The sequence below is a fragment of the Tachypleus tridentatus genome, chromosome 3 (genome assembly GCF_004210375.1).
Source record: "Tachypleus tridentatus isolate NWPU-2018 chromosome 3, ASM421037v1, whole genome shotgun sequence".
Taxonomy (NCBI): Eukaryota; Metazoa; Arthropoda; class Merostomata; order Xiphosura; family Limulidae; genus Tachypleus; species Tachypleus tridentatus.
Genome location: NC_134827.1, coordinates 11581778 through 11725956, shown reverse-complemented (window position 1 = coordinate 11725956; position 144179 = coordinate 11581778). Strand labels below are relative to the sequence as shown.

At 31.6% G+C, this 144179-nt stretch overlaps 3 protein-coding genes across 7 annotated transcripts in view; 2 read left to right on the top strand and 1 right to left on the bottom strand.

Annotated features, from left to right (window-relative positions):
- The window catches only part of LOC143246360 (MOB kinase activator 1B-like), a 16877-nt gene extending 6420 nt beyond the window's left edge, over window positions 1-10457 (top strand). Inside the window, exons 3-4 of the mRNA XM_076492937.1 lie at window positions 615-842; window positions 7835-10457. Of these exons, the coding sequence (XP_076349052.1) occupies window positions 615-842; window positions 7835-8094 (488 nt within the window). The 3' untranslated portion in view covers window positions 8095-10457. The remainder of the gene's footprint in view (window positions 1-614; window positions 843-7834) is intronic.
- A 5128-nt stretch (window positions 10458-15585) lies between these two features.
- Window positions 15586-42604, bottom strand: LOC143246358 (pre-mRNA-splicing factor RBM22). Of its 2 annotated transcripts, none has more exons than XM_076492935.1 (9): window positions 42460-42540; window positions 35614-35667; window positions 33377-33539; window positions 29251-29350; window positions 25315-25487; window positions 24326-24526; window positions 22271-22515; window positions 18185-18316; window positions 15586-16105 (listed from the first exon to the last, which is right to left on the bottom strand). In XM_076492935.1, exons 3-9 carry the CDS (start codon window positions 33397-33399, stop codon window positions 15849-15851), a joined length of 1131 nt encoding a protein of 376 aa, XP_076349050.1. In that variant the 5' UTR covers window positions 33400-33539; window positions 35614-35667; window positions 42460-42540; the 3' UTR covers window positions 15586-15848. The 2 variants fall into 2 exon arrangements, with proteins under 2 accessions (XP_076349050.1, XP_076349051.1); XM_076492936.1 differs by having other exon boundaries at window positions 15692-16132; window positions 33373-33539; window positions 42460-42604.
- Window positions 42605-55413: 12809 nt separating this feature from the next.
- LOC143246357 (folliculin-interacting protein 2-like) lies at window positions 55414-138814 on the top strand. Of its 4 annotated transcripts, none has more exons than XM_076492931.1 (19): window positions 55414-55602; window positions 71581-71827; window positions 74523-74623; window positions 76531-76593; window positions 82653-82747; window positions 89416-89493; window positions 91626-91807; window positions 93107-93192; window positions 95148-95268; window positions 96543-96587; window positions 99108-99280; window positions 100490-100607; window positions 101610-101662; window positions 103396-103575; window positions 117432-118721; window positions 119927-120092; window positions 122618-122679; window positions 124171-124312; window positions 133991-138814. In XM_076492931.1, the coding sequence occupies exons 1-19, from the start codon at window positions 55520-55522 to the stop codon at window positions 134186-134188; spliced, it is 3483 nt and encodes a 1160-aa protein (XP_076349046.1). In that variant the 5' UTR covers window positions 55414-55519; the 3' UTR covers window positions 134189-138814. The 4 variants fall into 4 exon arrangements, with proteins under 4 accessions (XP_076349046.1, XP_076349047.1, XP_076349048.1 ...); XM_076492933.1 differs by lacking the exon at window positions 55414-55602 and adding an exon at window positions 64453-64668; XM_076492932.1 differs by lacking the exon at window positions 96543-96587 and having other exon boundaries at window positions 55415-55602.
- The last annotated feature ends 5365 nt before the right edge of the window (window positions 138815-144179 follow it).

Here is a 144179-nt window from a genome sequence, read left to right as displayed (position 1 = left end):
TTTCCTATTTCACCAACTTTCTAGATCTGTAATCATCTAATCTTCTGTCGTACCAGTCAATTCAAATTTCTTAAATTTAGGATGCTTTCGTTAAGTTTCTTTCTTAAACTCTTAGTTTTTTTATTTGCAGCTACCCTTTTCTTTCTATAAGGAATATATTTACCTTGAATATTTAATAATTATCTTTACAAATTTTCCACATCTAATCAGTATCTCCAAATAACACAGCTGTCCAATAAAGAAAGATTACATTATCAGTTGTTGGCCATTTTTGTTGATGTAACTGATAATGATGAAAGTATCTATGCTTGTTGCATAAAATGTTATGATTTATAACAGTTGAGATAAGAATGTTAAATTGTGTGAAAATCAGCTTAGTTGGTCTCATTTGAGAGGGATACCTGATTAGATTCTGCTTCTAGCAGGTGTTTATATATTTTCTAATTAAATGGTACAGCTTTGAAATTTGTGTTCAGTTTTATAAATTTATACTTAAAAATCATTATTACAAAAAAATAGATAATTAGTTTCAATATTACAATTAAAATTATACAATTTAAGTTTATTATTTTATACTTAGAGAGAACATTATGAGATATTTTTATCCATTACAGCTGTAGATTTTTTCAACCAGATCAACATGTTATATGGCACAATTACTGAGTTTTGTACAGAAGAAAGCTGTTCTGTTATGTCTGCTGGACCCAAATATGAATACCATTGGGCTGATGGGCAAACAGTTAAGAAACCTATCAAGTGTTCTGCACCAAAATACATTGATTACCTCATGACTTGGGTCCAGGATCAGTTGGATGATGAGGCTCTTTTTCCTTCCAAAATTGGTGAGCCTGATTGATTATACAAGAAATATCTTTAAGTTATACAACTATGAAAAAAATGTGAAATGGTAAGAGAAAAAAAACATTATAAAAAAACAAATAGATTTAAGTTGTGTAAATTGTTAATGAACAGTGATGATAGGCAGCTAGAGTAGTGGTTTCTTTTTTGAACTAATTTGTGAGGTGTATAATTTAAAAGCACTTAGATTTTCTGATTTAAAGAGAGTAAAAACAAACAAACCACAATATCTTTTGTGTTGTTAACCCTTTTGTAAGGAGCTCGATATAATATACACAAGTTCATCAACACATTTGTAAACGTCAAGTATTTGCACAATAACTTTGATTCAGCATGTGTATCTTCACAAAATTTGGTAGATTTTAGTACAAGTTTACAATTATGTTGTATGTCAAAAATCAGATTTATTAGTGAAATATTTTTACAAAAGATTTGTTTGTGAAAATAGTCTGTTTCATTAATTATCTGAGTGTAAAGTGATTTCGTGTTATGATTTAAAATAAATGTTTCTTCATCCCAGAAATCTCAAATATTATTTCTGTAATCTCTAAAACCTGCTAAATACATTTCAAATGCTTGTTTTTAATAAGACTTTATATTTTGTTATTTTTTATTCTCTAACTATGTGGAGTGTGTCACTTGAGCAACCTGATAACCATCATAAAGAAATTAGGAAATAAATATAATTTTTTTTTTCATGCTAGAATGACTACATGTAACATGGAAATGCACATGTTTAGTCTAAGTAGCTTAAGTCTAATAACATTGCATAACTTGGATTGACGCAGTGCACGTGCTCTCATTTATGTATCCAGTAAAAACTGGATAAAACTGACCTTTAGTCTTCTCTCTCTTGGCTGTGTTTTAGTGAACTAGTATTTTGTAATGTACATACATTATATATATATATATATATATATGTGTGCGTGCGTGCGTGCGTGCGTGCACACACACACACACACACACACACACACACAAGAAAATTCTCAGCACTGAATCTACTTGGAATGTTCTGGAAAATGGGTAAATTTGAAAATTTCATTACCCAGGTCACAAAAAAAACAACAAAGTTTCAAGAGAAAAATAAGTCTTTTCCATTTATTTTAAGCATAAGCAATTGGGAAATAGCACTTTCTGCCCAGGAACAAGAAAAAGTAAAAATTTTGTTACATAGTGTAATTATAATATTTGTTTTATTTTAACTAACATTTTGTCTTGATGTCTTCTTAAGGGCTAATTTATAATTAGCTGTTTGATATTAGTTTCTGATATCGTATTTCCCTATTCTTACAAAATTAGTTTTCCTGTTTTTTTTGCTCTTTATATGCAAACTTTTTTTTATAACGCATGCCACGAGCCTTCCTAACTCCCTCCCCTATTGAAGTTACATATTCCAACATACCTCTCACGCATCACCTCTCCACCAATAGAAGAACACTAATATGTTACATGTGTTCTCCACTACCAAACTGTCACTTCTTCTTATCTGGCAGTGCATGTGTACAGATGTCTTGCCTTTTGTTCAGTACTTCTCTGATTGGTTAACTTAACTATATTTAAAGTATTTTCCACTTTAAATTTGACAGTGTGTTATTTATTTTTGTTTTGCTACTAAATATTTTGCTCATTTGTTTGATATCAAGCATGAATTCTGAAGTTAATTCTTTCACTTCGGGTATGTCTCATTTGTCTAATGCCATAATTCAGGCCTTGATTTCAGGCAATCTGTCATTTCCAAATATCCCATTCTTTTTTTCCAGTGCCCAGTATTCTGACTTACTTTGACTACTCTTTCACAGTACATTTCCTTGATCTATCCCCTCTCCAAGGCTCTTCACAGGTACCTTGAAGGGCTTTCTGGACATCCTCTCCCTCCTCACTTCCACATTGGCTTGCTTGTCCTCTTTGGCTCTGGACCTGCAAATATGGTTTTTTTTTTATTGTTGGGACCTTTTGGATCATATTTCTCTATTGTTGCAGACTCATTTTCTGGCTCCTTATCTATAGGACCTTCTTATGGCCCTATTTTTGAGATGTATGTTTCACACAATTCTGGAGTCTTTGGGACCGAGAGTATTTTTGCCCCCACAACAGTCCATTCTTTATCATTTGGTGGCCCATATGTTGCTGTTGAAGCTGAATGTGGCACCAATTTCTGTCTACTAACCCCTTCCTCCCAGGCCTTAATTGTTCCTTCTTCCAGTGGTGCTACTCTTTGCCATTTTTCATGACAACTCATGATGCACCAACAATAGCCCTGGTGACTACTCACTGGGTTTGGGTCTGGTGGTAGCATGTCTGGCAGCCTTCATTCACTGGGGGAGCTTTTTTATCTCCATTGTTTGGGTTCCTATGTTCTTGTTGGAAGAATTGGTCATACTTTTTTTTTTTTACCCTTCTTCCCTTATCCAGCATACCTGTTTCCCTTCCTCCTCCTCAGAATTCCTTGTTGTGGCAATGTCTATCTGAGGCAGTATAAGGCCTTCTTACATGATAGTCATTTGCACTTGCTTCATGCAGTTTTGATGATTTATTCCCACCTTGTGATTGCTGAATAGATTGAGTTCTGGAGGACAATCATTGACTTGTCCCATCTCACTTTATATATTTCCACTTTACAATTCACCATGGAATCCTACCTTATTCATCAGTGGGCTTTTTATCTAGGTATTTGTATGAATCCAGTGCTTACCTGCATTTTCCCATATCAGAGCACTCTTGTCCTTATCTTTGATTTGTCCATTGTGGACTGATTTTGGCACCATACATTTTCTTGTGGATGGTGTGAACCTTCACTCTATATTTTCATGTACAAGGGTTGCTCTTTCAATCTTACATGGGTATCTGGCTTCTTGCTTTGTCTGAATTGGAGTCAGCCTGTCATACTCATTAACTCCTTCTTTTTGTCCATTTCCTTTCCATCAGTTTTCTACCTCTACTCTCATCCTGATACCAGTAGACTTCTGTGCTTTGTGTGTGCCTGTTTTGTTGTACTGTTTGCATGGCTTACATAAGGGGTTTCTATTCCTGTTTGTTTTTCCCTGGCAACTCTCTTCCTCTGTGGATTTTTCTCCCTTTACCCTTACCACTTGGGTTCATTCTTCAATCCAGTTGGCTTTTTCCTCTTTGTTACCTTTCCAATATATGTTGTTCCATGTTACTTCCTCTAACAACCACCACATATTTTCCCCTGCTTCTTGTCAGGTTGGCAATTGGAGGGGATTCTACAGTCAGACATCTGGGCTATTCATCAGTCGTTCATCTCCCATTATCTCCATCATGTCGAGGTGTCTACATCCTTGGAGTAGCACCTACTACCTGTGGCTATACTTCATGCTACAGTGCAGCTGTAACACCAGGTAAATCTTTATTAATGCTTTCTTTTCTTTCAAAGGACCTTGCTTCGAAATTTGTCATTTGGATCCTGCTTTTTAATGATTGTTGTCTGATCAGGTTTTATTCATTATACCCAAATTTGCATGTTGACTTGTGTGTTTTTTCCATAGCTCTGCATGCTAATCTTTGAGATGGGGTGTTTCAAGGGATTACTGGAGGTAAATAACCTTATGATACAGTCTTCAGAAGTAGGCCATCCTGGATCATGCCATGGCTGGATGTCATGAGTAAAGCAGAAAGGGATATCTGTACATCCTTGTCATGCTTTGATTAAAAAACTGCTATGGTCTGCTTTTCAAAATTAGGTTTCATGATTACTCATTGCACTGTCTCAGGTGTAGCAGTCCCTCCTGACTCCTAGAATTCCTGACTTAATGCCACTTGTGTGTCATGCCATGGAGTTATTTTCTCACATCCCAGATTTTGGGGCTTGAGGTGAAGATAGTATGATCCTCATTTACCTTTGTGTAGATGTTGTTACTCAGCAAGAAGATTTTGGATGTAGTTGATTTACTAAACCATAGCAATTCTACAACATAGGATGGATTGTCCTTTACCCACTTTCCTTCTGTGGGATTGAGTTATTTATTTATCTGATTAGAATCACTTTCCTTACTTATCTCTCACTTGGAAGTATGTATTTCCTTTTCTGCTATGTGTATTCATCTCTGTTCATGGGTAAGAGATACCTGCACTAAATAGTAAAAGGTAATCTTGCGAGAGAAGGAAAGTACCTATCAGAAATACATTTTCAATATAGGAAAATTATAACATGTTAAATTATACAACTGTCTATGATGTTCTGTTTCATTAGTCTGCCGTATTGGGCTTCTAACAATGTATAGGATATTATTATTGTTTCACTATAATTCTAATATAATATATTTATGATACTTGCTGTAATTATGCTTATGTATGAAACATATTACTTATATGCAGTATAAAAGTAGAGAGTTGCAAAATGTTTTATGATTAGCTACAAAAATAAATAGAAAATAGAAGCTGATAAGAAGCAAAAATTTAAAGTTTAAAGAACATGAAGTTTACTAGCAGTATTGCAAACAAATTATAAGACTGTAATATACCATAGTATACAAGTGTTAAAGTATAAGTAAGGATATTAAAGGTACTTGTATTGTATGTTGCTTCTTGAATGGCAGCTTAATTAAGTGTCCCATCCATTGTATTTTTTCAATTTTGGATTATTTTTTTGATGGGTGTATCTTTAAAATCTTTAGTTCTTTATAAGATAGCAATTTTAACTGGATTTGGATTATTTATGTTTAGGGTTCCATGTTTCTATAGAAAGTGTTCTTCTGGGGTAATTTTGTTTGTCAAGCATATATATATAACATGCTGATGTGTTTTGAAATGCATCTGAAAAAAGGTCTTCCAGTGTTTCCTACATATGAGTCTCCAAACACATTATGCATGATTTTATAGACTGCATTTTAGATGTGGCACCTTTGTCCTACCCCATTTTTTTAATTTTTATAAGATTGAATATGACAGATCATGGCAAAATAAAATAGTATTTACTCAGGTACAACCTTGAATTGTTTTATTCTTAAAGTAAATTATTATACTTATGTAAACAATTACTGAGACTTTTATTACTCATTAGATCTTATTTTGAAATATTTAATTTGTAAAGATTTATTTTTATCTTTCATATTATTTTTATTAACAGTTAGAAGGTTTTCTGTATATAACTTCTTTGCAGGCAGGTGATCTGTATGTATGATAACAGTACAAAGATGACTTCTTTCATTATTGATGGTGTTCTTTGCAACAGATTTAGGTATGGACTGTTCCTATGAGATGTAGTTTCCACTGCAGGAGGTTTTACTGCAATACATTGAAATTAATGTTCTCCCATTCCTCTCTTCATGCTTCTGAAATTGCATAGGAGATGAATCTGGTAATTTAACTATTCCTCTTACATATGATTTAGCTCAAATTCCAGTTTGTACTTGGATCTTATGCAAAAAAAAAATTTAACATATGACTTGATGCCTTGTATTGATGGAACTATACGTTATTGTCGGCTAATTTGCACAAAGGTGATGGCTTTATAATAAAACAGTGTTAACCATCTAGTTTGCATGTTTAACCTGTTGTAGTTTTCCTGACTATTGAGGTGTCAGACATACCATCCTGATTGCAATGTGCAGCCACCATAAATCCCTCATAAAACATTTTCAACAGATATGTAACATTTTTGAATATTTTATCACTAGCAGGTGATCAGACACTTAAATAAGCATATGTTTTTGACATACAGCATTCTGTATGCTTTGGAAAAGGCTTCAAGATAATGTGGTTCTTGTGTCCTCTTAGATTGAAATCAATATATATATGAATTATCTTGTTTACAATTCCTGGAGAAGTTCCACCCATGGTCACAGTAGATGTGTCCTAAGATTACATCCAGTGACAAGCTGTTTAACTTTTTCACTACCTCCAGTGTGTGTTTAGGAGTAGTCAATTTTCTTCTGAAATCTTACCTTTTCTTGCTTTACCAGTATTATTCAGTGGAATGGATTTTTTGCTTTCCTCAAAACATCATAAATTTGCACCTTGTATGATATTATAAATAAGGTAACTTTGTGTCAGATAGCTCTGTAGTTGGTCATTTTCAGGAGCTGTCTGCTCTTACAAATTACCCCAACCTTAACTAAACTATTAAAAGAGATCAGAACTTTTTACTTTTGTAATAATTTACCATGGGCAAAAGCACTGTTGCAACTTGTCACCATACATTGTGAGAAACTCTCTTCACATATTTCATCTATCTTTGTGAAAAGTTTTTATTTATTATTGGTACCTGTGACTCGAAGAGAAAGGAATTGTATATTTGCTGTTTTCTGCTTGATTACTTTGTATTATGTTGGAAAAAAAAACAACTATATATAGAATTTATACATGGCCATTTCTCTGCATTAAAATAAAATATTTTTATTTGCAAGTTTTAGTCCTTCATTGAGCAACAATGCTTGCAAATTAAAATATCTTAATGTAGAGAAAATATATAATTCTATATATTAATTTCCCTGTATTATAAGTTCTAAAAAGCAACTATTAAAAACTTGTAATAATTTACAGTTAAGACTTTTTCTTTTGAGCTTTGAATTTTTTAAAATGCAGGTATCATATTATTGTCTCCCATAGAATCAAAGCAGAACATTTGACTCTTAAAGTTATAAATTCAGTGCATTTTTCTTAGAATGAAGTTTTACAGACTTTGAATATTTTGTCATTTTGAACTTGTAATAAATTTATACTGTTAATGTAAAGTTATTGTACTTGTACTATCACATTTACATTTCAAGCATATCTCAGTAGACCTGCACATAAAAGTGAAAATTTATAAAATTTCCCTGGTTGTGTAATTTTTGTTTGTTTATTTGGTGAGCTTAATTTGTGTTAGATGTACTCTTGCAATACACATACACATGAATGAAAGTTACATTAACATTATAGAATTGTGACTTAAACAAATATGAAAATGTTGTACATATACCTGCTGTGGTTTTGTGAACATCTAAATAGAACAAATTTTTCTAAATGTTTTTAATAGGTGTTCCATTTCCAAAGAACTTTTTTTCTATTGCAAAGACGATATTAAAACGACTCTTTCGTGTTTATGCCCATATCTACCATCAGCATTTCTCTGAAGTAGTTCAGCTTGGGGAAGAAGCTCACTTGAACACAAGCTTCAAGCATTTCATCTTCTTTGTACAAGAGTTCAGTTTAATAGAAAAGCGTGAACTTGCCCCTCTTCAAGAACTGATTGAAAAACTTACCAGTAAAGACAAGGACACTAAACCCACTCATTAGAATCTTATGATTTTCAAAATGGAACTTTCATAAATATGCCTATCTTTTATATGTTCTTGTGAAATTTAACTTAATTTTCTTATAAAATAGTTAATTGTATTTATCAGACTGTCACTAGCACAAAGACATGTTCCTTTTTAAAATAAAATATTTGTTCTGATTTTGAGGTTGAACAAGTAATCTAAATGCACATATAATATATGTATTTATTTATTTAAAAATATTAGCTGTATTGTCATTGTTTTATGCTCACTGAGTTATAATGCTTTTTAATTATGCTTGTCTTTCCTTTTAATTACACAGGAAAAATTCAATTACATATGTAAATGCTAATTTCCAAAATTTTCTTTCTTTATCTAAAGAATTGATCTCAAAATTGTAAGTAATTAAACTGTACATTAATAGTGTACTTCTTATGCAATATTCCAGAAACTCATGCTCGTAACATAATAAACAATTTTAAAGTAACTTTTGAAATTTTTAAAAATTATTTGATACTTTATTTGTATGAAAAAATAGCCATTTTTTCACATGAGAGGTAAGTGTATTAAGTATCCTGCAATAATTGTTACAAAGCTGATTTTGTTCTGATCTTAAAAGAATATGTATTTTGTTCTTGAAAAACTATTATGCAATATTTCAGGACGTTATTGATGAATAATTTAATGAGACTATTTTTGCTGTAAAAATTGCTTCTTATGCACTTTTCTGAATAATTTGTTAAGTCAACTTTTCCCTGATGAATATTTGTAGCAGTTTTAAATTGAAATTGTTTTTCTTTACATATTATTATATAAACATTCAAAATCACCAACCAAAAAAACACTTCATACTTAAGTATATTTTATATTATGTGCCTAAAATTATATATTTTGAAATGACAATGAAAGTTTCTCTATATGTTTAAAATAGGACCATTTTCATAATAATGGGTATTTATTTGATGTTTTGATCACTTGCAAATTTGTTTTAAGGTGAAATGTTTTAAACATAGTTATATATTCATATCAGTTTTATTTTTAGCTTAAGCATTCATTGTTATTGAAACATTTCTTTGTATCTCCTGAAACATAAAACCAGCAAATTAATGGTGACAAAGAGAAATTCTGAATTATTTAACTTTCTTTTTTTATTTAATGAGTTAGAAACCCATGTTAATTACATAAAATTATATAAGCAACATTTCACTTTTCTTGTTGTATCCATAATTATGCTTACTGCACAGTTACATTTAAGGATGGTAACAGGTCATGTCTGTATACATATCATTGTGGTCTAAACAATGTTAATGTACTTTTAAACTGTTGAGAACATAACTTGAATTTTTAAAAAACAAATTCTGATAAGGCTTTCTTAAATCAATACAATCCCTATTAGAAGTTGTTTGATTTAAAACATGTTATTACATTAAGTTAACTATTTCAATCTGTATATAATTGTTTTGACATATTTAAATCTCTCTCTAGTTTCCTTTTAATGACAAATATTTAACAAGTATAGTAGTTTAAAGCTTTCTATAATATATTGTACCAATTGTTTAGTACTTAGTGGTAGGGTAGAAATATTGGTAGATGTATACTTTCAGAGAACAAATTTTACCTATATATTAAAATTCATGAGAGCAAATTAGAACCTTAGAATGTTTGAACTTATAATATTCCATTATTTTTGCTATTGGTAGATACTTTCTCAAAATATGTTTAAATATTGTACAAAGGGAGATTGTTTTCATAATTTCAAAATATCTTTTTTATAGATAAAACATTTAACAGTATTTTATTATTTAGCTCAAAATCCTTCAACATATTTCAGGTTTTTGCTTCAATGGACTGCCCCATTTCTACAATGAGGTAATGGTTTAGCTTTTACACTGAGAGCTTTAGGTAGAAATTAACTATTTAAAACACTTGAAATAATATAAATGTTACTAAATTTTTAACAGTAATACACACACATTGTCACACTACATAATTATAAGTAGCTTAATACATATGTGCACTTGTTTTCAAATATGATAAAGCTTGATTACAGAAGTGCCCTTAATTGTGGTTTGTAAAGCATATTTCTTACTATCCTTTATTTTACCACAGTAATTTATTTTTATGCCTTATATTCACATTGAAATCTTGTAAATCGAAGTATTTGGTATGCTAGCTATAAGTATTAGCAGTCATTTTGAATTTTTCCTAGTTTAAATATCCAGGATTTTAAAAAGGTGGTACTCACTGTAACATGTATTTGTTTGAAGAATTTTTAATATTATTTCGTTTTGATGCTTATGTTACATCATCAGTGAATATTTCATTTTTATAACTTGAATATTAAATGCTAATAAATATTTTTCAGTTCTTTATGCCCAGTAACCTATGCACTATGAAAAGTTCTTTTTAAATATAATGGCAGATCTTTTATAAAAACTGCAACTCCCAAAAAATAAAATATGTAATAGATATTGGTATTTTACTACAATATATATTTTTAGCAACAATTCTGAGTGATAAACAAAATAATAATCACTGAAATGTATTAAATTATTTTCTTTTTCCAATGTTTCCAACATTTTATAAAATAATTAATTGCATTGTAATAGATTTACATTGTTACATGTTAATTTTCTTGTGAACAGTCACAGACAAACATTAAACTATCAAAGCCACTTTGTGGAATAGTAATTTTTGTAAATATATATTAAACTGTTTAAAAATAAGACTTTCTCTACTGTCATTGCAAAAAGTAGACCAGCTTTTGTCAAGAAAATTTTTTCAGTGAAACATCAGAATCAGTGTATCAATTTAAATGGAAAGATTGTGGTTATTCTTACATCTTTCAAAAATACTAAAAGAACACTTGAAAGCTCCCCTCCCTTATGTATTTGAATGTTTGGTTGAACAAAAACAACAAAAACCTAACATCAATAAACATGGAGGATTACTTTTTTTCCTTACTTGTTTGTCGAGTCTTTTACAAAACGTGTTGTGGTACAATTAAATAAAAATTTGGAGAGGGGGAATTTAAACCACAAAATAATGGTAAGTGATAAACAGATGTTTTAATGTTCCCAATATTAAGATGTCTTTCGTCTGGTATTTTTAAATTTCTTAAAATCATCAAAGAACTTGAAGGTAGACATGGCATTTTCATCAAGCTCACAGAAAACACTAGTACTTTAGTCATATGGTATAAGGGTTTCTATATATTAAAGGTATAACAACAACAACTTCAAGGATGATTGCTACTAACAGATACTGAAGAACTTCCACTGTGATTTGACTGTAGAAGAACCAAGAATATCCTACCTAAGATGCAAAAGCCTGAAAACCTCAGAAGACCTTTAGTTTCTACATGTAACTGTACAACTGAGTTAATCTTTAGTTCATTACACAAAATCATGATCCCTATAATGCATATTCTTTCAATCTATATAGAAGATATCACTAATGCTCCTCAAGCATTCAATGAAATTTTCCCAATTACTTCTAACCCATTACTATTCACAAGCCCTTTTGTACTGTCATATCACATAAAAGTCTTGAAGCTTTTAAATTTTTTTCAACCAAAACAAGTTCTATAGCCATCAAGACACTTCAGTAAGACAACTCAAACTAAATTTGACACTAAATATCTTCTTTTTCAATGATTCATTTTAAAAATAAAGTAACCATGGATACCAAGATTGAATTGCCATTTACTAATCTGTTAAAAGGTTGTACACAGCATTTCAAAATTATGATGGACATATGTCTGTTTTATACTGATAATTCATTGACAACTTAATTGGAATTTTAACTTGGAACATAAACAAATCTATAATTTGGTCACTTTTGTGAAAATCTATCCTCCAGCCCTTTAATACACACACAACATTTCAAGAACTTTAGATTCTTCAACATTGTTCTAACAATAACTACTAGAAATTCCATTATTTATCTATTATAATCCTGGTAGCTCCAATTCTTTCAAACTTTCATTCTCAGTTCAATGTCTCACCATTTCCATTGTAACTTTGAAGTTGTACTGCAACCATCAACAAGTGCTAAAACTATAAACATACATTAGAAAGACTAGCCAAACTCATTTTGACACCAAATGCCTTCTCTTTCAATGATCCATTTTACAAAGAAAGGGTGGAGTTGTGAAGATGGGTCTGTCATATGCCAAAATATTTGTAAGCTACACTGAGTACAAAATCTTTAAAAGAAAACAACTAAGAAAATCCTTTGATGTCACATCCACAAAACTTGGAGGTACAAGTAAAAATAAAACAATCACTTCTTATTGATATGGAGAAAATCTAAAGACTACATTTGATTGAAGACACCAAAAGTAATTACTTTCCAATGTGGTATGCTTTAATTTGCAAGCTTATTATGCAACATGCATTATATGAACACCAGTCTTCAATATTTAGACTCAACTTCACTTACACAATGAAACAATTATTCAACTGTACAAATAAATGGTGAAGGAAATAGGTCATGTGCTGTCTAAACAAGCATACAAAAATGCCCAGAACTGTGGTCCAGACAAATTTGTGGCAAACATTTAAATTATCATATTAGCCACTTCAAAATACTGACAATCCATCACTCAAAAGAAAAAGATGATACAACAAGCTTATCTATTGGCTTTGCACCACTTAACCAAAGGAAATGATTTTCTGTAACTTTCTTTACCTATACATATTTATACACACCTTTCTTGTGTATATACACATTTAATATCTACATGTGTATTTTCTTCAACATAGTATTTTATTTTTAGACATCACAATATTAGCTATCTTTTTAACTTCAGAAATAATGACATTTTGTCCTTGTAACAATGCACAGCACCCTACTTACATTATATTTTTAGTCCTTTTATCTTGCCATTTACTACACTAAATTATTTTAGGCATGTAATTAATATGAATGTAATAGGCATCTACATCACAGATTACATTTTCAGTTTTATCTTTGATGAAAAGAAATAAGTTATATCAATACCTACTCACTTGCTATTATTATTGACATTTTTTCAAACTTTTAAATATATTTAAGACTTAAATTTTTAACTATCATTTATATCTATATATGAGCATGAATATTTTTCTAACTTTAAAAATTGATTTGCTATTGGTTCACATGTATGTTTCTATAGACCTGTTGCATGATATTCATTTCAAACATTGTGTGTTGAGAACCCTTTGTGGTATCAAACATTTTGTTCCATCAAACTTTAAAATCATCAGAGGAAAGATATCTCACTCAGAAATGTTGTAATTGAAACATATATTCACTGTTTATCACTTATTCTAGTGTAAGTCTTCCCCCTCTTGTATGTTTTTTGCATATTTTGTCAAAACTGGGTTAAATGTTGCTCACAGAAGAGATAAAAGTTTAAGGTTATCAAAAATAATGCTCTAGATGAAAAAGGACTTTTTAGCAGTGTTTTGCTTAAAGCTCTACTCAAAGGTTACCTTCATTAGCCATCCATAATTATGAAGTGAGAGATTAGAGGAAAGGCTAACTGATACTTGTTAACTAATAGACTACTCCGATTGAATAGTGACAATTGATCATCACTTTAATTAAGCACCTACAGCCCCAGAATGCAGCATAAACCACAAAACATTGAATACACAATGAGTAGTTATTCATTTTCACACCTTAGATTTCACCTCAAGACCTATAGTACAAGAGGGAAGTATCCTACTAACAGAACTAAATGGTTAGCCCCTCTGATAATGTAACTTATGACAGTTTGCACTGTTGTGAAGTTCTATTTAAAACTTGCCACCTGATGTTGCTAAGTAAACCTACAGAAATGTACTGTTTAGAAGGGATGAAATTGAGGTTTTTAAACATATTTATCGATAAATAATTTTTTTGACAAGTTCTTCTGGTGAATATTCAGGTTTCATTCTTAAAGTGTTACAAGTTATTATCATCTTTGGTGGCATAATTTTTATAACAATATTTCATTATTAGATCAAATGACTTATTCCATTTGTGTTGTGCCTTATGAGATCCTTCTTTGCATATTTGATTAGAACTTATAATCTGTCAATCAAGAATACTTTCAGAAATCCCCCCAAAATAATGCTTCATTCATAAAAAGCAAGTTCAGACTTCTGTTTTCTTCAAAAATGGTAAGACCAAACTTAATACTTATTTTTTTAAATTGTGCATTAGTTGAGTTTAGCTCATTTGTTGAAGGTTATCAGAACCATACAATATAAATTTATTCAAGAGCACATGCATAAAAATTAGAGATGTATTTCTAGCTTGAACCATTTTAACAGAGACTTAGTCATCTTTGAATGAAAGAGTAAAAACGAAACAGCCTAATTGGTCACATTCAAATCATGAAACCCAACCTAAAATCTGAGGAATTAAAAGACTTGGGATCTTTAAATTTGACAGACAATTTTATTAATGGATAAATTTAGGATCCAAAATGATCAAACTATTCCCAATAGGTAAATTCAACAGCTATAAAAATATTTTATTTACAAAATTAGGAAATCTTTTGAGTAGTTCATCCCATTAGTCAAGTCTCTCTAAAAGATGTTTTCTTTACTAAAATTACCTTTACGTTAGTAAACCTATCTATTTAATTTGAACAGAATAACCAAGATATTCATTTATTACAGCTTACAACTCTTACACTAAAACTGGTTCTCACAAGATTTCAGTTTTAAGAAGATTGAAAGTAATGAGGCAAATGTTCTCATCTTCCACAAGCTTAGCAATAATAATAATAACCCCAGTTTTGCAATATATATATATAAATGAAAAGTTATGTTTTTAGTGTAATTTAATCACCTCCAAACATGAAAAACATCTCCCTATAGCAGTAGCACAATTACTTTCTCCACTCTCATAAAATCATATTGTATAATTTTTACCTTAATAATTGTTAAATAATGCACAGCAGTATCTTACCATACAATTCAATAAAGTTAACTCTTAGCATATACTACTTTTAATAGAATTTAAGTAAATGCTTGAATTTTTTCACTGCTGTTGAAATATTTCATCAACTTTCAGCATGAAGTCTTGTCAGAAAAAACAGCAAAAAACATACTAGATAAGAAAATATAGAGAAAACAGAACTTTTCTCTCTTATCTTATTTATTCAACCCAATGAGCATTGAATTTTAAACTGTTAGAGTTTGATGAAGCTTTTTAGTCTGATGTCTTTAGCACCTATAATAATTGAACAAAAAAAATGTTAAGTAACTGCCTGTGTGTTCAGAATGTCATATGGTCAAACTGTGAAAACTATTTATGATGTGTAGATTAAGTTTAATGTGAAATTTACAAAAAAAGGGGTCAATGTCAACATAAAGTTATATACTACAAGTTTATGTTTATTAATTAATACTGAACAAGAACAAATAAATCAGTTTAGATATTTCTACTTGATATGAAAAATATATGCTTCTAATATTTCAAATAAACAAAATGGTGCTATTTTCTTGTAAAATAAAATCACAAACAAACTTCAGATGAATGGAGGACAATTTTATGCTTGTTCTTTATATTTATGGTTTACAATACAAGAGTTTTAGATTAAAATATGAGAATTAGTGAAATACAAGACAAAAAATCAGTTTCTGGTGACACTTTTCACTTTCCTTTTTTATTTTAATTATACGATGTAACATTTGTATTTTTCTTGATTCAGAATATAACAAAAAACTTGTAGAATCATTCATAAGAATTTACAAGAGTTTAACTACAGACTTGTATGACATAACCAAATAAATGCTAATCATCTGCTGGTCCAGCAGAACCCATTCGTTGAGGATCTTGTGATGGATAGTGTATTGCTGGATGGGTTGGTGGAGTCTTGACTGTTTGGCTTTGTACTGATGTACCTGGTGGAGGTCTCGGAGGAGCAGAAGGAGGTGGTATACGAGGTGGAGGAGGAAACATTCCAATAGGTCGAAGTGCAGGTGGTGGGCCAGGTGGTGGGATTCCTGGTGGACGCAGAAATGGTGGCGGAGGAGGTGGATACCTTGGTCCTGATAAAAACAGGTTACAACTAAACACTGGAAGAGTTTCTAGAATGAGCTCTTCTCCCTAACATTATGTATTCTGTTGCTTTTATTATAAAGTCATAACAGTTGAACAGCTTTCCCTACCTTTTACCTAACATATCTGCCAGACACTACAGCAACAGTGCAAATGAAAGTAGGCTTAATTTAGTATGAAACTTCAAACTGTTACTACTACATTCTCAAAATAACACAATATTAACTAGAGTTGTAAAAAAATTAATAATAATACCAACTGGCTTTAAATAAAAACAAAATTCTGAACCACTGACCACAGAAAGGCAAGAGGCTGCAGCAATAAGTTACTGCATTTTCTTTTATTATATATTATTTAGTTACTTATTAACAAATTTATTTCTGCAATATTTAATTACTTTACATCAGATTCCTACTTAACATTAGAGAATTGATCTTGTACCAAAGTTAACATTTTCCTAATCTGAAAATATATATTTGATAAATACTAACTTCCAAGCAAAAAAAACAGCTATATCCCTTGTGCATTTACCATTGAGATTTGCATGCCACTAACCTTGACATAACTTATGTCATCATCACATAACAAAAGCCCCCCACCAACAGTACAAAAACACAAACTCCATGTGCATTAACACTCCTTAAGTACTTGCACTTAATAACACACAGAATAACTAAAATCCCATGTTGAACTGGTGGATGAGCCAGTGCAAATTAAACCTAGATGAGCTCCATGCAAAAAAGCACCTGAATGGGGCAGTCCATGGAGTGTAACACCTGACGGCAAGGATACATCCTTGGGAGACTGCATGTCAGCTTGACCAGGGTATACTATTTGCTCACGATGTAACGGGAGAAAAGTAAATAAACTCCAAGTGTTACAGGGATATGTGGAATAAAAACATGACCATCTGAGAACTTTCACACAAACAGTCAACAAAAAAAAAATAAGTGTAGTGTGATATGGCTGTGATCAGACCATACTGAGTGTGTTCACCTCAACTAAAATTAAATAGATGGACTCGGGCTGTAGGAGGAAGACACACTAGCTGTTTGAGGAGTATCATGCAATACAATGACAGTGTCACCAATGTCCTACTTTTCACCATATTGTGCTAAACCCAATCAATAAGAAACACTCCAAGGATCACCACCCCAGAGGCTAGAAACTGGTAAATGACAAGGTTCTTTTGTACTCAACTTGAAAAATGGTGGAGAATCCATACAGGGTAGACTTTAAAAAAGTGTCCAGATTCCCATCTTATGCTTTTAGAAAGGTCTTTTACTGGTGACAATGCAATGGCTGACAATGAAAATATATTCTGAAAAGTCAGCAAGTGTGAGCCAAAGAAGTGGGCAGTAAATGGGTCTGACCCAACAGGATAATTTGATGTGAAGAGTGTCAAACCTGACATCAGGAAGCGACAAGAGGAGGAGGACCTGGAAACTGGAATGGGAAGATAAGGAGCAGACTAATCCAGTACAGAAACATGAGTTGAAGGTCAAGGTTCAAAAGAGGGAAGAGAATGAGGAATGATGCTGTGTTGCTTCACATTGGATCTGCAGTGAATAAGGAATACTGCCAAAGACTTCTGGATGAAGAAAAGGAACCCAATAAAATTCACATAAATAAGAAGGAGTGAGGTGAATATTAGGAAAGAGCAAATTCAACCCCATCAGCAAAGGAGCTAAGTAAGGAAGGACACAGTAGAAAAAATTTTCAGGGACCAATAAGTAGAGAGAAGGAAACAAACCTCTCCAGAAAATTCCTCTGGGATACAATGAAGTGCCTGAGACATAAGTTGGAGGGAGGAGATGTAACACAAGAGTGGTCAGAAAAAGAAAACTGAGTAAGAGAGAGCAAAAATAAAAAAAAGCAATGGGTTTACTCCCCAAGCAGGTAAAAAACATTCCATAGAATGAGACAAATATTTAACTATAATTCACATCAAATAAAGAAATGAATAATAAATGGGACATAACATGAACTTTCAAAAGTTGCTAAATTAATTGTAAGATTAAAAAAAAAAAGAAGAGTGAGAGAGAGATAAAGATAATGAAAGATCATACCTGCTGAAGGTAAAGGTGGTCTGCTTGCATTTGGTGGAGGTGGAAGTGGTGGAGGAGGTGGTAGAAGTATGTTTGTTGTGTCTGTCAGGTTGAAATAGTTGTTTGTCAACTCCTCTGGTGGTGGTGGTAAAGCTAAAAAGTAGATAAAGATTTTGATGAAGCAGTTTTCAGAAGTTTAAACTTATAAAAACAAATTTTATTTAATTTAATGTCTAACTGAAAGCAACAATTAAGAAATTCATAGAGATATAAGCACAGAATTGGTACATTAGACACTAATGCACAAGGAATCTAGATATGAATAATGAATTTACTATGTTTATCTTCAGAAAGTGTTGTAAGCTTTTTAATAAAATGTACACGCGTGTTGTAAATAAAAAAATGTGTCACAAAAGCACTTGTGCTCAATATATATCTGTGAATTTATACTGTCAGTTTGATTTGGACAAGTTAGAGTGTAAATGATGTTTATATGCAAAATAAAAACACTTGTTCATCATATGGTTTGCATATTGTATTTGCACAGCTCCTAGAACCTCCTAAATGTATATCTAGTTTTTTTCACTATTCCTGTATTTGGTATTGACTGTCCTTTACCACAAACTATTGATAAATCAGCAATGCATGATAAAATGAATAGCTGATACCTCTGACATCAAATACACATGTTGAATGACAGTCTGTAAAAGGTTGTGGCATTCACACCTTGACTCCCACCCAAGCAAGTAAGGCTAAACTAATAATTTTCATTTCTTCTTTTGAACCTAAAAATTCAAACTATTACTTTATTACTCTAACAGATTACTCATCCCACTCCTAGAACCTTTACACTGCCCTCTAGTTCAGCCTTTATTTTACTAGTGAGTTGATTTAACAGAAGTTGCATTAATTTTTATTATTAATACAGATTTCATAATATGAATATGAAAATAATGACTAAACATGAAGTTTGTGCATACATTGTAAAATTAGACACTGCCACATAATACTGTCTGTTTATAATTTTATGAAATCTTGTCAGTAAACTTTATCTGCTATTAAATTTTATGTACTTACTGTCATCTTATCCAAGTTAGTTTTAACTAAAGGAAATATGCAAGTGCTTCAAATATTTGTCTGAGGCATTTGACAGGAGATGACAAAACAGAGACAATTGTAAAGAGCATTTAAAAATTACAAAGAAATGTAATAAATCACCAATGTAGCATATACAATAATAAGACCTAGGATAACAGAAGTTTTTTGTCACTTGTTTATGATACATGAAAAATAAAATGTAACAAGTCATACTCCCACTCTGGGTTTGAGCTCAAGATCTATAGTACAGTTTGCACAATGGTCAAAGATTAATCAATATTTCATATGAACCAAGGGCAGATTTTCTCTTAATTACATGTACACACTCAAAAATACTACAGTTTCTCATCAAGGTGATGCATACCCAAAAAGTTAAAACTGCAGAATGGAATCTTCTGACTGTTAAAACACAAATTGATATCCTTAAAACCTAGCAGCCTGTAATGTTAACTTCCAACTTATTTTCAACAAAACTATTATACACAGTAATAGCAGCTGATAAAACGATAATTTTAGAAATAATTTCCCAAAGTTAACTTGATATTCATGTATAACTTATCCATGCTTATAACATTAAGGCAGGCATACATCTCTTCTACAATGCTAAACTACCATAACAAAACCAGTCATTTGTAAAAACAGTAGGTATATGCCCATTACTACTGCAATGAGTATCACACAAAATTCATGGTGAAAATTTATTATACATGTACTTATAACTAAAAAATCTTGATTATACTTTTTAGAGTCACCATTAAATGACTCCAAAATCTGATGTAGTAACCAAAGCAGTTTATTAATAATTCACAATCACACTTTACTGTAATCACTCAAATGTCAAAGACTGAGGAAAATTTTTTATCCACATGTTTGAACACTAATGAAATCATAATAAAATGTACATGAAGGTTTGAAGTTATCCACTTACAACTTCACCTACCAATTGGTAAATCATTATGGTATCAGAATAGATGCAATTAATTTTTTTACTTAACTATTGCTACAGACTCTGTTGAATTGGCCATGTTTTTGACCCCAAATTGACCTTTATAGTTTCCATAGGGTAACCTCTAAAATGTTTTGTGTTTATTCCCAAAATTTTTGCAAGCCTTCACTATGCATTAACAGTTTTCTGAAGACAAAAAAATCATTTTTTTTCATTTAGTATTTTCACTAAAAATTCCTCCACAAATAGATGGAGTCAAAGTGTTGACTGCTCTTAGTGCAAAGTGATTTTCATGTTATAATTAAAAATACATTTTTCATCCAAAACCTTTCAAATTTCACTTGCATAATGCCTAAAACTTCATAAATAAATTTCAACCATTTTTTCTCAATAAAACTTCACATTTTTCTCTATCCTAGTTCAATATGAGATTGGTAACTTTAACTGAGCTCATAACCACCATAAAAATGAAATAAACCTAAATTACCCTTTTTCTCTTTCTGGAATAACTTCAAGTTGTAGCAAGGAACTACATTTGTTCATTCTAATTAGTTTTAAACTCGTAACAGTATACATCTGTTTATACTTAAATTTTAGTATTTTATTGCCCTTTGGATCATGTCTAAGTAATAATCCAACCACAGAAGTTGTGAATCATTTGGTGAATGTGTAACTCACATTGTCCAATCAAATTACATAAAGCACAGGCTACTTGCAAGTATACCTCAGGAAAAATTTATCATTTTTTTAACCTTATTCTAATTTAATAAGATTCTAATTTTTAAACTTTAGCTACTTTTATAATAATAAATAAAGAATACACAAGAAATGCAAAAAATATTATATTAACCTGGATCTTTTTTTTTTGCTGTTGAATGCTGGTGAATCTTAAACCTATGTTTCTATATTATGGTACTACTGCACTAAACAATGTACCAAACACAAAATAACAACATGCAAAAATCAAACAATGTACAATAGCTATTATGCTGTTTTTGGCTTTCTAACAATGCAACAATAGCTGTTAAAAATTTAGCTATCTTTGCTGATATGTTTTCCATAGGAATAAAGTTTGAATCGGAAAAATAGAGAATTCTCTGTACAGGAAACAATTTAATACAATATGTCATTTGACAGATTGAAACCTTGGCTTTTTATTGGTTAAAAAGAGTATAATATTAAACATTGGAGTGAGATACCAGCAATTTGTGAAAGAAAGAATGTGACAGGTAAATATTGTAGGGGTCTGATTTTCTATTTTGTGGCTCTATCACCAAATAAGATTGTAGGTTATAAAAATCATACTTTGTCCGAGTGATAAAAATATTAAAACTAGTAATTCATTTTAAATTATGTACTCCTCAGAAGGTTGGGAAATAAATTAGAAAGAATACCTAGAAAATAAATGTCACAATTCTCATACTGGAGGTGAGACTAAGCATTTCTTAAATATCTCCTTACAAAATTAACAAATTAAAACTTTTATAATATTAAAATTAGATTTACAAACTAAGTTAAATCTTGAATGTAACTAGTGCATTCTGACCTACTTGTACCAAGAGAGTTAAACAGGAAAATACAAATCCACAAAAAAAAATATGTTTTCACACACACTTATCACCACCCCAAGGTAAAAATATTTGTGCATGTTATTAATTTTACACCAAAAAAAAGAAAGAGTAAATGAATAAATTATTCCTAGTTAAATAATTAATTTTATCTTTAAAAAATATTGTACAAATAAAAAAACCTAGAAAAGATTAAAAACAATATTGTTTTGCATTTATTCTTAAAATTTGCTTATATGAGTACACAACTTAAAATACTTTTTCAGGATACATTTTAAATAATATGCACACCTTTATCATCTTTTTATGCTGACAGATGATGCAATATTCATCTTTTACTATAGCCTAAAATGTCCTATTTCACCTATGTCACTACAGATTCAGTTACCAGTTATTAATCACATATCAAGGTTTTATGAACATTTTTCCTGGTCTGTCTCTAACAGCAGATAAGTTAGAGAAGAAATGAGCAACTATAAAAGAGGAAATACAGACCTCCTGGTAGTCCTGGAACAGGTTCTAATTTCTTTTCTACTCCTTCCTTTGTTACTGAAGCTGCTGCTTTAGCCTGACTTCTTCCCCATTTGATTACGAGTCTGCGGCCACACAAGATCAGCTTATTAAAAGACTGTTCAGCAGCCAACTCGGCAGCAGATCGTGACGTAAATTGTATAAAAGCACATTGTTGACGGGATACCATGGTAACAGATCGAATCTCACCAAACTGATAAAAGTAATCTCTGAAAGAGAAATTCGTAAGACACAATGTCAAATTTTAAAATAAGTAGATTTGAAACTTTCTTTTGAAGTTGCAAATTTTACAAAACTTAGATATTATGTACTTTACATGAGTGCCAGTTTCTAAGGGAAAATAAATTTTAGTGTTAACCTTTAATATATTATTTAATTATATTTTTACACTAAAAACACTTAATGTGAAACTTTATAAACTTTCAGGCAGCTGTAAGTTCAGTTTATCACAAAAAACGTTTACGACTTGCTCCTTTCATCACAGGCTTGGTATAATATACACAAGTTTCTCTACACAATTGCACATGTTAATTATTTTCACTAACTTTTGATACAGCATGTGTATCTTCAAAAAATGTGGTAAACCTTTAATAAATATTTCAAGTATTTTGCACACACAAAATCTTTTTTAATGAAATACTTTTACTAAAGATTTAGAATCACATTTCAATATATATATATGTATGTATGTGTAATTTCTTACTATTTAGAGATAAATTATTAAACATATATTCCTTAAAATATAAAATAATAAATCAAGAAGTAAGGCAAACAACTATCTATTCTCATTACTACCTTTAAACTTGCTTGCTGGACATACATTGTTAAGCCTTTTAAAATTTTGCATGTGGAGAATATATAAAACAAATTTTTTTAGGTTTTATATACACAGTTGAATAACAAAAAAAATCACAAATAAATATAATAATACCATAGAATTCCACTATAATTTACAGCTTAGTAATTAAGATGTATGTAGGTTTAAAAAAATATGAAACTTCGAACAGACTAAAGACACAACCTACCTTCTTGAAATCTTGGTTTGAAAGAAAATGGTAGCCTTTTCACAGATTAAAATAGCTGAGAAAACCACTAGGGGACATTCTAAGCTGTCGATTGATTATTCACATGTCATATATTGAGGTAAGTTTATATAAAGAAATGTTTCAAAAATAGAAAGAGGTGAATGAGGCCACTGCATTTGACTCAGTGCATAAGTCATATCTCAGTGAAATTAAAAGATACAAGATTCTTATTCTACATTCTAGCTTATTAATATTAATAATTTGAGTTCCTAGTTTGTACAAAACTATAAACTCAGTATTTTGACATCACAAACTTCTAATTATAAACAGTGCTGCATTCAACATACCACATGACTCACCAAAATCTATATTTGGATGTGTTTCTTTAATATTTACTTTTAAATTACAAAATTAACTTGTGTATAATATTAAAATTTGGATTATAATCTATAATTTGATACAAAATTTACTGACATAAATTCATAAAATAGTAGTTCAACAAAATTTTGAATGCAACTCAACAAACTTGATGATGTGTCTTCTGATCCATGACCTGTCATGAAAGGGTTAATTTTGAATGAATGTGAATGTATGTATGTACATATGGAGACAAGTAACACTGATATGGGTAACTTTTAGAAACTGTAAAATGCTCCATAAAACATTGTTAATGCTAGGTATTGAACAATCATTCTAGAGTTGTGGTCGACTTTTTGGCTTCTTATCCCATAAAATTCTTACTTTTTTACATTTAAAAATTAGAATTACAGGACATTAGAAAATACTAGATTCACAGATCAAACCAAAAGGATTTACACTACAGACTATTGTCTGTAAAACATGGTGAAGAATGTAAAAACAGCTTCACTGTTATTACTTACAAACAAGTTGACTTTCAGTTATTATTCCAAAGATATATTTAACAGCAGACTTGTATAAAATAACAAAAAGCACTTAAAATCAGCAAACATATACTATTTGAATAATTACTTGCCTTAAATCTTTCTCAGTCATTTTTTCTCCAAGATTCCCAACATAAAGTGTTGTTATGAATGTATCTTCTGGAGGTTCCAACTTAGGCATTGTGTCTGCCCTTCGCAACAACTTATCAGCCACAGGATCATTGATACCATAGTATCGATCCTTAATATTTTGGTCAGCTAGTGGATCATCTGGATCTGTTGGTTTTTCATGTCTGTGAGGGAAAAAAATTATAAAGATTATTTTTTGTATTTTACTAGTTACTAAGAAAGTTCTAAATATGTATTTATGTACAATATGCTTCATGATATTCAAACTGAGTTGTTTAAAACAAACTACTGATTTCAAAACACAACAAATCTTTCTATAACAATGTATGATGAATAGTATGGCACTTATAATGAACTCAATACCTCTGAGAAATTATTCTTCTGTAGCAGAATATTTCACATATTTCATGATTAATATAAAAATAGCATTAATTATTTATCAAATGACAGATATATATAATAAAACAAATGAAAATAAATATACAAGCAAAAATATAAACCAAATTTGTTATTTAGAACTTCAACACTTCGCTTTGAGCTTCTTCTGGAGCACATCACCAAGGCACAAACCAAATAGAATTTATTATTTAAAGAAACTGAAGTTTGTACTGTGAGTTACAGTTTGTGTTTTAGTAGAACACTCCTGAAGAAGCTGTAAAGTGTAACATCAAGTGCCCAGTTAATATGCATTACAAAAATTTAGTAAAAAATATAAAGCATTTACTTCCAATAAGTTTGAATATTCAGGTAACAGTATAATACTGATAATTAGTAAACATTGTAAAAAGATCACATTTTAACATACAGCTTAACAGGTATTTCACTTTGTTATTTTAATTATTCTATCTGAATTAAGATTTTCCTAGATCTGGGAATTTAGGAAACTTGTTACTTTCTGTTCTTCAGCAATATATACAATGAACAGTTGTTCAAATCATTCACTATAATATACCTGTAAGGACATTCTTCTCCACGCTTACATTCTCCTTTCACCCAGAAACTACATATATGAGGTCGATTTCGTTTATAGTATGGTGTAGTGCGAGCCAATTTCATAAGTAAATCACTTGGTGCTTGAGCTTTAGCTAAGGTTCCATATGGTTGAGTAGCATCTAAGTTTTGTACCTGAAAACCAAATTTGTAAATATAAACTGAATTATTACAAAAATATCCAAATAACTAATTTTTCATAAAATTTGTAAATTAAGAAAGGCTGGTTAAATTCATAATAATAAAAAGATTTTCTTGCTGAGAAGTATGCATTATGTGCTGTATCTCAGAATTATTTTTCATCAAAATTTTCACTATTGAAAATGTCAGACTTTTAGAAAAGTAAAAAAACTAGACATTTTTCAGGACTAAACAGCAATGGGAAATTATCAGCATTATACATTAACACTATAGTAGCTAAATGAAATTGTTTAAATAAAATTCATAATTAACACAGTTCACACAAAAACAGTTGTTATTCAAGTAGTTAATGAAATGAAAGGCTTTTCAGCCCCTGAAAAAAGGCATACATCCTATTTTGCCATTTGGTGTGTGCTCTGTTCCCTAACATTAATCAAGATCATTAACCCTCTCGACTTAAATATCCTTTATTGCACATGATACAAAGTTTTAGTGTCTTACATCCAAACCTTTATTAAACTACTTTGTGTTCATGTTATACCAATTAGTACAGTATAAAAATCTTATCTGATAATCCATATTTTAGTAGTATACAAGTTTTAAGACGTAATTCTACTGGACAATATTCTAAAAAATCTTGAATTTCCCCCTAGTACGACATGTGCAACATTTTCTCTGGGTATCTTGTCTTCTATTTTTTTTTTACATTACCCATTGCAAGAGTAAGAAGTTAAATGTAAATTACTTACTACAGAATCATCATTGCTCAGACAAATCATAATTTTTATAGCATTCAATTATGTTTGGTTACATAGTTATTGAAAAGAAAATCAGACCCTTCCTGCCAGATCTCCTCTTACAGGATATGGTAATAGTTCTCTCTCATGTTTAATTGTATACAACATTCAATCAACAAAAAACATTTTCATCTATCAAATTATGTATTGTATAACATTGTGATCTGAACAGATCATAGTCAATTTCTGTCAGGTACAAGCAATGTTCCACTGAGAAACATAATAACTAACTTTGATGAATTTGTAATGGTTCTTATTGCATAGTTAGAAAGCCAGAGAAGTTTTGAGTAAAGGAATGTTGTCTACTTTTTACATGTTGTTAGTCAATATTCTTTGGTGCATTATTTAATTAAATAAAAGTTATTTTAATGCATTACTATCATTAGTGTTAAAAAGTAGAGTTAAGTGTCATCGACAAATGACAGCAAGAAAAAAGATGTTTATGATAATAAATTAAGAATAAACATGTTTTTCATGTTTATTCTTAATTTATTATTATAAAAGTAACTAAAACAAAAATACTTTAGATTAAGTAAAATAAATAATAGTAGTAATATAATAAAAGTGTTTCATGAGACATGCATACAAGCAGCACTTGTGTAACGTAATTTGATAGAATTCAAAGGTTCAATCCAAGGGCAATAAAACAATAAAGTGTAATTATAAGTAAATGTATACTGTTACATGCTTAAAGTGACTTAGGATAAATGAATGTAGTTTCATGTTACAATTTAAAGTAATTCTAGAAAGAAAAAACAAGGTTAATTGAAATTACAAGGTTGATCAAATTTACCAATCTCATTTTGTGTTTGATAGATGATCAAATATAAAGTTTCACTAAAAAAGTTTGAAATTCATTTAGGAAGTTTTAGCAATTACACAAAGGAAATTTGACATTTTTGAGCTGATTATTTCAATCTTAATAAGAAATTACTTTGCACACAGACAATTCAAAATAAATACTCAATATATTCATGGATAAATATTTATTTTAGTTTATTAAAAAATACTTTACTAAAAATATGATTTTTTTTATGTGAATAGTTTACAATGCTAACTGAAAGACTGCCAAAGTTTGTGAAGATATACACATACTGTAAAGTTAGAAGTATAAAGAGTACCAAGAGGCCACTTGGTCAGAGAGATATACACATACTGTAAAGTTAGAAGTATAAAGAGTACCAAGAGGCCACTTGGTCAGAGAGATATACACATACTGTAAAGTTAGAAGTATAAAGAGTACCAAGAGGCCACTTGGTCAGAGAGATATACACATACTGTAAAGTTAGAAGTATTAAGAGTACCAAGAGGCCACTTGGTCAGAGCCCTTGTTGAGAGAGTTAAATGATAAAACATTATGTAACTAATATTAGATAAATCGAAAGGAATATCTTAATGGTGTTCAATATACCCTCTATTGAACTATCTGGTCTCACTTTAATTTCATTTTATCATTAAATCACAAATAATTTTGTGAGAAAATGAGTTTCTGGATGATTTTAAACTGATACAAAGTTTATACAAATCTGTATGAACTCTTTCTTCTTCAGTTTACAAAATTGTTATATGGAATGAAATCTTGAGAAACCAATGTAAAATTTCTATTAAACAGAGAGAATAAATATTTATTTTGTATAGCTCAAACTATAAAATATTTTAACATGTGATAAGCAAAATCATGTTTTGGCTTGAGACATTCTCAAAATCTCCTTTCCACAAAACACACTCACAGTCAATGACTGACTACCCAAATTTTATGAAGTGTCTTTTATAAAGACACCTTTAAGTCACACAATCCTTCAGTTCTCAATGGGGTAAGAGTTTTATGGTTTTAAGAAAGGAGTAATTATAGTAAATGTGGTTAACCACTTCCATGCAATAATCATTAAAACCTAACAGCCAAATAAAATCAATAAAAAAGGTGTATAATCATGACAAAGCAGTGAAACACTGAAGATTTTAATTTTCTTAAAATTACAAAAATAATATAATAACTGATACCTTTAAGTCTATAAGTATTACACTAATTCAAAAAATAAGTTTAAAATTTCCTACAGTATTAATACTATCACTCAAAAAGATTGACAGTACAAAATAACAATTACTACTTCACTGCTTCTAAACTATTAAAGTAAAATAGTTTCAGGTTCCCTCACATTCTGCAATATTTTATATCAACCATTAATTAACTTTCACTTTTGTGAAAACAAAGATAACTTGGAAAAAAATTACGGATCACCTTTTTAAAATATTAATAAGTTTACTTTTCTAGAACAAAATGTACCTTTCAGGCTCATAATTTCTCCAAGCAAATGAACAAATGTTTTATATTATAATAAACAGAGAACTTAGAAGTTCTGTTTACAGACCTAGTTAATAAGAGATATTCTGAAAACAGATGTAATAATAAAATATTAGCCTCATTTTTCTGCTCAATTTTAAACTTTCTTATTTAAGGTGTTGCTACTCAAAACTTTGTGGCAGCTTATATTAACTGGATAGATATCAGAAAAACATGCAGGTTATTTGCTTCTTTTATTCAAGTTATGATACAAATTCAGTAAAATATCTTTCTAGATTCCAGCAGGTGCATAATACCCATGAAAATCACTATGCTATATACAGATGTGTGTGTTTAAAATTAAAATTGGTTACACAATTATATAATAATAATAAAGTATATTTTTACACAACATACTTGAAGTTTATAATAATCTCAATTTCTGGCTATCAGTACTTCTTTTTGATGAGATAAAGCCAGATATGGCAGTGGATTTGGTTATGCAGAATGCAAGCAAGAATTTTGTGAAAATGCGATGTCATAAAATATGACAAAGACATCTTTATGACAAGTATATCAACATATTATTAATAGAAGGACTAGTTTTACAATATAATAGGCAAGTTCTCTTGAAGCCCAGCATGAGAAATCTAGTAAATATCTAAAAATATTCATTCACCTCTCTTTCCATATTCTGTGAATAATATTCTTTGTTCACCTCTGACTTTGGCACTTCATCTTTCAGATTTAGAGCATGATCCCTGACCTGAACCGCAGACCTAAAATCATAGGATGAAAACAGTGCTACACATACTTCAAATATTGAACTAAAATATAAATAAACTCATACAAATTAAAATCTGTGATGACGAGAAAACCCACTTGTGGAGAAAAATATATATGTAAAAACGCTGATAAAAAAAAAGTTTCTCAACCTATAACAGCCGTTTTTACATATATATTTTTCTCATACAAATTAAAATATATACAGTCTAATTACAAATAAATAACAATCAACCAATGACAATCACGCTTGAATTAATAAATGTTCAAGGCAGTGTTCACAAGCTACTTCACATATTGAATGTATACGTATAAAACATGCAATTTGAATTTCTGTGAGAAATTACTATCATTTTTTGTTTACATGCAAATAGCAGTTTTTTTGTGTGTATTTGAATGAAAAGGGTACAGGTATGAAATCAAATTAGAAGTTTTATGTTTACTGGACTTTTCAAATCACAGTAAGAAAATCCAATACAACATTTACAAGATTAACTTAAAAATTCATAACATCATAAAACCATGCTGATAGTTAAAAACTGGAATCAGTTTTATGTCCTGTATAATTGTGCTCACTAATGTACTTGAATACATAGAGCAAATTTGTGACAATTGGATACCAATCATTGTCATGGATGGCAACCTAAAATCAATTAAGTCTGATGACTAGTTATTAATTTATTTTTTGACAACCAGATACTAATTACTACATAGTGTTTAACCTGTATTTTGGTTGATGATCTGCTCCCATATTCCCAAAAATCCTTGAGGACTGTTTTTGTGTTGTATTTAGTCAAGATTCAATATTGGATCTTTTTGATGGAAAAGAACTATTTGAGTGGATAACACATAAGACTTTTCCTCAAGAAGACTCAGTACTGAACTTTGTACACTGCTAACATAAATAGAACTTCTCATGACTTCCCCAAAATCACAGCAGATTAACCACTGATATCTACAATAAAAACTAGTTAATAATTATTATCTAGTTATAAAAACAATAAATATTATTAATTAATCATTAGACTTTTAGCTGTGACTGAATAGGTTACTTATCACAAGGTACCTGAATATTTTACAGTTTTCATCTTCTTGGGCATAGTCTTATACTTAGACCCTAAATTATTATCTACAATATGTTATTCATAATTACAACCATTTTCTTGCAAAAAATCAAGTACATTAACTTGATTGAATCATCTTTTTTTTTCAAAGCAATTTATCAAGTTAAAGTACAAAGGTTTGTGTTAAAAACATATTTCCAATAAATTATTTCTTGCACATTAAAACATTTAAATCATTGTAAGACACTAACCTGTATTATATACTAAGATTCCATGTTACAGGACACATTATGCTTTTAAATATGTTACTTTTTTACCTTATGGTTCTACATCTTTAAATCATATTGCTTTCTCAGCAAATCTTTTCACATAATTCAAGCTATGAATGAACCCACGGAATCAGAGCCTTTGATGCTTATTATGATTACAAATATGAGAAGGTTCATTTTTTTAGCCACTGCTTTACTTATAAAAAACAATTACACATTTTTATCTGCAAATAAACTTTTATATTACATTGTTTTATCAAAAACCTCTAGATATTTTCAGGATTAATTTGTTAATCTGTGTATGAAAAGTTTTCACATAACATGTGGTCATTACAATTTGTTACATTGCTTTCATTCTAGCTGCCTTAGTTCTTTGTAATTTCTTGAGATAGCATTTGCCCATGGATATCTGTATGACTGTAAAGCTGCACTTCATTCATGAATGTAGACAGTAGTGTCCTCCAAAACTAGGTGACACTTTAAGATTATAACCTCCTTTATGTTTCAAAGGTATTAATCAACAGTGAAATAGGTATATTCACATGTTGAGAAGAACAGCATTATATATAATACTATGAACTCTTGGTTAGTTTCCCCTCTCTTTCTTCTGTTAAGCTCAAATCCTTATTTTGGTAAGTGATGTTTAACTTTTTTTCTGCTACAGTTTAACCTGTAGCCATTAGTTGTTAACAAACATTTTAATAAATTCTTAGCAGAGTTTAAATACAAACTTGACTATCAAGGAAAAACACCATCTTTCTTCTAATGCATTTATCTAACTTTGATTGTTTTTAAGTTTAAAGTTTTCTTTTTACTCGGTATTTTACAAAGTATCCACTTTCTTTCTTTATAAAATGAGTTGGAGATATTTCAAAATGAACAGTTTTTCAATCTCCAGTTATTTTTCAGGCCTATTTTGATACTCTTTAGGAAATACTAGTTTACAGTATGAATACTACAAGGCATCTTTATGTTCTTATATTTTTTTCGTTAAACATGCAACAAAGAAGCCAAAAGAAAGCTCTGCTTAACAGTAGTTTGTTCATTTGTTTGGTTTAAGTGAAGCACAAAGCCCACCATGGGTACCAAAACCCACTTTCTAGCAGTGCGAGTCCACAGACATACTGCTATGCAAATGTGGAGCAGGTAACAGTTAAAAAATGTGCATAGCCAATGGCTATTATGCTGTTTCAGGTACAGTATGTGCAATCTAAACAAAAAATAATACCACAAGAAATTGCTTGAATTTTGAGAAACAAGACTATTAATTTTCTGTATATAAAAAAAAGTTACAATGTACATGGTACTTATAAGAATTCTTAACCTGCCTTAAACTTCCATAATATAAATTAAATATTGTTCTAATTTTTTTAATGAGGGCATAATTTGGTCTAGTTTCTTAAAAAACATGTTAGTCATCCAGCAAACTGAACATAACCTTAGAAAGAGAACTGTACAAGTTATGAATAATCAATATATCTCAGATTTGTGTAACATTAACTTCCAATCAGAGCAAGCTATATAATCAGAGTAACACTAAGCTTCAACCTCAGAATCAGTATATCTCATTGAATATGCTTTACTTACATTTAAATTGCAGAGATTAAAATGCATTGTTTCATCATACTAGTACATTTACTACTTATAATATTTTGCCACAATTCCAATAATATCTCAGAAAGTTCAGCATGTTTAGATCTAGGTTAGTCCTAAATACACATACTAAACTGATAATGCAAACCAAATCTATAATAAAAGTATAATAATAAAAAATAAAATTAAAAAATAATGATATTTGATATATTAAATTATACAAACAATACTGTTTACTAGCTGTTGGATTAAAGCATCATTACAGATGTAAGTTATTAAAAGATAAAAAAAACATAATCTAGTATAACACTCCTGATTTTCCTTCAATTCTCTTTAACACATTTTTAGCACAAAATTATGCAACAGGCTATTTGTGCTGTGATCACCACGAGTACTAAAAGATGACATTTAGCAGTCTGATTCTCAGGCTTACCAGTGTGCTACTGGAGGGCTCTGTCTTTTGACCAATGAAAATTTATTAAGCCCCTCCTAATGCCTAATATTTTAAGGAAAACTTAAGCCTAAAGTACTGATATTATGAGTATACACACACACATACATATTTCAATAAATGTTGATTTGTCCACATTTCTTAATCAATCAATACCAAACTTGACAGAGTGATACAAGATGACAAAAGAAAGGTCAAGGTTGGAATAGTTTCAGAAAAACTATCAATGTTGTCTAACCCTAAGCCTCAGCATTAGAATGAACTATGTAACTACTGTTGTTTGAATTACTGAAAACAGAATATTGTTATTTTCTGTACTGGTAACTTTATGTATTTTTATTGCACTTTTAACATTTATTATGCTAAGAGAAAAAAACAAAACAACAGAAGCACAATTTTATTCCTTTTGCTTCAAATGAGTTTTATGTCACCCATCCAACAGATGGTTATAGATAAAAAATAGCACGTACTTCTGATGGTTTCTTTTAGCCTACAGTCCAAATATTGTTAAAAATATTTCCTTAAAAGCTTTCTCTTGAAAAAATTCCACTACAATTTTATTCAAATTTCTCAGGAATGAAATTAACAATCAAAACAATTATTTTACCCTATTTTTAAAAATTCCCTTCATATGTTACAACTTACCATATTCTAGATCTAACAAACATGTTTGACAAATGTTTTTCAGCTTACTACACGTTTGGCAAACTTCTGTTTTCTTGAAACGCATGCGAGCACCTGGACACCAACGAAATACCGTAAATGGACGTGAACAGATCTTGCATTCTTTTCCAAATCGATCTTTGGTCTATTGAGAAACAATTTAACTGTAATAGCTCACATAGAAAAATATAAATAAACTTTAGAATTTTGGTATTTTTTAAGCATTCCCAAACATTGCATTCATTTTTATTTCATAAGCTCATTTCAAACAATGTATTTGATATTTTACCATATATGGAACTCTTTTGTTCTTAAATAAATGCAATAACAAAGAGTTTAAGTGATCTAAAAAAATGTTCACAATTTTTTGAAAACACAACTTTTTTTCAAATAATGAGAGAAAGAGAAACAATTGACTTTAGCAAAAATATAATATCCATATGTACAAGTATTACATACAAAATGTAAAAAATATCGATTTTGATATTCAATATATTCTTTATAGTGTATATGGTTTTATACAAGTAATAAATAATTATTCTTCCTTGCATTACATACAGTTTAGTTGACTGACATGAAATTCACAGAATAAGAACATCATAGCATGTGGAATACAATGACATAATACAAAGCTGCAATGCCTCCACTGAACTGCTTCCAAGTTCGTAATAGAGCTTTGCTTGGAATAGTTTATCCAGTAGACTAATTAACTCAGCTACTTAATGAAATACAAATAACATTACCAGACAGGGGGTCAAAAGCACATTCCATATCACACCGAGCTTAAATTGCAATATTAATCAAAACTTTTAATCTGTGCTGTCACAGGTCAAGAAGATAGCCCAAGACAAAGTGATTAGTCATGCAAATTGTTACCACAGATTATGAACAACCTTCCTTACATCTAAATATAAATTTGGATGAGCCTTGTATTCTACATAAATGCACTCAAGGACTTATTTATATATACCTGAATATTTTATTATTTTATCTTCCTCAACACAGTTTTATAAGTAGATTCTAATAGACTAATTATTATCTGGAATATATTATTCATCTTTATAGTACTTTGCTGTTACTATCATACGTCCCCACAAAATGGTTACTGAAATTATGGGTTTTACATTTAACGATCAAGAATCAACTTTCACAATGAGCTGTATAAGAAAAGGTGCATAATTCAATGTACACAAGTTCCTTTAAACTAGTTAAGAAGCAGTAATATTTAAGTTTAAAAACATTCAGAGAACAAAAAAAGATTCACATTTAAAGTATTTCAAAATCATCAGTTCACTCTCATGATGGTTTCTTTTTGTTTCTGAATTTCGCACAAAGCTCCTCAAAGGCTATCTGTGCTAGCCATTCCTAATTTAGCAGTGTAAGACTACAGGGAAGGCAGCTAGTCATCACCACTCATGCCAACTCTTGAGCTACTCTTTTACCAATGAATAGTGGGATTGACCATAACTTATAATGCCCCCATGGCTGAAAGGGCGAGCATGTTTGGTGCAATGGAGATTCAAACCCACAACCCTCAGGTTACGAGTCAAACGCCTTAACCCACCTGGCTATGCTGGGCCTTTCATGATGGATAGACATTAGTTATTACACTGTGATACTTTAACAACTAATCAAATCATACAAAAAAACAATAATGGTAATAACAAGTTTAGTCATTTTACCCAACCATAAAATTTAGACTCAATCAGCATTATAAAGGAGCATTCATGATTTGTGGTAACAATAGAAAGATAAGTGTCTGAGTTGAAACTCCCGCTCTTGTTTTATTTTTTATGGTCACCCATAGTGGTATATGTGATAGCACTGATTATGGATTATTCTTCTGCAACTCAATTCTCATTACAACAAACAGTTTGTGAAATATTATGGTGTTATTCAAACATTAGCACAGGGTGACAATGGTAACATTTATGTTTGATTTTACAGGGTGTTCGGAAAGTCATTGTGCACTCATATATTTATTAACAGACATGTTTCAAATACAGGGTGTGCAGAAAGTCACTGTGCAGTTTTGTAATCATATTTTGTTCAGCCTATTTCAAGCCAGCAACTGATAGCAGTGTTTAGAAACAAAATAAGAAGGATACAGGCCTGTATTACATAGCCATACAAATGAAACCATAATGTAATCATATTAAGCTTTAAAAATAGCAATAATTTATTAAAACAACATGCAACCTTTTTAAAGAAAAGCTTACCATTCGAATGTAAGGGTTGTCTCCGAGACATGTTTGGCATAAAATTGGAAATTCCTGAAATCAAAAGTAAAGAAAAATATGAAATCTCCAATGTTATTTACTTTGCACATTCTAAAAATTATTTTTTCTTTGATTTAAAAAAAAGTATTAAAGTTAGTTTAAGAACAAGCGTACCCAGTACAAACAGAACAGATTCTAGCAAATTTACTTATATAATTTACAATCAATATGTAAAGAGCATGATATGTAATTTACTACCCATGTTATTATAATGACTCTGGCTTTTCTCCTGATCATTTTTCTGGCAACTTATGCTTTTAAATATACTTTTATAATCAGTCTATAGTTTACTTATTCAACCTGTTGCCAGAAATGACAGCTTGCCAAGTATCTTTGTTTATGCATTTAGGTTGTTTGCATTCTACATGGTTGTTTTTGTAAATCTTGTAAACATTTATTTAATATCTTAAAACTACTATTCATGTATTTCTTATGGATATGTTTAATAATTTTCATGTATGTATTCTGCAGTTTTGTTAGTAGGTGACAGTAGTATTGAAATTATTTTATTGCTAAAAATGGTGATTATAAAGTTGCTAACTCACATTGTTTACCTCTAAATGAGTTTTGTGAATTTAATTTATGAAAATATTTTATCTTTAACACATTTATGATCAGAACAAGTCTTGAAGATACTATTGGTCCATACAAGTGGATGCACATTCTGGTAGCCTTCATCATGTGTTTATATTACAACCTCATGTAAATAATGTTACATTTAAGTGCTCTCTATTGAATAAAGAGAAAGCTTTCTTCATATACGGCATGGTTTGAGATTGTGTACAAGACAAAAATTATTATAACAAAAGTACTAGCACAAGGTAACAAGTTTTAACCATAGTTATTTATGTATACCTTTGCTTAATTGTAAATATTATTTTTAAGGAATCCATGAGATTATTTTCATGTTTAGTCACTAGTTTTTTTTTTCTGTAACTCTCAGTATTCAGGATACCAGTTGTGTGTGATTGTTTCTTAGTTGTGTTTTTTTACTAACTTGTTGCCTTCTTTTTCATAGTTAAAGTAATAACATGCAGTTGAGGTGAAACAGTTTTCCAAAACATCCACACAGGATAATGCTAAAATAAAATATAATGAAAGTTTGCCCTTAAGTTACACCCTCGTAGAGGAGTTCCTACAGTTCTTAGGTTACCCACTTCAATATAATTTCTAAGACATTTAGTCAAAAGAGATAAACCACAAACTCACACTAACTCATAGAAGTCTCTGTATCACATATATTTAATACTGAATGACATAGAAACTTGCAAATTTAAAACATAATTTTACTGTTTGTGTACTGAGAACATCAGCTCCAGACAAAACATGACAGAAAATAATAACATTCTATGTCTTTTTCTTATATTTGATTCTGAACTTGTCATCTTATATTTATTTACTTCAGCAGTGGATTATAACACAAAAAATTATCTTTCTTACTGTCTCTAGAATATTACCTCAAATTATGATAAAAAAATTATAACTTCTGCCTGAACAAATGTTACTCAGCTAGTTGACTCAATGTTTAATAAAACATACAACATGCAAATGGAAAGATATGTTAAATAAGCAAATTGATAAGTACAAGGGGTTGTTAAAGGCATTTAGAGAAAAAGACAAAATTTATCTGCGTCAGGGATACTACGAAGAATTGACTGTGATGATAAAATTATAAGTAGGTCACTAAGGTTAAATGCCAGGCTTTAGTTAATATTTAAAGATTAGCTGGTTGGACTTGTAGGACCAGTTCAATAGGAGAATGAAGCTTTTTAGAATAGTTGGTTTATGTTTAAATAGGGTGGTGTTTGGCTTGTTTGCAAGGGCTATTAAGTCAACTACAAACTTGCACTAGACAGTGGTGAGGGCCAGGAAAAACTTAATGCAAAAAGAATATGAGACAGAGAACAGCTTAGCATAGGAAATGAGTACAGAAGTAGTTCTAGATATAGGCTTAATGGTTGCTATTGTAATGCTAGAAGCATAAGAAATAAAACAGATGATTTTAGAGCAGTGGTAGAAAGAATGGATTTTGATATAATGAGAATAACTGAAACATGGTTAAATGTAGATGTTTTCAATGATAGGAATTTCTTTGAAATACAAGGTTACAGAATAAACAGGGATACAGTATTAAAGAGACTTTCGGTAAAAAGATGCTGCAAGGTGATTTATATATGAATATGCAGAAGTGGGAGGTAAAAAGTTAATGGTGTGCATTGAAAATTTGCACCAACAGAAGGGGGTGCTAGCTGATAAAAGCTATTATGTAAATTGAAGATACATCAAAAATAGTACTGTTATGGTGTGAATGCCTTCTTCATGCTCTAAAGCATTACTATAATTAATTTACTTACCCTCAGACACTAATATTAGGCCTATCATACTTTTAACACTATATTTTATAATTAATCCTTAAGAATTTTCAAGAATTAGATGAGTATGTAATTGTTATAACAAATGATTCATATAAATAGTGTTTCAACAACTTCTGCATTTGTTGTGTTCCAACCAGTCTGATAAGCTCTTGTTTGAGCAAAATGCATCATTGGCAGTGAATACAGCAAACATAATGTTTCTTTTAACACTGTTATTATATACTTCTAATTCTTGAAACTATTTAAGGGGGCTAAATATACAATGTAGTGTTAAACATATATTAAGCCTAATATCAATGCCTAACAAGAAGAAAATTAATTATTAGCAACCAAACAATAAAAGAACTCAAATATACACCTAACTGTTATAATTATTTCATTGAAAATTCATCAAATGAATTTTACTCTTTCAGCACAGACATACTTAGTATATATTACATTACACCAAAAACTAGAAAACAAACTTTAAAATAAAATATTGACAGAGAACATTTAATTGTACCTGGAATATAACCTCTCTTTTTAAGATCTCGTACTTTTGTCTTTTTATGCTATTGGCTTCAAAATATTGCAGAGTACTCAAAGTGAAGTCTAAACTTCCAGAGTTTTAGGATCTATTCATAGGCACATTGATTACATTACACAGACCTGCAATGGTTTTATTTTCTTGAAACTTTTTACAAGTTCTCCAGTGATTCCTGTATGCTGAATTCAAAAGTGTTACCCATTTTGTACAAATTTCCCACAAAATACCATATGTACTTTTACTTAAGTGAATCATTTTCATTTGAATTGGGTCACATTTTGTTATGCTTAAAATGTCAGATTTCTCTAGACCAATCACTACATCAAAGTCTTATCAATCATTCTAGAACTCATGAGAAACACAAGACTAGTATATAAACAGTTAACAGCCCACATGACATGTTATTTTTGGATAGTATTTGTTTGTATGTACACTTTTACTTTTCTTTTTAAATATTATTTATTCATTTTTACAGCAATAAGAAGTTGTGGAAATAACCCAAACATATTCTGTTATATTTGTGATAAATTTGTTGGAAAGAAACAATGGCAAAACATCACAGAAATCATCAAAAAAATGTATTACCCATATTTTGGAATAAAAGTTAGAAACCAAGACAAAGCATGAGTTCTTCACAAAGTTTGTACCAAAAAGTTGAGAAAATGGACTTAAGGTAAATAAAAGTCTTTGCCTTTCAAAATTCCAATGGTCTGGCAAGAGCCTAAAAGCCACAGAGATTAGTGCAATTTCTGCTCATGTAACATGCAAGGCTACAACACCTGAACTAAAAAGGAACTTTCTTACCCGAACCTTCAATTTCTGTAACACCTGTTGCTAATGGACCTGATGTGCCTATATCTATTCCAATGGATTAGGTTGATGTAGTTTCACATGATTCTGAATCTGACATCAATAAAAATGATAATAGGAATAATTTTCAACTTGAAACATCTAGTAAAACACAACCTTTCATAAAAGGTGAACTTGAAGATTTGACCCTTCCAAAGGATTTGTCAGAGATTTTTGGACTAAGAACTTAGTTTCTTCAGAAACATTATTTGACTGGTACAGAAAGTGTGAAAATGATTTGATACCATACTTCACCCAAGAAGATTCACTGGTTTATTGATATAATACTGTTGAATAAATATCAATACTTGGATAAAGTATACTATGAAGTGGGGTCATTTTTGATGGGGTATATGCTAGTGTACAAGAAAAAGCCCAACCAACTTGAATGCCTTCAGTAATAACTTTTTGCTTCCTCTCAAACTATTATATGACCCAATTTACTAGTTTTTCTCAACTCCTCCTTGATACAATTTTCTAAGCCATTGTTTTGTGTGAAAATTTATCAACAACTTTTTTCAAAATCTCAATACACTATGTTCTTTTGTTCATCTATATAATATACATCTTCATGAAAAATTAGATTCATCACCATCAGTCAGCTATTTCTCATAAGACTTTTTGGATTTCATAATTTCTTTTTTCAACCAAATTTCTAGCTTTCCTATAGTTCTATAAATCTTCCATCCTATCTCTCAACTTAAATATCTTAAAACATTTAATTTTAACTGGCATTACTGAACAAACCCATATTATTTTAAGCCCAAGAGAGCATATTTACTGCTTGATAATATTAGGAAGTCAAAAATGAATTAAGTTGTAAGATCTCAGTGGATAAAATCAAACCAAATCCTATCCTAACTCTGAATAATTTTCAGTGACATACTTTAGGGATTTGATGTTATTAAAAAAACAGGTCTCAAGATTTATTTTTATAGTTTTTTTGTTTTTTTTCATTTACCTGATTCAGAATTAGAAATCTTAAACCTGCCAAGCTAGTTAAGTTATTTCAAACCAAATGGCAGTGGAGTGCCAAAGCTTTTCAAAATTATAAAATGTAGAATTCTGAAAGAAAAAAATCCTCAGCTAATGCAACAATTAGATCATGATGTACCTAACTCCTAGTTCTAATGATTAATTTTGTTGATTGTGTATGAGAAAGCATGCCACTCCTTTTCATAGCATTAGGATATCATGAGAATAATAATATTTATGTAGGTGCGAGATATTTGAGTGAAAAGCAAAGATACATCCACAGCTTTGCCAACAAAAATATTAACTGATTAAATATTAAAGGGTTCCCAATAATCAATACCATTTTTTTATTTCTGAAACTATTTTACTATTATCTAATTTCTTTATCTAGTGTTTAGACAATTTATAATGTAGTCAAATACATATCCACTCAAATTTGATTTCAAAAACTTCATCTTATCCTAAGTTTAATAGAATAGGGATGTGTTATAATAAATACACACATTTATACAGTAACATAGTCTTTTCAATTATTTCTTTGAAACAAGTTTCATTGGATGGAAATAATTACTTTCAAACAATACATTTTCCATTTCTTGCCTTTTGCAAACCTATAATTACACTTGTATCCAGTTTGAAGCTCTAACATATGATGTTAAATAAGATGAACCAACAATAAGAAGGAAACCTGTCTTATTCACTTGGTTTCATATGGAGCTAAATTTATTATTCCAATGGAAACTTTTGTTATATACGTGGTGTTATTAATTTGTGTTTAAGAGAAGTTTTACTGTTTGTGTCACTTCTTGCATCTTAATAATAAAAAAAGGCAACATTATGTGATGCAGTGATAAATTCAGAACATCCTAACACTGCATGTTACTTGTTTGTACCACTTTACAAAACTTGTGGTTGTATATAAAAGTTGATTAGATCATACTACATATTAATCACTGTGTGATAACTTACACTGTCATCTAAATATCTAGCAGTCAAAACTTAAGATTTGCAAATGTTATAACTATTTTAAAAATAACCAATGGAGAAATAAAATTTGTTAACACTAACTAGCAACTATGTTTAAAGAGATCAAAACTTTATTTTTTCCAATTTATATGTGATAAACATGTGCACCATGACAAAAAAAGTAACATGACACCTTCCTAAATTTCAATCACTAATTGACTTTTTAAACCAGTGGTTCCCAACTGTTTTATGCCTTGTACTCCCAGTAAGACCTTTGAGCCAGCAACATACCCATGACACATAAAAAACTGATAAAAAACTTAAAAAGATTTATATTAATAAAAAGTTAAATACAAAAAAGAGAAATTCAAAAGTGAGTCATCAATACATTAGTGTTAAATAATAGTTGTTAGAATACATTATTAACTCACAGAGGCCACTATCCAATTTTGATATGTGGGGGTTTATTTTTAATGTTTTTAAAAATTTCTTCAGTACCCTTAGCACACCCCAAGGGGTACACATATCACAGATATTGAACCACTTTCTTAAATAATAGTGTCCAGTATTAATTAATCAATTATTATGGTTAATAAACTAACTACTCACATAGTAATATTAGTGATACAAAACTCATAAAATTTGGAGTTATTAAAATTTAATTTCCAAAAACTGCTAATTCGTTAATTAAGTCTAACTGTAATTTCATCATATACGTGATAGTTATAATACAAAACAAAGTTGAAAATAGAAAGTATTTGTTCTACCATAGTCTTACGATACCTGGTACGTTATATGAATCCAAACTATTTTTTAATGTAACTAAGTTATAACACATTCTAAATTGTCCAACTTCTCATTAAAATTAATTAAATTATAGGCATTAATAATTTATTCATATTAATTACAATTGACAATATCAAGATAAAGAACTTCAGTTCACATAAAACGTACAAGTTATAAATATATGTTTCACCAACACTGTATAGTGACAGCTTACAAGCATCTTTTCCTTATGTTGTTTTATTATGTATTATTTTTTTAATATCGAACGACTTGAAACAAAAAATTACTAAAATAAATGCCTTTTCTTACCGCGTCTTCCCAATTCTGCCGGTTATATGTATTCGCTCCTTTGGACGTCGCCATTCTTCTACGCTAAACAACAACCACCAGATAGCAGTGCTGCAAGTTTATTTACATTAAGATTTATTTTAAGTTTAATTAGTTAGTACTTGTTCAATTTTTTTTACAAAAGATAATTAAAAGCACGGTGTAAAATATAGTTTTTCGTCTTGATATATACCAATCAATTATATAACAGTAACGGACACCCACATAAATATTTTCGGAGGACAAAATGTAAGAAAGGGATCAGTTCAGTAAACAGACTAAATAAATGGACGCTGTTTGTTTTGTTTTTATTTCGCGCAAAACTATTTGAGGGCTGTCTGTGCTAGCTGTCCCTAATTTAGCAGTGTAAGTCTAGAGGGAAGGCAGCTAGTTATCACCGCACACTGCCAACTATTTTACCAACGAATAGTGGGATTGACTGTACCGTTATAACGCTCCCACTGCTGAAAGGGCGAGCATGTTTGGTGCGACCGGAATTCAAACCCGCGACCCTAAGATTTCGAGTCGAACGCCTTAACGCCAGGCCCTAAATGGACGCAACAGGTGCTTAAACGTAAACACAGATTTATAGTTTGAATAAAAGTTACTGAAAATATTTATTTTCAAAAGACGGTAAGTTACATAATTGGCTGCCTTAGGGAAGGAAAGGGTGTGTTTGTGTGTTTTTTTATAGCAAAGCCACATCGGACTATCTGCTGAACCCACCGAGGGGAAGCGAACCCCTGATTTTAGCGTTGTAAATCCGTAGACATACCGCTGTATTAGCGGGGGGTAGGGAAAGAAAGGAGAAGAGACAATGATGTCATAGTTACTCGAAATGACACTAGATGGCAATGAGAAAGATTGACTAGTTGCAATGACAGTGTAAGTTGTCTGCTACCAGAGGGAATATTGCTAGAACTACTAATTAGCACCAGAGAACACATTGGTATGATGAGAGTGCACATAAATCAACACAACATTAACTTTTTAGTAACAAACAACATTTCAAAATTAACAATTTAATTTAATTTGCCTAATGTTGTCTTTGCAGTTTTCCTTTGTAAGTAAAAACTAAATACGTTTTACAAAGGCAGACTGTGTTTCTATAGATGGATTGTGTTACTAAAGTACTTTAAGCAGATGATCTTATTAGGTGTATTGTGTGTGTGTGTTTTATAAAGGTGGAAGATGTTTTTTAAGGGATAGTGATGATATGGATCCATAGGACTGCATACAGGTTTGAACTTGTCTCAACTTATATTTATATTTTTCATTTATATATTTAATTGTATTACACATGGTTCCATAGGAAGATAATATTACTGAGGTTCTATAGACAGATAATGCTACTAAAGCCAATGATAGCACAGTTTGTAGGATCACCAGTTAATCAAGTCTTTTACCTTATCTTCCCGGCATTATTGTGACAATGATCCAGTACTTTATGGATAAAACACTTCACAAACGTATTAGTTCTAAAGGTTTAGCATCTATATTTAACTTAAATCACATATTCTTTGCTGTTTCTAGAGCTGGAAAGTATAACTGTCGCATTCAACGTACTAATTCAGGTAAAACAATTTGCTCTTTCAGTCTTTGTAGTTTTCTCTTACATACATTTCACAAGAATAGTGTTACTTTAGACAGGCAGTGTAACTAAGTGCAGTGTTTCTATGGTTCTATATATTTTTTTAATCTAATATGTTTTGGTACTGAAAGTAAAACCCTTATTTTAATGAGACAACTATTAAAACACTTGTTACTTTTGTCAGTTTTATTATACATATCATTCATTATTTAAATGAGGCAAATACACTGCTGGCTAAAATCTTAAAGCCAATAAACATAAAAAAAAAAATATGTATTTTGCGTTGTTAGACTCAACCACTTATTTAAGTAGAGGTTCGAAAGATGAAAATAAGAAAAGGGAAAATAAAATAAAAACTTTTTAGCATTTAATAGGGAAAAAGTGACACTATGAAATTAGTCTAAATACCAGCTGGCCAAAAGTTAAAGACCATACTGAAACAAAGCGTTAATCGGTAAACACGTAACGAAATTTAGTCATTTGTGTTCAAGCATTAGCGTTGTCAACATCTCCCGCTGACATCTCCTGTGTTTCATTAGGTAAAAACATGGCAAAAGCTAAAAAAGTTGACAGAGTTTGAACATGGCAGAATTGTTGAGCTGCAAAAGCAAGGTTTTTCTCAACGTGCTATCGCTGGCAAGATTGGGGGTAGTAAAACTGCTGTTACAAATTTCTTAAAAGACCCTGAGGGACACGGAACGAGAATTTCAAGTAGTGAAATTTTCTTGGGTCGACTAATTGAAATTCTCGTTCCACTAGAAAAGTGGAAGAAGGTTTTGTTCTCTGATGAGAAAAAAATTAACCTGGATGGTCCGGATGGCTTCCAGCGTTACTGGCACGATAAGGATATCACACCGGAAACACTTTCTACACGACACAGTGGAAGAGGTTGCATCATGATCTGGGGTGCTTTCTCCTTCCATGGAACAATGGAGCTTCAGGTTATACAGGGGCGTCAAACAGCAGCTGACTACATTGACATGATAGTTATAATACAAAACAAAGTTGAAAATAGAAAGTATTTGTTCTACCATAGTCTTACGATACCTGGTACGTTATATGAATCCAAACTATTTTTTAATGTAACTAAGTTATAACACATTCTAAATTGTCCAACTTCTCATTAAATTTAATTAAATTATAGGTATTAATAATTTATTCATATTACTTACAATTGACAATATCAAGATATAGAACTTCAGAAGTTCACATAAAACGTACAAGTTATAAATATATGTTTCACCAACACTGTATAGTGACAGCTTACAAGCATCTTTTCCTTATGTTGTTTTATTATGTATTATTTTTTAATATCGAACGATTTAAAACAAAAAATTACTAAAATAAATGCCTTTTCTTACCGCGTCTTCCCAATTCTGCCGGTTATATGTATTCGCTCCTTTGGACGTCGCCATTCTTCTACGCTAAACAACAACCACCAGATAGCAGTGCTGCAAGTTTATTTACATTAAGGCCCTCGCTTGTGCGGAAATGACTGGATCTTTCAGCAGGACAACGTTGCAATCCACAATGCCCGCAGGACAAAGGACTTTTCATGGCGAATAACGTGATTTTTTGGACCATCCAGCGTGTTCGGCCGAACAGAACCCCATGGAAAATGTTTGGGGGTGGATGGCAAGGAAGTCTATGGAAATGGACGTCAATTCCAAACAGTGCATGATCTTCGTGAAGTCATCTTCACCACTTGGAATAACATTCCAGCCAGCCTTCTGCAAACGCTTATATTGACCATGCCAAAGCGAATGTTTGCAGTTATTCTCAATGCAACTCACTACTGAGACCTCTTGTTGGGCATTTCCTTCAATATTTAGGACTTCTTATTGGTATGGTCTAAAACTTTTGACCAGCTAGTATTTAGGCTAATTTCATAGTGTTCGCATTTTTCTTGTTAAATGCTAAAAAAGTTTTTTATTTTTATTTACCTTTTCTCATTGTCATCTTTCGAAGCTCTACTCAAATAAGTGGCTGAGTCTAACAACGCAAAATGCATACTTTGCCTTTATGTTTTTTGGCCTTAAGATTTTGGCCAGCAGTGTATTGGAGTCAATAATTTAAATAAAACACACTTTTACAATTACCGTACTGATTATAATATAATTATTTAAATCTAATATTTACTTGATTTGTTCCGATAAAGTTTAAAGCATCTATGTAAATAATTGTATTTATTCATTACTAGAAAACTATATTTTTACATTTCTGTAAATATGTTCAGAAACCCTTTTCTAGAACTTGTTTTTTTCTGATTAAAACTTACTTGCATTTAGGTTAATCATTAAGTAAACTATAATTATCGAAAATAATTATATATATTACTCTACTTAAGTAATATTCTTACAATTTTTTTTTACCATGTATTTGCCATTGAATAATTTCTAGATGTCTACTGACTAATGCCACACACGTGCATATGGTGTGATATCATATTGCTGACATCTCAACTAATAGCGTGTTTTTGTGTGTTTTTCTCATAGCAAAGCCACATCGGGCTATCTGCTCAGCCCATCGAGGAGAATCAAACCCCTGATTTTAGCGTTGTAAATCCGTAGACTTACCACTGTACTAGCGGGGAGCCACCTGATGACAAGTTAAAATACTTGATCCCTTGTATGAAACCAAGTGACGTGTTTGCCTCAGGCTAAAACAAGTAATGCTTTCGTTTATATAAAACTGAAGCCAAACCAGAAATTCTATTTCCGTATCGTTCAAAATTCACTTTATTTACTCTTTAACACTTAAACTTATCAGTTTACCAAAGCTTCACTCACATTTGTCACAAATGACCATAGCTGATAACAAAAAAAAAAAAAAAGTTGACAATCATAAAAGGAACTTTAGTTCTAAAGTAAGTGATTATTCTTAAACTATTTCAAAACAAATATTTCCTCCTATAGATTTTAAACTAGTTAAGATAATGTTAATTATCATTTCACTGTAAAATTATACAAATCATTAGTTAAGAATCAGTGTTCTGTGTGAAACTCTAAATACCATTGTTTTCACACATACTGAAACATTTATTCAATAAACCAAGTAAAATCTCATCAAAAACAGAAGATTATAAATTTAATGTTCATCATACCTTAACTTAACCAGTAATAGTAAGCTTTTGTATGTCACTGAATTTAGTTTGTAAACATAGTTTAATGGTTCTTTCACTTAACATTGTGATATAAAATACCAAATATGTGTTCACCACATTCTGTTTCTCAGTATTTAAGGGGACTGTTGGATATAAACGAATGTTTCATTTACACTTAATACAAGAGTTATGATTTGTCTAGTTATAAAGTGCTTGTGTTTAATTAAGTATTTTTAAAAACAATAATTTATCGCAGGTTTATACGCACAAATGTACACAAATCATACGTTTTGTAATTTACTAATCGGTAATTTTTTATATTATTACGTCATGTTACGTTTCTACGTTTTTATCGAGTACTGTTATATCATAACGTCTCGTAGTTTGTAGAAGTTCTAAACCTTAAATATATATATAGGCGACAAAGTTAGTGCAATTAAGTTAGTGAAAGTAAAAATGAAGTTGGACTCTATGTGAGTTTAGTGATAACGGACAATTTCTAAAGTCAGTTTCACAGCAGGTATTGTAATAACAAAGGTAGAGGAGAATAATTTATTTCGTCAGAGGGTGTTCTAAAGTAATTGAGCCCGTCTGTGTAAACTTCTGTGAAAAAAGACAATTATTTAAAGATTTAGATACAAGTGTGATAACCAATAGTGCAATGAATTTTTGTGTATGTGGTTGACTTGTTTTAAATATATTATTTTGAAACAAGTGGACTGTGTGTTGTCTGTTTATTATTGTAATTCATTCCCAACAAGTCACAGACTTTTATTGTAAAAAGCCATACCCCTATAAAATCTGACAGGACACCTATATTTCAATTAGAGTACAATTCGTGTATACTTTCTTTTCATTTAGACTCCATGAATTTATTATTCGTGTTTCTAACAAATGTGTTTTGTTTAAATATCTAATACAAGACTTGATACAGATCTATTAAAATATGTAAGTTAAGTCACAAACTTTAAATAAGACTAATATCACACTTACTGAAACATTTAGTTTCAAAACTAAGTGAAATCTTTAACTTAACAAGCATAATAAATTTTTAAATAATTGTTACATGACTTATAATGTTAGTCACGTAATATGACTTATAATACTAGAAACTGGATCTTGAATACCTATGGTGAACACTTATACAAAAGTATCAAATTTTATTATTCATTTTGGCATTTGCAATCAGTGTTAAATCTCAAATGAAACACGTTTTAAACAAGTACACTTGAAACCTAACTTAAGATCATTGTGTCTAGTTCAATATTTTATGGTAAACTCGAGTTTGGCAAGGCAAATGAACACTTAAGAAGTTTTAAAAACCTAAAGAAGTCTTATATTTATCTAAATATACTTGAAAATTTATAAATCAGCAGCGATAACACATCTGATTTTGCTGAAGAAGGTATTAAGTTGTCCAGAAATAAATGTCGTTTCTGAACTGTGAAGTTTGAAAATGTCTAAACCAGTGTTGTAAAACATGCTTTAATCAAAGTAAGCGCCATTTGCTTCAACACACTTTTGCCAACGTGTAATGATGCTGTTTATGCCCCTGCTGTAGAAATCAGAATTTCAATGGTCAATGACCTCCCTGAAAGCTTCTTTCGCAGCTGATGATTTTGAAAGCGTTTAATGTTCAAAAAGTTGTCAAAGTGCTTGAAAAATTAAAAATCTGTAGGAGAAATGTCTGGGGAATAGGTGGGTGAAGCAGAACCTCGATTCCTAATTCGTTCAATTTTTGGAGCGTCATCCTTGATAGGTGTCATAACGCCGATTTTGTTGATTTTCAGTCAGCTCATGCGGAACTTACTTATCCAACTTTTTGTCTTTCCAATCGCACTCATGTAGTTGGCAATGCTTTATTTCCTTGTGCCTAGCTCTTCTGCAAGTTCATGTACTGTTGAGCTAGGGTCTGTCTCAAATGTTTCCCTTAATGTGTTTTCATCTAAGGATGGCTTCCTTTCACGACCTTCGCGGTCTTCAAGACTTTCATCTACACGTCGAAACCTTTAGAACCAACGTTGATCTGTTGGTTAAGTAACAGATCCATGGCCGAATGCCTGGTTGATGTTCTATGTAGTTTTGGTAGTTTTTCATCCAAGTTTGAAGCCATAGAGGAAAATCAGACGAAAGTCCTTTTTGTCCATGATGCCTTATAGATTACGAAACTTACTCTGAGTAGAGTTGAAACAGTAGACAATTAAGACCTTGTAACGACAACGCCAATGGTAAGTTACTCAATATTCAGCTTCTAATTATCATCGTAAGAATTTTCACATTTATTTCTGGACAACCTAATTTATAAAATGTAAAACATCAGACATTAGGTTAATGCTGATATTTATTGTAAATATTACAAAATAAAGAAGTTTTAATCAGTAAAGGTGATATGTGCAATCATAGCTTTCTCTTTCTTCAAAAGGACAATTTAACAAAATAATTTTCTTCAGAAGAAAAATATCCATCATCTTCACTATCTTCAAGACGAATCCTCATTTGAAATATATTATGTTTGTTATACATAACCCAAGGGCCCAGTAGAGTAATAGTTGGAATATCTGAACGTTCAATCACATGACTGGTTAAATAAAACACGTTTCCATAAACAAAATGAATAGAATACTCGTCAAACTTTTTGTATGTGGATGATGATTACACGGTAGTACGTTTTGAAAATATTAACCACAAGGTATACACTCATAACTCATGACTATAAGTATATTTGTACAATGATTTCAGACACACATATATTTTAACCCAGGAAAAAGAAACTCTCCAAGTGTCTCCAAAGCGTAAAATTCTGTGAGAAGTGCTTTTAACCTTTGTTCATTAGTAATATACTTGTCAACATTCACTACATGAGAAATGAGCTATTGTATTGTCATGCTATATTTGAACAAAGCAAAAGCAAGAACTAATATATAATACAGTTCTCTGACTGTAACTGTAAGAATTGGATTATTCTTACATAGATATGAAGAATCCGTCAGATAATGTGTTAAATACCGTGATGTTACATAACTCTGCCCTTGGAACGGTAAGTACCATTAACACCATAGTGGATGGGCATTTCATTGCAGTCATATAAGTTCTGTGATCTCACAACAAAGGTAAGATACACAAGAAAACACATATCTAACCTTCTACATGCAAAGAGTTAATAAAGAGTATCTTAGTAAATTCGTATAAGAACATGTTCAACATTCACCAGCATGATTAAATTTACCTCCAGAAACTGCTGTTCAAAGACCATGCTGACTTAAGTTAGTATTGTTCCTTTTACATGCAATATAATATAGTTTTAGTGTTTGTATCTTAAATGTGAAATATACTATTATAAGATTTGTAAAAATTAATAAAGTTGTAATTATTTACAATTAATTATTAAATATTAATTATTTACATTTATCTTTGTAGTAATAAAAATAAGATAAAGTAATAACATGTTATCACATAGCTCTCCCTTAATTCACAGTTATAAAAAACTATGTTCTTATATTAAGAAGTGTAGTATGGAATAAAAAAATATTATTTACTCTTAATGTAGTTTTGTGATCATCGATATAATTGTTCTTTTGATGTAAATAGGTGTATAAAATGGAGCATCTTGCTGTTGCTCTGTCCATTTTGGTTGGTAAATAGAAAATGATTCAGGGACCTGTATTTCCTGGCAACATTAATATCTGATGTTGAGACCATCTGTGTAAATGCTTTAGTGTCTGTATAATGTAGAAGCACCCTTTTAGTAAAAGACAGTTTCCCTCGTATAATATACAGAGACAAAGAAAAACTTATATTGAATCTTTGCTAGACATACAATGACTTTCTTAGATTAAGGGAATATCTGAATGCATGGCAGTAAGACTGACCACGTTTCTGTATAAGTCTTTCTTTACTATAGGTTTCCAACGAGGAAGATGGTTTAAGCACTTAACTCATAATCTGAGGGTCAAGGTTTCAAATCCCTTTTCCACCAAACATGCTCATTCTTTCAGCTATGAAACATTAAAATTTGTGGTTAATCTTACAATTCATTGGCAAAAGAGTAACCCAAGAACTGGTGGTCAGTGGTAACGATTATCTGCCATTCTTCTAGATTTTTACAGATAAATTACAAATGACTAGTACAGATAATTCTCGTATAGTTTTGCACAAAATTCAAAACAAACAAAGTAATTCAATGAAAAGAAATGTAGCAACATCTGGACCATACACATCTTGTGATGCATGCCTTTACCTGACAAGGCCTTTTGCCCAGTAACAGAGCTCATTTTGTTGGCTGGAAATGTAACAAAGACTCAGTTAAAACATTATTTATATGGTTTATCAGGGTATTTAACAGAAGCAGCCAATCAGCACGTGTCTGAATAGTCTGAATATCTTCTCAGGTCGTGGATAAAAACAATCAATTAAAGGTATATGAAATTATCACCTGATAAACATTTTGTTATAGATATTTGTATGAAACTGTCTTTCTTCAAACCATAAACTCTTATGTAAAAGAGATTGGTGTTGTACTAATGCTAATGATATGGCATAAGTGCCATCATTTCATTGGATTTAAGAACTTATTATGAAATGTTTGTTCTCCACTTAAGGAGATTATTATAACATAAATGATGGTTTAGATAAAATTAGTGGTATGTCATTAAATTAAACCATATGATATCTCAACAGCATACCATGTTGTCATAAGAGTGACTTTTATTCATTTACATGGTATATACACCTGGGTGTTACAGGTACTGCTTCAAATTAGGACATGGATGTCTTTGTCATCGAGATGCTGTTGAAATGTTTCAGAAGGTAGTTTTTTCATATTAACTTATTAATGAGAATGTTATAAAAATCTGCAGCTGCCTTGATTAGCTGTGGCTTCCCATATAGGTAACTTAAATCACCCATGTAAGTAGCTAATATCTGTAATCTTCAAGGAACGCCTCTTTTAAACCTTGAACTCAGCTAAATGGATAGCTTGAATTTCAATTAGGTCGAAACATGATTGTAAATTAGCAATGTCTACATTACGATCAAATCAAGTACTGCTTTCTCTAGACTCAGCATCAAAGATTGCACTGTCTATCCTTGAGTCTTTCTGTTCCAAACAATTACCTAATCAAAACATTTAAAGAAACAGTCCAGATCATCCAAATCTATACCCTGGAATGCTGTGAAAATACTCTATTTTGTGTCTCTTACAGAAACTTATAATGGTGATGGTAGCATCTTATTCAACACCAGACTAAGACACTCTGTATCATTACATAGCCTTTTTGTTGTTGTCCAAAACTCCTACATTTGGTACCTGTTCCTGGATAGCAGAGAGATGAGTTACCATAAGAAAGTTACTACCCAGTTCTGCATGATCCCAGAATTTCCTATGATTTTCTATTGTTCTAACAACATGCTCATCCTTAAAAGTTCTTGTTTGTTCTACTGTTTCTTTTATCAACTAATGACACTTACTGCTTTTTCTGCCAGTGAAGAAGCTTTAATAAGTGAGCTTTGTCTACCACTGGTACTTCAAGCCTTCTGTTGTTGGTCATGAGTAGCAATTACCAAGTTAGGGTGTACCTGTCCTCTTCACCAAAATTGCATATGTTGTATGGTGAATGCTATATACAACCTTAATATCTCTAACTCATAAATAACCACATCAACCCTCAGTTATATGTATCTCCATTGCCTGAAGTGAAAACTCAGGTTTAGAGCCTGAGCTTCAGGAATAGAGGCCCCAAATTGTGGCTCTCTGTTCTGAGTCTGCAGCTGGATTGATAGCATGATTATTGGTTTTTATATCAAAAACAAAATAACAATGTCTATAAGAAAACTTCTCTTAAGGACTGTCACTCTCAGACTATGGTCTATCATCTGCAGTGGCTAACTCTTCTCCCTGCTCACAAGTTCTTCAGTTGGAAAAAACTATTTTCGGTTATACAATGTTCAAAACATGTATTACACAAGAGTTTGTATGAGCACGAAAAAAGCATCCTCTTTGAGAAAAAACAGAAAATGCTACAATAACAAATTCTGTGAGTACAGCATCAAAACTCAACCTTATTCCATGATATTTTCAGATTCACTGATAATCATATCGGTAAAAATAAATAACTTCAATCATTCAAAATACAGCAGGAAATGTATGACGAAATAAAAAGGAATTAAACTTCTATTCTAAATTAGTTAAAGAAAAGAGAATAGAACGTGTAGAACGAAATAGAATAATCTTTACTTAACTATAGTAAACAAATACACAAACGACTCAAGATAGCACTCATTTTTAACTAACAACTATTCCTTGTCAGAAGTAAACCTGAAAAAAGAATTGACCTAGGGTACGAGAACTAATGATTGTATACTATACTTCTTACAATAAGGTTAGTTCTGTATTTCTTGCAGTCAATTCAGTTCTTACAGGGTGAACTTGTCACCAACGTTACTTGATTTATCATAAGCATATATAAAAAGTACACATCATTCAGGTATCATTAAACTTTTATGCAACAGATGTTACCAGAAACCGCTATACCGCAACAGTTTGTTTGTTTGTTTGTTTTGAATTTCGCACAAAGCTACTCGAGGGCTATCTGCTCTAGCCATCCCTAATTTAGCAGTGTAAAACTAGAGGGAGGGCAACTAGTCGTCACCACAAACCTCTAACTCTTGGGTAACTCTTTTACCAACGAATAGTGGGATTGACCGTCCCGTTATAACGCCCACACGGCTGAAAGGGCGAGTATGTTTGGCGCGACCGGGATTCGAATCCGCGACCCTCGGATTACGAGTCAAAGGTCTTAACACGCTTGGCCATGCCGGGCCTACCCCACGATAGTACAGAGTTATTCAACAACATCTTTGGTAGTAAAGTTCATTAACACGAAAACGAAAGATCTGGAACAGTGTTTCTCAACGTCCCACGTCACATTTCTCCTTCAGCGATCCTATGCTTTACCAAATCCTCCCCATTCTTAAATCAGTATGAAATAATAAATTATTTGCATCATTATACTTTATTTTTACAACAGTAATTAATGAAATTCAGTTAGTATACAAAACAAAACAATTATTGTCTAATAATTAATTAAAGGTGATTATTTGATAAAAAGTGAAAAGAAATAAGAGGCAAATTTTATTTTTATTAAACTAAACACTTAATTAACGAATAATTAAATTATAGGTGATTATTTGACCAAATAATTAAAGAAGAAAAAAAAAACTTTGATTTCAGATGGTAACTTAATATCAAACTTCCATACGAGTTGTACAATTTTAATGAAAACCTTGAGAATCGTGCTGAAAACTAAATGAGAAAATTGAGAAACAAAATAACTCAATTTTGCTAGAAGATCACTACGCTACCAAATGTTGATAAGTCCTCTTTTTTCGTCAAAACATCCGTAACAGCACTGAAGACACATTTAACCAAGTATGTGGTCAGAAATGGCAGAAGTACCTGCTGAGTCTCCTCAGCTAATTTATTATGTTTGACACTAACTTGGGAATCCAGCAACATCAGTTGTTTTTTGAGGCATAGATCGGTTTCACGCTGCTATCGTTTTGTAAGTACATCAAATCGTCGATCTGTCCAGAGTTCATAGCCAGACACTCATTATTTTCGCAGTTAAAAATAAATGTATTAGTAATCCAAAAGGAAAATCTCAGTTGCTGGACATCGCTAAATCTGTCGTTAAACATAACATACAGATTGGAAAGATGTTCAAAGATAATGTGGAGGATCCCGATTATCCTCCTCTGGCCAACAATCTCCCCTTGTGGTCCAAGTGGACCCCGTTGAGAACAACTGATCTTGAACAATGTATGACCAACACAAAAAACAAAGCCAAGACATACCATTGTCAGTTTTACTGAAGGTCATATACGTGCACTGAAAGAAAAGTTAACTTTACGTAAAATTTCAAATTAATTTCGATTTTTAACGATGTTTTGTTCAGATGAATTATTCAGAAGAGTCACCAATCAGTTTTATGTATTGGTAAAATGTATCTCCTAATTTCCTGAAAATAAACACTGCAAAGAAATTATTATTTTAATATTAAAGATTACACAATAGGACATATTCTGTGCATTTAAAAAGTGAAACGTGTATGCACAATTTTAGTGATATAGAAAAAAATTCCAAAAATATGATCTGAACTTAAATAAAGTGGTTTTTAAAATTAATTTTGCATATATAATATTGTATCTCTTTAAAAGTTGCTGCTCGAAATGTTGTCTCTGATGGTTGAGCGGGTTTCTTAGCCAATCGTGTTACTGATATATTTCAAAAATCCGCTATATTGAAGCCGGTGTCATTGTCACATGATAACAATAGTTATAGATAATAGAACATGGCGCCTTTATTATTACGGTTGTTCAGAAATCGCAAACAAAAAAGTAAATATCATTATGGATTGAGCCCTGTGTCAGATAGGTAAGAGTTAAAGAATATTTATTTCGTAAGAAGTCTGTAAGGAAAAAGTTTTTGGCAGAATTTCTTCACGTCTTTTATTAGTATTGGTATTACAGTAATGGTAGAGCAAATAGGAATTTAAGTTGTATCTACAGAAATGTAGAATATAAGTCTAAATAGGTTATAATTTCATTCTATATGTAACTGGTTAGGCCAGGTTTGAAGTGTTGTGTTCAATCGTAGGCTCCTTATCTTAAGAAAGTCATTGAATTGTTGGAAAGGATTCAGAGGAGGGTTATTAAAATGGTACCTGGAATAGAAGAGTTATCGATATAATAATTTCAGAGACCTCACTTTTTTATCTCGGGAAAAATCAGTAGAAATAATTTTAGTCAGTATAAAGTAATAACTAATTAAATAGTACTGTAGTACTACTACTTCTGAGTTCCAGAAGTATTATAGTACTAACTAGGTAACTTATATTAACAGGCCCTTCACGAGACAGTGGGGGGAGAATTTTGTTGAAAAAACGAAACTTATTTTTTCTTAATTTGAAAAGAAAATATTTGGATACTTTTATTTGTAAAAAAAAAGGCATGTCCTTTTAGCAATGGGAGTGCAAAAAGTGATATTTATGGCTTAGCACAAGAAGCATTGAAATCTCCAAATAACACAGGTATTCAGGAATCGTGTATCTCGGAATGGCTGATATGGGTATTAACACTTTTATCGATAAGGATAGGACAACGTTTCGGCCTTCCTAGACCATCTTAATCTGAAGATGACCTAGGAAGGTCAAAACGTTGTTCTCTCCTCGTCAATAAGTGTTAATACCCATATCAGCCATTCTGAGATACATTTTTATTGTAAGTGGTTTTTCGTCATCAGATATTCAGGAATCAATTAGAACTACATTGGTAGATATTTTGTAGCAAGAGTATTTTGGTTGTAAAGTTGTAGCTGCTTTCAAAGTGTTCCTGTGTGCTCATCCAACTGCTGACTATTGTGATGCCTCGACCTCACCTACTAAATTGATGGTGATGTTGTTTTTAGCTTAGTTGAAAGCTACACATAAAAAGGTGATAGCAGAAGCTTAAAAGGTTGGTGGTTGCATAATTAATAATGCTGAGAATGTGGCATTATTGATATGTACTGAATTTACTCCCAGCAGGTAGACACCAGTACCAGCTAGTATTAAGACTGGAAGGTGCCATATTTCACTTACAAAATTATCAATTAACAAATGAAAACTTGTCTCAAAAAGATGTGTTCAAAATCCTACCCTCTTTTGGAATTTTGGAACTGAACTTATTTTTAATATTCAACAAATTGTTGTGTAAAGATACCCCTTGACTCCTGAGAGATGTATTACTACTATTATTATTATTATTAGTGTGACATTTTAAGTACTGTGTAAATCTTAATTCTAATTAGAGTTTATGAAAGATAATATGATAATATCATATTATTGTTATAAAAGTAAACTTTTAAAGGTTATTTTTATTGGTATATGCCTTTATATGCCTACTTTATCACTTTATCACTTCTTTAAAAACATGTTTTCAGTCAGAATATGAGTTTAAGACACTGATTGTGACTGTTGCTTGGCACTTCTTTAATGTTTAATGTTTTTTATACTTAATTTATTATGTGGCAATGAACTTGTTAAATTAACACATTAGGTTCATCAAAGTGGGATTGATTTATCTTGTTACTAATCAAATAGGTTGCAAAGAGAATATTTAGAAAGTTTTTTGCAATTAAGCAAGGAGGTAAAGTGATTATAATTTAAAGCTGTTTGGATACATATAAACTGGGTGACATTCACATAATTTTAAGTAAAATGCATTCAGAGAATTAGTACAGTGTCCTACAAAGACAGACATTGCCCTCTGGTGTTAGACTTATTGGCCAAGGTTTGATTTGTATGCATTCAGTGGGGTTAACAATTTTGTATTTTAATATACAGATGCACAGAGTATAAACCATTAGTTTAATCATTCCCACCTCTGTCTTTTTCTTTACTGTGTTTACTATTTGTAACTGTAAAATTCCCTTGTCATATAATTTCATTTTATAGGTCATTGGTTTGTGTTTGGTCTTTGGCTCCTTACCCTAAGTAGGACATTGAATTTTTGGAAAGTGTTCAAAAGTGTGTCAGTATAACAATATCTGGGTTGGATAGATTGTTATATGAAAACAGGTTGAGATAAGAAATTGTTTTCTAGAACAGTTAGATTGAGGTATTAAAGACTGTTAAAGGAATTCATGGTGTTGATGGATCTTTTTTTTTTTTAATACCTTATGATAATGATGAAACTTTGTAGAATGGATGGCAACTGCCTGTTGTGGAGACATAAGTGTAGAGGACAATGTTTTGAAAGTCTTCTGCCTTTCGTCTTCAAATCAGTGTGTTTATTTTATTTTAGACATGACAGTAATTTTGGTTTTAAAGACCTTAGGGGACCCCTAAGGCAAACCAGGGGCACTCAGAAACTTTTGTTTCTCTTCAGCCCCGTGCATGATTGAGGGTTCAAGACCTCTCGATGAGCAAACTGGATCTTTGGGTAATTTCTAGAGCATGTTTTGAGATTAGTTGGTTATGGTCGTGTAGGAGACAAACGAAGTCGGAGGAGAAAGGGAGGGGCGGTACATAAAGTGGAGGAGTGTAGAAGGATAAAGGAGAAGTTAGGGATAGGAAGACATACCTCTTTTCAGGGCCTGGGTATAGGCATATCCATAATTTTGCTGTGGGGGGAAACGGGAGTGTCCCGAGAAAACCCACTTTCACGGTCAGGGCGCAAATCAGTGTGTGAAGGTGCTGATGGTCTTTTATAGTGTCCTGGTATATTGTGGAGAGTGTGTTATGATTGGTTGGATTATCTCTGATTGAAGGAGAGATTTCCTGTAGATTCAACCAATGGCAGCCACAGGTTACTCACCTCTAATCTGGAATCTCTGTTAAGTGAAGGTTTAATAGTGTTAATATAAAATGATTCTTTGATTTTTCTTGTCTTCCAGAATTTGTCTATGTCGATGATTCTAGTTTTCTCCTAGTTTATTGTGTCCAGTTGATGTGGCATGCTTTGCAATGGCTGAATTTTGTGTTTTCATGAGTCTTGTACTATCTTTATGTTCTTTTGTTTTTGTTACGAGTCTTCTTCGCGTTTCTCCAATGTATGTATTGTTACAAGAACACAGAATTTCATAGATGACGTTTTTGAGATTCTCTTTGGTAGGTCGCTGTTTGTTTTTAACCAGAATGGACCTTAAGGTATTGTAGATTTCCACTGGACTTCTATGTTGAAATTTTTGGCCATGCATTTGAGTTTTTTGCTGAAACATTGTAGGTATGGCAGGTAAATTGTGGTAGTGGTGGTAATTTTCTGATCTTTTCTTTCTGTCATGGTCTTTTCAAGGAGTGTTTGATGAAGGAGGAGGTGTAACCATTCTGTTTAAAACTCTATGATCTTTTGGTGTCCTGCTTCGATGGATGTCTTATTGTAAATTTTTTCTGCTCTCTTGTTTAGGCATTGGATTATACCACATTTTATTGAGGTTGGATGATAGGACTGGAAGTGTAGGTCCATGTGGAGGGTTTTTTGTATACAGTTGTGGTTATTTGTCTTGCTTGTTTGCTGATGAGTATGTCAAGAAATGATACTGTTTTGTTCCTCTATTTCCATAGTGAAATGGATTCTTTTGTCTACAAAATTGAGATGTTCCAAGAAGACTGGTAAGTTTTCGTGACTGTTGTTCTCTACACTTGTGTCTCCACAACAGGCAGTTACCATCCATTCTATGAAGTTTCATCATGAATACTCTGCCTAAACAATCTATCAAAGAATACCTTATGATAATGGTTGAACAAGAGCTTATAAGTATACAAATTTTGGCATAGTAAGAATCATCTTCAGATAAGACAGTTTCATGTGTCTAACAGGGTAATTGACTTTTGGAATAGGGTGCCTTTAGATGTATTGGATGCAGTACATTTTAAGGGAAGGCTCTATCATATTTAGTTGATAAGGGCTGGCTGTAACTTTAAAGTATTTTAGTTCGATGAATAGGATAATCTGAATGGATCAACAGGGCTTTCCTTAGATAAAAGTGAATTATATGATGATAAATAATTGTGGGTGATTTTTGGAAAAGAGTGCAATAGCAAGAAAATGTTACAACTGGATTGAGATTTTATACAAGTTAGAAGGGATGTTGAAAAGAATGATTACGATTAATTGTTAAGATTTTTATACAGTATTCTTATCTATTTTTATTTGGACAGCTTTTACTTGTAGAATTTCAGACTGAAAATTCTAATAACTAAAATAGCTATTAGAGGCAGCTGTTCTAAGATTTAACAGTATGAATAAATTGATACTATTATGATGGATGTAACAGATGACTGAAAAATGAACTAAGGTCATTCAAGTGATTGGAATTAAAATTCAACTTGTTCATGCCCTTGTATTGATGAGTTGTATTTTATATATATATCAAATATTATTATAAAACTAATAATGTTGATAAAAGTATTTCTGCCATTTAAAATTAGATTGACTTCAGGTAAAGGTAACTTGCATAAGTTTTAACTTGTTTTTTGTAAAGTAGGTTGACAAGTTATTTAAAACATATTTAGTTCTGTAAAAATTAAAGCAGTGCTAGAGTATAGTGCTATGTATAAATATTTATTCTGTTATTTCTTACTTTTCTTTATTAGTTGATGGTAGTAATATGTGTAAAAGTGTGCATTGCATAAATTGTAACCATAAAGATTCCTCTCTCTCTTTTCCCCTGATATTACATAAATTGTAAATCACATGCACACAAATTGCAGATATCATTGGTTTGAGAATATTAGCCAGAATTAGTCAGTTAAGAACCTTTCTTCCTTTTACTTTTGTTTACTTTGTCCAAATCCCAGGCCTTGCATGGCCAGGTGGGTTAAGGTGTTCGACTCATAATCTGAGGGTTGCTGGTTCGAATTCCTGTTGCACCAAATATGCTTTCCTTTCAGCTGTAGGGGAGCTATAATGTGATGATCAATCCCACTATTAATTGGTAAAAGAGTAGCCCAAGAGTTGGTGGTGGGTGGTGTTGACTAGCTGCCTTCCCTCTAGTCTTACACTGCTAAATTAGGGATGTCTAGTGCAGATAGCCCTTGTATAGCTTTGTGTGAAATTCAAGAAACAAAAACAATCAAATACAAATCCTTACATTATTTCAGCTGACTCAAGTACTGAGTTATCATAAATATTGTTTATACATTCTTTTGCTTATTGCACTAATCTTTACTAAAGGAGATACTGTGATATATGTGTATTATATTTACAATATTAACAATACTAGTTATATCAATCTGGAAAGCCTGATGATTATTTGTTGAAGTTTATATTTATTGTTCTGTACATTGGTACAGCTTTGTGTTAAAAGAAGTTTTATATAGTCTAAGGATATGTTAAGAAATATGCCTTCCTTGTGTGGCTTTGTGTTCCCATTTCAGTACTGATGAATTTTATAAGCAAATACTGTACTTTAGTGGAAAAATGATAAATTGTCAGGAAATATTGCAGTAACTATGATGATTAATGTATATTTTATAATTTTTGAAGAAACAAGATCTTATTACACATGTACAGTCATAAATAAATGAAGCCAATAAACTGAAAGTTATAATCAGGTTTATATGCAGATATAAATGAAATGGTGATTGGAACATGCAATTTAATTTTATTATGCACCTTTTTCTCTGTTATTACATTTCTAATAATGTATATTCATTCATAATTGTGACAAACAATGTTGTTAATATTGTTGTAATGTTCTTTTGTGGTGGGCTATTTTAAATTGTAAGGTGAAAATAATTAAATGTCAAGTTGTCCACTTGAGACAAAATTAGTTTATTTCCTTTTTTAAACATTTCCACTAGACTAAATCACTATTAAACTGTTTTAAATTGTCCAAGGTGTGGTTACAAATGATGTGCCTCTCTAACAAAAACACTAAGACTAACATAAAGTTAATCTGCTAATGAAAGTAGTATAGTAATTTTTTATCTCTAACTGGATATTTCACAGATTATAATTTTGTAATCTTTGTTTTGGAGGTTTTGGGATTAAGTGAACTTAACATCACTTTAAATCATTAAAAGTCAACAGATCCTTCTCGCTAACAAATAAGTCATAACAATAAAAATTTACAGATTTTAACAATATTGTATTCTTATTGCTATAGTGTATCTATCAGTATACAAAACTAATTTTGAATTGAAAGGTAAACTCGTTTCTCTGTTTGTTGATGCAGGGTAGCTCAGAGTTTAGAGTCACAGTTATAATTAACTGTAAATTTAGTTAGATCTAAACAGATGGAATTTTAAGCATTATTTAGAGACAGTGTGCTGTGTTTCTTGAAAGAAGTAAAATTAAATTTAGGTCTTTTCAGAAATTTTCTAGAAGAGTAACATTTTACTGCTTGCAATATGTGTAAACAAGTAAGATGTATATATTAGATAGTGTTATTAGATATGTATGTATTAAAAGTGTTATAAATTGAAGTGGATTGTGTGAATGTAAAGCTCATCAGTTATTGCTTTGTATTAAGTGATTTTATCATTGTGGTAATACTTGATTTTCATTTAAGTTAGTGTGCAGTTATGGTATAGTATCTTAACAGAAAACCAACAGTGATAGTAGGTATGTATTTCTTTTTCCTTATCCTTTGTCAAAAAGACTTGTTAATTTGAGTACATGTGGTTGTTTTAAGCTGGTATTGTTCTCTGGTGGCTCAGTAATAAGCATGAGGAATTACGATGCTGAAAGTTAAGATGTGATCCCTGAAGACAGCCCATTGTGCAGCCATATGTTTAATTACAAATAAATAAAACTGAAATCATAGTTTCAAACTTTGAAGTCAGATAATTAAACAAAACTACCAAGTGTATGACTAAAATTTGCTCAAAATTAAACTGTGTTCTGTGATGTGACAGACATGTTCCTTCATTAACTGGTAAAACTCAATGCAAGTGCTGTTATAGTACATGTGCTCCAGTTGGGACCTGGACCTGTTAAAATATGATTCTTAGATATAGGCGAATATTTGAAATGCCAGTTATATATATATATTTTTTTTTAACTCACCTTAAAAAAATATCCTGACTGTGTCTTACATGTTAGTTTTTATGCGGTTTAAAATGTATTAGTTTCTGCATTATTTTCTAAATGGTTTTATTTTCCATAAAGGGAATTCAGATTTTCTGTTATTCCGTGTGTATGTCCTTCTTCTGCCCGGCATGGCCAAGCGTACGACTCGTAATCTGAGGGTCGCGGTTTCGCATCCTCTTCACACCAAACATGCTTGCCCTTTCAGCTGTGGGGGCATTATAATGTGATGGTCAATCCCACTATTCGTTGGTAAAAGAGTAGCCCAAGAGTTGGCGGTGGGTGGTGATGACTAGCTGCCTTCCCTCTAGTCTTACACTGTTAAAGTAGGGACGGCTAGTACAGATAGCCTTTGAGTAGCTTTGTGGGAAATTCAAAAAAACAAACAATGTCCTTGTTCATGGAAAGGGTCATTCTCCATTACCTCTCTTTTTTCATTACTTCAGGTCTTCCCTCCTCTGCACAATATGTCTAGGCGACAATCAAGGTCGCCTACTACTTAGATTTCCTCTGTCTCTGACAAGCAGGCTTATTAAATCTATTTCTTTTTTAAACCTACCTAATAATTTATTGTGTGCAAGATTCGAAATTAATGCAGTCACCAAAATTTGTACATGGTGAAGCCTCAAACCAAATAAAACATGTTTATTTATTTTTAACATTTCTCCAAATAAAGGAGTATTCACAACAAACGACCAACATTATTGCGGCTAACTTCATATCTACTACTACTACTGTTTATAATCATCACTATTAACATTTCTTTTGTCTCATTTTAGAGGTCGCATTTCTTTATGAAGGAAAATACTGTATCATGTGTGCAGAATCTCGAAGCTACGTAGGTTAGCCGAAATGTACATTGATCGAGATTTGGATGTGAGCGGTCGCAGAATTGACATGATTTGTTTTCGATCCGCGAATAAATTTTGTGCTTGGATCTCATAAATAAGAGATCTCTGTATCAGTGATACTAAACGTAAAATAGTATTTCTAAGACATATTTCTGGGCTGCTTATGTTTGGAATTAGGATACTTTAGTTGTTTTGTTACAATTAATGATAGCTATGGTTAAGGCTAAAGGCTATCACAGCTATAAACAAACAATAAGGCTGAGATATAGCATAAGGCAAGTAATAATAAGAGTAATTATATGTGTAATTAGTAGACATTAGCTAGCTTGAAAAACGACGCGCGTGAACTGTTCTCTACTTATTCATTTAACCCTCATCTTTTCATATACAGAACGCTACTAATGTTTGGAACTGTTTTGAAGGTGAGACGAAAACGTCGATGCCTTTTCTCATACAATAATAGTTCTTATCTACATGAAAAATATTGCAATTAAGTGTTACTTTATTTCAAATAAAGACAAACAATTTCAGATTTTTTTTATTTTATCCGACGTTTCGGCTTACACCTTTTTCAAGGGTCTGTGAACTTTATAATATAAACATATTGTTTGTTATTTCAGTTTTGCAAAATTTGGATGTGACAAGCATCCTAATAAAGAATTATAGATAATGTGATTTTGGGGATATCTTAGTTTTTGCATTATTGCTTAACGTTTGATAACATAGAAGCGTTACATTAGCTAGCTATTGGCTAAAGAGCAATAATACACATGACTGGGCTTCATGTGAGAGAAAGGAAGTGGCACGTGATAGCGCGTGGTTAGATTTACGTCTATGGTGTGTTTGATAATAAAATTACTGGAAGAGGAAATATCTGACAGAATCCACGATATAAGCCTACAGTTTCGAAGTTTTGTATTGTCAGTGACATGTCTTCAATTACATTCGCCATAGAAATGCAGTACAGTTTGCTATATTTTTTAAAAAAATGTTTTTGGATTACTACCATCACGTAATGACATCTATAATTATTTTAGACTGAAAGTTGGAAGATCACCAGAATTTTACCAATATAAAATGTAAGTCTATTGGTATTAAACAATATAATTTACACTGTAGGGACATAAAGGAATATTCAAGGATGAAGTTATGCTCCCCCCCCCCCAACAAAAAGTTAAAAAACACTTCAGTTTTTTCTTTCTTTTTACTGTACAGGTGCTTTTTTAAGAAAGAATATATATTAAAAAAGGACCGTTTTTTCTCATCGATTTTTTTCTTTGGAAGAGAAGATGTGTATACTGTGAAATAAACCTCTGCTTGCCAGCGAATGATGTTTGCACGTTGTAATTTAATGGGATAACTTTTTTTTTCAATCCAAAATACAGTAGTAGGTGAAATAAGGGAAAACTTAAATGTATAAGAATTGTACATTTACGTTTCCCTACTACATTAAATACTTTAACAATTTAAATTGGCAAATTTGTCTTTTATTTATGTCTTTATCGTTTTCCGTTAGATTCGGACAATTTGCAACTAGTGTACAATTGCAAATCAAGGAATTTTGTAATGATATGATAAATATTTTACTACAAATTATAAATTGATTTTATCTGTATCGTTGTTTATTCTTTCTGCATTTTTCTCTATTTAGGGGTATGAATAAGCAGTTATAAATGTTTTTTTATTGATGAACAGAGAAGTATGTACGATCTTGAAGTTTATTTTTATGCATATGGACCTTGGATTTAAGAAATTCAACGATGGGAATGCATCGATAATTAATTTTCCATGATGTATATAATTTCAACGTGCTTTAAAATAATTTCTTGCAATATATCCGTTAGTTATTAGGTTTAATGAGAAATTGGTTAATTGATGTAACCGCAATATGTTGATTTATTTGAAAGTAACGTATGCTAATATGCAAAGATTAATGTAAAAGTTTAGACCTGAATTATAGATGTGAAACGTTCTATTGGGAAACTATTCAAATAGCATCAGTTTTATACCAACAATTTATTTTTTCTCTAATTATTTGTATTCTAGCAAAATGTTTTACACATAATTTCAGGCTTTTTTAACCTTTGATATTTTTTCTCGTAGAAACTGTAGTTTTAATTTGTTTTGTGTTGCAATACGAAGTCAGTACATATATAATTTGACTAATATATTAATTTGATGAATGTTTAGGTGATATTTTACGTTAATTAAAAATGTCAGATAAAAGTTTGAGAACAATTGTATTTAATGATCGCTTTTAAACATGTACTTCAGTTGCGAGCATCGTTCTGTTATCGATTTATGTATAATCAGTGATGTCGAGAAAACCCACTTGTAGAGAAATATATATGCAAAAACGGCTCGTTTTGGGTTGTGAACCTGCCGATGACCGAAGAAGTTCGAAACGTTGTTCGCTCTTCCATGTAAAATATTTTCTCAACCCAAACGAGCCGTTTTTGCATATATATTTCGATTTATGTATAGTATTTTATACTTAAAATCTACCCTTTCAATTCAAGTAGGAAGCCTTGGTTTTTTCCAGGTCAGAGTAGTAGAAAAAATTTCAAAATTAGACTCATTTCATTACGATTTCAAAAGTATATTTATAACTTCATATCGCACTGTAACCTGTTTACTGCGTCCTGCTAAAACTAAGCCCCCCAGCGGTTTTAAAAACAAACTTTACTAGATTTAGATATTTGATTGGGCAATCCATGCCAGCCCGAACGTGAAGTAAATTTATTCTGTGTAGAGGTTGTGATATTTTTAAATAATTTCATTTTACGCTATCAAGGGTTTTTGATATTTCTGTTATCAGAAAACTGTTGCTGGAGTGTAGAAAGAAATACTCAGCAAAACACGACAAAACATGGTTAATAGAAGACAACATAACGAAGTGATGATAAATGAAGGTGTAGTCATTGTGTCGTATTTAAAATTATGCTCTAAGTTAAAAACTATTAAAGCTCTCAACATGATGGGAGGGCGAGCGGTAAGTCTTAGGTTATACAGTGCTAAAATCAAGGACACGATTCCTCTCGGGGGACAGCAAATAGCCCGTTGTGGCTTTGCTGTAAGAAAAGGCATTCAACAGAATGGACACAAACGTAGAAAACGTAGAAATATCAGGGAAACTGTTGATAAGCAGAACAGGGAAAGTAATTATCAGGAAAATAACTTAAATGTCATTATGTCACGCCGTGATTCATTGTTAGTACCGAATGCTTTGATTATAATATTTTAATAACTGGAAATGACACTTTTCTCCTGGAAAGACGAAAGTTGACCTTTTTTTGTGACCAAATGTTGGCAATAATTAATGTGTTAGATCTGAAGTCTTACGTGATTATTTCATTTTCGTTAGTTCAAAGCTTAAAAAATTATTGCATGGGTTCAAACATTTGTTTTTATTAGTGTTATGTCATTGCTAGTTTCTAACAGACGTGATACTTCTATTACAAACGGGGAGTGGGAATGTGTTTAAACTCTAGTTTTGATTTAGGTATCAGTAACTTTGTTTTAAGTCTGTAAAACAAATATGTAAAATATACATGAAAGAATTAAGATATTTATTTATTAATAGGATACATTGTGTTAAAGTTGTAACAGTGTTAAATTCTAAGGTAATTAATCGTAATTGTTCTTAGGTGAAAGGCGTGACCATAATTTTATCGAAAAGAAAACGAAAAACAGCGACGTTCTTCGTTGTTTGTGTTTAACCTAGATTATCAAACTTAAATGTTTTGTGTATGTTGATTTAATAATATTCTTTGGTACTAGTTGGCCTGCTTTGGATATCTTGGTAAAACAAATTTCAACGCATATATGGAGTGTGAATCAGAAATTTATTTTTGAATTGTAATTTGGAAATGTTGACCACTACTTCCTAACCCAACCGGAAGACCGAGCGTGGAGCTGTGGTTTGTGCGCTCCGTCCGAAGTTTGGAGTCGTGGGTGCGCGAAGTAGCGTGACAGCTGAATCCTAGTATTCGGTTAGTCAAGGGTTGGCTTTGTGCACTGCTGACAAGCTACCCTCTCCTTTATGTATCATTTCAAAATTAGGGACGGCTATTCGCAGATAGCCCTTTGTGTAGCTGTGCGCGTGAGTAAGTTTTAGCAGGTATACAACATTTTGTAGTAGATGATGTTTCGAAAATACGACTTATAATCAAGTACGTTTTATAATAAGAAACCCATTTGAAGTAGTTTTCTAAAGACGGCTGGTATGGGTATTAAAACTTTAATTCAAATAAAGTATAGAACACCGTTTCGACTTTTTTAGGTCATCTTCAGGTTAACAAAGAGGGTTTGCAACTGAAGCTTATTAACCTGAAGATGACCTAAGAAGGCCATTGTTCTGCACTTTATTTTAATCAAAGTTTTAATACCCATGCTAGCCGTATATTTCAGTTAACTGTATCAATTACGTTTGAGAAGAGCCACTATTGAAATATTGAAAGTCCATGGGATACTTTCACATTAAATTGTCTGAGTTTATGGCACAAATGCTAATAACATTATTCATTCAGAGTAATTTTGTTTAAAGTTCACATACCTGTGCGGTTTCATTCATACGTAACATTATATAAGCCATCGAACAACCAGTAATTTGATCACGGATGATAAAAATTAGCATGAGTTGCATTGGTTCTCGTTACTCAGTGCCTTGAGGCATTTAATAGTGTGTGTTATTGCTTGGGAAAGTTTTACGAGAGTTGTAAGTGCCCATGAGCAAACGCTATCACATGACGTACAAGTATGTTAAAAACTGATAATTTGCTTATGTGATGAGTGATATTTTGTATGACGAAATGCAAACGTTGTCATATGAGTGTGATTGTTGTAGTGTTTAACCTTTGTTTCACATGATTAAAATTTGAAGAAAATTTTAAATTGACCTCAGAAGTTTTTGAAAGTAAACAGGCATAATTAAAATAGAATATAAGGTTTAATTTTGGCCTAGGGCATATATTATTTCTTTTAAAGGGGGCCAAAGAACACCTGGAGGGGGTTGCCCTCTTTTAACCACCCCCATCTAATATACAGTAGTGTTGTCTGTCAGTCAGTAGACGCTAAAGTGACATCACATAAGGGATGCTTAAGTTTCAGTTTATACTGTTGTAAGGTAAATAAAATGTATACCTGCTGTGAATCACAAAAATAATTATTTTTTACCCCAAATTTTGGTTTTATTTAAACTTGAAACACAACATTGTTTGCAGGGTCCTCAAAAAATGTGGCTACAATTGGCTGATATTTCATATTAACATAAACATGTAATGGTAACGAAGATAAAAGCAGTGTTTCATGACAAAACCACATAAGTGCTTGTGAGTGAGCAACTCATACAGAATTTGATATTTGTTTTATAAAATAGTTATAAGCAAGTATTATTCAGTTATTATGATACATATTTAGAAACAAACTAATTAATACTTTTAATAAGTTAAGTTGTACTCAGGAATTTATTGTAGAAATATAACTGTTATTACGTCCGTTTTTCTTGTGTAGTTTGTAATAAGTTTATTTTCTATATTTGTTACAATTTTCAGTTTTAAGTATGTAACAGAATATTATTAGTATTTGATAGAGTTTTTTAACATTTTAGATTAAATAATTTTCATTTTCATTTTGTGATTATTTTACCTTCTTGTTCAAGCAGTTATTGTTATAGTGATTCAATTTAATAACAAGCATCCCAATAGCTCAGCAGTAAGTCTGAAGACATATAACACTAAAAATCAAGTTATGATGCATGTTGTGGTAGGTTCAATACTCACCCCACTGTGTAACTTTGTGCTTAACAAACAAAATGTTTAATTACAAACAAGTTCTCCATCTTTTGGTGCAAAATTTAATTAAAATTGTTTTATTTTATTGATTTTACTGTTGTTTTTTATAGTTGTAAGAATTAACTATGACTTTGAGCAAATGTCTGGCATACATGAATAGATGGATGTCATCTGGACTTGGAAAATGTAGATTGAGTTGGTGTGGTACAATGGTTCAGATTCTTTCAACTGTGAATCCTGATGCAGATGTTGCAATTGGAAGGCAACAGGCCAACTTTGATTGTGTGTGTCTATGCGTATATATATACCGTATTACTTTGAATTTAAGATGCACCCCATTTTTGAAAAGGGATTTTTCAGGAAAATTGATGATAATTAGAAAGGAGTAAATATGCTTTAAAAGTTTATTAACAAATCAAAGATGTTAATAATGGTATTACAATAAAATATAATTTAAAAAATTGTAAAATATACAGGAAATTAAAAATTTTCATTACAGTAATGTTTCTTCCTGCTTCCTTTATTTAATCAGAATTCTACTTTGATGTTTCTTCTGACTCATTGTTATATTCTGATGTTGAAACATCTTCATCACTTGATTCACTGTTGTTCTAAAGAATGTCATCTTGTGTTCCATCTTCTGTATTGGATAAACAACATTTTAAAAATGATTTTTTAATAATATTGTCCGACACTTCTTTCCAGGCTTTTGAAATCCTCTTCACCATTGTTGATGCTTGATGCCCTTTCTTTTTTTGCCAATTGGTGTCAGAGCATGATTATCTTTATTCAGCCAAGCATCATAATTCTTGAGGATACGATCTTTGAATGCCTTGTTAACGGACACATCAAAGCTTGTAACTGACCTGTTATTCTGCCAGGATATATCACCAGATCACTGTTTTTGTTTCTTAACCTACTCTTGATTTTATTGGAGAGATGGCCACGAAATGCATCCATTACAAGTATGCTCCGTTGCTTTAGTAATTGCACCAGTCCGATATTCCCATACACATTCCAGCTACCCTTCCATTAACTCTGATGTCATCCATGCTTTTTTTTTTTCTTTTTGTACGAACTGTTTTTGCAGAGATGTAATATTCTTTTGGCAATGTTTTTCTGTTTTAACATGACATACTATGGTAATTTATTTCCATGTGCCAGTTACACATAGCATTACACTTCCTCTTTTAACTTTTCATAACCAGTGGTTTTGATTGTCACCTGTTTTTGTCCTTTGACTTTTATAGTGTAGTTGTATGGCATGTTGAAAAACAGCTGTTTCATTTGTGTTAGTGATTTGGTTAAGGGAATATTGATTCATTTGGCATAGACCAATAATGTTGATATTTAGTAAGTTTTGTTTCAAAATCTAATGGCAGTTTTTGACTAATTGTTGTCCTTTGCTGTAATGATAAACTTTGTCATTTCGTGAATTTCTCACATCAACCATGATTAGCCTTGAAAGAAATACCACTATTTCCTGCACGTTAAAACTTCTCTTTGTTACAGGCAGTTCTTTACTTCATAACTCTCTGAAATACATAAAAACTAAATACCCTATTTCAGTGTTCAAATTCCATAGTTAACATTCCACAGAAATTGGCAGTATATCGGAAAGTTTTGCCATCCATAGGTCTGCATTATGTGTTAATAATAAATTTATAATGTCAGATACAAAAGTACTAACAGTTTATTTAAATGCTTGATGTAACTGAACTGTCTGTAGGACTTGGGTAGGTTTATGTGCATCATAAAGATGGATAATTGTTAATAGATTTGTCTTTGAAACTAACCTGGAAACCTTATACAAATCCTTGGGGCACAAGATAAAAGTGAAGGGTCTTGTTTTTGGGCATAAATTGTAGTTTAACTTCTTTATCAAGTTGTATGGTTTTACCTTTTTGGATACATGAGGAAAACATCAGAGTATTTTTGTAAGTTAACATATTCAACATAACAGGACTTAAGTAAATAGGATCATTCAAATTGAGACATCTGTATGTCTGGTTTTTAAAATATGCCAACTGTTTAGTCATTATCTAACTATACATTTTGGTCTAAAGCATTAAACTTGGGAGTTGACTCCAGAATCATTCACTGTGTTGATTTATATTTATGTTTCACTTGAAGTCTTAGTGTTAAACACAACAGTAGATGACTGAGAGTAATATTTTCTGAATATTATTTTTTTGACAGCTGGAAACCTTTAAAATTCAATGGTTCAAAGCAAGTACGAGCTCTTCTTTTTCGAGAGTGTGACTGGAGAGGAAGAAAATTATTGTTTGATTCGTCATCTGTTAGGAAACTTTCACAACAGGAGCCGAACTCATTTCATACCCAGAAGAAGAATAAGATTAACTGTAAGATCTTAGGCTTAAATCCTGCATCTCAAAGCAAAATTAATGAGTGCAAGGAAGTGACCAGTGATGGCTCTGTCTATCAGGTGATAATATTTAAATGTTGTAAGAAGTTGAATAAAATTTCTAAGAAATACTTGGATGAACGTGTATTTATATATGTATTTTTAATTGGTTTTACAATGGTTTAGTATATCTATATTTTTTTTATTTTGGTCAGTTATTCATCTAGGTAATGTATTTCTGTGAAACACAAGGCATCTAAACTGATTCTGCATGTTCAGTATACTTTAAAGAAACATTGTATGATGATATATATGTTAGTGTGCTGAATTTATGCAGTTGTTTGTAAGTATGCAAGTTTAGTTAATTGTGTGGTATCCAAGTTTCTTCTCTCTGTAGTGTTAATATTTCCAAAACATAAGTTATTCAATGATTCTCTGCTTAAACCATTTGTAACGTGTAAGTTGTGCACTGTAGTTGTAGTTCACGATAACCTGATGAACATTTTGTAGTTTCACAAACTTGAAAATGTTATATTTTAATATTTTTAACTTAGCTATATGGCAGGATTGTCTTATTTATTTTTGAAGTTCCTCATCTTGTATCCTGTTGTTAGTATACATGTAGCTATTTTTATTAGTGTTAGGAATGAGAATTAGTTTCAGCTGTTTCAATCTTAGATGTGTTATTCTGTAACTAACTGCACCTATATTTTCAGTTATCTTGAGCTATGGGTGACAGAGGAAAACTGATTTAACATGATCCATTGGCATCTTTCAGTGTTACAGTTTTGTGTTCTTGTCATTATATTCATGTTGCTCATGAGTTCTTTAAAAGGTTACCTGTTGAAGGTGCATTTTGAGAATATTTGATATAATTTTTTGTGGTAAACAGTAATTGGCATCAGACAATTTCATGCAACTCTGAGCAGAATTCCTCCATTCTTATTTCCTAGTTACAACAGCAATATAGCCACTTGCTGTTCAGGTCAAATGTGTTTCATTTTATTGCAATCAAAGGTTGCTTTATAGATCACTAGTTTTTTCTTCATAGAACCAATAGGTGCCTTTTCTCATTTTCCATATTAGTGTAAAAATATTGTCATATTGTCTTTAAAATGTGAATTTCAAAGATAATATAACACATATAGTTAGTTAATTTTATAGAGATACGTAACTCTACTGTTCCTGATGTGGTATTCTTTCCACATAATAACATATTACTTCAAATATAACATGTGACCCAGTTTTAAAAAGGGATTTTCAGGAAACAATTTTTAATGATAATTAGAAATGAGTAAATATGTTTTAAGAGTTTATTAACAAATCAAAAATGTTAATGTATTTAAAATGAAATATAAATAAAAAATGTACAGGAAATTAAAAAGTTTCATTACAGTAATGTTTCTTCCTGCTTTCTTTCTTTTAATCAGAATGCTACTCTGGTGTTTCTTCTGACTCATTGTTATGTTCTGATGTTGAAACATCTTCATCACTTGATTCACTGTTGTTCCAAAGAATGTTCTCTTGCATTTCATTTTCTGCATCTTCTAAATCTAATGGTGATTTTTGACTAATTGTTGTCCTTTGCCATAATGATAAACCTTCTCTTTTCATAAATTTCTCACACCAACCACAACTAGCCTTGAAAACAATACCACTATTTCCCACACATTAAGACTCACCTCGTTACAGGCAGTCCTTTGCTTTGTAACTCTCTGAAATACATTAAAATGGTAGTATCAGTTTCATGATGTCTTCTTTCTCTTGGGTAAGAAAATTACTTTATTTTTCTTGCAAGAAAACATCTTGGTTTTCATAGTATGCCAATGATGTACATTTGCTCTACTCACTGTATACTTTTTACTGGCTTCTTGATTCCCAATCTGTTCAGCACACAAAATAACTTTTATTTTAAATTCAGCATTGTGTGTAAAACATTTTTCCATGGATTAAAAATATGCAATAAAAATAAAAAAACCCAATAAAATAGCATTTGAACAACAGGAAAGTTGCACAAATACTTAGGACAGTGATATCCAACTACACCACAAGAGAGGCCCTGGCATTGGCATATTTGACATTTGTATGTGTTTTTTAAGTCTTTCTAAGCGAAGTTCTGTTTAAAATATAGCTCAGTCTGTTTGTTAATGCAGACTTTTTTTTTGAAACTCTTTGTTATTCATGGAAAATGATGTTTTTTTAAACTTTCAAAGAGTGAAAAATAATACCTCGAATTTAAGACTACCATAATTTTTAGTTCAGAAAAATGTTAAAAAAGGTGTGCCTTAAATTTAAAGTAATACAGTATTAATGCAACAAAAAAAAATGTGAATGCATAGAATATCCCAGGTATAAACCTGGCACGGGTAGTATCATGTAAGTATAAGGATATTTTACAGATGCTACAGGTAAAGTTACATAAGTATGTATGAATGGTAAAACCCGAAGGATAAAAGCCATAAATTTTAAAGTACAAGAGAAATGGTTATAAGTAGTATTAAAGAAAGAATCTTTGAATTTTATTTTTCCTTTAAAGATGTTTATTTGAGCATGATCTATGCCAATTTTGTACAGTATAGCATATTTTCCGAGTCATTTCAAAATAAACTATATATGTATACAGACAAACCCATTGTAATATAATCTATTTTGAGCTGTAATAGATATGATAGTGGTACAAGAGAAATGCCTCTGAGTATTATTTTCTGTAATAATATGTTGTGCCTTGTTAAAAACCAAGTTTAACATTATATACCTCTATCTCTGATGTCCACAGTACCTTAAGCCTTCTTCTGATGTTAAAATGCTTGGTGAGATGATATTTGGTTCTGTGGTCATGTCATACAAAGGAAGTACTGTTAAGGTTCATACAAATAGGTAAGTTTATTGTTTCTTTATGTTCTATCTTTGAGGCAGTTTATCTACTGTTTTACTACTGTGTTGCTGGTGTTTTTTCATGTGTATTATGTAATTTTTAATTAACAGTCATTTTAATGTTGAATGGTGAAATAGTTGACTTTTATAACATAATTGGAATATCTTTTGTCACAATTTCTCAAAATGCTTATACTGGGCACTGGATAACAAAGGTAAACTAGTAAAATAAGTTGAAGTAATACTATTTAGAGTTTATGTTTAACTATGAAAATTCATAACAGCATATGAATTTTCATAAAATTCATGAAATTTTATTTCTTAATCTGTTTAACAATTGTGCAATTTAGGTTTAATATTTTGTTGTGAATATGGAATCATGCTCCATTTGCTGCTGCTGCTGTTCCATTTTAAAATACAGTTCTCATGCTGAAGAACTTATGTGAGTTAACGTGTGTAACAGCTAAGTGTTATTTAAAGCATATGACTAGCTTTTGTTGGGTTTGACAGCTATTACTGTATAACTGTTTCATGTATATGTTACTACAAACACTGTATGAGTATTTAATGGATGTTTTGCAGCTACCTAACGCTGTATGACTGTTTATTCTTGTTCTTAGGGTTAAGTAATACAAAATTAATGTACAATGTTGATGTGTCAGATGAGCAACACATTATGGCTACTTATTTTTAGTATGATAACTAAGTAATGACAGCATATCACTGGTATGCACAATAACTTAAAAGTACTATACTACTGTTTGATGCTTATTTGTGATATGAGAACTAAGTAAAATATAAATATTGACAGCTGATTATTAGGACGTTCATAAACAGAATTGCTTGTGATTGGTAAATGTTGAATTTGTATGTCATGTCTATTAATTGGTAATACTTGCATTTTGTTTATATATGTACGTGATGGGTACAGTACATACATGTAGTTTATAACTGAAGGAATGAGCATAATGTCTTAAAGTTGTTTCAATACATCTGATGTTGATGTTTTTGCAGAATTTTGAGTAATGAATGTATTTAAAATTGTAGTATTGTTTGGAATTGTTGGGAATTTCTTTTTATTAATAGATATACTAGAATAAATGTGTTCTGATAGTTTTTATAGTTTCTAGTTTTTACTTAAATGCAAATAATAGATCTTTATAAATATTATAAGGCCTTTGACTTCTGTATTTTTTAGAACATAAACAATTTTTTTCCTCTAATATTAATCAAGACCATTGATTAGATAAAATGGTAACACTAGAAAGATGTTAATATTGAAAATGTTTTAAGACTTAACCCTTCATTAGATGATATTTAAATAGTTGCTGATATTCTATTAAACCAACATCTTACATTCTAATCAATGTGTACATGCAAGCAATCATTTTTCTTTACATCACCTAGTTTAATAATTTTGCATTCTGGAGTTGGTAATAAATAGGCATATGTTGACTCATTAGGCTGACCATGGTTTGCCCATGGTGAGTTATGTCACGTTAGGATTATGTAAGAAATTTGATGTCATCAGAATTTTCCTAAGAAAAAAACGTAAGTTTAATTGTTTATTTGTGTGAGATCTAATGGCAGTCATTCTTTCTAATAATTTAAGATTACATTGTTATTTTGTAGCTTAATGTATTGTTATTCTTAATTATGGATTTAAAGCTGTTAACATTTAATAAAATGAAAATGAACCTTTCAGATGTGTAAATGATTAAGATGTTTCTTAAGTATGATTATATATAATCATGATAGTGTAAGAATATAGTATAAAGCAACGATTCAGTATTCAAAAGACAATATTTTCATTGTAAGCTTGCAGTTGCAAGACAGTGGATTTTAGCAATTTTGGATAACTGACTTTAAAATGAAATTGCATGTTTTACTTTGGTGTTACATTTCTTTAGGTCTTCTTCAGAACTGATGATTAGCATTGTCTTCCCTGTACCATTTCGAAATCAAAAAACAGGGTGAGTTAAATAAATAAAGACATTTTAAATAATATTTTAAAATAACTACCATGAAATATTCAGAGTATTAATGTGTCTTTGTGACAATTTTGACTACAGAGGTAAGTATTGTACATGTAAATTACTACTATTTTTGTTTTAATCAGCTATAGGATTACAGAGTGAGTTATTGTAGAATAAGCACTTAAGTCACTTGTTTTTTTCCTTTTAATTAATTCAGCACAAGCTCTGTCCTTGGGACTGACATTGTAACCATTTTGTTTGTTGTAGTTTTCGTGCTATTACTTTTAAATTAGTAAGCATGTTTCCAAATTTTGTAAGATTCTCAGTAAAGATAACAAGGCTTTCACGTGCTCAATATCATAATTTTTTTATTAAGCCCTAAGGTTTGTTAAGCAGTGTTTTTCTCATGCATTTTTTATTTTTGCATGTTACGTATGTAACATGATAAGTAATTTTAATTTAAGGTTAAAAATACTTTTAGATATCAAAAACATTTTCAGATTTCATGTGCAAAATCATTATAATGTCCAGCTAGTTTTATCAAATGTTGTGTAAGAAAAAAAAAATCTTATTTGCACTAACAAATCTCTGCATTGGTTCACTTGATTTGATCGATTTCATAACTACCATATAAAATTAGGAAATTGAATTATACCTTTTCCGTTCTAGAATGACTACAGGTTATAAAATGAAAACATAAATGATTAGACTAAATAGCTCAAATTTTGTAACATTATACATTTACCTCGGTGGACAAAAAAATGTGCCCTTCCCTGAAATGTTATCTTTTGTTAGATAACAATACAAGTAAAACTGTTTTTAGAACACACTCTGAGATCTCATCAGATATGATCTCAAATCCTAATTCTAAGACTGGCTTTTGTAAATACCTTAACTTTTTGTGATTTTAGTTACATATTCTCAAAAACTGTTCTGCATCTGTTATAGTTTCTTAGATCTTCTTATTACAGTTAGCCTACTAAGTGATCAGTGAAGTTTCCCTGCAGTAATCTGACAAAAATGACACTCAAAATAACACAAACCAGTTTCATAAATTAATGTTTAGTTGACATTCTTTTGGATTTCAGTATTGCTTCATATTTATGTGGTATGTTTTCAATGAGTTTTTGCAGATTCATCCTCCATGTTTGGCTTGTGATTTTTTTTTTTTTTTTTCAATTGGTTCAACTCAGCCTAAAATATTTTCAGTTGGATTGATATCGGGTGATTGACCTGGTCATTGCATAACATCATCTTTCTTATTTCTAAGATATTTTAATGACTCCACAGTTGCACTAGTCAAATAATAACAATAGTAATAAAGTCCCACAGACACTACCTGATGTATCAGCATAAATAAGAAAAGACAAAGAATTTAAAGGAAAAAAATAAATTATAAGTGAAAAGATAAAGGCATGGAATTACACATGTTAATCCTATCACTACAGGTATCCTTTACTGCACATGACCCAAGATTTTAATGTCTTACATTGAAAATTTTATTAAACTACTTTTTTTGTTTGTTATACCAATTAAAATAGTGTAAAATCTTAGCTAATAATTCATATTTTAATGGTATATAAGTTTTAAGTTCTTAATTCTTCATGACAGTATTTAAAAAAAAAAAATCCTGAATTGTTTCTTGTGTGACATCTACAAGACATTTTCTCTTTTATTTAATGCTTCTCCAAAAATTAAGAAATTATACATAAATTATTCACTATAAAATTCTCATTACTCAGATAAACCATAATTTTTATTGCCTTCAATTTTATTTGGTTACATAGCTGTTAAATAGAAAATCAAATCCCTCCTGTTTCACCCATCTGCCACATAATCCATTTCAAGATTTGGTAATAGTTCTCTCTGACATTTGAATTATGTATTACCTATAACCAATAGAAAGTGAAGGTTTTCATCTATTCAGTGACATATTGTATAACATTGTGTTGAACAGATTATCTTAATTTTCACTTAAATACAAGCTTTATTCCTGTGGGATGGTTAACAATTAGCTTGGATGAATTTGTAACAGTTCTTTTCATAGTTATAAAGCCAAAATATTAGAGAATTGGGGGAAAATGTTTAATTTTTGAATGTTGTTATTCTATGTTTTTTTATGGACTGTTTAATTAAATAAAAATTTAGTGCATTACTACCATTAGTATAAAAAAAGTAGGTTATGTGTCATTGACAGCAAGAAAAAAAAGATTGGATAAGTACTTTGTTTTTCATGTTTAATCTTTACTTATGATTATAAAAGTAACTAAAATGTAAAAATAAGAATCTATTTTGGTTAAGATTAAATTAGGTAAAATATAAGTAATATCATAATGTTCCATAAGGCATATACATGTGCAGTTCAAATAATTTTGTGGGGTAATATAATTCAATAGCATAACTGCTGCACATGCCCTAAGTGAGTTGCAGCTTATAATGGTGTGTATAGTAGTTAGACATGATTCAAAGGGCAATAGTAAAATAAAATTTAATTTTAAGCTGATGTACACTGTTATGAACTTAAATCTATTTAGAATATATAAATGTAGTTTCATTTTGCAATTTCAAGTCATTATAGAAAGAAAAAAAATTGGTTATTTAGATTTGTTTTGATTGTTTTTGTTGTTATGAAGTCATTCAAATTGAACAATCCTGTTTTGATACAGGATAGAGAAGGTAATGGATAAAATATGAAGTTTTACTGGAAAAAAAATGAAATATTTGGTAAGTTTTAGGGATATTGCACAAAGGATATTTAATATTTTTGAGATGAGTAAAGGTGTTGTTAATCTTTACATGAAAATTACTTTGCACACAGACTATTTTAAACAAATACTCAAAATATTCAGGGATAAATCTTTAGTTTGATTTATTAAAAATACCTTACTGAAAATATGATTTTTGTATGTGAAAGACTTGTAATGTTAAATAAAAGATTGCCAAATTTTTGAAAATATATGCTATATTGAAAGTTAGGAATATCAAGTCTATAAAGAGATGTTGAGCAAGTTAAATTTTGAATTTTCTATATTAGAAATAGTAATACTTTTTGAACATACTTGTCAAAGTTCAAACACTTTCATCCACTTTTTGATGTGAGAGATTACATCTTCTGATGTAAACAGTCATTTTTGTTCAGTACTGTCTTCTATGTCCAAAAAATATTTTATGTATGTGACAAGCTTTCTATCTCTTTTCCTTTGGAATTGACTGATTTCAATGCATCTCTGAAAATCATCATGTACCAACTCCACACTAGTAAGATTGCAATATATTCTCATGATTCTTCCAAATTTTCTTGTCTTGTTTGGAAGTTATGTTAAGACTTTTTTTTTTTCTTTTGGTGTTTTTCATGTTAATTATAATTTTAATGGTTTAATTTTTGAGGTGGGATTTCTTCATTTTTATAATTTTTCCTTTACCTTGAAGAAATCTTTTGAATTAACTAAATTTTCCAGTCTTTATATTTATTTTCACACTTGTATACTTTACATCAAACACTGTTGTTTGATTTACTTATTTCTACAGTGAATTTTGAGGTTCACATTCTCATTTTGGGTCTTGTAATTCTGGTACTATTTTTATAGGCTACAAGTGGTGGAGATCTGTTATTGGATTTCTTTGAAATTATCCATTTGTGAGATTGTTATACGAGTCAATCTTTTTCTCTTGGATTTGCCCCATTAATCTTCCTAAACAAGCTAACCCATGTTTGGGCCAATGAATATTTGGTAGCCACTTTTACACCACTGAATTTTTCTGTGTTTTCTCTTCTCTGCTGCTGAATCAGCTATAATTGATGCTTGATGATTTAACGTTAGAGAATAATTGAAATTGATCAATTCTAACGGAGGGTAATAGAAGACTTGTGGCATGCATAACATTTTTTTGCATATAGAGGGCAGCAATGAACAAAAATACCTATTTATGTGACTGAAAGCAAGTACCTATTGAAAATATATTTTCAGTGTAGGAAAATTATAACTTTCAAAATGAAATACTACAAGAGCAATGTTATCTTCTACAAAATTTAGAGGTTGACAGCCAAAGTATTAAACAGTTAAGCAAAGATAAACATCAAAAGATAGGTCTGCATTAAGAACAGCAAATTTGAACCTGTAATGAATGACATTTTAATGAACAAAACAGTTCCAAAGAAAAGATGAATTGAAGATGCTACATTAATTATAAGGATTTCCAAGGTAGAGTCTATAATGTGGGATAAAATGTTGTGGGTTTTGAGGTGACTGTTCAGGTAGGACCCACATTCCACATTATGGTGGGGGATATAATGTATACTAGGTTTAAACTCTGTTGCCTATCTCACATCTTCAATATATATATATTAACAAAAAATCATTAAAAAAAATTTAAGTTAGGGGAACAACATGTGTGTGCCCAAGCCCATGATGTCCCACATCTACATCTTCCTGCACCACCTGCTGACAGTTGTAAGAATGTCAAATAAGATTATTAAAATATTTTGTGATAAATATAAATGTTTTAAATAAATATGAATTAAAAACTAGGTTGTTGCATGAAGTTTCTTAAGTATTTTTAATTTTTAATAAGGTCATTTAAACAACTTGCCACTAATTTTACATGGATGAATACCTTATTGCATATAAAGGCTCAAGTAAAATTTGAAAATTGGTAGTTACAGTAGACTGTACAAATAAACTTAATAGGTAGTGGTTGGTAGTTATATAATTTTAGGTACTTTGGTTGGGTTTTTATACTAATGTAATTTATCTACTGTGTTACAAATTAACTTATGATTTTACTACAATAATCAGGGCTGGAATGCTAACATCAAGAAATAAGTTTATCTTAATTACCCATTGTGGTAGAACCTTATTATCATTTTTCTGTTTTTCTTTTATTTTATTACCTTGTAGAACATTCACTATCCAACAACTGTCAGTAGGCAGTGACAGATGATATAGATGTGGGATGTTGTAGGGACCCACATTTCATTCTCCTAACTTATTTTTTTTATAACTTTGTTTTGATAGTTATTTTTTTAATTTTCAACATGTGAGACTGGTGAACAGAGGTTAAAACTGGTAGACAATGTATCCTTACTGCAATGTTCTACTTCTGCAGTTACCTCCAAGACCCAAGGTACCCGTGTCCTGGGGATTCTTTTAATTTATGCACTGCTTTCAAGTTTGTTTTTTGTTTGGACCTGTTTTGTTCAGTAAATGGTGTGTGTGTATAATAATAATAATAATTATTATTATTCTATTGTAGAATAAATAAAAAAAAAACAAGAATTTAACCTGCACTTGTGGTTATCAAGCTTTTATTGTAACTACCTCTGTTATTAAAGGTTCTTTATTAAGCTTCAGCCATCATTTAATTGATTTAATAAAATATAAGTTTGCAAGATGTGCCACTGACATTTAACAACAAACTTAATCAGTGTATTAAACAAAAACTTTCACTATAATTCATCCAAGAAAACTCAATGGTGTAGTGGGAACAGTTTTTAGGTGTGAACAGTATTCATTGAAAACTAAGATGCTGCCAAGATGCATCATTTTAAGATATTTTTTCTGTTTTCATGATTTTAATAACAGTATGTTATACAAAAATGTTTAACAATAAATCCTAGCTGTAAAAGAACCTTTGTGGTGTAACAGGAACCATTGAGTAATAAGTTGATGTTCAAGGTGCATTGCTGAAGGATGCTCTTTTTTTATTATTTTATCATAATCTTTTGCTTCTTTTTACTATTGAAATGTTTCTGAACATCAAATGATCCATAATATCCAAAAGAAAGCCTCAGACAGTATGATGAATACTGAAGTAAAACCACGAAACCTGACATATTAAGCTGCATCTTTACATCAGGTTAATGAAATGACTTGAAAGTAGTATTTCATAATTTTGTGAAACTTTGAGAAGATGTTTTGTCACTGCAGTTTATTTTTGTTTTATGCACGAAAATTAAGTTTTTTTGTTCTAAAGAAGCAAGAATTCAAAAATATTTTTTGTATATATGACATATTTATATAAATTATATTTTTGTAAATAAAACATTTTGTTTTCAGAGATAGTGACCTAGAAGACTCAACTTGTCTACTGAATTCTAATAGTGGTATTTTTACATCAAAATGTGGTGAAAAGATGGAGTCACTATGTGTAGGTATGACACAGCATTAGTCCAATAAAGATTAGAAATTTGCTGTTAATTAGTTCTGCTGCTGTACTAGTATGGTTTGCTTTGATAGTTACATCGTTACACATATGCTTACTTACTTACTTACTTACACTTACAGTGCTGTGAAAATTTATTAGAACACTTCAACAACTGTCATTTTATGAGCTTTCACACAAAACACTCATTTTGAAACTAACTGTAATTATTGCAATGTAGTCTTATAGGAACTTATTGTCAAGGTGCATTATTTTCTTTAATGCAAAAAATTCCATGGAAACCTAAGATTTGCTTTATGGGTTTAGTGTCTAGACCAGGGATGGTGAACCCTTTTGAGGGTGTGTGCCCAAATTGGGGAAAATCTAAAAGTTTTTCACATTCCCATGGTAATTTTTAGCAGCAGGTTATCATTTTTTATTATTATTCTGAATTATTTTAAATGAAACAGCTTTAGGAGTTACATGTTATTAATGACTATAGTAATTCATAAGAAATAAAATTAATGAATTAGTAACAATAATAATGCAATTTTTTTTAAGGAAAAAGGAGTCCTCTTGTTTATTAACCTTTGTTCATTGTTTTACTATTAAATGTGAAATGATAAGCTTTGGTTCATACCATGTAACATAAAAGAAAAACAAGGAAAGGAAAATAAGCATATTTTGCTCTTAGAATTTTGCTGCTGCACCAGTGATGACGGGTATTTTATGTTGGGCTTTTATTTGGTTGTCTTGAGAAATGTGCATGCAGCACTAGTTTCATGAGCAAGTCTGTTCCTATAATTACACTTTACATAGTTCATCACTGAAAATAATGACTCCCATAAATATGTTGATAAAATTACTGTTAATACTGCCATTGTAACATTTTTGAGACAGTTAAGTTTCAGGAATAGAATTCCAGAGTTCAAAGAGGGATGAGATGTCTTCTGTGAACATTTCTCACTGGTCCTGGGTTGGTAAAAATCATTTGCTGCTGCATTCGGCAATAATGGTAATCATGTGTGTGTGTGTGTGTGTATATATATATTTATCATGGGCTGGCATTAGGATGCAAATAATCCAGAGGTGGCACTGCATGCCGTGTACCACATGTGCCATAGATTTGCCATCACTGGTCTAGGCTTTGTTGTGACCACGTCAATTGCTGTGAATAAGATACTGTATGAATGCATAGTATACATAGTAAGTAAAAACTGTTTAGTATGGGATGTTGTAGAAATGCTTTAAATATTATGGGATTTTATTGTGGTTTCTTAAACTAATACGCAGTTTTATGTTGTGGTTCTTCAACAGTTATTTGGTTTTATAGGGTGGTATTTTAAACTTATTATGGGAGTTATGGAAATGGTTTAATTACTATGAAATGTTATAGGAATTTCTTTACTGTTTTTGTATGTTATACTGTTTTTTCCAAAAACAATTATAGTATGATATAGATGCTGTGGCTTTTATGTTATTTTGCTTTGCAAAAAAAGCATGACCTGGTTTTGATGTTAGTCTATACATTAAATGATGGCTTTAATAAAATATTCAGTGATCAAAATTCTTTTTAAAACATTTATTGATGAAAGTTTGTCCTGAAATATTCTGTTGCCAACAATTGATCTCTTAACTTTGGTGTTTTATCTGAAATGTCTAGTGACCAAAACTCATACTGAAACATTTAGTGGTGAATGTACACGTTGAATTGTTTAATGATAAAAGTGTACTATGAAATGTTTTGTTATCAATATCCACCCTGATACATAGTGGTAAATGTCTGCTCTGAAATGCTTATTAATCAAAGTCCACCTTGAAATATTTAGTGTCCAGTCTGAAGCATTTAGTGATGAATATTTAAGAGAATATTCAAAGCTAGGCATAGGAATGACAATAATATATTCTAAACGTAATGTGATGTGAGAATGTTTTAGATGCCAGTGTATCAGTAGTACAGATGTACAAGTGTAAATAGTTTGGGTGGTGGAGTGTCAAGAACAGATGTGTGTGTGTGTTTATATATATATTGAAATTGAAAGTTGCACATGTTAATAGTTTAGGTGCAGAAGTGTCAGTAATTCAGATATGGTACTGTTATTAGTACAGTGGTACCTCGGTTCTCAAACTTAATCCGTTCCAGAAGGCTGTTTGAAAACTGAATCAATTTTTCCCATAAGAAATACTGTAAATTAAATTAATCCCTTACAGACCTCCAAAAATTATACATTATGAAGCATTTTTAGTAAAAATATTGCTTATTTATACCTATTTCTAACTAAAAACTTGTCTAATGAGGTTTGTTTCTGCCTGCATTTTAAAATGTTTCTGAAGTAAGGCATGGCATTGTCATTGAAAAGGTTTATGCTGTGGTTTGCTACACCTTTGTCAGGGTGAAATTTTTCCATAAAACTTTGTAACTCTTTCCATTTTCCACACATTTCCTTAATTAGTGAACTAGGAACATCCTCCCTTCCCTCCTCCTCATCTGAAGACACTTCTTCAGTTGCCTTCTGTTGCTGCTCCTTCTGAAGGTCTTGGAGTTCTTCCGTGGTGAGCTCAGTGTTGTGACAACTGTGGTGGTAACTCCTCCACATCACCATTCACATTCAAGCCCATATACTTCCCTAGTGAGACAGTGTCCTTGACAACAGGCTCAGCCTCAAAGCCTTCAAAGTCTATATCTGCTACTGAGTCTGGCCACAATTTCTTCCAGGTTGGGTTCATGGTCCTCAAAGACACTTCCCTCCAGACTTTGTCTATGATCCTCGAGCAATGGAGGATATTAAAGTGATTTTTCCAGAACTCTCTGAGAGTTAACTCTGTGTCAGAGGTCACTTCAAAGCACCTTTGAAACACTGCTTTGGTGTAGAGTTTCTTAAAGTTTGATATGACCTGCTGGTCCATGGGCCGAATGAAAGGAGTCATATTAGGGGACAAGAGCTTCACCATAATGAAACTGTACTGGTGGGAGAGCAGGTGCATTGTCAATCACAAGAAGGGCCTCGAGTGGCAACTGTTTTTCCATGAGGTAATTCTTTACACTTGGGGCAAACACTTCATGGACTCACTCCATAAAAAATTGCCTGGTTACCCATGCTTTATTATTAGCCTTCCACATAATATTTAGTTTACTTTTCAGGACGTTATTTTTCTTAAAAACCCTCAGGTTCTCAGAATGGTACACAAACAAAGGCTTAAGTTTCAAGTCTCCACTTGCATTACTGCATAACAACAGAGTTAGCCTGTCCTTCATTGGCTTGTGTCTTAGCAGTGACTTCTCCTTGGTGGTGGAGGTCCTCTTTGGCATTTTCTTCCAAAAGAGGCCTGTCTCATCACAGTTGAACACTTGTTGGGGAATAAAACCCTCAGCTTCTACAGAGTCCTTAAATTCCCTAACAAATTTATCAGCAGCATTTTTGTTAGAACTGGCACCCTCCCCATGTTTCACCACACTATGTATGCCACTTCTCTTCCTAAATTTTTCAAACCACTCCCTACTAGCCTTAAAGGCATCACTTGTATCAGCACTCGTTCCAGGGGTGTTTTTCAGGAGGTCAGCATGCAACTGCTTTGCTTTCTCACAAATGATGGTCTCAGAAATGCTATTACCAGCTGTTTTTCGTTTACCCAAATCAATAATTTTTCTACCTCTTCCATTGTTTGTGTTCTTTGTTTTGTAAGCACTGTCACTCCTTTTGCAACATAAGCTCCTTTGATGACTTCTTTATTTTTCAGTATGGTGCAGACTGTAACTTCCCCATACCAAATTATGTAGCAAGGTCAGACATTCGAACGATCACTCTCATACTTCGCTACAAGATCTTTTTTCACCTCTATTGTGGCTCTAACAACTTTTCTTTTTGGTTTGCTGCTTTCATTATCCTTCTTTGACCCCATGGTGGCTTATTTGATGAGAATATTCAGAAGAAAAAAAAAAAGAACGTTCACAGCAGATTTTAGCGTGTGTGTGTGTGTGTGTGTGTGTGTGTGTGTGTGTGTACTGAGTGACAGATGCAGGTAAAATGTCTTGGGCAAGCTTGGCGTGGGCCGAAAATGATCGAAGGGTCGTTTGGGTTATCAGTCAGGTTATTTCGGGGGTTCAGGCCATGACAGCTTGGTTCAGGAACAGAGTTTATGTTCAACAACTGAGAGATTTTTTTCTCAAACAATACATTCGAAAACCAAATTGTTCGAGAAGAGAGTTGTTCGAGAACCAAGGCACCACTGTATATTCATTGTTGGTTTGATACTGTTGTCTGAATACAAGATGGTAGGACACTACTGGTGAATAAGAGAAAGTGTAGTTCTAACCTAATAGTGAATATGAAATAGTGGGGTGATAATGAGAGATACTAGAATGTTTGCTTAACTGTTGTTACAGAAATCATTTGCTTAAATTTTATGTGGATATTACTGTTGATTGCACAGTATGCATATTGATTAAAAAGGTTTAACTATTATGAGATGTTTTAAGAAAGGGTTTGTTCCACTATTATGCAGTGTTATACAGTTTTGTTTTTTTATAGTATGATAAAATATATTGTTCTTTTACTATTATGAAACTAGTGTATAGCCCATCAAAAATGACAGGGCAAGTACTACCATCCCCCACCCTATAGTATACCCTGACCTCAAATTTTACAGGTAAATAAATACATTTTGTAAAATTAAGCTTGACCATCAAAGAAGTATTTAAAGTGCAGCTGAGATAGTGAGATGTAGTTTGTGAACCAATTAAATTTAAAGTCATTTGTGAAATGAATTCATGATGTATTCATTGAATAATTATTGGTAAAAAAAATTGTTAGATTAGGAACTTATAGAAAAGCCAGTGTATTTTGGTAACATTATATTCCAGTATTATGGTGGGTCTCAGAGGTTGAAGTTTCACTTCTGCTCCTGTGCATTCTTATTCAGGGGATGTTGTTGTACATCTTTCCAACTTGTGTTTCACTTCCATTCAGTGGGTCTTAGAGATAGAGGTTGTGCATGTGTGTGCTCTAGCTTCTCTGTGGTCCTATCCAGAGAATAATATTACATGGGGCATATGTTGTCCCTCTTGCTCTCGATGTCAGGGAAATTCTTTATTTATGGCTGATGTTGTGCTGTTCAAAACAAGTCGGATTGGTTTAGATTTAACATGAACTGTCAAATTTAACCTGAACAAATGTCACCCTGGCACATTCATGACTAGTTGTGGATTTGCACACGTACGTCTTGCAGATAAATGTGGAATTTGTCTCCATTTTATTTAACTTGGGATTGATATGGCAGGGACCCTCCTCTTATTATGGGTAAGATAGGTTTGGCTGATGCTTACATAGATTTGGATTTGAGATGACCTGCTGAATACAGTGCAATGAATCCTAGTCACTTTACACTATGAGGCATATCTGTTTTAGCTTTCCTTACCTTACTGTTTGTGGATGGAGATTCCACACTCATTTGTTAGATTTAGGTTTGAACCTGCCAAGTTTTTTCCTTTCCTTTGGATATGGTCCTCTCATTTTCCACTTGCATATGAGACACCTGTTACCACACAGAGCAAAGAGTATACCTGGTATAGGTGTATTGTGGTCTCTCATGTGTGTTCCTCTCCTGATGGGGGTTCTCATTTCGTGAGTATTTTCTTTTTGGATGCTTTCAAGGAATACTTCTTGGTATTCTTCCACTAGTTCTGGAGTTCTGTGTATATGTGCAAACAGGGTTAAAATACTGTATCAGAAGTTATAATTTTCTACTCTGAAAATTTGTTTCTGATAGCTATATAGCTCATTTCACACTTTTCATTTTTATTCTCCATTTAAAATCAGTGCTTGTTTTCTGTTTGAAAGTTAGGTAGAATTGAATAGATGGAGTCATGTGTGTCATGGGGCTGTATTGCACTCCTATTAGTGCAGGGTTGCTGCATGATTGTGGATCATGGAGTTGGTGAGTGTTTCAAGGTCAGTGATATGTGAACAAATTTTGTATTTAGATGGCAGCATTGGACAGGAATAGTTGTGAGAATGGAAATAAATTTTCAGTGTAAAAAAACAATTTTAACATCCAGTGCTTACACTATAAATATTTCTTTTTGTAAGGAAATTTCAGGAAAGCAACAGAAATTTTAAATATTTTTATTTTCTCGGAATGTGATTGTTTGCCTTTTAAGGGAGAAGTTTGGTGAACAAAACTCCCTAAAAAAAGGTCAGTGGCTCCCAGTTGTTTTTTTCACAAACTTCTAACTTGGTTTTGATGGGTATGTAAGTTAATAATGTTTGTGTTTTATATGAACACACACACACACACAGCTTTTTTTTTCATAAATGAAGTTGTGTAAATAAGAAATAATGCTTGCTTCATTTTGATACACAGATATTTTTGTGTTTGTTTAATGTAAATAAAATATTATCATTTTTATGTTAACAAGTATAATGAATGTTCACATTAGTATTACCTAAAATTTCTTCTTTCAGTTCTAGTCATACACTTATTTTATGTAAATTTGTATAGTTAAATAATCAGGTGGGCAACATCAGACTAGATGATACTTGAAACTTTGTAGACTGGATGGCACAACAGGCAGTTGCCATCCATTCTATAAAGTTTTTTCTCATGAATACTCTGCTTGAACAATTTGTCGAAGAATAGATAATATTTGTGACAGATTTCAACTAATTCACATATTTTCAGCTCACAGTGTACCAGTTGATGTTCCAGGTCACAGCTCCAGTTTAAAACAGTGGAACAACAGCAGTTATCCACCTTCTGGTATTTCATTTTATTTTTTCTTGTTATTTTCAGTGGTAAAAATTTCAGTTTTTTTTTCACATTAGAAAACTATTAATTTCTTGAATTTTGTTATTTTGTAAACTGGTAAAATGTTTCCAGCTATGGTCATTTAGTTGTGATTAATAAGTTTTTGTTTAATTAATATATTAAACTCAAAGATTTTAATTGTATTGGCTTAGCAAGTAATTGCACAATTCATGTACAAACAAGTTAATGATAAGCACTAAAGATAAACATGTGCATTTAGAACTATGATGTGTATTTTTTGGTTGTCAGAAAAGTGACCAACTGAAAGGGAGGTAGGTAATGTGTAAGTTGAGTAATTTTTTGTTTTATTCACTGAATCCAAGCACATCTTTAATTGATTAAATTTGTCTATTAATCCTAATTATTCCATACAAATTTGCTGTCCTACATTAAATAGCTGTATGTTTTTGACACCAATTATTATGTATCATTGCAAATTTTATGAAATATTCTGTGTGCCATAACATATGTATTATGCCAAAATTATATTTGTTGATTGTGCCCTGAATGTTCTTGCATAAACAGGTGTTTGGCTTAAAAGGTGCGTGTGTAATAGATTTCTCTCCTTTTCATGTTACGTGCATTTAAACTAGGTAGCTATTAGCACATACTCTTCATATTATATCAAAAAAAGACTTTTTCAACAAAATTATCTATCTTTGGTCTTTTAGCGTTCTGAAGGCATTGAAAAAGTAATGTAAGATACCTGTTTATGTACTTTGGCCATACATGAGAACTATATGCATTTCAAACACAGGTACTTCTCTACCAGTTATTTAAATTTGGGAAATTGTAGGCTCTAGCAGTTCACTTGACAGCAAAAACTGTAGATTTAATTGCTGTTTTATTAGATTTTTTTAAAATAAAGATATAATTTTAGATGAAATTTAACATTGTAACACACTTAATAATAATTTCTCTAAAATATGTTTATAATAAAGTGGTTTACTTAAATTTTTGAATGCAATCTAGTAATATGCACAGAAGGGGATTAACAGGGTTTTAAAATGGCATCAAATACTATAAGTGCAACAATATTTTAAAGAAATATTAATTTCAAAATCTAAGGTCTAGCTGTTTACACTATGTAACAAAATGTTTACTTTATCTTGTTCCTGGGCAGAAAGTGTTATTTTTTAATTGCTTAGAAAAAGACCTGTTTTTCTCTTCAAACTTTGCTTTTGTGACCTGTAAGAGTATAACAAAATTATGATGGGAGGCTATATTTGAGGGATGATATGTGAAAGTGATTTACATTAGAGTCGCAAATCTCGAAAAACTACTCACTTTTAAACATTTTTCTATAACTGTAGTATAAATACATATAAATTGTGATTCATATGTTGTTTTATTCAGACCACCTTATTTAAATGAAAATGTGCAAATTTGCCCATATTTACATAGAAAATAGGTTAATTTCTAAATTTCATTATCCATATCACAAAAGCAAAGTTTGAAGGGAATAATGACCATTTTCTGTACTTTTACAACATAAGCAATTACGAAATAACACATACTATCCAGGAACAATATTTGTGTTACATAGTGTTAGTTTTAATAGGAATGAAACATAAAAATATGACCTAGCTCCAGTAAACAAGGTTTTGTAACAATATCAGCTTCATGCCAAAGAAAATATCTGAAGAAGTCTGTACTTTCTTAAACATTACATGAATATTCTGGTTGAGTTTAGCTTGCACAGCTGCTGAATTTGAAGTAAGAAGTCAGTGGTATTTTTAAAATAAATTATCATATTATTGCCTAAGTAATTACTATTTTGTTAAGGTGTAGATGAATTTACACTTTATGTTTTAAAAAAATATGTAAATGTTGAACATCATTATGATAAACAAATGGAGCATTTTGTTAATTTTATTTATTTTGAAACCTCATTTCTTCCTAGTGTTTACATAAATGTTGCAGATTTTGTCAGATGCTAAATGGATTTATTGGATTTCCAAATAACAATAAATTTTGGGAAATTAGCATATAGTTTCTGTAATTTCTAGTACTGTTTTTCAAGATGGTGATTTTGTTTTTAAGTGTTTTCATTATCAGTGTTTAAATAATAATATTGTTTTCAGACTCTCTATATTCCAGTAGCAGCACTAGCTTATGTAGTTTTCCTGACACTGCCAGTTCTAGTCTGTCTCACTCTGGTAGTTTCAGTAGCCTCCAACGGCGCTGGCTTCAAAATATGGCCACTAGCATGGATGTATGGCTACAACGACTCTCAGAAGATTCTACTCAAAATGAAGAGACAAAGGTTAGGGTACATGAAATAATGTAGGATAGTTATTCTACTTATTTTTAAATTCATTTTTCTGTTCTTCATGCTTTTGTCCTCAATACACGTTGGAATGAGTCGAGCCTCTATGGTGCTCACGAAGATTGAAGTAAAGCCAACCATTTGTTGTCGCTGCTACATTTTATGCTTTTCCTGTCTCTCTATTTACATTAACACAAAACTAGGAATATCACTAGAATTGAATGCATTTGTAATTTTTTTTATAGGAATTACTGAAAAGTGTAATCATTGTGGTGCTTTATGACTGTTAAACAAGAATGTCCAGATAAAACACAATTGTTGTCAGTGATGAAGCACTTTTGCACATGAACAATTGTATATGGCACTTTCATGATTTCCTTCAGTGAAAGTGAGCAGTATTAAACTCAAGGAAGTAATGTCAATAAAAAAATAATTTCAGAGAAGTTTTGTTAAGGAAATTCAAATGTGGTTTAGGAATGGATGTTATGTTTTACTCAATGGAAATGGTGGATTGATAAGTAAAGCAGGATAAGGTGTCTAGTACACTAAAAAGTTCGATTTTTTTAAAATGAAGATTAGAAAACAGGTCAGAATTACATAAAATTAACTGAGACAAAATTAATATGGTAAGTGATTATTATGATTTCCAAACATACCTGAACCTTCATCATTGTTATTAAGTCTGTTTTAATTGGTTATATGTCAATTATGTATGATTAGTCCTCAGAAGTTCTAAAGAACTGAGTATTACACTTATTTAAGGACTTTTTAATTAATAAACATTTATCAATAAATTATGAGAAAGGCTATTTAATTAGCTTAGTTATTTTTTACTTTGCATTATTGTAAAACTACGATAGAACATCTAAGTGTATACTAAACAGAAACTAAAATTATTGGTTATTCTTGAAGAAACTGGAATTTCCTTTCATGAAAAGTGGAAGAGTGATTAGAAAGACAAATTAGAAAAGTGAAATTTATTATTTCATTTATGAGTTAGTGCTACATTTACAGCAGGTGGACGATTGTAAGAAGTGGGATAGGCTAAGTGAAGGAACTAAGGTCAGGTGGGGGTTAGTATAATGTATCTTCAGTATATTTATAGGACACATTACTCCTGAATTTAAAAAAAGAAATGACTAATGCATTGCAAAGGATAATTTCAGTAAAATTTAAAGCCATTTATTGTTTGATGTGTCTTTTACAATAGATCAGTGTAACTTTACAAAGTTGTATTTTATTTTGTGACAAATACAAATTTGTGTTTATAATATGTTTAGACACTTATTTTTACAGCTAAAGAAATCTTCAGAACAGTCGAGAACAAGATTAGGTCTGAGTTTGATTATATCACTAGAAGAGGAAAGTGAAGAAGAAGAAAGGTGATTTTTTAACTTTTTTTAATTTCTGAAATTAAAGGTGTTTGTGAATATGACAAAATGCAAGTTCGTGTGGTGCATTTAGATAAACTATATGTAAATTATTTAGGACCATTACATAGTAAGGAATCTGATTCTCAGTTGTTTCTTGAAGCTTTGAAAGAAGTAATCTTTGTTTTGAGAAGCATTTCTTCTCTTTAGTTAAAATATGCAGAGTTTATGACTTATGTATTTCATTTAGCTTAATTTTTAGAAGGGTTTAAGTAAATGTAAAGCAGAAGCATTATAAAAAAATTAATAAAATTATAATATTTTATTGAAACTGACCTGTAAATATAAATTAGAGGTAAATCATTATTTTGTAGTTGGATTTAAGTTGCTTAAATATTTGTATAAACATTTTGGGAAACATCTTTTTGAATTTCATGACTTCAAAACAAATCTGTAAACTTTAGTTTATTTTAACTTGTAGTCCATTTTTCTATATGGAAATGTTTGACAGTAGCACGATTTAAGGGCATTAAAAACTATGTATGGGAAAAGAGCAATTGAATTGCACCTTTTAATTATGTAGTTAATATTTGATTAATAAATGAGAAAATTAAGTTAAGACCAACAGCTATCAGCATCAAGTATACACTTCCTGTAATTCCAAAATACTTGTGATAGTTTCCTGAGGTTTCTAAAGAATTTTTCACAGAACCTCTGTGGTTTTATACTTATATTCAATTTGTATAAAGCTGTTAAAGTTTGAAAGGTTTAGTAATTTGTTATAAAAAAACATTTAAATCTTAAATTTTGTAAATTGATTGAAGTTGTACAATCATTTTGGCCTTTTGTCACTAAAGTTGTACATATTTTCACCAGAATTTCGAAGTTGTTGTATTTTTCCTTACATTTTAGGGACTATTTTCTCTCATGTGGCCCTATAGTTTAGTACCTAATCTTATTTATATAGTTGTGACATATGTATTAAAGCTTAAGTGTAATTGAAACTATAACTTTTAAAATGTAGTTGAATTTGAGGAAAGTGATCAAGAAATTAGAAAACGTTTAACCAAATATTTTCAGTTATTTGACATATTAAGAGAGAGATATTTATGAGTGACACTTCTAGATATGTATAAATCAGTATTGAGCTCAAATATATATTTTACCACTATAAATGATTGTGGCTATTATTATGAAACATTTATATTGAATGTTAAAGATATTTTCTTGTATTTAAATTAATAGAAGATGGCTTTACACACAGCACACACAGTTGTCTTAGTGTTTTCAAATTGTGGAAATCAGAAATTTATGTATAATTAGGAAATCAGGAGATGGTAGTTTTTGAAAAACTTTTAAGAAAAACAACTTCAGTTTACATTTTTAAAACTCTATTGGTAATTCTGCATGCAATTTATATTCACAAAGCATTTAAATCATTTTAAATCACTAAGATATTTAACTAGATAGGTGAAATAAAGTAATTCTAATAGTTTTGTTATGAAGTTTATCTATTATTAATCAAATTTCATTACTTTTAGAAGGAATTTTTCAAAAATTAAAGAATAACTTGACAGTTACCATAGATAATAATCTTTTAACAAAAGTTGCTAGAAGTATGCTTTAATAAGAATGCCAGTTAAAGAATTTAAGAATTGTAATAAATTAATTTAAAAATATTCAATTTTCAAGTTTAATGTCAGTTTGGAAAATAATAGTAATAAATACCATACATAAATATTTGAAGAAAAATTTATTTGAGGTGTATTATCTAAATGAAAACTTTAAAAATCCTTGGTGATTTTTAGGAATGATGGCACAGAAAACTGTTTAAAACTTTTAAATAAAATATTATTCTTAAAGATATCGTAGAGTAAAGTAGGACTAATATTAACCATATATTTGATTCATTAACCTTTTCTAAGCTATGTAACTAAAATGACTTATTTTTATTTTATTATTTTTAGGAGATTTCACAGTTTCTTTTTCTCTCACATTGCACTGATAGAAGGTCACATAAACCGCCTAAAAGATACTGTGCTGGAAAGTTATTTGAACCGCAAGAATTTTGTAAATGCCATATACAAGGTATTGATAACCAGATGATTGTCATAATAAACTTCATGTTACTTGTGTTCATACTAGTGGTTGCAGGTAATTGGGAACAAATCTTAAAAAAAATCTTATATTTAAAAAATAATAACTTCTGTTAATGCAAAATTAATTTTATGAATAACTTGTGATACTGAGTCCAGTTAAAACATTACAGAAATAACATATTGTAAACAGCAATAACTACTCATAGCACAAATGAATAGTACTTCATTTATCAACTAGATAAGTTTACTATTGACACTGAAATATGATATCATCAATAACACCTATTACACATTGTAGTGATTTTATATTTATAATTAATTCCTTGATTTGAATATCCTTAATACAGGTAAAATTCCCTCGGTATTTGTTAACAATATTATTCTAATTTTAAGCTGTTGTTGGAGGAATTTATTTAAATTGACTATGTATAGCAAGTCATTCTTTTATGTTAGATATAAGAATTGAAAAGCACATTTCTCAAGCTTTGTTTACACTGTGAAGGTTATTCTGTGTTTTCCTCTTTTGCTCAGAACTGTATTTAAGTTAATCTAGAAATATTTTTTTTACATTGCAAATAGAGGCTTTGGCGACCAGTAATTTACATATCAAACCATGTATTGTAAGTTTGTTTCTTTTACTTTCAGCCTTCATTAGTTTACATGTAGTTTTGGACTACTCTTCATGGAATATTATAAACACATTCAGGTGGTTTAGAATATGGCCAAAACTAGTTGTAGTTGTAAAAATATTTCATTTGTGAGTTTTTTTTAGGATACTAAAGTTTGTTAATTCCATATAAATAATTGCTCAAATATCTTTAAATACCCTGAGGAGATTATTGTCGTTTAAATGATGCAACTGATTATAAATAAGTACCTATATATTAGTTACTAGTGAGATAACCAGTAGGTACAGGATAGGTTATATACTCTTAGTTCTTCAGCTCAATTAGATTTTATATGAATATAAATGTATTGAGGGATTCATTCATGTAATGGTAAGTAGAATTTACACAACTACATTTATGCAATTACCTGGATAATTTACATGTGTTTTCTTTGTGCAAAAGGACATTAAAATCATGTGTCACTTAAGTATAAATGAGAATGAGATTATCATGGGTGTAAAGTGAGTCATTATTTTATACACATCTGTATTCTAATGTGAAGTGAGAGGACAATGCCACATTACTTTGCATTAGCAAAGTTAAGATTACACACACCTATATTTTTGTTATATATTTACTTCTTGTTGCACTTTAGGTCAAAAAGTGTGTATTTGAGCTAACATTGCAGGGAAAACTTAGGGTAGGTGTGATTTTTTTTTTTTTTCTAATTTTTTTTCACACATTCTGTCAGATCAAGAATTGATTAACTTTCAGTGTTATATTCAGTATTTTTCCCAAATATGTATTATTTTCTTTTTATAGCTTATTTCTTATAATGGTTGTGTGATGTGGGCTTAAGTTCATGCTTCTAATACATATTTGCTGGAATAGACTTTCCATAAAGATACACTAGGAAAATATCATCCAAGTGGCTCAGTGGTGTGTCTGTGGATATAAAATGCTAAAACTTTGTTTTAATAATCATGGTTGGCACAGCACAGAAAGCCCTTTGTGTGGTTTTGTGCTTAACTACAAACAAACAGTTGGGAAATAGTAATTGTAGTTTATTTTTATGCACTCAACCAAATTTTACTTCATAATTACATTTAATAGTTCTTTATTGAACTTATCATTCATTAATATAATCTCATACATTATGTACATCAGCTATTCTTTAACATAATTTCAGTTTAATGAAATAATTATCAAAATAACTAAACTTAATTAATAACAAAGTTTGTAAGTTGTTAAATTTTTTACTTTTTATTAATATGTAGTCAATGTTGAACTTTCAACTGTTAAATTATAGCAAATTAAATGTATGTTTTTGATTTCTATAATTGTACATACAATTATATACATTTAATACATTAACATTATACATAAAAAGTAGGGTCTAATTTCCAAAGAAATTTTCCTTAGACCACAAATTTTAATAAATGAAAACTATTCACAAGATAAACCCTAAGTTTCAAATTTTCTCTTAACATCTTTTATATTTGAGTATTGCACCATTTGCATAACACCTTTTACATATTAAAAGTTTGTTTTAAAAATGTCAGTTAAAATCTTCCACAGAGTGGATCAATATTTACTTTCATTTGGAAGGGAAATATTTACTTTTGAAATAAATCAAAGAAATACTCCTGTGTTATGAAATGGAAAACTAGGTACAAGAGGCCTGTTAACCCTTTTGTGTTGAGCAAATTCTTTGAATGAAGTGAGAGACGTGTTGCCGAATTTAATAAACTATTTTAGTAGTATCTAGATTGTCATATATTAAGCAGTTGGATCATGCTACTAGAGATCAACATCTTGAGAAACTTGTTAAAAAAAAAACTTGTATAGTTCCTATCAATAAACTGAAATTAAAACCATTGTTTAAAAACAAACTTCAATTTCTATCTTGAGAAACCAAAAAACTGAAATTTGTAGAAAAATACTAATAAGCAACATGTACTAAATTATTCACTTAGGCTTCTTATCAAAATTAGCATAATAATAATAATAATGAACATTAAATCTGTGACAGTACAGAAAGCCAAGATTCAGTATCTGCATTTTTTGTAAGTAAGGTATACTCTGTTGTTTTGTTGTTATTACTTTCACTGAAAGTGTTGGTTGGACTGTTTTTTTTTGTTAATATTTATTTTTATTATAGAGATTAATTTGCATTATTATTGTAATATGTGTATTTTGGACTAAACTTGATATCCTAAGTTGGTTGAACCTCATGAGATATTATGGTTTACATTTGAAAATATTGTTAACAATAAGGGTTACCCAAGTGATTAAACAATGCATTCTAATTTTTATGAGTAAAAAAAAGTGTTTAATTAGGTATATTCATTTCCATGTTAATATTTCATTTTGTTATAAGTAGGGTAGCTTTCTCTAATTAAAAAATTAATATTAAAGAGAAAATAAAAACATGCAATATTTTAATTTAGATATATTATGATGTTGAAATTTTGCCTGATATAATTTCACGTTATTTAAAAGGAGTGTGTGTTTGACAACAGGAATTGAACCTTCAAATTGCAATGGAATCCACCCTGATAGCTGGGGTATGGCAGAAAAAAAAAGTTGAATTAAATAAGAAATACTAATGATAAACTGAGAAATCATAATGTTAGTATTTTGATTGCATGTGTAGTTGGAATAATTGTAGTAAAAATAATGATTTCAATTATTGGATTATTTTCATGACTTATTACACTAACCTTTTTAAGCTGAAGACACTTGAATTAAAAAATTGGAACATAATATTATAATTTAATATTTTGTTTAGTTATAATCAAACACTAACAACTAGAAATATTAATTTTGATTATTTCATTATTTTTGTGGCATTAATTTAGTCATCATTTCTATTAATTGATCACGTGACATGACTCTTAATTGATGTCATCAGTGTTCATAGGTTAATCACCCAAATCTGCTGCTGAAAATTTATTATGGTGAGTTAATACAGGTACATTTATTTGGCAGAAATGTATAAATTGAATAAAAAAGCAACTGAGATACTGAGGCTAGTGTTTTTGGTTTTTTTAGTGTTGGATCATATCAGCTACAATTATAAAGAAAAAGATTAATAAGCTTACAAGAAATCTCATTCAGAGATTTTAATTTGGTTTGAAAGTAAAATGTATCACTAATACCAGAATTGCAATTTACTTCATTTATAACAAGAAATGCATTTGTTTAACATTTTCTGCAGGGTGTAGAGCAGCTCCAGGTGTCTCTGCAAGATCTTTTCACAGGCCCTCGTCTCTCGTCTCCAGTGTGGTTGTCTATGATGTCTCCCAATGTTAATCATCATATTCATTGTGCAAAATTTATTAGTGAACTTGTCTCGCTGATTGAGGAGTTTGATACCAAGTATACAAATTTGTACGTATCTTTAAATTTACGAATTGTTTGATGTCAAACAAGGTGAAATTTTTAAGTAGTTGAGAGAAGTTTTATAGAGAGAGTTGAATCAGGGAAGTGATTCCCCTTTGTGAATTAATATGTATGAAAATACTCTTAAATGGTTAGTTAGACTTAACTAGAGTTTTAGACTGAAAGTAATTTTAATTTTTTTCAAATTACTTATTGATTTTAAAAGATATTGTAATTAATAGAATTGATACACCTTTTAAACCTTAATTATCTGTGCAGAGTAGGATATTTTTGCTACATGTTTTAATCACTTTTTTCCAACAAGATACATGAAATGCACCATTAAAGTTGTTTTTTTGTCTTGCAAGTCATTCTACAGATAATACAATAGAAACAAGTTTAATGTATTGATGTTTTATTCATCTTCAGTCCCAGTTTGTATGTTGTTGGCAATTAGAATCATATGAATATTTAACATAGTATTAAAGATACCCTTTATGAATATTTTAGAGCTTAAAGAAAATTACAAATTAGTGTGAATTAAAAAAAAATTATCCTTTAAAGTTGAATGAATTTTAATACTTAAAATGCTAATTGAAATTTGTGCTAATAATGGTGTTTTGTTAATGTACACATTAATTATGAAAGATGATTTTTTTTTTTCTCATTTAAAATTTCATTTAAGCAGCCTAGGCTTTATAATATTTTCCATAAGTTTGTTTTTGTTCAACCAGTTTATAAGAAATATCTCAAAATGACAAAGATTTGATAGGAATTGTTATTTTAAAACATAAAATCAGTGTTTTAAGAACTTTTGTGACTAGTATAGAAACAAAATGAAACATTTCTTGTACGAAAGAATACAGGAAAGATAAATTATTTTGATGTTTATAAGTACTTGACGGTTTACTGTATTACAAAACAACCAGTAATAATTTATTTGTGAATTTTTTAAAGGGCATTTTATTATACACACATTACAAGTAATAGCCTTTGTAAAAATATAAACATTGTCAGGGTTATAACACATTAATGTATGGAATTTTCTGAGAATGACAATTTTGTTAATCTCCATGAAATAGTTCTGTTTAAATCTGTTAAAACATTTAGTTTGCAAATAGCCACCTGGAGTAAATTAGCAGACAAAAAATTGTTTTATACTGTTCAAGATGTAAATTTAATGTTTTAATTGTTTCTTGTTTTAAAATTTTGTTTCAGCTTTGTCAGCACTTTGTTGACAGCTGTTCTGACACATCATTTGGCGTGGGTTCCTACAGTTACCCCATCTGATGTTGCAATAAACCAGGTTGAACATCGGAAACACAGAGCTCGTTGGGTGTGTAACTTGTCATGCAATAAACATATTTTAACCTTTTCCATATTGATTGGGATCACAGTGTATGAAGATTTACATTAAAATATTAAAATATTTTATGAATGTATGCTCAATTACCTGGAATCAAATTGTAATTCATATTTGAACTTTTTGTATTATTATAAATTATTTAATTTTTAGTATAAAGGAAATATAAAAAAATTATCAAATTTTTGTGTGCCACATGGTGCATCATCATCTTCATTGAATCAGTTTGTATTGTAGGTGTCATAAAATATAAAGTCCACACTTTTAATTGAATTAGAAATTCAAATTATCAAGTTTGACAAGTTAGAACATATAAAAACCTCCTACCTTTTCTATATGCTGAGGTATTATTATATTTTAGTGAACCAGCTTCTTTCTCATTTGAAAGTACTTGTTCATTTATAATGGTTTCTCAATTAAATGTTTATAACCAATTGAAAGCACTCATTTTGAACTATGCAGTTTTTTTCAGTCTTACTGAATCACTTACATGAGTAATGCTGTTATTACCTTTGCATGATTTGAAAAGTGGTGATGAAGGTGATATACTGATAGGAAATGAGATTTTTTAGACCCAAAGGCACCATAGTTAGAAAGCCTAATAAATTACTGCGATATTGGAATATTAATTTATAATTTTGTTTTCTTTTTTATCTCTAAGTGTAAAATTAGATGCAAACCTTGATGTGAGTGCAAAAAAACTTTAACATCAAAAGTAGTAGAGAGCATTGTTTTCTATGTATTTTCTTGTTAACTGTTTTGTGTTTTAAGAAAAATAACAAACTTAAGAATTTATTTGTAAAAAGTAATATATATGCATGTGTCATATGTGCTATATGTTTATATTATTTGTATAAGGTACATTTAACTTTGTCTAGATGTAATGTTGAAACATTTTGAAAAATTATACATGAGTGTATTTTATATAATTTAATGAAGTTTTTAAAATAATGAGAAGGAAATAACTTTTTATAGGTGGATGCACTGGCCAGGTCTCATCCATACAACCCATTGTGGATGCAGTTGGGGTAAGCTTTATATATGTGTTGCACATATAAGATTATCATGTTACAAATGTTTTTGAATATGTTTTGTAAACAAAATCTCTTTCTATTTGTCTTATACTTTTTGGAACTGGTAAAAGAGAGATCCTTACCAGTGGAATAATTTTTTTGTTTTATATTTTCCTCCAATTTTCTTCACAAAAAGTAATTAAAATTCCAAGAGGAACAGCTTTTATTTACCTCCACTTGATTTGTCAGATCTTTCAACAAAAACAAGTCTTAGAGGCCTCAAAACAAGTCACTCTTCAATCAACTAATGTCAAGCAATGCATCTTGTTAAAAACCTAGTAAAGCAAAACAGCATAAAATATTAAAATGACTGCAGGAAAAAGGAATCAAAATTCATAAGAAGTGTGTGTGTGGTACCCTTACTCATTGCTTTTTTGTGGTAATTGGATGAAGTGTCTATAGCTTGGAATACAGATTTAAGAGTTCAAAAGTTGAAAAATATCTTTTGCAGAACATTTCAATGTATACTCATGACTTGTGTAAACAAGTATCATCTGTTTATTATTTATCATGAATTTATTCTGAACACGGGTTTTGTGTCATATTGAGACTAACACTGTGCATTCACATGTTTTTATGTTTGGCCATTTACTCATATCAAGAGTATATTGTGGAATTTTTTTTATCTTAAGTTCTCATAATTGATAATGGTAAGCATTTTTTATCAGTGGATGATACATATAATAATTTAAACAGATTAAGTAGTGTACTAGGTTCTCTTTCTGAGTAAACAACCCTGCCTTTTAATCCTAGCTAGTGTAACAGAAAAATTTCCTTCAATATGGTAGTTTTTAAGTTTCTTTTGAGATTTTTTTTCAAGATGGTTAGTGCAGATAGCCCTTGTGTAGCTTTGCGTGAAATTAAAAAAAAAAACCACCAACAAAACATACAAATAATGATTTAGAATGTTATTTACTAGTAGAGTTGCCACTTAAAACAAATAGAATGTCAAATGACTAACCAGATTTGAATAATTCACTAAGTTCAAGTATCATATTTACAAAGTATATGAAACACAAAAAAAAACAACAGAAGAATGTACCAGAGTTTCTAATTTTTTTTAATATTTCATGAGAAGCATGTCCCAGTACTAAATATTTTGGACTTTTGTTTCTTTTGATTTAATCCTTATAATAGATTAATGATAACATGTCATAAGTTAACTGTGTGTTATAAAATCCTTAATAAAACAAAAAGCCAGTTACAATTATGTCCGTATTTTTGTTTATCAGTTTTTCACCCATTATGTGATTATATCTCAATTTAAATTTTATATAATTTTTTGTTGATTAACCCTGATGACAATTGAAGAGGGTTGAAAACTAGCTTTAGAAAACAACAAAAATTGAAGGAAAAATGTGAACACTGTGTAAACCTGTTTTTTATTTTGTTTTTATTAAAAGCCTTTTAATTTTAATTGTGTATCACTTTATTTTAAATAAGAAAGCCTCTTCTACATCCCTGTTAATATCTTTTTGGTTTTGTTTCTTCATTTGACCTAAATTTTTAAATGCTTAAACAATTTTCTTATGACTAGGAAAATTTGAATAATGTAATTATTTTAAAATGGTTAACATAATGTAGGTGATAGCTGAGACACTTGAAACAAATTTTGTTTTAAAGTTTTATTTTAATAGTATTCTCAAATAATGAAATAATCATCTCCCCTTTTTTTTTTTTTTCTTAAGGGACCTACATGGAGCTATTGGAAGTCCAACAAAGTTAGCCAAAACTGTTATCAGTGGGAAGAAAGCTGACATTATTATCCGTTTCCTTTTCATTTTGAGCTATTTCATACGTTGCAGTGATATTTTTGAGTATGACTGGGAATGGCCAGAGGCTGATGTCATAGTCCAAGAAAACAAAGAGTAAGCTAAATGAACTTTGTTACAAAATTACTTTAATATACTTTTAAATGATTTCTCCATAAATTTTTAAAATTCACTCATAGAACATTTTATTTTTTAGTATACATTTTTTTAAAACTTGCCAATATTTTGTCTTTGTAATTTCATCTTCATAATTATTGATTTTCTCAACATTGTTTTCTTTAAGTTGAAAGTTTATTGCTAATTTTTTTTGTTCCAAATGTGCTTTAGACAAAATTAGATTGACTTCAGAAATACTATGAAGTAGATTTGATTTTGTATTAATTATGGGAGGTTATGCTGAGAATACCATTTAATAAATCTATATTTTGAAAAGATCTTAACTTGATATTGAAATTATAAAAATATATTTTATACTGTGTAGCTTTGAAGATGTCAATGTAATTTTAAACATGATTGTGTTAAGTGTAAAATGACTAAGAAAATATTCTTTCTGAGAAATGGTGTTAACTGAGACAGTGGCAATCTACTGTTCAGCAATACATTTAAGGGCTTATAATATTATGTTTTTGGGATTTGATCCCTGCTGGGGGCAAAGTGCATAAAACCCATTGTATAAGCAATAACTGACATAAAATTGTTCTCATACTAAGTTTATTGTTTAAGCCAAGATTGGGTTAAACATTACAAGTTAATGATAGTGATAATCTTAGTTAGGGGGACAGATTATGAATTTGTATTTGACAGTTAGTAATAAAAGGGAAGTAAACAAAAAAAGGCATGTGAAAGATGTTTTGGTTTTTACAAATATTTTCTAGTCTGTAAAGTATATATGGTTAGACACCTTATATTTTTGCCTGATGATACAAATTCTGGATAATTTTTCATTTATTGTAGTCACAGAAGAAAAGAATATCTTTCAGTTACAATATGTTATGTATTAATTATGTAAAAAAAAAGTTTAATAAAGTTAAGGAAATGTTGCCAATAACTTTCGTAGTAACTTACAAATTATAAGTATTATCAATACATTTTTAAGTTAAAATAAAAAATGCTCAAAATATTTTGGTTGTGATTTTTTTAAGTTCTGATACCATACATCACCTCTTTTTCATACAAGTTTTTTTCATGATTAGTATTGTCCTCTATTTGTGCAAATTTTGCTCACCACTTGCCTTGATGCTTCCACCTACCTTGTATGGCTGCACTGTATCATACAAATGAGCATGAAACAGTCTTCCATTAAGATGAATGTAACATGCCCTGCTAGTACAGTTGACTCCCTCTGTACTGCAGAACACATTCCTCATTTTTCAGTTTTGCATTCTGTTGTGCAGCTGTGCTTGTTTGTTACTCAACTTTTCATTCAGTAGTGTGCATTATTGATTTCTTTTTGCAATTCTTAAATATCTTATTATTTTTTGGTCACTTAGTTTTTGTGGGAATTTTTTTTTCCTCTGATTTTCTACGACATTAATTCTCATATCAGTGTTTCCACTATGTTATTAGTTGTGGTTCCCTCTGCTGTTAAATAATGAGCCACCAAATTGTTCATCAACATGTTTTTTGGCATTAGTGATATGAGTGTCTGTCAGTTCTGGCATTGTGGGGTCATGGTTGACCATATTTGTTTATCTATGGCACCCTTTTACAACAAATCCTTGTTTTTCAGGTGTTGTCAGAAAAAACTCTGTTTTGTTTCTTAGGCAATTCCTAGTTGCTCACCATTCTTTGGGGTTTTATTCCCATTTGTTTGTTGGTCTCAAGGAGATTGGCCTTCTATTGATGACTTCTCCATTCTCAACCATATCAATCTTCCTCATTTCACTTGGAGTTTTTCCACACACTTTGATAGGTATCCAGGTCTCTGGATAATGGAAGTGTACATCTGAGATGCTTAATTTCACATTCTAATTTCCTCCTGGCTTCCTGGTTTTCTTCATATTGTTCACAATGGCTGAGTTTTCCAATTCTGCAATCTTTCATTTCAACTTGCTTCAGCTCCTTACGTCTCTGTTGTGTGGGCAAAGCGTTTGTCTGCCATGATCATTAGCATGATTTGTAGTTCTATCATTATATGGATGACTGACTACTTTTGGCTCCATTCCTACAAGACTCCCTCACTCGCACACATTTCATCCTATAGAGAACTGCTCACGTGGGTTAATTTATCAAGTTGGAGATGCCTTTTCTCACCACACAACAATAAATGATTCTTTTGAGGGTGTTTCAATATCTTCATCATTTGAAGCCAGCATTCTTTTCTTTGTTTAAGGTTAATGGAGCTCCTGATTTCCAAGGAAGCTGTTATATCTTAGGGTTTTACATACATCTTTAGTGGATGTTGCACAATTAAGGGAATTTCTCTCAGGATTTCTCTTTCCCTCCAGCTTGATTTTATCAGATGGATTGACAGAAATAACACCTTGGCTGATGTTCCTTTGCCTCCTTTCTGTTTTGAGTTGCATCTGTTTACAGCTGCTTCTCTCGTAGGATGAGGGGTACGTATGGATTCTTGAAGTCGCAGGCCATTGGAATGTGGATGAATCTTCTCACCACATCAATCTCTTGGAATGTCTTACCATTTGTTTTGCTTTTTGTTTATTTCCTATCAATTGGTAGGAAGCCATTTTGTAATAATCTATACCAATAACTCTTCTGTTGTCTGTTAAACATTTTACAAGGGGCACCTAATAATGTTCTCAATTTGATTTTCAAACATTAAATCTTCTTTTGTAGGTCCAATCTCAGCATATCCTTTTTCTGGCTTGTCACGGGTGTTCTGAATTTTATATTTAATCATTTATATTGTTCTAACAAAATTCTGCCCAAAAATCTGTCTGGATGCAAATTCCAGACACTCCAATTTTAAACTAACTCTATTCAGGTCTCTGGTTACACATCCTTTGAGTGTGGGTGCTTTCAGGCAGGATTGAACCAGGCTTTACCTTTATGCCTATCCTCCATTTTCTTATCTGTCTTCTTTTTTGATTCAAGCTACTGCATGTTGAGCCCTTCTTGTTGCCATGTTCTAGCCTGCTCATCTGTGGTTTGTTTTTTATCCTGTTCCTCCTGTAACCATCCCCTGCCTTATTTCTTCCATTTTTCACCCCCTTCTCTAGCAACTTCAATCAGGCATATGTTATCCTGTTGTGGCTGCACTCCAACATCACTCATAGCATTTGTCTGGTCTCTTGCAAGGCAGTCCAGACTGTATGCAGGTAGCCTCCTTTCTTTCCTGTTCTGTTTACTCTTTTCTCTTATCTTTTTGCCAGTTAAAATGGTGCACCTTTTCCCATTGTTTCTTGCCCTTCCAACCCACCTTTCGTCACTTTCTAAGTTATTTGCATTGATCTTCAGCAATGGTTTGTTGGTGTCCACTGTTGCAAGATGTAATGTGGCCTCACCTAATCTTTCGTTTTTCTTTTATCCTATTGTCATCTTTGTCCACCTCTTCTAACACTTCATTATGGTTGGAATCTTAGTGTGGTTCTCCATGCCATTATCCTTCCTTCACTTGAACCTTTGACTACTTGCTCCTTGTACCAATTTTTCTCACAACCATATTTTATATTTTTTTTATATAGATGTCATTGGTCAGATGTTTTATCTTAATTTCCTTATTCTCTTCCATCTTTATCTGGGTTGTAGAATTTCCTCAAGATATCTGCTGCTTGCAAGATAGATATCACCTTCATTCCTGTTTCCCTCTCCTCTATTTTTCATTTTTCTTCTCACTGCAGTCCTGATAATTTTGTTTGTCTTGTACATGTCCTCTATTGTTATGTCTGAGGGGACCTCCCAGGGAAGGTTCTGTTCTTTCTGGTTACTTCCTCTGGGATCTAAACATCCACCCACATGTTTGGTGTGCGTGGTGACCCGTGAAGGAGAGGAGAGGATCCTGGTGGTTGAGGGGTCCAACCCTAACACACCACTTTGGCCTTGAATTCCTGTAGATGGGCTGCCTTTGTGTGGCCCCCCTTGGGTCAGTCGGCTGGTCCACTTGGGCTAGAGTCAACCAAGTACCAGTGTTGAAAGTTCTCAATGGGTGTTGTGCCTGATGCTGGTGTTTGGGTATAGTGCTCACGAAACCCTGGTGTTGCTGCAATGTCCTTGCATGACATTGTAGTGCATCCCCTCGTAGGGCTCCACGGTGGGTGGGGTCAGTGGGTACCGAAATTTTCTTTTTTTTTCCTATGGATTCTCCTATAAAAAATGTAAATAAAATAGTGAAAAAACAGTCAAAAGGTAAACGACTACGTCTTGAAGACTCTTTGAAGCAGCAATCTTTAACATCTGTAACACACGTACCTCATTTTCTTATATTACATTCTCTTTCAGAAAAACCTTTAGGGCAAATGTCCTCCTTTTTAATTCAGAAGGGACTAGAGGGGCTTGCTGGCTTTCCAAAGTTAGTAAAAAAGCTTTGATTTGGAGACATATTGGTTTAAACATCCACATCCCAACACTACTCCTCTTGAATTCAAAGGCAATCGAGGATGTACCTATTGAGGTTCTCCTCGTGCTACCTTGAATTCATCACGAGGAGTTATTGAGAGGATTTGAAGAACATCTACAAGTCGGAGATTCTTGCTGGTTTCTCCACTCAAGGAGTTTCTGCATGGAGTTACACTGCCAACAGACATCCTCGTTTTGACATTTACATCACCACGTGCTCCTGCCACCATCAAGGCAAGTTATCTAAATTGTAGGGTATGGCCGTACATTCCAAACCCTCTCTGATGTTTCCAATGTCAGAGGCGTCATGTTGTGGTTCCCGGACGTGCTCGTTGTGGTGGCAAAGACCATGATGCCTGTAAGTGTGACACAGACCCACATTGTGTCAACTGCAATGGTTCTTACAGTTCCTACTTTTGTTCTTGCCCTAAATAGTTGGAGGAAAAAGAGGTGCAGCTTTTGAAAACAACTCATCACAGTAGTTATCCTGAGGCTTTGAAATTGCTGTCTGCCACTTCATCTCGGACATATGCTGCTGCACTTAATTCCACAGCTACGGTGGGAGTGCAGACAGATCTTTGTGCTTTCAAGAGAATCATTTTCAAAACAAATGAAGAGCCTTTTGACCTCCATGGTTGAAAAGGTTGAATCAACTTCTACACCTATCTCTATTCCTCCAATACATTCCAACAAACCCCAAGATTCATATCCTTTGGTTTCAAATACAGGTATTTCTTCAGATACATATTTTTCTCTCACCCCAAGATGCAAAACAATCGTTCATTTGTGTCCTCAGTCACTGAAATACCCTTCCAACAAAAAAGACCTGCCCATTCGACCCAGGGCAGGATCCATGGAGGTCGATAGACCTCCTCTGAACAAGGACAGTAAGGAAAAAAAGACGTGGTCATAAACAGAAGGGTTCTCCAGTCACTTTTTCTACCCGTTATTAAAGATGCCCACCTTGATACAATGGAACTGTCGAGGTTTATGTTCTAATCTGGATAACATCAAAACACTGATTGCTTCCTACCATCCTGTATGTCTTTCCTTACAAGAAACATTTCTGAATCCTGCTGATACAGTCACCTTTCTGCAGTTTTCTATGTGCAGAAATGACAGGCTGTGTGATGGACGAGTACATGGAGGGATGGCACTGTTGGTATATCAGCATTTTTCCACCCTGTCTTTGTCACTCAACACACCCTTGGAGGCCGTAGCCATTCGTATTTCCTTGTGTCATACCATCACTGTTTGTTCTCTCTACCTGTCGCCTGGAGAGACATGATCAATCAGACCTTGATGCTCTCATTGCATAGCCATCTCCCTTTCTAATACTAGGTAACTGTAATGGACATCATCCCCTCTGGGGAAGTGCTGTTATTGATAGGAGGGGTCACACTCTGTAGAGCGTATGCTCTATGATCACAACATTTCTCTTTTCAATACTAGTTCTTCCACTCATTTTCATGCACCTAGTTAGTCCTTTACCGCTATTGATCTCTCAGTTTGCTCCCCTTCATTATTCTCCCATTTGTCATGGAGGGTTGAAAATAATCCACTAGGCAGTGATCATTTTCCTATACTTTTGAGAGAGACTGGCCATGGTCGATGCCACCCTACTCACGTGCCCTGGTGGAAGCTGGATCAGGCAGACTAGTCCACTTTCACTGCTCTTGCAGAACTTGATCCTGCCATCGTGAATCAGCCATCAATAGACTATTGTGTGGCAGCAGTAACTGACTGTATTATACAAGCAGCTGCTCAATGTATTCCTGAAACCTCGACACGTTTTCACTATTTCCTCGTCTGTGGTGGAATCCTGCCTGCCACATGGCACAGAAGGCTCCAAAATGAGCTTGGGATACTTTCTGTAGATATCCCACACTTTCAAACCGCATCGCGATGCCACCCTACTCATGTGCTCTGATGGAAGCTGGATCAGACAGACTAGTCCACTTTCACTGCTCTTGCAGAACTTGATCCTGCCATCGTGAATCAGCCATCAATAGACTATTGGGTGGCAGCAGTAACTGACTGTATTATACAAGCAGCTGCTCAATGTATTCCTGAAACCTCGACACGTTTTCACTATTTCCTCGTCTGTGGTGGAATCCTGCCTGCCACATGGCACAGAAGGCTCCAAAATGAGCTTGGGATACTTTCTGTAGATATCCCACACTTTCAAACCGCATCGCTTTCCAATGGGCTCTTGCACATGCTAGATGGGTAAGACGTCAAAGCCAGAAGGAATCTTGGATTAAGTTCACAACTAACATATCTTTTACCACCAGTTCTAAGGTCATATGGGACAGGGTTTGATAGGTCAGTGGGCATTACAATTCTGTCCCCCTCTCCATCTTACTCTCTGATGGCCAAGAGGTAGCTGATGTCCGGAGCATCGCTGATACTCCAGGTGAAAGCTTTTACCGGGTATCTAGCACTTCTGCTTGATCCTCCACCTTCTTGGCAATCAAGACTCGTTCAGAGCGTTCACCTCTTTCCTTTCAAACTGACTATCTCTTTGACTATAATCGTCCCTTTACAGTGGTTGAACTGAAAATGGCCCTTCATAGGTCTGGCAGCACATTTGTTGGACCTGATGATGTACACTTTGACATGCTGTGCTATCTTTTTCCTGTTTCTCTTGATATTCTTCTTATTGTTTTTAACTGGATCTGGCAGAAGAATGTTTTTCCTAATGCCTGGCACCAGGCTATTATCTTACCTTTCTCTAAGCCTTGGAAAGATCCCAAGATTCCTTCAAACTATCATTCAATTGCTTTGACAAGCTGTCTCTGTAAGACCCCAGAGAAGATGGTTAATGCTCATCTTGTTTGGTTCCTTGAATCAAACAACTTTTTCTCATCCAGTGTGGGTTCTGACGACAGCACTCCACCTAGGACCACCTAATTCGACTTGAAACATCAATCAGAGTTGCCTTTCTCAAATGACAACATCTTGTATCAATATTCTTTGACATTGAGAAGGGTTATGACACAACATGGAGGTATGGCATTTTGCGAGACCTCCATATATATGGATTACGTGGCCATTTATCCATGTTTATTAAAAATTTTTTGATGGATGGGAGATTTCAAGTTCATGTGGGTTCGGCATTTTTCCATTTTTTTCTACAGTATAAAGATTAATGCCATCACTGAACAACTTCCTCTTGCTGTTGCAAACGGGCTCGATGTCGACGACTTTCACATCTCGTGTCAGTCGTCGAACATGAGATATATTGAGTGGCTACTACAAACTGCCCTTGATTGTATACTGAAGTGGACTACTGCAAACAGCTTTAATTTCTTTCTCTCTAAATCCGTTTGCATGCACTTTTGCTGCTAGTGGGGTATTCACCCTGATCCTGAACTCTGTATCGGTGAAGTTTCGTCGCCAGTGGTCCCTTAGACCATGTTCTTGGGGCTTATCTTTGACCATAAGCTGACCTTTATACCACACTTAAATCAACTACAGGTCAAATGCACAAGAGCACTGAACATCCTTCATGTCCTCTCTACCACCATTTGGGAGCAGATCGATGTTCTGTGTTAAAGATATGTTATGTTCTTATTCGATCGAAACTCGACTATGGATCAATGGTCTATGGCTCTGCCAGACCCTTGGCCTTAAAGATGCTGAACCCCATTCATCATCAAGGACTTTGACTCTGCACTGGGGCTTTCTGCACCTCCCCAGTTCAGAGCTCATACGTAGAATCTCATGAACCTTCTCTGTACCTTCGCCATTTGCAACTGTCTTTACTGTATTCTTCGAAACTTCGTTCCTTACCAAAGCATCCCACCTGGGGATGTATTTTCCTTCCTTGGTGGGCCATACTTTTTCAGAACAGACGATCTGCCATTGCTTGTTTTGGCCTTCACATCCAGCAGCAATTGGATGAATTGGGTCTGTCCTTGGATAACATTGCAGAATCCACTGGTCAGCTCATCCCACCATGGCTTATTACAGTCCCCAAATGTGATCTTTCTTTAAGTCATCTGAGAAAGGCAGTTACTCCCAATTGGAAGTACCATTTTTTATTTACTGAACATTTTTCAAACAACCTTTCCATTCCAATTTATACGGATGGTTCCAAATCAGGTAACTCTGTGGGCTCTACCATGGTTTGTTGCGGTTTGGTGGTTGCGTGCAGAATCTTCTCTACAGCTTCTGTGTTCACTGCTGAACTGTACGCCATTTCTCTTGCCCTGGATCATATTGAAGCTAAGCAGTACTCCAACTGCACTATTTATACTGACTTGCTTAGTTCTCTACTGGCCCTGGAATCACTTCACATTGGTTCACACCCTGCTCTCCCTGATATTCAAAACTGACTGGCCCATTTCTCATTAACATCTACTTCTATCCAGTTTTTCTGATACCAGGCCACGTTGGTATTTGCGGAATGAGCTTTCAGACACGGCAGCTAAATCTATCTGCTCTGGCACTATCACCACTGTGCTTATTCCGCACGTGAACTATGGTCCTGTATTCAAGGCTCGTCTCTGTGCCAGCTGGCAGTCGACTTGGAGTGAGTGATGTGACAAAAAGCTTTTTCAAATGAAACCATATATTGGACTTTGGCTGTCCAGCTTCCGTAGGGTTTGGAAGGAGGAAGGTATTCTAACTAGATTACGCATTGGTCACAGTTTTTTAACTCATTGTTTTCTTTTATCTGGAACTGATACACCAGTGTGTAGTTTGTGTAACACTCAAATCACTGTAAGACACATTTTGCTTTCTTGCCATTGTTACAACTCTCACCGACAGCACTATTTTAAACATGTTCTGTCTCAGGATTTGTCCGTAACAGTATACAGTGTTATTGGTGACGGTGACACTGTGTCGACCTTGATAAAGTTTTTGTTTTTTAATGGCCATTAATTTTTTTAATGTCATTTAAGTGTTTGATATTTATTCATTGCACCTTTTTAATTGTGGTTCCCTTTTAAGAGTCTCAATCTCTGTAGTTCGATTTGAAGTTGGAAAATGGCCATGACATTAAATAACTCAATACCAGGACTGGAAAGGCCAACTTCAGGTGACTAACGCTGCTGTTTGAATTACGCATTAGTGGTCCTGGTGAGTTATTATTAGAATTTTACTACCTGTCTTTTAACACTTTTATTACTTTTTGATACTGGCCATAATGACACATAACCTGGAACCAGGACTGGAAAGGCCAACATCAGGTGATTGACAGTGGTTCTTGTACTTACCTGTTTGTATTTCCTGGTGGGTTATGATCATTACCATTATGCTACAGAAAGTCCTTTACAACTTCTCTTACTCTGCTTTCTCTCTTAAAACTGTAGACTAGGTGTCAACATTGTGTTTATGCTTTTGTTGTTTTTCAATGCTGTTTTGTTTTACCTTCATTTTCTTTTATGAATTTTACTAAATTTACTTTATTTTTACCCTTTTGCCGGACATTTGGTGCAGATAGCCTAGCTGCTTTGTGCCATAAAACACTAAATTAACCAACCAACTGTTGTTATGTCATTCACACACTGTTTCCTTCTGGGGTTCCCACTCATGCATTTTTTTCTCATGGAATTTTTCTTCTACCTGTAATATTTCCGAGTCACTCATAGTGGTTGGTTACCACCAACTTATTCAGTTGGCTTGTATGTCTTTGTCTGAGGATTTTCAGTTCATTTTTTGAAGTCTTCTCACATCAAATTTGTCATATCACCCTTTTTCCACCTATTCTCTTCCATCATTCATTTCAGGAAATTGTACAGGCTGGCATATAGACCACACTATATACTCTCAATGAGCATCACTTAAATCGTATAGCTTCTTCTTTTCATCTGGCTATTGATTGCCACCTGTTGCCATTCTTCACACATTCCTTTGGCTGTGAGAGGATAAATTGTTTTTTTTATCTCTTATCATTACAGCATTAACCTTTGCTTATTTCTGGGACTTGTTTCATGGTGAGCAGTGCCTGTACAGGTATACTGCTGAAATCTGCACCATATAGCTGTTTTTGGTCTCTGCTGTTCACCAGTGAGATGTGTTGTTCCCCAAGACTTCTTGAAGTTTTTTTGTAGAATCTTGCTTTGTATATGTGGCCCAAACCAAATTTTACTAACTCGCAGATTATCATGAGTAAGGCAGTATCAGGATTGCTACTTGTCCACCTGACACTGGTTATATAAATTGGTATTTGTGTGCTTTCAAAAATAGGATTTCTACTGAGTAGAATCAGTAACACTCAGGAGGATGCCACTTCAGTAGCTAGGAAATGGTAAGTGGAAATGACTCTCATGCTCCACTGGAAGTGGAAGTGGACAATGTGGTGAGGAGTCTGAAGTTGTTGTTTATGGTATGTAGTCTCCTTCCACTGTACACTGGATGATAAATTCCCAAAGCCACCAGATTTTAGACTACAGTTGATCCACCAATATGAATTCTACTTTCATGCTGTTGTCCTACATCCTGGTCTGGTGTTTGTTGTGTACTAGGTCCACACATATACTTGCTCTGGATTTTTGTAATGGAAGTTTATTTTCCCTTTTGGTTCCTGGGTTTGAGCTGAAAATGGTAAGGACCATTCTCCTGCTATGGACAGGATGACAAGTACTCAATGTTGCCTGGTTTTGGACTGAATGCAACCCATTGATTTAGGTCTGTCATTTCCTAGCCATCTATATCATCTAGCACATCCACTTGCTGATTGAATGTGTATCTTTCTTACCCAGTTTTGCAATATGTATTTTTACAACATGCGAAGAGTACCTTGTCCAAATGAGGTGTGGTATCCCATGGGTATGACCCTGCACATTTAGGGTTTCACATTTCATGGCTTTCTTTGGCTACCTTCCAAAAGGTAAGGTATTATATTGTAAGTTAACATTTTCCAACACTGAAAATGTGTTTCTGTTAGCTATTTGCTTCTACTTGCACTCTCCATCTGTCCTTCCTATCCCAATGCATCTCTTTTTATGTAAACTTGAAATGATGATTGTGCTGTAGAGGGAATCGGCTATGCTTGGAGGGTGTGTTGCACTCTTATTGGTGGATGGTTGTTTCATGCTGCAGTACAGCCATGTTGCTTGAAAACTTGTGAGGATAGGTGATCATATAGAGAGCAGTACCAATTGAGAAAAAGCTATTATGTGAGAAGGAATAATTATCTTTCAGAAATAAGTTTTTCAGTGTATGCAAATGTTAAATTTTCAACGCTTATTGAAGGATGGAACTATTTCCTTTGAAAGCAACTATATACTTCAGCTTTAATTTATTAATTCTACCCAGCATTTCAGCTTGCAAATTTTTCAATTGCATTTGAAATTTGCAGATTACAAAACTGATTTTAAGTTACAGTAACCAAAAATATGAAATTACAACAATCTAATAGAATGTTACATAATGAAATATGGTAAAAACATTGTTAACAGGTTAAAATTGCTGATCACAAAAGTAAAAGTAATAAAAATAAATCTCATAAGAAAGAATAGTAGTTTTATATGGTCAGGCATTGCATCTGTTAATGTAAGGACATAGATTTAACTACTATGTATATGTGATTCCTTAACAATCTTAGACCATTTCATTCAGATCACCCTGAACTGTATGAATTACTCATATAAATTTTACATACCTCTAAGACCCAAACTCTTCCATATGCAACTCTCCATCAGTGTCTGTATGTTGGATACTTAAAAAGCTACTTTACTTTTTCCTCAACAAATTCCATTCAAATCTAAATAGCACCAGTGACTTTCTCAACAGGTTACATGGAGATGGTTTACAGATGAGTTCAAACACTATACTACTTATTCTCCATGTTATTTCTATGTGCCCTTCCATTCCTATAGAAGATAGTGTAAGCTCAGTTGTAAATCTTATTAGATTGATTACTCTTCCTACTACCAGTGATATCTTTTTATAGAGCTCATCAAACATTTTCTTAAATTTCTCAACAACAACAACTACTACTTTAAATTTGCTCCAACCCTCTATAAACAAATTGTGCTATGGACAATGACATTTCTGCCATTTTGGCTTCTATTTTTAGGTCTTTCTTTGAATCATCAACTTCTACTCAGTGGAGTTTTGTAACTAATCTTGAATCAGATAAATGATACAAATACATTCATAAAATTTTTGGAATTCTTTGAATTCCTTAAAAATCAATGCCCCAACATAAAGCTTACACTTGTACTGATAATGTCCAGAAGTCTGTGCCCTTTCATAATGCCATGGTTACAACCATGCATTAAACCCATTTTCTACACTATAGCTCATAATATTCTCTGCTACCCAATGGGGTGTCATCATTGGTCAGTTTAATAAAACTGAAAAAACCTGCAATACCATGGAGTGTGAGATATAAGCCAGAATGAAACTTCAAACATTTCTCTTGCCTAATGTTTGTCCATAGAGTTATGTTGCAATGACTTTCAGTAATTTTGACTCAAGAATTTAACAAACAATGAAAGAAGAAAAACTACCATATCAAAATACTATTTCTTGGATATGCCCTTTATGGATAAACCTTTAACTTTTCATCTTTGTCAGGTGATTAGAAGATCTGGTTTGAATATTGAAATCTTAAAAAAATAAGGTAAAAAAACAACTGAAGGATGTATTTACTCATTCAGCTTTAAGTAACAACATTTGATGCAAATTCAAAAAGTGCTTTGCTAAGGTCAGTGGTTCAGAGAAATCCTGCACACTTAAGAATGCTGTTTTATTAAACGACATATGCACAGTGTTCAGCCACATACATAAGTGAATCCGGTCACCCAGTATACGATCATTTTAAACAATATGTTTATATTACTGTGAACATTGACAACAAAGAAGCCACTTCCTAGCATTTCATGAACTTGCACTCTATAACTAATGAGATGCCTGATTGAATCAAAATCTTAGAGGTTTGTGATGGTTTTCTTGACAGGAATTTCTTTTGATTCAGTGTAAGTGCCTTTCCAATAATAGATACAATGTTTGGCTTGTGTAAAACTTATTTCATGTAAAATTTATTTTATATTTGTGATAAGCAACTAACATGTTTGGCAATACTTTCAGCACACTTAACCATGCACTATTTTATTATATTGTTGTACCTTAATATTCTTTTTTGATTACCATAATTTGAAATCTGTTTTGCAAAGTGTGACATTCGAATACTCTTGGGAAAAAAAAAAAAAAAGTAAGCCAAAATGTTGAATAGCATGTAAAGCATTTATCTGAAGCTGTTTTTTGTCTTCATTGGAAATGCTTAGTAAAATATTAGAAATTTTATTAAATAAACTGTGGCTTCCACACTAACAACAAATAAAAACAGTATAGCTTTTGTAAATATTAATATTTGCTTATAAGATACCAATCAAAATATTTATAAGTTTTTAGTTATTATGTACGGTCTTTGTTGTTGTTTTTTTTGTTAAAAAGTAATTCTATCTCTCTTTTTGAAGGTATTGTAAAACAAATGAACAAACTACAAATTGTACTCGGGAAAGTGATACAAATAGAAGTTACTGTGACAGTCAACATCTCTTTCGATATTCACCTGATGAAAGAGATTCACTTCGAAAGTTCCAACATGTTCAGAGGATAACGCACAACTCTAGCAAAGAGATACTCGGTAATCTTGAGAGAGATCAAATTGGGACAATCCCAACAGAACTTTTATGTAAATGTGATACCATGAAAGGTAGATTCTGGATTCCTAAGCAACAGTATTGGAAATCTTGTAGAAATCTTGTATCTCCATGTTTAACAAAAGACTTGAGGCACAGAACATCAGTGAGTGATTCAGAACTTCTTCTGAAAAATCATAATGGTTTTGCACAGATTCCAGAAGATAAGGGCAGAAACAGTGCTGTGTTTATGGTGGGGGAGAGTCCTCCAGTTTCTAAATTGTGCAAGAGGATACAAGAACAATGCAATGGACAGTACTCAGGAGACCAAGAAATACGTTTCTTGGATAGCTTGGGTTACAGCAGCATGGAAGATGTATCAGAGCCTACAGAATTTAAGGAAGAAAGAGAAGATAAAAGAGATATTGTTGATAAGAAGATAAATGATGCACATAAACATATTGTTGATTTAACAGAGATTGACAATTTAGTAACAGTGAAAGAATATTATCCTCCTGAAGTGAAAGTTGAACATGTGAAAAATACATTTGCAAGTGCACCTTTAAAACATCCTAAAGCTTTTCCCCTTTATAACATTAAAGATACTTTGCTTAAGTCTAATGGTGTCCAAAATTTTACCCAGAAATCTGGAGATTGTTCCAATTTTGATGTAAAACCTTTACTAAGAAACATTGATTTTGATAATGACACAGTACATCCAGTAAGGGAAGTCCAGATTGTGCAGAACAAGAAAATTGGGTCAGAGACTGTTAATAAGACTAAGCAATACTTTGAGACATACCATGGTGTTGGGCTTGTCCCTGAACTAAAATGTACTTCAGATGTGTTCACTGAGGATTGTGTGCTGGGAAATTTGACTCAAGAGAGTCATAAAGAACTTGGAAGTCAGAAGGTTGCTAAAGCTAAGGAAAAGATTTTAGCATCTTGTCATTGTAGCTCAAGCAAAACTAAAGACTTTTTATCTGTAGATTCCACTGTCCATGAGGAAGGTTATCAAAGCTTGGATGAGAAACCTGTTGCAAACAGAAATGCTTCATTAGGAGCTATCTTAAGGTCGCATGAAGAAAATCCATTGGAAGGTGTGACAGAATTACCACTACCTCAGTATGTAGTCTTTTTATTTTCGTGAATTGTTAAAAATTAATTTATTTGTATCTTTTTGGGAAGAAAAATTATATTGAGAAAATGTGTTTTTTTGTACTTATTGCTTTAAGCTCTGTTTTTATTGTATGAAATACATACTTTAACATTTTTAATAATAAAGCATTGGATGTATATAATTATAGGTAGTTTAGCTGTGATGTATTAAATAACTATATGTTATTTAAAATTACCTGTAAATTTTTTCTCACAAGATATTATATTTTTTCTTAAATGGTTTGGTTCATAAAATACATGAGTTATAATTGTCTTAATATGAAAATTTAAATGATTTAAAACAAATTTTTAATTTAGTACTTGAACTTTTTGTGGATATTGCATACATTTTAATCTAATCAACCATGTTAGGCTTTTGATGTGGAATATTGGGTTACTGAAAGATATATATAGTGTATTTGAAATGTACATTTTTGCATCCTAGCAGTAAATGCTACATATTAGATAACTTAGAAGACTGCAATAGTTTTTGACACAAACTTGTAATTCTTCAAAATCTTTTTGTAGTCTTGAGCATGTGCTATAGGTCACAAAGATTATTTACTTGTAAGAATTTCATTGTTTCAAATCAAAAACGATGTTTATTGGTAGAGATGTTCTTACAGAAATGTTAGTATTATATAATAATTTATTATTCTAGGTCTCTTTTTAAAGAAATGTAGCTGCATTTCTAGCTTCAGTTAGTTTGTATGTGGGTCTGTGTTCATTTTGTAATAATTAAATGTTTTAACTGATGTAGTTATAACTAATATAGTGTGTGAAGTTTTAAACAGCTGATAGAACTGTTAATTAAACTCTGGTTATGTAACTGGCATGATAAAACCTGCATTCAACCTCCAAGTCAATTTCAGTACTACTACCATATCTTTATTGTGTATATATTTTTCAAATGGTAACTCAATAGTACATGAAATAATTAACTTTTCCTATGAAATGTAATTAAGGATGCACAGCCTAATGTATTAAAAATGTGTTTTTGTTGCCAAGATGCAATAACTTATTGGCTTTAGTAAAAGTGACATAAAATCCATGTTTACCACAAAGTTTTTTTTTTTTTTTTTGGTAGGTTGAGTAATAATAGTGCCATTGATTGTTAAGCAGGTTACTAGACTGTTGATGTTTATTACCTTAAATGGAATTTTTTCAATCAGGTTACAAATCCAACAAGATTGCTCCAAAGACAGAGTTCCAAGTAATTTTGGTTGGTCTCTCTTTGCTGGAGTTTCTGATCATTACATGACCGACTTTTGTCTCCAGGGTGTGAAAGGCTCAGTCCAAGACTTGAACATTAGAAATGATCTAATCACTTGTACTCAGGTAATGATACAAGTTGTATTTTCATTGAAGTTATAAAGGTCAGCATATTTTGTTTTGTAGTATTAGAGAAGTTAGTCATTTTTTATTAGAATTAAAGACAAAGAAAGTGAAGAATACATTTAAATTTAATGAACTTTTTAATTTTTAGGACAAACAGAGCTTTTGTCATACAGGTTATTTGGTCTTAACACTCTCACTATGGGTTTGGTCTTGACAATCAACTTTAACTATTTTGTGCTTATTATAGTTTTCATACTGTAACTTTTAATACAGTAAGCATATCTTCAAAAGTTCACAGATTATTAATAAACATTATTATGCTTCTGTATACTATATCAGATTTTTTTATGTTTTAAGAATTTTTAAAATAATGATTTCCTTGTACATCTTTTTGTTTTAGAAAAACTGTATATTTTATCTGCTATTTTTACTATTATATCACTCAATGGGTTTGGTCAAGTTGACCAACCTTGTAACTAACATTGAAAATTAAGAAATAAATATAAATTATGCTTTTTTTCATTTTAGAATTACTACAGGCTATAACATGAAATCACAAATGTTTGGTCTAAATAACTTAAATCTCATAACAGTATACAGCTATATATATTTATTATTTATAGTTTTTTGACCTTTCAGCCATGTTTGACTAAAATTACATAAGTTGCAATGATCACTTTATACAGTAATATAAATAAAATTGTGTACAAAGTGATATCTCTTGTAGTTGTGTTTGAGTAACTAGTATTTTTTAAAATACAATCATAGTTTGCTAACAATACATTACATGTGTATATATATTATTACTATTTACAAATAAGTTTTTAAGTTTCAGTTATTTTTCATAAAACATACAAGCTCTTTTACTTGTTTGCTGTTTGACATAAGTTGTTAAGGCCTTTCAAATTTCTTGTGTGTTGAGGCCACCTGTGATCTGATTAACTGTGAAATGAAGATGTATATTCAGCCCAAGCATGTTTCTGTGTGTATGTGCTTTTAATAATGATCAAAGACTTTCTGGAGAGAATTTGGACTCTCTTATTAAAGTTTTTGTTGTTGTTTGGGGGGAGGGGCATGACATTTCATGAGGCCATTTTGGATCAGTCACCTCCTGCTCTCTTTGTGCAGTTTTGAGGCTTTTTTTCTGCTGTCTTTGGATCTACTCTTTCCTTGATGGAGAAAAAGTTTGAGGGTAGCTACATAGTTTTTCATCTTTCACCTGATATTGCAAGGAGATTCACAGCTAAGTTTTATGTGACAGGATAGTTGTGTCTTGAATTTCACACTTTTCAGAAGAACACAATTTGACTTTCCATCACCAAGAGGATGTAAATTTAGATTCCCTAAGACTTGATCCTCTTTTGCACATACGGGATTCTAGACTGAAGCCTGTGATCACTTTGAATGGGTCAGTTTTTCCACATTCATCTGTTTCTCATAATATTCTGAGATATTTATTTTCCCTCTATATTTTGTCAGCCTTTCATTGTTCCCCATATAAAATTGATGAATTGCATCCTTTGCTGACTTCTACCTTGGTCAGATTATCAGCTTTTTCTGCTCTTTCTTTGGTTTTTCTGGTTTACCTGGTGTTGGGACTTTTTGGGTAGAGATGCTTTGTTGGAGGGAGTTTGTCTACCTGTTACCACCCACCATGAGTTATGTGAGGCTCTGTTGTTGGTTGTTGTTTTTTTTTCTTCTTCCCCCTTAGTGTTTGTAGGCATTCCAGAGATGTTAGAATCATGGATTGATGCCAGCCATTTGCAATCCTTTTTGTCATTTGGCCTTTCAACTTTCTTTGACTCTAACTGGAAGTCAAGGCACAACTGTTCATTGTGTGTCCTGACCCTTAGCTTCAGCTCCTCCATCTACTGATACTTAGAATTGATTCTAATTTGTAAGAAGCTATAGACTTTGTATTTGAATATTATGAACATCTAATTTGAGCCAATCTACATTCAACATACCAGGTGACACACAAAAATTGATATTTAATTACTTATTAAATATTTGCTTTAAAGTTAAGAATATAAATAATGTATATACTAAAACTTGAAGTATAATCTACCATTTGATATCAAACTTATTAACATAAATTCATAATAATAGGTCAATAAACATTTGAATATAAGTCTACAAATGTGATAACATACACTGTGATTTCTGACTTCAGGAAGACTTATTGAGATAGGTACTGGATTCCAAGTTTTCTTTACCAGTCCTTACTGCTTTTTCAGAACAAATTTAACCAGGCTTTTTCAATTTTAAATAAGTAATGGTCTTAAAGGGATTTCATGTTCAGATGTAATTACTCAATCTGTGGTATCAATGATAAACTGTTATTATTTTATTGAAGGTTTGTGAAAGGAATGTTATTTTAGAGCAAATGTTATATATTTAATAGATTTTAAAAAGTGTGAGAATCATGTTAGGTGTTTGAGGTACTGGAAGAAAATTTGTTAAAATTCAGATTTAATAAAAGAAGGTACAAGAACCATCTGTAAATGTTTTCTCTCTGCCATCAGTCTTCTGTACTTGGTGATCCGGTTGCTGAAACAGTCTGTATTTTAGCTGACACAGATCAGTGGTAAGTGTTAAAAAAAAACATTTAAGTCAATGTCATTAGTTGGTGTTTAATAATTTCTATTTGCTTATAATTAACAGACAGTTTTTATCAATGTAGAATTTTAGTTGGTTCTATAGCTTACAAATTCATGTTCTGTGTCATTCAAATGAAATTAATGGGATATTATATAGTCCATTGAATTTGGTGTTATTTTTCTATCTTGGATTGATATCATTGAAATGTTATGATGATTTTATATCAAACTTATTAGTGAGAATAAACTTTCTCATTTGGTTTGCTAAAATTTATTCTGTATTTTAAAATTAATTGCAATTTGATCAGTCAGCTACAATAATAAAATAGTAATTTGTTTTTACTGTTGCATGTTTTGTAAATCTAAAACAATGTTATTGTTATGTAATCAGTTGTTTTTTTTCTCATGTTCAGTAGTTTTAACTATGGTTCTCATGAAATTACTTTCATTGATTTTCTTCTGTATCTTACAGAATTGACCCACTGAACTAAGATGTTGAGCATGATATGCCACTTATTTTAAAAATATTATGCTGGTGGTTGAAGATATTTAACATCCATTTATATAAATTTAAGACAAACTACATGTGTAATTTTAATTTGTTTTTCATATGAAGAAAGATCAGTTACCTAACTTTTACAGTTTCACTTACATTATTCAGGTTTGATCAGTAATTTCTTGATTTCAAAACCCACTACCAAGAATACTAAGGAAGAGAGTGCATGTTTTGTAGACAATGTAATCCATTCAGTGTATTAGGTTAATTCACACTTACTAATTTATTTACCTGCAAAATCTTGGCAATTTTCTTGGAATTTGAACTTGGATTTCTGAGTAATTAGTTAATTAAGCAATGTGTACACACACACACACACACACACACACACACACACACACACACACACACACACACACACAGACAGACAGAGACAGACAGAGTTAACAAGTACCTGTATAAAGGTAGAAACAGAAGTTGTCTTTCCGTTTGTCTGGTATTGCGTAGAGGTCAGTCGAGGCTACAGTTATAATGAATGATAGCGTAGTAACAAAAACCAAAATAGAATTTAATTCAACCATTTTAACCTTGTTGTCGTACTGATTTCACAAAAACATGGCAATAGTCTATTAAAATGATTTATTTTGGTAGTGCTTGCTTAAAGTCTACAGTTTAATATTTGTCTATCTTGAGTGGGAGAGGAGTGTCTTTATGTTTAGAAACAATCTTTTTTTTTTTTTCTTGTCCATTCACATGTAACTTTTAAGTCATACTCCATGATGATGAGAAAACCCACTTGTAGATAAAATTATATATTTAAAAACAGCTGGTATGGGTAAAGAAAGCTCTATGCAGGGGAGCGAACAACATTTTGACCTCCTTCAGTCATCATCAGATTAACAAAATCATACTGCTTTATATTGTATTATTCAAAGTACATCTTTACCAATAATTGATACATTGTGTACTTTTTATGTGATAGGAGTGTACGTTTAGTTTCAAGTAATCGAGAGGAAGGAGACAAAACTGGATCTTGCAGTATTCGTGTTGGCATGTCCCCAATTGTTTCGGGAATGTGTGAATCTGTGGTACATTTGTGCAAGTTGAAGCTGTCACCTGAGTTTGTAAGTATGGTTTTGATGAAGATTGTTGTATTTTTTATTAGACTTGTAGTGCTGCAGATTGGAAGGCTCACTGTGCTACGCTGCTGACTTGGTGTTTATGACATGCTCATTTAGCCCATTTGGCATATAAGGCACCATTCAGTTGAAAGTACCATTACTATTTTATTCGTAACCAATTGGAATATTTCATCTCTGTATATTGTGCATGGCCAGGGAGTTTCACTCACAGTTTGAGGATTACAGGTTCAAATCCCGTTCCACCATATGTGCTAACTTTTTAAATTGTGGGAGCATTCTGATGTAATGGTTAATTCCATTATTAGTTGGGAAAATATTAACTAAAGAGTTGTTGACAGGTGGTGATGACTAGCTGCCTTCCTTCTAGTCCTTCACTGCTAAATTACAGATGGATAGTGCAGATCGCTCTCATGTAGATTTGCATGAAATTAAAAACAAAACAAAACTCATTGTGCAGTTTATTTATATATGAGTCTCATAACTATACTTCCATAATTTATGTAATTCAGTTTGCAAATAGCAATAAGTAAGTGATTTTTATTAGTATTTTTGTCCTATTTTGTATTGATAAGGCTATGGGTGAGAACATCTGGGTTTTTTTGTTTTTTTTTGTATTGTGTTAGTTATCAGTTCTGTATTCATACCAACTGGTGAATGGCTTAAATAAACTCTTGGGCTATTTTTATTATTACAGTATGCTTTTGTTTAACATTTTATGAAAGATTTACATGTTGAAATATGGTGAGAATTATTGACAGGCTGTGAGCAAGAGAACTTTATTTATAAGGAAAGTTCAATGAAAAACAAATTTAGATGTGATTGGTAGCAAAACAAAATTAGTAATATTTATCTGAAAAGTACATTCTCTACAAATAGCTCTGCACATGTTATGTAAAGGAACTCAAACTATGTATTGAAAAGTTGTGCAGCTGTTGAAAAAATTCAGCAACTAAGAAGAACATAAACTATGTGAAGCTACAGAACAACAACAAAAACTTGTATGAGATATATCTTAGTTTGAACAATTTTGGCAAGTTTAAGAAATTGTTATATCTGCTGTAAGTTGACCTTGACACTGTCCTAGCTAAAGTTTTTTTTACATTACAAACCCCTCTGTGCTAACATTTTTTTTACAGATATCTAATCTTATGGATATAATGAAATAAAGCTACAATAGATTTTTTTCCAACTTTAAATTGCGTCTTTCATTCATTTTCAGTTCTCTGACCATTTTTCTTGGTTTTCTTGGAATAGTATGCTTTAAAGCACATGTCTGGATGGATAGAAATTTTACAGTTTTTACAATACCAATGAGACAAAATTCCTTTTCCCAGTTTTCTGGCACACATAATATGGGCTTAGTTGGTTTAGATTTTGCAGTTTCTGAATAATTTTACAATGAATGCCTCTCTACTCCTCCAAAGAGCCTTGGTAGTGAATCAGATCTTGGCACTTTTATGATAACTGGCCCAAGGAGGTCATCATCCTTAGATGTAGAGTTCTCTTCAGCTAAGCTACGTAGTTCAAATATTGATTTTATGCAATTCATTAGAAGACTGAATAACACCTTCTTCTGCTCTTACTGTTTGTTATACAGCACTTGAGTTGAATACTGATAAATTCATCTGATAGAACACAAGTTTCTTAGTCCATTTTGTAATTCATTTACTGCAAGGATGGTATTTTGCCGTCTGAATGAACATATATTTGTTGTATTGGATAATACACTTCAGTTTCATTTTTTGGTTACTATCTTTTTCTTTTTGCTATCAGCAAATTAGGACTCATGTGTGGTAAATATTTTCTTTACTAATCTTTTATCCATCCACATGAAGAGTAGTGTATTGCCTTTCTGTCAGTATGTAACTTCACTCATTCAGAGTGGTGCTTTCAAGTTTCAAGGATGATGAGAATCCATGGTTGACTCGAACAGTTCTACAAGTTTGTATCTTGTTTACAAAAAAACAACTAGATACTGGTATTCCATTGTAAAAGTTATCCATGTATACCTTGTAATTCTGATCACACAAAGGTTTAAGAAGATCATCACAACTTTGAATTATGGAGCATCCCATACCTCAGAAAAAGCTATATTTCTTAATACACATGATCATGCTTCATAAAGTATATAACCTTTCATAACATTTATCTGGTTTCTGATGGTTATAGACTAAATATGAGCCTCCCCCTGCATTTCAACATGCTATCAGATGAGTTATTTTGCAAAGAGTTTGCAAACTTTTTGTTAATCTGAAGGTGACCTAAGAAGGTCAAAATGTTGTTCTCTACTTTATTTTAATACCTGTACCAGCTGTCTTGAGATACATTTTTACACTATTGACAAATGTAAGTTGAGCATTGCATCTGTAGTCCAATGCTTGTTTAGGTGGGGTGTTCTTTATTACTCTGGTAAGAAAAGTAACTCCAAGAAATGCCCACATTTTTGAGATGGTGACATATTTTGAGGAATGAGCTTTGGATTTTGCCTTCAGTGGTATGTCTCTAATAAACTGTGAAGTATAGAGTTTGATTTCTCAAACAAGTAAATCCATTAAATCATCAGCTATAATAAGATGTAAATAGTCAATATGACCAGCATCATCAGGAACTTGTAAAAGTATGGCAGGAGTGCCAGTGAATATAGACATTTTGCTGTCCAATATTTTCACTTCAGCACTGATCAAGATCACCTCAATCTCTATCCACATTCCTACCTCTACCCTTTCCATGGCCATGTCTTCTGCCATGATTTTGCTCTCTGACATTAGTTGGTTCATTAAGTAGGGGATCATCCCTGCTAGCTTCTTCATTAACTTGCTCATCTTTCTCACTGGTACTCACTCCATTCTCATTGAAGTTTGATTCAGCACTATCAGAATTATAATTTGTATTGAGCATTTCTGCCTATAAGTCACCATCAGAGAATATATCATCCAAAATATCATGAACGTCTAGACATTGTCATGTTCTCGTGAGTGCAGCCATCTCAGATTGCTAACGTATGACTAATATAAGTCATTCACTGAAATAGCTGAGCATTTCTAAGCTATATTCCAAGAATGTGATGAATAGCCACCTCTTTATAGTTGCAGTGTACAAAATCTGAACATGCTTGTTGTCAGCAGGAAAGATGTTAACAGCAACCAGTACTACATCAAAATACTGAGTTTCATTCTAGGTGTTAGGTTTTATCATATCAACTTGTCAACACTACAAGCTGTCCCATTTTGATCCCCTTCCAACGTAGCCCCAAACTTTACAATTTGGGCCTTCCTCAGTCTATTTCAAATTTGTAACCTTTTTAATTTCTATCTCTGAAGTTAACAACTGTTTTACTTTCAGTTTTACATGATGTTTAATTGTTTCGTGTACACTGATTTGTTTTTGTAAATGGGAAAAAATGAGATTAGTGTCTGTAAATAGATGTTTACAGGATAGCAACTTCTGTTATATATTAACTCAAAGTAGTCTTATAAGATGTTTTAATTTTTTCACTTGTAAACTTCTAAATTTAATAATTATTTTACAATAATATTTTTGTGTATTGTAGTTGTTTGATAAACATTTTAATGCAGCTTGTGATTTTTATTATTATTTTTTATGACAGTTTAATGAAAGTAATTCTATTTTAGTTTCTTTTTCAAAAATAATTTTGTCTGATTGTTCAACAATTATGACCTGCCCAGAAAACAAAGACTTTTTCAAACTGTTTTACCAAGGTTTATAGAAGAAACATTCTCTTTTATAAATTAATTGTAACTTGGTAAATTTGTGAGTTCAAAGTTATGCTTGAAATAGTATTGGTTTGGAACTTTTCTTGTTAAAATGATGCTTGTTTGAGAAGTATGTTCAGATATTATGACAGCAATATTTTTCTATAAGATGATGAATGAAAAACATTTCCATTGGTAGCTAAATAGTGTAAATAAAAGAGAGAACTTTTCAAAGAATTAGTACCTGGTCATAGTCTTGAGATTTAGCTAAATGAATCAACTGTATTTTTTAAATTTACTTAATTGAACTTAAAATGTTTGGAAAAATTCATGAAAATTGGAATTGTCTAATTAGAACGAAGGACTAAAAGTGAAAAAAAAAATCCACAGTTCTTTATTTCTGGTGTAATACCTTTTGAAGTAAGTATTTCTTTGCTCATCCTTGCAAAGGAAAATGTAATATCAATTGTCAAAGAAACGCCCTGTGTTTTTTACTGATTGTTAAGTACAATATTCTTGCATTTTCTATCTTCATCTTCAGTCGTATTGAATTCTTATTGTGTACAAGCTTTCACAGATGGATTTATTGATGAAAGTCTAGAGCAGTGATGGCGAACCTATGGCACGTGTGCCAGAGGTGGCACGCAAGGCCACGATTGCTGGCACATGATAGGATTCCCGCATCTTTGCTAAGAAGTATGTAGCGAGCTAGGTAATTATGAGACGTGGCATGACCTGAGAGCACTAGGGTTCAAGTACTTCGATTTTCAGGGCCTCCTCGTGGTGCAGAGGAGGCAATGCGCGTAAGTTTAGCTAACATTAGAACTAGGGATATTCCCGGTAGGATCGATGAGAAGGATTGGATATCGGTAAAGCCTGGGAAATCATTGTTCCCAGTTTAATGTGCCTTAACGTCAGCCCTTGTCTCTACTTCGGGTTAGATTAATACTATAATATATTCCAGGGATATATTAGGGATATTATCCCTACAGGTTGCATGTCGAACCTTTTGAACGATGGGGGTGGCATCGTAAGTCATTACAACTATTCGTATTGGTCTTCAACCAATATGAATAAATAATTATATCTGTTACTTATTATTCTGCAGTCATGAAGAATTATACAAAAAACAGAAAACTTGTCATAAATCATTCTTTTGTAATAATACAAGCTAAATGCAGCTAAAAATGCAAAACATTATAAACTATTGATTAACTTGAGAATATTTTTCAACCAATCGTGTTTAGTTTTAAATTTTGCACTCCACATTATCATGGCATTAAAAAAGCTACATTAACGAAACGGGCCAATTTAATTTGTTTAAATATTTAACTGTTCTTTGTTTAAGTAAATTTTTAAAAGTTTGTTTCATTAAACTTTACTTTTGTGTGTTTAAGTTATACCAAAAATGAATGCAAAGAAGGCAAAGCTAATGGATAGTGGACGATTATTTCAAGAAAATTGGACAAAATTATTTGGAACCATTGAACGCAACGGAAAAGCGTTATGTATTCTATGTGGTGAAAGTGTTGTGTGTCGTACTTCAAGTGTCAAACGGCATTTTGGAACCAACCACAAAAATGTTGCTGAACTTGATGAAACAGAAAAGGAGGAATTTCTAGCAAACGAACTGAGGAAATATCATTCTCAATGTCTTAATCTTGGAAACTTTCTTTCTAAACCTTATCATTTGATCTAAGGCCAGCTTTCAAATTTCATTATGTATCGCTAAACATGGTAAGTCTCTATCTGATGGAGATTTCATAAAAACGACTATGTTAGCTGGAAGTGATTCTCTTTTTAGTGATTTTTCAAATAAATGAGAAATTTTACAACGAATCTGTGAGGTACCACTTAGCAGAAATACCGTGAAAGATCGTGATCTTATTATAGCAAATGATGTCAATCAACAACTCAGTACTGATTTACAAAAGGCTTCTTGTTACTCCATGTGTTTGGATGAGAATACGGATATAAATAATCATGCAAGGTTAGCAGTAATTTTGCGTTATGCTGTTGGTGACTCCATGAGGGAAGAATTGGTGAAACTGATTTCTTTACCCGGAAGAACACAAGGAGTAGATATTTACAATGCTGTGATGGAATGTTTTTTGACACAAAGTATTAAGCCCGAAAAGACAGTTTCGATCACTAGTGATGGAGCACCATGTATGGTTGGGTCAACATCTGGTTTCATAAAGTTGTTTGAGAACAAAATAAAACATCAAGTCATCCAGTTTCATTGTATTATACATCAAGAAGCTCTTTGTGCAAAAGAAAGTAGCAAAAAATTAGATAATATACTCAAAGATGTTACAAAAAATGGTGAATTACATTATGACTCGTGCGCTTCATTTTTGTCAGTTTCAAACACTTCTTGATGAGGTTCAAGCACAATATAGCACTTTAATTATGTATAACAATGTCCGATGGTTGAGCAGAGGACGTTTTATGGAAAGATATATTGCTTGCTTGAACGAAATTAGATTTTTTATGCATGAAAAAGGACAAGACTTTCCACAGCTCACTGATGTGGCTTGGCTTAATAACCTCATGTTCTTTACAGACTTTATTTCACACTTCAATGCACTGAACACAAAACTACAAGGAGTAGGAAAAACAGCAGAAAGAATGTTCTGTGATATAAAGGCATTTGAGAGAAAATTGCAAGTTTTTGAAAAAGACATCGAAGGTGGGGAACTCAAATATTTTCCAAATCTGAAAATGCATTTAGAAAACTCTACAACATTTGCGGATTGTTCCTTAAGCAAACAGGAAATCTCCAAAGAATTTTCAAGCATTATTGGGTAGCAAAGGAGAATTTTAGTAACAGATTTATGCAGTTTTGAAAGATAGAAAAAACTTTGTATTTTCTTACCTTTCCCCGATAAAACTGAATTTGAAGCTCTCGATCTTTCCTGTTTACACTGGTTGGGTTTGAAAACTCTAGAAATGGAGCTGGTAGAATTTCAGGAAAACTATACTTGGACTAATAAATTCTGTGCCCTGCATAAAACACTTGAGAAAATAGAGTGTGGAGGGATCTTGGAAGAAAACGTTGCAAAGAGTTGTGAAAATGAAATTCTTAAAGTGTGGAATTCTTTGCCAATTAATTTTAAGTTAATGAAATTACTTGGAATAGCTCTTCTTACTTTGTTTGGATCATCTTACGCTTGTGAGCAGCTGTTTTCAACTTTGAATTTCATCAAATCAGACAGAAGAAACAAGCTTACAGATGAACTGAGTGCTGCATGTGTTGCTCTCAAATCAACAAAATATGAACCATCAATTAAGTTATCCAAGTGTTCACAACAGCAGAGATTGCATTGATTTAATAAAATTCAAGACAAAATATACAAATTTTAAGTCAAGGCTATTTATTAGTTTCATTGAAACTTTTGTAATTCGACTTTTTTTAAAATAAAGATACTCATCAAAAAGTCGTTTTTTTATTGGAAAGTAACTGTCATTTTTATGAAAATCCTGGCACGTTTGGATAGACAAAATAATTTTGGGTCACAATTGAGGCACGCAATCTCTAAAAGGTTCGCCATCACTGGTCTAGAGGTTTTATATATACCTGATTGAGTAATGTATCCAAAATTATTTTTAATAGCATATCTTTCACATCTGACTGAATGGAGAATCAGAGATATGATTCCTGCAGACTACAGAATGTAGATACCCTCTTTTTTTTTGTGCAAGATGTGAAATTTTTCAGAGGAAATGTGAACACTTCTGCTATTTTTGGTATCTTGTGGCTGACCTTTGGCATTATTGGGTTAATTTCTTTCACAGTTAAATGTTTAGGATAACAGTACATTTCTAAATTTAATTTTCAAAGTAAAATGTTTTTAAATACTCAGTGAAATTTTGCATCATGTGTTATCGTTCCTTTTGTTTGTAAATCCGTATGATATTTCTGGGATGTTTTCATACCTAGGTAGTTAAAGGAATTTAGGGTAGATTTGTGGAGTCAATGATTAGCTTTGATTATTAATAATCATTGCAAATGACATCTTCAACTCTATCTGGATTAGTGAGCATCTTTTAGGTGTCAAGTGTGCATGTGCATATGAAAATTTAAAATTTAGGTGAAAATAATAATTCTAACTATTTTAACAATGTTGTACTCAGAAGTATTTTATTTTGTGATCTTGTAATATTTATTTAGATCAACCTGGAAGTAAAAAAACAATTTCAAACATATAATTATACACAGTTTCAAGGGAGTCTTGCCTGTAAATAATGCCCATTAATTAAAAAAATATTAGGTTGAGGAATAATTCGTGAGCGTTTTTAAATAATTTCATTCAAGCATTACATGCAAGACTATACAATACTTCAATGCATGAACACTTTACACCCAAAATATTTATTATGATACTTTATTTCATGTAATACCTAGGTATATAGTATGCATTGTTTTAAACGAAATTGCAAGAAATTAAATGTGAAAAGCAGATGGTGTCGAAAATGCTCGATTTTGTTCACTTGACATTCCATTTAATGAGCTGAAAATGAAAGCAAAAATTAAAGAATATGAAAATCAAATGCACCATCTATTAGAGCAAAAAATTATCTACCAAATGACATGAAATATTTTGTGAAAGCGTTTCATTTATGAATATTTTTTTAACTTGAAAAAACGCTCGCGAATTATTCCTCAACCCAATAAATAAATCTGCCCCTATAAAAATGTAGATACTATCATTCCTTAAGAAAATAATTCTAAGGACTTTCTACCTCACACAGTTTTTCTTCTCTTAATTTCTTTCATTTTTTATTTCGACATTCTGTTGTTTCCAACTTTTTATCTTGTAGCATGTGGCCTAAACAACAGTTAGGAAATTTCAGCTATGGGGGAAGGAAGGATAGAAGAAAGAAAGAAGAGAAAAAAAGTGTGTGTGTGTGTAGAGTTTAAGTACCACTGGAGACAGCAGATTGTGAACTATATATATGTCAAAGTCTTATGAGAACTGATTTATCATTTTATGGGAAAACAAGAAAATGTAATGGGAACTTTAGGATACGTAACAACAAACCAAAGTTCTTTAAACATTTTATAGTTTTTTTTTTTAGATGTTTTGATATCAGGTAATATTTATTTGAAAGCTGCAGAAATTTTCTTATATGACAAGACATCAGATAAGACTGTTAAGGGTTATAGACAATTGTAGGCAACTGTAAAATATGATCAGAACTCAAATGCTTGCTTACTAAATATTATTGTTACATTTATCGTGCTGAAACAATGGAAGTAAATGAAATAACTGAATGTGTATTGAAATGAAAGCTTATTTAGCAAATTAATTCTGGTAAAGAATACTGTCAACAAAAACTATTTTATCTAGTCTGATCTGAAGCTATTTTGAAAGATCAAATCCTGTGTCACCAATAAATATTTTTCCTTTGCTCTTTCTATTTTCATGACTTGCAACTGGAGGAGGTGAATGCTGGAATTGGTGGAATTAAGTATAAAAATAAACACAATAGCCAAAGTCAATCAAATTGAAACTGACTGTGTGTGTGTGTGTGTGTGTGTGTAAAACTTCAGACTGCCAACAACAAAAAAAGTCAAAACTCTGAAATAAAATGAATTATTTTAATGTTTTTTCTAAACAATATCTTGCAAAAAAACTGGATATTTCACAAAATAAAATGTTATAGAGAAACAAATAATATGAAATTCTTTTAAAGCTGAATATTTAGAAAGTTTGTTCCAAGTTTCATGCAATTTTTAAGGTATTTCCACTGTGACAAGGAAAATAAAATTAACATATATCAACAAAACAGTTTGGAAAGAGTTGAGATATGAATTTTTGTAAGGCAACATTAAAACTATCTCTATGTACTAATTAAATATAATGCTATTTGATGCAAGAGGTGAATATTAACTTATAGATAGATTTTGATAATGTTATTTTTAAAATTTATTTTCTTGTAGTGTTTGATGCATCTGGAAGATAAGCTTCAAGAACTCTATATACGCAGCAAGTCATTAAGTTCATATCTTGCAGACGACAGATCTCCTGATAATCTGGATAATGCTGTAGTAGTTCTTGGGTTTGACCGTAATGACTTGCCTCTTCTCATGTCTGTTGCCTTAACTCATGCAGCACAGTTTGAAAGACCTACATGCTGATAATGACAAATCACCATCTTTTTGAAGAAACAAACAAGTGGATTACACTGGTTTACAGAAGATTTGAGATAATTGTGTATTTCTTGTACTAAAATGGGAAGGAAAGAAGTGGGTCTTGTTTAGTTTGTTACAGTTGAGATAATTATGCTGCACAGAGATGTCAAAATTAAATATAAAATATCATTAAATAGTTACAAGCAGTTATGTTACATTCAGTTACATTTGTTAAAAGTGTACTTCTCTCGTGTGTGCCATATTTTTGTTTACTTTTTCTTTGCAACTTAAGGGAAGTTAATGTATTGAATGTTGGAGTACTTTTCAACTAATCTCTTACTATATGTTCCTAGTAAACCAGACTGTTATCGTACTAAATAAATTCACATATTTGGTCAATAATTTAATCACTATAGGTCAGCAGCTCATATAATGCACTTTGAGTTAAAAATGAACTTATCATAGATGGTTTGTTTTAAAATCTAATGAGGGGAATAGAGACTTGGAAATTTAACATTAATTTGAAGTGAGGCAGTGAAATTCACACTAAAATTTACTTTGGTATATTTAGTATGCTTGTAACTTAGTTTTTCTTAATTTGGAGTGTATTCAGACTAAAGACAGTTTAATGTTTATTTTATATATTGTAAGAACTAATTCTTTCTGTCAATGACTTGTGGTTTTATATATGTATTTTGTATCTGTAAAGCTTTTACTAAAACAGTTTATTAGCATTTGCATGTGAATTTACTGTTAATTTTGAAAAGATAATGTTCTTAAAAATGCTGAAAAGTAGTAGAAACCAGAAGAACACAATGAATCAATTCCACAGTTCACTTGAATGTGTTGGTGATGAGCAAGTCAGAGATGATAAAATCAGAAGTGGAAGGAGAGTTTTCATCAGCTGTTGACAATGAGGAAATTATTACAAATTCTTTGATTTGAATCATAAGTGTCAAGAATCCAAAACAATCAGGAATATTATTTAAATCAAGAGAGAAACTTTACTACAAATCCACTTCTTATTTGAAATATGGTAGACTGGTGTCCAGAAGTTGAAGAGAAAGCTATTTTCATCTTTCTTAACAGTGAGGAATATTGCATAATTTAAAATAAGAGCATTTACAGCAAAAGAGTAGAGCCTAAGTATATAATGTGTCACAAACTGTAATTGTGAAATACAGAAATAAAGATTGAAGTTATAAGTTAACTACAGATGCTCTGATAAACAGAGAAACAGAGGAAAAGAATTGTGTGAAAGACATCATTATTGCAGATTTGTTAGATAAAATTCTTTATTAAATTGACATGACAACCACAAGAAGTATTACATTTTTATAATTGCATTATTTGAACTTGTGATAAGGTGAAAAGAAATACCAAAGAGCTGCACATAATTTATTTTTATTTGCCCAGTAGATTACTGCTTCCCTATTTTAGTATATTTTCTGATATTATTATACTTTTAGTCCAACCCAAAGTTTGTCAGCTCACAAGTTCTGGCATGAGAAAGGTTTTCTGTTTCTTCAGAAATTAATTTTGCCTAGAGACCTTAAATTATGCAAAAATGTATCTGAATGTCTTTATATATAGAAGATTATTGAGTAATGTATGTTTAAAGAAGTTAGGGAAGGAAGATAGTGTATTAGTTTCTGTTCTGTGTTGTGAAATGTTTACATATTTATTTCTGTTTTAACACAAGTTGTTCAGATCATGTTTTGTGTCTTAAATATGATTATCAAAGTATAATATTAATTTTTTGTTATGCACTGAAGTTTGTAAAAAACAAAACAGATTTCCATGAAATGTGGCCCATGCTTGTAAATTTCACAATTTTCATATAAAATGCAATGGGAAGAAATTTCTCATTTAGTGTAACATCTTGAAAATCTAATTTTTGATAAACTTAATATTAATAAATGTGCTTTTTTTTTCTTCTTTTTACTGTTGTATCTTTATCCTTGATGTTTATTAAAATCTTAGTACACCATCTTATAAACATATAATTTGAAGTCTTCATATGGAGATGGTAATCTTCATTGTCCTGTTTGTGCATGTGTAACTCTGGTTGTGAATTAATTTAAATATTTATCAACTTAAACTCTGATTGTTTGATGAGTTAATTTTCTCAATGTACTTTATTGCTTTTGTTAATAATGAATGTTGTATTAGACTTGTGTTTGTTGAAAAGCTTTGTTGGCTAAAAATGTTTTTTCATGAATTTAAGTAAGTTATTATTTATTTTTCTTAATTAATGAATTTGATAATTTTGATAGCAAATTGTTCTTCAATATGTTTTAACCACAAGTGACTCTACAGTACTGTTTTTGTTTTTTATAAATGACTATCTTTACTGAAAAGAGTTAAATACTCTGACATTTTTATAATTTTGTAATTCCAACTTATTACCATTGTCTACATCTTGATACCTGTTCCTTGAATTCATACACATGCTAAACGTGTTTTATTTGAGAAAGAAACAAAGGAAAAAATAAATAAAATTAGACTTGTATGGAACAAGATTGTCAAAGCAGGACCCTGTTTCAAATTTAGTTTAGCAGAATTTAAATAAACATTATGTGTGTACTCTGAATACTTCAGAAAAATATTTGGGTTAAAATGACATAGTTACTAACCTGTACAGTGAAAAATCAAACAAGAATCTTTTTATATTTCTGTATACAACAAGAAATAACAGAAAAACTGTGACCAAACATCAATGTCTTGGTGTTTTTTTTAAAATCCAGTCTTTGGTGTAGTTCCTTTGGTTTAGTTCTCTCAGTCTCCTAAAGGGCCTAACAGATAGCCAGAAGCAGTCAGCAACTTGTTACTTAGCTGTCAAGAAAGCATGATTTTAGATGTACATTAATATATTAAATATTTCAGTTTATATGATATCTCAAAAATATCCTATGTGTCTTACAAGCTAGTAACCATTTTTTGCTGCAGTTTATACATAAGAAAAACTAATTGTATTATCTAGGAATTGCTAAGATATTTATTATTCAAAAGAGTGAATAGTGTGTGAAATATTTAAGTCAGTTATATTGGTTTAGTTAAAAATATACTCCCCTCTCCCCAAGCTGTGTTTGGTGTTATTTGAATAAAATTATTTTATTACTGTATGAATACACAAATTTTCTTTCAAGTTAAGAATACTGTTTAACACTGTACATATGCCTACAAAAATATGGCATAATACAGAAGTTAATTTTTGATCAATAAAAACTCAAATGGTAAGTTTAATTTTTAATAATGTTACTTAATGTGTTTGTTAAGTACAACCTTTTGTTTTTGTGTGTTCCTAAATAAGTGCTTAAACAAGTAACTTATGGATTATATAATTATATTTCTACCAGTTTGAGGTTTTATCAGTAATTAATCATTTATCTCAAAAGAATTTTTTTTCTTTTGGCTTTGCACAAGAATGTGTTATCAGCCAATCATATCTGATATGCAAATGTTTGACAGAATTATATGTACCTCTAGGTTTTCACACAAGTTGTGTGACAAGATAAATGTTCAGCAACTAATTCCTGCCTTGGTGACATCTGAAATGTATATTATTTAGTGACCTATTTGCACATGAAGAAAATGTGAACTTTTAGGAAGTTAAGAACACTATTTTTAATTATTTTAATCCAAAAGCAATATTTTGTTTTGAATCAATTTGCCCTTTGTTTCAAGAAAACATTTGAATTCAAAATGGGACTGTGATCTAATTACTTTAGAGAAATATCAGTAAAAACATTTGTTTTAACCTATTATTTATTAGGTAGTTAATGTAAAAAAAGCAATTTTTGTCTTTTGAAAACTGTTTAAAACTTTTTTTGTTTTGTTTGTCATTTCGTCATTACAATTCTTTTTCATACACTGAGTGTTGAATTACCAAATGTTTCAATCATTCCAGTTGCACTTTACCAACATGTAATAATATAGCTTTGGCAGTTTATTTCACACTTTTGTTTTATTGGTGTTGTATACTACCCACATTCCTTGAAAATGCATAAAAGAAATATGATGTATAGTTATTAATTGCTGAATGTCATTATTTACTTCTTATCGAAAATGATAAAATTAACATACGTAATTTGCTTGATTACATGATGTAGACTGAAGACTTTTTTTGCTGTTTTTTTGTAATGGATATTTAAAAGCTTCTTGGAAAGAAATTTTAAACGAAATGTTCAAAGCTTAAATTCTCGAAACGAATTAGGCTTTTTGCAAACATAGCAGTGCTTTCAGACCTTGGCTGATTCTTGCACCCTACAACTGAAATTGGCCGAGGTGTTTGGAATGTATAACAATTCTGTATTATTTACTGAAAATATTTTCTAAAATTTGTGGTAATGAGAAGAGACCTAGCCTTAAGATTTAATACTTTGATTTCATTGTCTTCCTTAGGGTGCTAAAATCAATGTTACTGTCAGATTAATACGTACAGTTAACTTTTTCTTTAGATGCTATCAAATGTTGATTACATATTTTGTGAATATTGTACTTTGTACAGTTTTTAAATACATGTATCAACGGATCTTATACCTATTTAAAAGTATGTATAGTCCTATTTTCTTAGTTCGTAAGTTTTGATGTATAAAGTGCAATAAAATATTTTTGATATCAGTAAAAAAATTTTCAATGTTTAATATAAACATATGTTTACCACGAAACAAGAAGCATCGACTAAATAGAAAAGACGTGTTCACGTAATATCATGTAACCCAATCCGTTGTCTCATAATAGTTAGTGTATGTTATGGTTACGTGGGAGAAACAGGTATGAAGTTGCACATAACACCACATGGTTTTGTTGTTCTTTAACTGATAATGAAACTATATAGAGAGGTGACTGTGTTATGACAAACATTCTTTCTTAATACTTACAGCTTAATTTACCTATATTCAATATTGTTAGCATTACATAGAAAATTTCACTTGAATTTCCAGTGACAATAACGCTGGGTATAATAATGAGTGGTGATTTGACAGTGACGTCAGTGATACCTGGAATGTTGATTGTTCTAGTTTGAGAATACACTTCAACGGATAACTTAGTTTTCATAATATACAGTATAATTTGTTTTGGGCGGAATCGCACTGGGCCGAATAAAATTTCCGGCTTAGACAGTGAACATTCATTTCTTTAATTATATATAATTTTTGAGTGGAATGTTATGCTTGCTTGACTCAGGGGAAGTAAGACGTTTGTGAATAAAGTTATTATACTGTTTATGCTATATTTATCAGAATAAAAACAAAAATATACATAGCTACACAAAATCTTAAATTTATTTGAAGAAAGTGCCCAATTTCAACTGTTTCGTCTTTTTAATGGGCTTTCTCATGCGGTTAAAGGAGAACGCCATTTCTACGGCATTTTCATGAAGTTCATTTTCCCCCTTCATTTATGCCTACAATTTGATAGTGTTAATATAACTTAACACTTGCCATGAAGTAGGAATTTATATTTTTTCACTATCTTTTTCATTTTCTCAATATATCTCACACTGTTACCATCTTGAGATTCTACTGTAGATTTTAAATCGATTTCAGCAGTTTGTTAAAACGTTCTTGTCAACGTTCACAGAATCATCTGCAGCAATCTTTTTCAATCAGTTTGAATTTCGCTACAATCATCAAACAAACAACTCCACAATTTCCGCCATTATCAAGAATAAATCCACACTTTCGAAAGCACTTTATTAGGCATTTGATTGAATGACTTAAAAATGCAATTGCATCTAACTCGTCAATTATCATTGTCATCTCAGATACTCTGTTACAGTCTTTCGTGTTTGCAATAATGTGCTGAAGCATCAATTTTTCTGTATTTCAACTTTATACGCTGTATAATTCCTAGTGGCTGTAGAACTGATGTTGTATATGGAAGTGGAAAGACCAAACGAACATTTGAAAGTCGAACTTTTGGATGGCAAGTTGCATTATCTATGAAAAGTAGAAAAGAATAATTCTATTTTCTTGTTCCATTCTTTTGTTTAATTTGTTCAAAAATTCCTCAAATATATCACTTGTCATCCACTCTTTATTATTCGCTTTCCATTCTACAGGAAGTTGATTTTTCCTTAGCATTTTGAAACAGTGTGGATTTTCACCTATTACCCATAGTTTCTCTAGTTTTCCATCGGCAAATGAGACCAAAAGTACAGTCAATCATTCTTTCGAATAGAGTTTGTTTGTTTTTTGGAATTTCGCACAAAGCTACTTGAGGGCTATCTGTGCTAGCCGTCCCTAATTTAGCAGTGTAAGACTAGAGGGAAGGCAGCTAGTCATCACCACCCACCGCCAATTCTTGGGCTACTCTTTTACCAACGAATAGTGGGATTGACCGTAACATTATACACCCCCACGGCTAGGAGGGCGAGCATGTTTAGCGCGACGCGGGCGCGAACCCGCGACCCTCGGATTACGAGTCGCACGCCTTACGCGCTAGGCCATGCCGGGCCTTTCGAATAGAGACCTCCGGAATAATGACGGCAGAAAAAAGAACAAAATATATTTAATCAATACTTATTGTAAAAAAATGTCCGAGAATTGATTAATATTTAAACAAATTAATTAATTATGAATAATAAATTAATATTTGATCAAAAACATTTTTTTCCGCCTTACTCAGGTTCTAATCCTATTGTTAATAGATGAGGTAGGTGAAAGATAGTTTTCCGTTCGCGTTACGCAGCTTCCACCATATTGAGGGCCTTTTATAAGAGAAATCTAATGATAATGCTGCAAAATTTTGATATTTCTGGCCTAGACAGCTTTTACTATAATAAACAACTTATAGAAATAATCAAATTATATTTTAAGTTGAGTTTTGGGATAGGTGGCTAAAGTTTTAGAAAAATCACAGTGGAGCTACCGGGAATTTAGAATGAAATCTACTAGGAAAATTTTATTCTGTTACTTATCGCCACTTTTTAAGTAACAGAAACTTGGATACAATTTTACTAAAATAGTGTAGTAAAATATTGAGCTCTGAAAAAAATGAAAAAACTGTCATATATTAAAGATGATGAAATGAATAACGAAAAAATATAAAAATGTTTTCTTTTATTATAATTAGTTTTATCCAAATGTAAACCATCCCGATTTCATCATTTGGTTTGAAGTGGACTGGTCGAAATGGGTCTTCAACGAGTGTGTGTGTGTGTTTTCTTATAGCAAAGCCACGTCGGGCTATCTGCTGAGCCCATCGAGGGGAATCGAACCCCTGATTTTGCGTTGTAAATCCGAAGACATACCGCTGTACTAGCGGGGGACGTCTTCAACGAAGATGTATGAATAATTGTATCCTAATTTTATGTTTAGGGACATAGTTATTCCCTTGCATAAATAAATGTATTTGTTTTAAAGACAGCCATCATAAATAGCACAGAAAAGGATAAGTATAATGTATTGGTATAATTACTATTCTAACTTGTATGCATATGCGGACATAGTTCTGATCTCTTTAGTCACATGTAAAAATCTGTTCAATAACGTCTCCGCCCTGAAATCATGAATGCTGCTTTAAAATGTTACCAGAATGATTCAAATTCTCGTTTCTGCCGCATCATCAACACTAATATGAGTGTTAAGTTTTCACATGCGGGATTGTTAACAGTATACTCAAAACCAGTTATGTTCAATGTTTGTGCGATAAGAGAGAATAAGAGAAAGTTTATTAATAAGGGAATAAAATATATATGTAAGCCAATATCTGTCATTTGGTCACTTCCTTTTCTGGAATTTTGTTTGTTTGTAATTAAGCATAAAGCTACACAATGGGCTATCTGTACTCTGCATATCAATGGTACCACTGTGCTACTGGGGGACGTTTTATTTTGTGGAGGGGGAATTCTGAGCATTATATACGAGGTCTGTTAAAAAAATACGCGGACTGTTTGAATTGCGCGGCTCCAGTTGGTTCTAGGGACATCCGCTTGGTGTCGCTAGGTTTGCACATATCAGCTGATTACGACGCCATTTACCGATTGCAGATATCTTCATTTGTGTATTAGCTACGCGGTTTTAAGTGAAGTGCGATTTTTTCGTTTGGCGGATTTTAGAATGAATGACCTGAAGGAGCAACGACTTGATGTGAAATTTTGTGTTAAACTTGGAAAATCTGCGACTGAAACTTTTGCTATGCTTAACACGGCTTACGGTGATGTTGCTATGAAGCGTATGGCATGTTTCAAGTGGCATGAACGTTTTAAGGATGGTCGACAGTCCATTGAAGATGATGAGCGTCCTGGATGTCCTTCCACGTCAACTGACGACCTACACGTCGACAAAATCAACACCCTAGTGCGGGCAAATCGACGTCTGACTGTCAGGGAGCTTGCTGAAGAGTGTAGGATATCAGTTGGATCTTGTTACGAGATTTTGACCGAAAAATTGAAGATGCACCGCGTTGCTGCGAAATTTGTGCCTCAGAACTCGTGAGTTTTTGGCCAAACACTCGATCACTGTTCTTCCCCACCCCCCCTACTCACCTGACCTTGCTTCTTGCAATTTTTTCTTGTTCCCCAAACTCAAAAGACCCTTGAAAGGAAGAAGATTTGAGACGATTCCCAAGATTAAGGCAAATGCGACGAATGAGCTGGAGGACATTACAAAAGAAGCGTACCAGGACTGTTTCAACAAGTGGAAACACCGTTGGGATAAGTGTGTGCGTTGGGGAGGAGAGTACCTTGAAGGGGTCCCAGACCTGTAACTTCTAAATAAGGTACATTTTGTTTTATGACGTCAGTCCGCATATTTTTTTAACAGCCCTCGTATACATCGTGCTTTAGAAACAAAATATCAAATTATGTTCTTGTTAGACAAATAATGACGTTGATGTTGAATGCGTAGTACATGTTAATTATCAAAAGGTTTAACTATTATTGTAAATTATAATGATTTGTTAACTTATTATCGGATTAAGTAGTTTCTGGTGTCAAGTAGTTGTTTTGAAACTGTTATGAGCGTATAGGACGCTTTTTACTATTATGGTATGTTGTAGTGATTTTTAACAATTGTTAAAGAATGATAAAATATGACCCAATGTTGTTGTTAATCAATCTATTGAAGGTGGATTTTTGTAAACCCTTCAGTGATCACATACACTGATCAATTTGCTCTGAAGTACTTAGTTATGAAAATCCATCCCGTAATATTTAGTAACCAATGTCTACTTTCAGACATTTAATGCCCAATATCCTCTCTGACAAATTTAGTAACAGAGTGAACGTCGAATCATTTAATAGCCATTTTTCACATTAAAATGTTTAGTGAAGAAAGTGTGATTGTTTTTCTTTTATGATGTAGGAGAACAAAGCTCGTTGAAAGAAAGGTTTCTTCTCTTGTTCACAAAACTTTAACCTGTCATTTTTGACGGTATATTAGTAGTGGAGAATAAGAGAAAGTGGGATAATATCAAGTATATATATATATATATAAAACTAGATGGAGTGTTAAAAGTCTGTTCCAAATAAATATGGTAGTATTAGTACTATATTATAAACCAAATCTGTCAAGACTTCAGACGCGATGTATCAATAGTTCAGATACAAATGCCATGAGAATGATTATTGGCCAGCTTGTTGATGTAAACCACCACTACAGAATGGTAAGGTAGAAGTGGTAGCAACTTGAGTCAGGCTCGTCGACGTGAGTTGATTTCTCAGGGGTTCATGAAATTATGTCAAATTCTTTATTTATTATCATTTTACAGTTCTAAAATATTTTTTTATTCTTTAGTGTATTGTTTAATGTTTATCTAATATCAACAGTTACATAATTTATGAATTACAAGATGTATAGTGCTAGAATAAATTATACCAAATTTCATTTTTTTTTAAAGTTTAAGATTTAATTGTGAAGTTTCCATTTTTGTTTTAAATGATGTATGCCAGTCCTACACTTTAATAAACAATGACAGAAAGCTCTAAAACACTTTGGTTATACATATCTTACACTAAGGCGATTGAGTAATTCTTATTTATGCTTCAGTT

Coding starts and splice junctions, on each gene's coding strand:
- LOC143246358 (XM_076492936.1), bottom strand. CDS start 42,513: ATGGCGACGTCCAAAGGAGCGAATACATATAACCGGCAGAATTGGGAA. Junction 29,351..33,372: donor TTAGATCTAGAATATGGTAA/GTTGTAACATAT, acceptor CTATGATTTTAG/GTCTGCGGTTCAGGTCAGGG. Junction 25,488..29,250: donor CACAGAATATGGAAAGAGAG/GTGAATGAATAT, acceptor TTTGGTTTTCAG/GTACAAAACTTAGATGCTAC.
- LOC143246357 (XM_076492931.1), top strand. CDS start 55,520: ATGGCGCCTTTATTATTACGGTTGTTCAGAAATCGCAAACAAAAAAGT. Junction 91,808..93,106: donor CTCAAAATGAAGAGACAAAG/GTTAGGGTACAT, acceptor TTATTTTTACAG/CTAAAGAAATCTTCAGAACA. Junction 122,680..124,170: donor TTAGCTGACACAGATCAGTG/GTAAGTGTTAAA, acceptor TTTATGTGATAG/GAGTGTACGTTTAGTTTCAA.